The sequence below is a fragment of the Anolis sagrei genome, chromosome 11 (genome assembly GCF_037176765.1).
Source record: "Anolis sagrei isolate rAnoSag1 chromosome 11, rAnoSag1.mat, whole genome shotgun sequence".
In the NCBI taxonomy this organism is placed as follows: Eukaryota; Metazoa; Chordata; class Lepidosauria; order Squamata; family Dactyloidae; genus Anolis; species Anolis sagrei.
The window spans coordinates 9,029,596-9,173,774 of record NC_090031.1 but is presented as its reverse complement, the minus strand read 5'-3'; the positions used below and the strand labels follow the sequence as shown (position 1 = coordinate 9,173,774).

Genomic DNA, 144,179 nt, shown 5'->3' with positions numbered 1-144,179 from the left:
GAACTGCCATGGCTAATTGCACCGTCATCATGGAACTGTAATTTAGCCTTCCCTAAGTTCTGGAGCCTCACCAAACTACAGCTCACATGATTCCATAGCCTTGAAAGTGATGTCGAATTGCATTAATTCCACAAAGTTGATAGGTGAAAAAAAACAATTTGTATTCATCCCGCACATGGATGCCTTACCTATTCTTCTTCCCAATTTGTCACTTGGAGAGGAAGAACTTCTTTAAGAACTGGGAAATAAATTTGTGAAACTTCTCATTGGCAAAGTTGTAGATGAAGGGATCGAGGCAAGAGTTGACCACGCTGAAGACGACAGAAACATAATAGGCGATTTGGATATGGTTGAGAAGTGTGCAGGAGATCTCATAAAGCCTCATGATGGCAGCCACTGTCATGCAGACATGGACGGGCACGAAGCCGACGGCATAAACGAGGAGAGTGAGGACGATGATCTGTATGGATTTGGTCTTCATCACCTGGCCTCTGAGACTGGCTGGGTTGATGTTCGCAATGTAGATCCCCAGCCTCATGTAGGAGATGAAGGTGATGGCAAAGGAGAGAAGGAAGCAGGTCCCTCTCAAAATGCCATAGGCGAGGTAGAGGGAGGACATCTCGGACTGAAGGATGCTCATGCACTTCACCTTGCCGCTGATGACCGAGGTCTTGAGGAAGAAGAACAGCGGGAGCCCTTGCAGAAAGAGGAGAAACCAGAAGACCAAGATGAGCTTCTTCAAGGAGGATCTCCGTCTCCAGAGTGTCTTGGAGTTGTAGTGGACAATAACTTGGTACCTGTGGATGCAGATGAGCGTCAGGAAGTAGACGCTCCCATAGAAGTGGGTGTTGAGCAAGAAGGCTAGAAGCTGGCAAAGAAATTCCCCAAAAGGCCAGTGGCTGCCCAAGTAGAAATAGGTCACCATCAAAGGGGCGAGCGGAAGGATCATGCTGTCCGCCAAGGCGAGGCTAAACTGGAGCATGGCACCTGAATTCCAGTGCTTGATGACGAACCAGAAGATCCACAAGCTGAAGCCATTGAAGACAAGTCCAACCAAGGAGAAGACACTCAAGAGAGTTGGGATGACCAGGTGCAGCTCCACTGGGGGACACTGTGTTGCATTGGTGGTGTTCATTGCTTCATGAAGGCCGTATCTTCAGCCACTTCAGGAGACGTGTCAGTCTGTCAGGCCAGGAATCCAGAGGATGACAGAAGGAAAATTTCTGCTTGTAGCAACACCTACTGCTTCCCAGGTCGTACGTGTCCTTCAGCATCTTTCTGTTGCAGTTCTTAATACAAGTCTGCATTGTTCTCTGTCCTTCAGCTTCCTGCCACAGTCCATTTCCTCCTTTTAGGAGATTCTTTCTGAGTCACCAAAAAAGCCATAACTGGGAAGCTATTTACTCCATGACTCAATGAGCTCCGAATCTTCTTCAGTGAAGTGTATGAAGCAGTGGGGACAGAGGCCTAGATAACATTGTACTTGCTGCCTGCTTCCTTCCAGATAGAAGGTTGGATGATAGACAACCAGGTGAAAGCCAGAATGGTGTATGGCGTGAGCGTTGGGACTATATATCCCTGGAAACCATGTTTTGATTCCCCATTTGGTCATGGAACCCCACTCTGCGTCCTTAGGCAAGAAGATCTCATGATAAGGTTGCCTTAGGATCTCCATAAGTTGGAAACTACTTGAAGGCACACAACAACTACCACCACCACCACCCAGGACTCTATTGCTGCTGTTGTTCCATACTTTGCACTCCTTGAAACTAAAATAAATTTTACTTGCTGCCTGCTTGGTTCCAGATATAAGTTTGGATGATAGACAATCAGGTGAAAGACAGAATGGTGTATGGCGTGAAAGTTGGGACTATATATCTCTGGAGATCATATTTTGATTCCCCATTTAGACATGGAACCCCACTCTGCGTCCTTAGGCAAGAAGACCTCATGATAAGGTTGCCTTAGGATCTCCATAAGTTGGAAACTACTTGAAGGCACACAACAACCACCACCACCACCACCATCTAGGACTCTATTGATACTGTTGTTCCATACTTTGCACCCTTTGAACCTGAGACAAACTGTACTTGCTGCCTGCTTCCTTCTAGATATAAGGTTGGATGATAGACAACCAGGTGAAAACCAGAATGGTGTATGGTTTGAGCGTTGGGACTATATATCTCTGGAGACCATGTTTTGATTCCCCATTTGGCCATGGAACCCCATTCTACGTCCTTAGGCAAGAAGACCTCACAATAAGGTTGCCTTAGGATCTCCATAAGTTGGAAACTACTTGAAGGCACACAACAACCACCACCACCCAGGACTCTGTTGCTGCTGTTGTTCCATACTTTGCACTCTTTGAACCTGAGACAAACTGTACTTGCTGCCTGCTTCCTTGTAGATATAAGGTTGGATGATCGATAACAAGGTGAAAGCCAGAATGTTTTGTGGTCTGAGCATTGGGACTATATATCTCTGGAGACCATGTTTTGATTCCCTATTAGGCCATGGAACCCCACTCTACGTCCTTTGATAAGAAGACCTCATGATAAGGTTTCCTAAGTTGGAAACTACTTGAAGGCAAACAATGACAACAACAACAGGAACCACCCAGGACTCTGTTGCTGCTGTTGTTCCATACTTTGCACTCTTTGAACCTGAGACAAACTGTACTTGCTGCCTGCTTCCTTCTAGATATAAGGTTGGATGACTGACAACCAGGTGAAAGCCAGAATATTATATGGTTTGACTTCTCTGGTTGAGTTAGTAGTCCACAGTGCCTTTCATGTTCCTTGAGTCTTGCCTGGGCAATGCTGTTGTGTTTGGGGGTCCCTCTGTAGACTTGTCCACATTCGCATGGTATACGGTAGACTCCTGCCAAGGTGAGAGGATCTCTCTTGTCCTTTGCTGAATGTAGCATTGGTTGGGTTTTCTTAGTGGGTCTGAGGTTAGTGTGTAGATTGTGTTTCTTCATCAGCTTCCCTATGTGGTCAATGGTTCCCTTGATGTATGGTGAGAACACTTTCCCTCTGGGTGGCTTGTTTTTGGTCTTGCAATTCCTCTGATGTCTGTGGTAGAGACAACTCAATATAGGTTCCATATCAGTCAGATGGTGGCACAGTGGGTTAAACCACTGAGCTGCTGAACTTCCTGATGGAAAGGTTGTAGGTTCGAATCCGGGGAGCGAAATGAGCTTCCACTGTCATCCCCAGCTCCAGTTTGTTTTAATCTCCAGACCCAAAGTTGGCTTTAATAAAGGCACACTAAGACCTCAGCCCCTGGTGGCACAGTGGGTTAAACCACTGAGCTGCTGAACTTGCTGACCAAAAGGTCACAGGTTCAAATCTCGGGAGTGGGGTGAGCTTCCGCTGTTAGCCCCAGCTCCTGCCAACCTAGCAGTTTCAAAACATGCAAATGTGAGTAAATCAATAGGTTCTGCTCCGGTGGGAAGGTAACGGCACTCCATGCAGTCATGGAGGTGTCCACAGACAACACCGGTTCTTCGGCTTAGAAATAGAGATGAGCACCAATCCCCAGAGTTGGACACGACTGGACTTAATGTCAAGAGAAAACCTTTACCTTTACCTTATGGCAAAACAATATGGTATTTCTCCTCTATCATCATTTATTTATTTGTGACTGGGAAAATAGTGTTTCAAAAATTACAGTTACACCATGATAGAATTAATTACAACCAACTACAGGTTAAGCATTCCTGGTCCAAAAATCCTCCAAAATTGTCCACTTGCGCGACTGACATGGTGACACCTTTGTTTTCTGATGGTTTAATGTCCAAAAACTTGGTTTCATGCAAAGTTGTATCAAATTACTTTTGGGTTAGTGTAGGAGGTGTACATAAAATGTAAACAATGTTTAGACTTGGGTCGCATCTCCATGATCCATAATGATCCATAGCCGTTTGACACTCCTTTGCCACAGGAGTACTGAACTATGCAGTCTTTTGTGGCAACACAAAGGCTAACATATCCTACAAAACTACAAACCCCAGAATCCATAGCATTAAGGCAGGTAAAGAAGTGCCAAAATGATACAATTCTCCAGCTATCGATTGGGTGATCTCACAGTCATAGAATCATAGAATCCTTGAGTTGGAAGAGATCTCGTGGGCCATCCAGTCCAACCCCATCCTGCCAAGAAGCAGGAAAATAACATTCAAAGCACCCCCAACAGATGGCCATTCAGCCTCTGCTTAAAAGCCTCCAAAGAAGGAGCCTCCACCACATTCTTGGCCTCCTTGTTTGCTTTTGGTTGAAGTGTAAGGCACACCCAACTTGTGGCACGTCTCAACTTCACACTCAAGATCAATACTGTTGCAGGTTGGTTGGTGTTGTTGGGTGTCCATGCATGACCAAGGGAACATGCAGCATCAGTACAGTAGAGCGACAATTCCTGCTTCTGTTTTGGCAAAATGGAAAGTGGCATGCAGTAATGGATTGTTCCAGGAACACTGCCATCTTTGTCCTTGGTCCCTTGGGTTGAGCTCCAAAGGGGTCTTCTTTACACTTTCCTGAGGATCCGGCCTGGCTTTCTCCATTCCCGATGCCTCTCTCGCCGGGTTGAGGATGCCAGCGGTTGAGAAAAGCCCGAGCGGCTCATCCGAGAACAGCTGCAGAAAAAGTCAAAGGGTGTCAGTATTTATTTATTTATTATTTATTTACTATATTTATATACCATCCCTCTCAGCCCGCAGGTGCCAAGACAATAAATACAATTTCAATATAATAAAAATCTATATAAATAAAAATATAATGTTCGTTTGTGGGATTAACAGAACTCGAAAACCACTGGACGAATTGACACCAAATTTGGACACAAGACACCTAACAACCCAATGTACGTCCTTCACTCAAAAAAATTGATTTTGTCATTTGGGAGTTGTAGTTGCTGGGATTTATAGTTCATCTACAATCAAAGAGCATTCTGAACCCCACCAACGATGGAATTGAACTAAACTTGGCACACAGTTCTCCCATGACCAACAGAAAATACTGTTGTAGTTCACCTACACCCAGAGAGCACGGTGCACTCAGTGATGGATATGGACCAAATTTGGCACAAATATTCAATATGCCCAAATATGAACACTGGTGGAGTTTGGGGAAAATAGATCTTGACATTTGGGAATTGCAGTTGCTGGGATTTAGAGTTCACCTACAATCAAAGAGCATTCTGAACCCCACCAACGATGGAATTGAACCAAACTTGGCACACAGTTCTCCCATGACCAACAGAAAATACTGGAAGGGTTTGGTGGGCAGTGTCCTTTGGTTTTGGAGTTGTAGTTCACCTACATCCAGAGAGCACTGAGGACTCCAACAATGATGGATCTGGACCAAACTCTACACTAATACCCAATATGCCCAAATGTGAACACTAGTGGAGTTTGGAGAAAATAGAATCTTGACATTTAGGAGTTGTAGTAGCTGGGATTTATAGTTCACCTACAATCACAGAGCATTCTGAACCCCACCAATGACAGAATTGGGCCAAACCTCCCACACAGAACCCACATGTGGGCCACAGCAATGCGTGGCAGGGGACAGCTAATCGAGTAATAAAAACATGACAAAATCAGTAAAAACATGAACGTTAGGGTCTCCTGTTAAAAACATTGTCCAATATCATCGCCCAACCATTCCATTTTCTTAAGTCTGTTACCCTGTATTTGGAAATACTTGCTTGAAAAGCCAAGTCTAACTGGCTCTGATTGTTTTCTGTCTGGAATTTTCTCAATATTGTTCTTTATTTACTGTCCTGATTCTAGAGTTTTTAAAAACACTCGTAGCCAGATTTTATTTATTTCCGTGGTTTCCTCCTTTCTGTTTTCAATGGATTTCAATGGCTTCTCCGTGTAGCCTGACATTATGGTTGTGAGAGTGGTCCAGCATTTCTGTATTCTCAAATAATATTTTGTGTCCAGGTTGGTTCATCAGGTGCTCTGCTATGGCTGACTTCTCTAGTTGGATTACACTACAGTATTAAAAAAAACCCTCTAAAATCAGGAAAGTAAATAAAGAGCAGCACTCAGAAAACAGGGGAATTCCAGACAGGAAAAAATAGGGGTCAACTTATTTATTTATTTACCATATTTATACCCTGCCCTTCTCAACCCAAGAGACTTAAGGCAGCTTTACACATAGGCAACTATTCTATGCCTAAAACAACGTACAATTAAAATAAACATTTTAAGATAGAATTTAAAACATATAAAAACATAACACCTAACATTTCTCAACATTCTCCCAGGCAGGAAGCAGCCAGGCTTTGAAGCTGCAAGGCTATTTAGTGCTAATCAAGGTGGCCACTGGCAACATTCACGCTTGCCTCCAACAGACAAGAGTTCTTTCTCCCACCTTAGACATTATTCCATAGATATATAAACCCTACTTGCCTCGTTTCCAACAGACCTCACAACCTCTGCCATAAATGTGGGTGAAACGTCAGGAGAGAATGCTTCTGGAACATGGCAAAAACTCACAGCAACCCAAAAATCTAATGTATTGGTTACAGTATCCACTGCTTTCCAAGCTGGGATATCACACCTTAACCCTGTGTTTTCATCCATTCGCTATGTTGTCACATGTAGCGTGCTGTTACTACGTCTACTACTACTATGACTACAGCTACTACCGCCTCCTCCTCTTCTGCGCCTCCTCTTTCGCTTCATGCTTAAGGTTCAAAGCCTGGCTTTTATTTTTAAAGAATGCAGCTAGCAGAAGAAGACTGCGCGTTATTGTCACCGTTCCAGACAAAACTCAATGACACCATTCTGCCTATTCATTCCCATCTGCACACAGGCGCTCCAGTCTGTCGCTGGGACATTGTTTGCAGTCAAACAAGCCGCGATCCAAAACATCCCCAGCGTGCATACAGAGGGAGACACTGTCAGAGGATGATGGGACCTATTTTACTGCAGGCTTTTGGGTTGGAGGGTTTATTAGAAGCTTTTGGGTTGGATGGATGCTTTCCAGGTGTGCTTTAGTTGGATATTCCTGCCTGGGGCTGGACTGGATGGCCTTTGGGGTCCCTTCCAGCTCTATGCATCTATTAGAAAGTGAGCTGTGCATGGTGTACGTGTGTGTGAATGAAACATAGATGCACATGTGTGAATGAGGTATATGGCTGTGCCTCATTCAATGAATTATTGAGGTGTGTTTATAATTAGGATGAATGTAAACAACATCCCATGAATGAATGGGGTGTATCTGTGTTTATGAATATGTTACGAGAGAAAGCAAGCACTGCTGTCTGAGTCCTGGCTAACACATTGGGGAAGCTGGAATGTGTCCAGAGGAGGGAGACTAAAATGATCAAGGGTCTGGAGAACAAGCCATATGAGGAGCGGCTTAAAGACCTGGGCATGTTTAGCCTGCAGAAGAGAAGGCTGAGAGGAGACATGAGAGCCATGTAAAAATAAAATGTGTCCAGAGGAGGGCAACTAAAATGATCAAGGGTCTGCAGAACAAACCCTGTGAGGAGCAGCTTAAAGAACTAGCCTGAAGAAGAGAAGGCTGAGAGGGGACATGATAGCCATGTAAAAATACAATGTGTCCAGAGGAGGGTGACTAAAATGATCAAGGGTCTGGAGAACAAGCCCTATGAGGAGTGGCTTAAAGAGCTGGGCATGTTTAGCCTGAAGAAGAGAAGGCTGAGAGGAGACATGACAGCCATGTAAAAATAGAATGTGTCCAGAGGAGGGTGACTAAAATGATCAAGGGTCTGGAGAACAATTCCTATGAGGAGTGGCTTAAAGAGCTGAGCATGTTTAGCCTGTAGAAGAGAAGGCTGAGAGGAGATATGTATACATATGCGAGAGGAAGTCATAGGGAGGAGGGAGCAAGCTTGTTTTTCTGCTGCCCTGGAGACTAGGACATGGAGTAATGGCTTCAAACTACAAGAAAGGAGATTCCTTCTGAACATTAGGAAGAACTTCTTGTGAGAGACAGCTGTTCAGTAGTGGAACTCTCTGTCCCAGAGTGTGGTGGAGGTTCCTTCTTTGGAAGAGTTTAAACAGAGGCTGGATGGCCATCTGTCAGGGGGGCTTTGAATACAATTTTCCTGCTTCTTGGCAGGGGGTTGGATTAGGAAGAACTTCCTGACTGTGAAAGCTGTTCAGCAGTGGAACTCTCTGCTCCAGAGCGTGGTGGAGCGCAGAGGTGGCCCTAGGTAATTTTCAATGGTAAGCAAACAGTATTTTAGCGCCCCCCCCCCCCACTACCCAACCAATCACTGATATATATTTTCTGTTCGCCATGGGAGTTCTGTGTGCCATATTTGGTTCAATTCCATCATTGGTGGAGTTCAGAATGCTCTTTGATTGTAGGTAAACTATACATCCCAGTAACTACAACTTCCATATTTCAAGGTCTATTTTCCCCCAAGCGTGCCTCAAGAACGTCCCTAGGCAAAATCAACTATACTGCAAATGCTTACTTCGCGTAATGGGTTGAGCCGCCCCTGGATGGAGGCTCCTTCTTTGGAAGCTTTTAAACAGAGGCTGGATGGCCATCTGTCGGGAGTGCTTTGAATGCAATTTTCCTGCTTCTTGGCAGGGGGTTGGACTGGATGACCCATGAGGTCTCTTCCACCTCTATTATTCTATTATTCTATGATTCTAAATAAAGGAACCCCCATCTATTTTGAGATGTAGGACCCCTTTCTGCTCCCATGGGCGCCCCAACGCGGTGCCAAAACCAAGACAGACCAGGGATCAAGTCCATCCTGTTGACATGACCCTGAAAGAATCCTACAGTTGGAAGAGACCTCAAGAACCATCCAGTTCAACCCAATTTAGTCATGCAGGAAGACACAATTCAAGCCCTCCTGACAGACGGCCATCCATCCAACACCTGCGAAAAATCAACTCCTTCAGATTCCGACAGACTATCGAATAGTTCTTCCTAATGTTTCAGTGGAATCTCTTTTCCTGTCTTTTGAATCCATCCATCCAGTCTAAAGAGCAGCAGGAACACAAGCTTTACCCATTCCTCCTCAATACAGCATCTTTTCACATACTCCAATATGGCTCTCGTGTCCCCTTCTCAATCTTCTCTTCCGAAACATGCGAGACCTTTGACCATTTGGGTCGCACGTCTCCAAACACTGCACAAATCCTTTGTTTCCCCTGCAACCCAAGAGACTCCCTTCCCAATCCCCACCTACCTGGATGACCACAGGGGCCCAGTTTGCTTCTTGGGCTTTGTGGCTTGCTTCTGGTACTCCATCCAACCGCTGACCAGTTCGTGGATGATCATCAGATACAGGAGGAAGATGAGGATGGCTGGGTCCATCTGGGGGACTTCGGCGCCGGCTTCATCGGGCCCAGGGGACATGGGTGCGGGAGTGTCCAAAGGGAGGTCAGGGGGTCTCCCTTCTCGTCTCAAGGAAAACCAGAGCTGTGCTAGGCTGGGAAGAATGGAGGAAGAATCAAGGCTGAGCTACCAGAGGGATGCTGGCACAACGAGGCCGAAGGGAGCCAAGCAGCATCCGCCGCACAGATGCGGAGGCAGAAGTGGCATCCATCTCCCGGCACACTGTCTCTCGCCTGTCCACAAGCTGGCTCTGATGCTTGCCGCGGCAGTGTGATTTTCTGCATCGTATAGCAGGAGCCTGTGCAGCTGCAGACGAGACAAAGGAGAGCTCCTTGTAGATTTCTTGAAACCCCAAAACTAGCCTGTTTTCCATCTCAGGAATAAGGGAGAGAGGAAAACGGCTGGCTGGCTCCACCTTAGCCTCTGCTTTGTCTGCATCACAGAGCTTTGGCTTTCCTTTGATATACGGAATTATCTCCAATCACATAAGTAGTGCAGTGTCTCCCGTACGAGTTCCAACCAGAGCTGATTCTAATTCACTTCCAAGATCAGAAAACATCAGATGCCTTTAGGACAGTGGTTCTCAACCTTCTCAATGCCACGACCCCTTAGTACAGTTCCTCATGTTGTAGTGACCCCCAACCATAATGTTATTTTCATTGCTACTTCACAACTGTAATTTTGCTACTGTTATGATTCTTAATCTAAATATCTGATCTGCAGGATACATTTTCAGTCACTGGACCAAATTTGGCACAAATACCCAATACGTCCAAATTTGAATACTGTTTTTTTTTTTGTCGTGTCAGAGCAGCCAGTCCATTATATTACATTTCTAACAGAACAAAGCAAACAAACAGAAAAATACACAACTTGCGAGTTTGGTAGCTAGTTAAATGTCCTTTGACCAGTATCTGGCCACTTGGAGTGCTTCCGGTGTTGCTGCAAGGAGGTCCTCCACTGTGCATGTGGCAGGGCTCAGGTTGCATTGCAGCAGGTGGTCAGTGGTTTGCTCTTCTTCGCACTCGCATGTCGAGGATTCTACTTTGTAGCCCCATTTCTGAAGGTTGGCTCTGCATCTCATGGTGCCAGTCTGTTCAATGCCTTCCAAGTCGCCCAGTCCTCTGTGTGCCCAGGAGGGAGTCTCTCATTTGGTATCAGCCATTGGTTGAAGTGCTGGGTTTGAGCCTGCCACTTTTGGACTCTCGCTTGCTGAGGTGTTCCAGCGAGTGTCTCTGTAGATCTTAGAAAACTATGTCTAGATTTAAGTCGTTGGCGTGCTGGCTGATACCCAAACAGGGGATGAGCTGGAGATGTCTGTGCCTTGGTCCTTTCACTATTGGCTGCTACTTCCCGGCGGATGTCAGGTGGTGCAATACCGGCTAAGCAGTGTAATTTCTCCAGTGGTGTAGGGCGCAGACACCCCGTGATAATGCGGCATGTCTCATTCAGAGCCACATCCACTGTTTTAGTGTGGTGAGATGTGTCCCACACTGGGCATGCATACTCAGCAGCAGAGTAGCACAGCGCAAGGGCAGATGTCTTCACTGTATCTGGTTGTGATCCCCAGGTTGTGCCAGTCAGCTTTCATATGATATTGTTTCTAGCACCCACTTTTTGCTTGATGTTCAGGCAGTGCTTCTTGTAGGTAAGAGCACGGTCCAGAGTGACTCCCGGGTATTTTGGTGCGCTGCAATGCTCCAGTGGGATTCCTTCCCAGGTAATCCTCAGAGCTCGGGATGCTTATCTGTTCTTGAAGTGAAAAGCACATGTCTGTGTTTTAGATGGGATCAGCTGGTTTTCCCTGTAGTAGGCAGTAAGAGCACCTAGAGCTTCGGAGAGCTTCTGTTCTACAGTCTCAAAGCTCCCTGCTTGAGCAGTAATGAATACTGGTGAAGTTGTGGGTGATTGATTTTGCCATTTGGTAATGCTGGAGTTGTATGGATTTATAGTTCACCTAAAATCAAAGAGCCTTCTGAACTCCATCAATGATGGAATTGAATCAAATTGGCACACAGAATTCCCATGACCAAGAGAAAATACTGGGAAGGTCTGGTTGACATTGACCTTGAGTTTTTTGGAGTTGTAGTTCACCTACTTCCAGAGAACACTGTGGAGTCAAGCAATGATGGATCTGGATCAAACTTGGCACAAATACTCAGTATGCCCAAATGTGAACACTGGTAGAGTTTGGAGAAAATAGACATTGCTATTTGGGAGTTGTAATTGTTGGGATTTATAGTTCACCCACAATGAAATAGCATTCTGAACCCCACTGATAGAATTGGGCCAAACTTCCCACACAGAACTTCCATGACTATACTGTGTTTTCCGATGGTCTTTGGCGACCCCTCTGACACCCCCTCGCAACCCCCCCAGGAGTCTCGACCCCCAGGTTGAGAAATACTGTCCTAGACACTTGGGAAGGGTGCAACGTCTGATCCAACCAGCATAGGGATCTTGTTTGCTGTGTACTAATAATAATAACAATGCGCCCAAAAAGAAAAACAGGCGAGAAAGGAAGAAGAGGGGAGCGGGAAAGAAGAGGAAAGAAACAGAAGAAAGAACAGAGATGAAAGGAAGGAGAAAAAAGGAAGCAGGAAAGTGAAAATAAAAATAGTAAGAGAAAAAGGGAAGGAGGGGAGGGAAAGCGAAAGGACAAAAGGAAGAGGGCGGAAATGAACATCATGTACGAATAAAGAATCAACTTGATTAGCAAGCAAACCCAAAGGAGTGTGAAAGGAGCTAAGGAGAGAGAGAGAAAACTAGGAGAGGAGGAGGCAAAGTTTGAAAACAAAGGGAATGCAAAATGGAAGGATGGTAGAATCCTGTTCCTATGGCAACAGATGCAGTTGCCAAGCCGAGGGAGAAAGGTGGAGCATCCTTAGGGCTGCCGTGCAAGACGGCCACCTCTTCCTCTCTTCTTCTCTCCCCGCACCTTCCCTCATGGCCCAATTTTATCCCTGGCTTCTGCTCTTGATGCTCAGCGTCTCTTTTGGTCTTGACTGTCAGGGCGGTAGCAAAGAACCCGCGGTGAGCGAGCGACATATTGGGGTGTGTTCTTGCAGATGTTTTTCAGGGTCTCTTGGCTCATGCTTTCTGCCCTAGCGCTTGTCTTTGATGTCAGTGGGGTGATGAATCCGTTCCGGGTTTTAGTCCGAACTTTTAAAAAACTTCAAAAATCATAAGGGAATCGAGGGATGTGTCTACAGCAATGGTTCCCATTTTTTTTTTAAAAAAACCAGGGACCACTTTGATCAGGGACCACTTTCCAACATTAGTACCAAAAGGGTCAACGTTAGATTTGGTTTGGTTATTTGGGGTGCTGATTCAGAAAATGGCATTGGATAGACCACATCAGCTCTAGTTTGGGATACAGAACATATGCCATCCAGTAGTTACCATCTGCTCGCCCACAGAAAACCATATTTACTCAGCCTCAGCACTGTGGGAGGGTTTCGTGAAACCGGTCACTCTTGTTGTGACAGTGTCGTAATGGTGAGGCTCCGTACCGTATTTTAGTTCCTGCAGACCACTGGTGGTCCACAGACAGCAGATTGGGAACCGCCTCTTTACAGTTATTACAGTATAATATTAAGGCCTGCAATGCTTGCAGGACTGTAATTAAAAGTTTCTAATAAGAACTGAAAAATAAACTCTGATTTATTTATTTCGTATCAAAAACATTGCATTAATTAGTATAAAACCGATAAAAATAGAAGTATTTATATTCCGCCGGTCTCACCCCACAGGGGACTCAGGGCGGATTACAGTGTACACATACATGGCAAACATTCAATGCCATAGACACACAACATATATAGACAGACACACAGAGGCTATTTAGTATTCCAGCTTTTTCATGAGGGTATTCTGGCCACCAGGGGAGCTGTCGCTTCACCGTCCATTTGTGACACTGATGAAGTACTTCCTCATTCTTTGCATGCTTGCTGGAGATTTTTATGGCGTCGTAAATTAGCCTCCCTAAATTTCCTACTTGACAGATGCAACTGTCTTTCGGGCTGCAAAGATCGACAGCAAGCTACACAAATTGGTCAGAAGCTCACTCTGACCGGGGTTGGCTTCGAACTCATGACCTTTTGGTCAGTAGTGATCTTAATGCGGCTGACTCCCGCTAGCTGCGCCATAGTGCAATCAAAATAGTATCCTGCTGGGATCTTGTCCCTGTGTCACAATTATGGATAATCCCTTATTTACATAATAGGCATGGGTTTGCTTTAGCCAAATGCAGCAAATGATCTCTGGACCCAATAATGACAAGGGAATGTTCGCTGCCTGTAAATTCCACTCACAATGGCAACCCTCCGGTGCCATGGCAAACCATTGTTCCCTAAAGAAGCCCTTGCCAGCCTCTCTAGCCACACCTGAGCAGGTACCTCCTTTAGCCAATTGGTTGGCCTTCTTCTCCGCCATAGATGCCCCTCTTGAAAGGGGAGACAAGCAGGTAAGAAGGAAAGCAGCTGTCGATCCATCAAGGAAAGCCGGAAGCTTTCCTTCATTGAGGAATTGATTTGATCTCCATCGATGCTCACAAAGGACGTATATGCTCTATAACAGGCATAGGCCAACTTTGGCCCTCCAGGTGTTTTGGACTCCAACTCCCACCATTCCTAACTGGCTCAGGCCCCTTCCTGTTAGGAATGGTGGGAGTTGAAGTCCAAAACACCTGGAGGACCAAAGTTTTTTTATTTTTTATTTTTTATTTTGAGGTTTTTCTATACCGGCCTTCTCACCTCGACGAGGGACTCAGGTCGGTTTACAGCATATATAAAATACAATCATATAAAGAACAACAAGTGCAAAAGTCATTACATATTAAAATAGTAAATACAGTACAATAAAACATCATCTTTACAATTACCTAAGCCAAATCGTCAATCCAGTCATGGTCATATTCATACTCGTAGTCACAGTTCATCATAATTCATCACAGGGAGAGGTTCTAGGTTCAGTCCTCAAATGCCACATTCCAGAGCCAGGTTTTTCGTAATTTCCTGAACGTCAGGAGGGAGGGAGCAGATCTGATCTCTAGTTGGAGGGAGTTCCAAAGCCGGGGAGCCACCACCGAGTAGGCCCTGTCCCTCGTCCCCACCAATCGTGATTGCGAAGGTGGTGGGACCGAGAGCAGTGCCCCCCCGGAAAATCTTAATAGCCTTGATGGTTCATAGGGGAGAATCCGTTCGGACAGGTAAACTGGGCCACAGTCGTTTAGGGCTTTATAGGTTTGCCCATGCCTTCTCTATAATCTGTAATTTCATACTATAGAGAAAGGAGAGAAAGCAACAGAATCTTGCACTTCCCTGTAGATGCAGGCAAAAGCAAACCATGGCAGTCTTTCCTAAATCGTTCTTCCTTATGAATAATTTTCCCCATCGTCATTACATGTCCTTAAGGTACAGGTAAAGGTTTTCCCTTGACATTAAGGCCAGTCGTGTCCGACTCTAAGGGTTGGTGCTCATCTCCATTTCTAAGCCGAAGAGCCGGCATTGTCCGTAGACACCTCCAAGGTCAAGTGGCCAGCATGACTGCATGGAACACCGTTATCTTCCCACCGGAGCGGTACCGGGACTGTGGCACAGCTGCATTAAGATCACTACTGACCAAAAGGTCATGAATTAGAAGCCGGCCTGGTTCAGAGGGATTGTTTCCATGTACTGTTTGTCCCAAAGCTCTGTCTCTTTTCCGTGGGCATAATCATCATGGTTTCCTCTTCCGAACAGGCTCCTCGGGATCAAAATGGAGAAGAGAAGCCGGCCCCAATCTGCCCACAGAGTGGAGGAGGAGGACTTGAGCACCGCGGTAGAGCGCAGTTCAGGGCAGGTCATTAATCCCCCACGAAAGAAGAAGAAGAAGAAGAAGCGCTCCAGGAAGCGAAGGCGCCGGCTTAAGTCTAGCGCTCTCCGCCAGCAGCCGGGAAGCCCCCAGCTCAGAGTGCGAGGCCGGAAGTGCGCCGTGCAACCATTCATTTACAAGAGGTAGGATGCAAGAGATGTCCCTTCTCTCCTTGAATGCCGTATTGACTTGAATCTAATGCTCACCTTTTTGGGCTTAATTCCCCTCCCAAAATTAGGGTGTGCATTAGATTCGCATCATACGGTCATCTTAGTGAAGTCGAACATGACCCCCCCCCCCCCCAAGAGATAGTATCTTATAGTTTTGCTAAGGGCAAGGACACCAGACTGGATAATAAGGGTTAAGCCTTGGTCAAATTGGTGTGTATCATTTAATCAAGGCTTATGCCCTATTTTCATATGTTTATAGCAGAAAGGAACCAATTTATTACTGAAAATCATGCCACAAAAGTATTTGAATTTTCCCACCTGAGGCACACCTGGGCTCCTGATGGTCCCCCATCTCACAAACAAGGGACTCTCTTTCCCCCTCATGGATATATTTCCCTTTATGGACCTTCCTATGAATAATATGAACTATGGACACTGGGGGAAGGTAGTTGGGTTTACTCTCTGTATTAGGATTTCTATATTTTCATATTTTCTCCTGGGTCTGTAGGTGGCTGTGGAGCCCTATTCTTGATCTGCATCTTCTCCTGCAGTGAGGGCATTGGTTTCCAGGTGGAAGGCAGTCCCAGTCGGGGTTGGCTTGACACCCCTTCCTCTTGGCACATTTCTCTCTTTCTCCCTCTATTCATGCCTCTTCAAATTCTACAGCACTGCTGGTCACAGCTGACCTCCAGCTGGAGCGCTCAAGAGCCAGGGCTTCCCAATTCTCTGTGTCCATGCCAGAGTTTTTAAGGTTGGCTTTGAGCCCATTTTTGAATCTCTTTTCCTGTCCTCCAGCATTCCCTTTTCCGTTTTTGAGTTTGGAGTAGAGCTTTGGGAGACAGTGGTCGGGCATCCAGACAATATGGCCGGTCCAGCGGAGTTGATGTCGGAGGACCATCGCTTCAATACTGGTGGTCTTTGCTTCTTCCAGCATGCTTACATTTGTCCGCTTGTCTTCCCAAGAGATTTGCAGGATTTTCCGGAGGCAGCACTGATGGAATCGTTCCAGGAATTGCATGTGACATCTCGCACGTTTCCACTTAAGTTACATCCAGTGAAGGAGAGCCCTTTCTGCCCCATTCCCTTTGTTTGTCCCTCCTGACCCTTTCTGCCCCATTCCCTTTGTTGGAAAAATGTATAAGGAAGTTGCCTTGGCTCTGAAAAAAAAAAAAAGCAATCAGCGATTGTGGAAACCCTTATCTCAGAGCATCTATTGCATGGAAAAATAACAAAGAAATGTCTTCCTGACTTCGGAGGCTGGCCATCAGGGAGATAATCGCTTGGCAGTCTTTTAATCACATTACAATAGGAGGAAAGAGGACCTTCGGAAAGTCCTCCCCTCCTCACCTGTTTCCTTTCAAGCCTTTCCATTGAAGACATTCACCAAAGTCTCCCCCTTTGTGCCCCTGTCTGACCGCAAGAGGAAAACTCGGATTAAGTCTTATCTCAGATCAACCACGATGCAATAGACAGATTTTGCTTGAAGGCCATTTATGACTCGCTGAGCCACATGGACATTTCCTGAATTCCATAATCCATTGAAGAATGCATTGTATTCCCTTGTCCCACCTCCCTCCCTCCTAATTCGTCAATGCGCCAAGGCGGCAGAAGCCCTGTGATTGGCCCAGGCACTTGAGAAGCAGACGAGCCTCCTCCCAGCTGTTGAGGCGCCAGCCAATCACCTTCAAGCCAGGCCGGGGGTGTGGGGAGTGGGAGATTCAAACCACATACTCGGTTTTTTCCAGTGAAGGAGAGCCCTGGTGGCTTCTAGGTGCCCGGGACCACATTTCCACTAAACCCACAGGAAGCAGGGGAACTCTCATGAGATAAACATCTTTTACAGGTTGCAGAAGTCTGGCTTCGAGGCCAACACACTGATGACCGTTGTATGGATCCCAACACACAGAACCATAGAGTTGGAAGAGACCTCATGGGCCATCCAGTCCAACCCCCTGCCAAGCATTCAAAGCATCCCAACAGATAGCCATCCAGCCTCTGTTTAAAAGCCTCTGCCACACTCCGGTGCAGAGAGTTCCACTGCTGAACAGCTCTCCTTACAGACAGGAAGTTCATCCTAATGCCTGGGTGGAATCTCCTGTCTTTTAGTTTGAAGCCATTGTTCCATTGCATCTTAGTCTTCCAAGGCAGCAGAAAATAAGCCTGCTCCCTCCTCCCTATGAGTTCCCCTCACATCTTGATCCATGACCCTCATCATGTCTCCTCTCAGCCTTCTCTTCTGCAGGCTAAACATGCCCAGCTCTTTCAACCGCTCCTCATAGGGTTTATTCTCCAGACCTTTCATCTTTGAGTTGCTTTCCTCTGGACACATTCCAGCTTAGAGTCAACCTCTCCCTTGAACAACAGTGCCCAGAATTGGACTCAGTATGATTCCAGGTGTGGTCTAACCAAGTTAGAATAGAGAGGGAGCATGACTTCCCATGCCAAACATGCACCCATGAAGTCTCAAGGCCCCTTTAGAGATCGGGGTCCCATCTGTATCTTCCAGATCAATTGCTGTGTTTCTAAATCCTCTGAAACGCCAATAAATCCATGTGCTCTGGACTGCAGACTTTAAATATCTACAGCATAGTTGGCTTCAGGATGGTTGGCACCATTTCAATTCTGATAGATGCCCATAAAATGTCATTTGTGCAGGTTGCCGCTGCAAGGCCAAGTGACCAAACTGAAGAATTGCTACCGTGGCTGGAAAGCTGCAAGGACACGTCCAAAGGCAGCCAATTCGGTGAGTGTGAACTGGCTCCCAATCCTAGGTTTGAAGGCGTGGGGAGAAATTGTGAGGCTAGAAGGAGAGTCCTGTAAATGAGAAGAGCTATTCCAGGTTTCCGTAGAACATCCAAGTTGCAGTTGGTTGAGTTCTCACTTGTTTTGCCTGATCCAATTTCTGCAAACAAACCATCATCATCAGCATCATCGTCATCGTCGTCGTCATCATCATTATGTTGATTTATATCTTGCTTTTTCTCTCCACAAGGAGATTCAAAGTGGCCATGGTTTGTTACCAATATGTTCGACATTATAGTATGTTGTTGGCATACGAATAGTGGATTCTGTCAATCATGGCTTATCGTTATGTTTGAATACATAACTATGGCTAGTCACTTTGTGTCTCCTTGTGGAGAGAAAAAATGGGGTATAATAATAATAATAATAATAATAATAATAATAATAATAATAGAGTTACTGTGAGTTTTCTGGGCTGTCTAGCCATGTTCCAGAAGCATTCTCTCCTGACGTTTCACCCACATCTATGGCAGGCATCCTCAGAGGTTGTGAGGTCTGTTGGAAACTAGGCAAGTGGGGTTTCCAACAGACTTCACAACATCTGAGGATGCCTGCCATAGATGTGGATGAAATGTCAGGAGAGAATGCTTCTGGAACATGGCCATACCGCCCAGAAAACTCACAGCAACCCAGTGATTCTGGCCATGAAAGCCTTTGACAACAACAACAACAACAACAAGTAAAAACAACATCTCTGAATTCAAATTACAGAGGTCATAGCTAAAGAGGTGACACACAAATACACAATGGAGACTCTCTAGCAAAAGAGATACTATAGCAACAACATCTCTGAATTCAAATTACAGAGGTCATAGCTAAAGAGGTGACACACAAATACACAATGGAGACTCTCTAGCAAAAGAGATACTATAGCAACAACATCTCTGAATTCAAATTATAGAGGTGATAGCTAAAAAGGTGATACACAAATACATAACGAAGACTATCTAGCAGAAGTGATACAATAACAACAATTAATCCAAATTAATGAGGTGATAGCTAAAGCGGTGACACACAAATACACAATGGAGATGCTAGCAAAAGTGATACAATAACAAAAACAACAAAAGCATCTCTGAATTCAAATTACTGAAGAGATAGCTAAAGAGGCGACTGTGCAGGTACAGCTATACCAGAAGCTCCAATTTTGTTTGCCTTGCATTGAATGTTTGTTGTAGTCCTAAGTTTCAGGGACTCTGTAGATAGGTGGCTTATTTTGGCTGCAATCATAGGGCAAGCCACCTGTCAATTATATTAGGTTCCCTGGTCCCGCCCCCTTTGGGTTTTTGGAGGGAATAGGAGCCTTTTTGAGTTCAGTCCACACAGAGAAGCTTTCCCTGCAGGACATAATGCCAAGAGCTCCTGTAGAAAGCTTCGTCTTCTACGGCTTGGCCGGGGAGATATACAGCCCACAGCTTGGCCGGGGTTATACAGCCCACAGCTTGGTCGAGGATCATACAGCCTTACAGCTCCTTTGCTGAGGGACTTCAGCCAGCCATCACCGAAACCTGAACTCCTTTTTCCTTGGAAGTCTACAAAGCTCTGCTTGGTAAGGGCCACTCGCGGAAGCCAGAAGCAGTTGGTACCGGGTGCAGGGGCTGGCTCCACGCTAACAGAGGCAAAGACAGACTGTCCAGATTAGAAGTTAAGGATTTCCCCATTAGTTAATTACAGTTTATGAAGATAGTGCCTGTTCCCAGTGAACAAGATTGAGAGAGCCAATAGACTGTTAAGAAAGCTTGAAAGTACCTGTTTGTTTTCATTAATAAAGAACATTGTTGAACCTTTAAGCATTCTAGAGACTATGTTTTAAGGAAAACCAAAGGCCTTTAATCTGAGGCAGCCCCGGTGTCCCGTTGGGCACACAGAATTTATGTCCTGTCTACAGTCTTATGCACAGGCCCAGCGTGCGACAGCACAGCGACACACAAATACACAATGGAGATTATCAAGCAAAAGTGATACTACAACAACAACATCTCTGAATTCAAATTACAGAGGTGATAGCTAAAGAAGTGACACACAAATACACAATGGAGAGTATCTAGCAAAAGTCATCCTATAGCAACAACAACATCTCTGAATTCAAATTACAGAGGCGATAGCTAAAGAGGCGACACACAAATACACAGTGAAGACTATCTAGCAAAAGTGATACAATAACAACATCTCTGAATTCAAATTACAGAGGTGATAGCTAAAGAAGTGACACACAAATACACAATGGAGGCTATCTAGCAAAAGTGATACTATAGCAACAACAACATCTCTGAATTCAAATTACAGATGTGATAGCTAAAGAGGTGACACACAAATACACAATGGAGAGTATCTAGCAAAAGTCATCCTATAGCAACAACAACATCTCTGAATTCAAATTACAGAGGTGATAGCTAAAGAAGTGACACACAAATACACAATGGAGGCTATCTAGCAAAAGTGATACTATAGCAACAACAACATCTCTGAATTCAAATTACAGATGTGATAGCTAAAGAAGTGACACACAAATACACAATGGAGAGTATCTAGCAAAAGTCATCCTATAGCAACAACAACATCTCTGAATTCAAATTACAGAGGTGATAGCTAAAGAAGTGACACACAAATACACAATGGAGGCTATCTAGCAAAAGTGATACTATAGCAACAACAACATCTCTGAATTCAAATTACAGATGTGATAGCTAAAGAAGTGACACACAAATACACAATGGAGAGTATCTAGCAAAAGTCATCCTATAGCAACAACAACATCTCTGAATTCAAATTACAGAGGTGATAGCTAAAGAGGCAACACACAAATACACAATGGAGACTACCTATTAAAAGTGATACAATGACAAGCACAACAACAGCAACAACTACACTATGTAACACGATTTTTTTTTCTGAGTTATAAATGTAATTTCCTAATTGGTTCTATCAAAAAAACAAGAAAAATGTGTATTAAACTGCAAAAAAAAATATTATTTTTTTGCTGGACATCCTGCAGCATATTTTGCTATAGTTTTTCAATGCATATCTCATCGAGTTTCAGCCAATTCGACATAGTTCATGGCAGCCACTAAAACGAAGTTTCTGGAGCAGAACAACAAAGTACCGCACAATGGAACAGGAAATAACACTTTCAAACCAGGAATGGAAATAATTTCCAAACAATGTTACATAGTGTTATAGTCCCTGAAAACTGAGAAAAGAGTTTTGTGGTTAGGTTCTTGTGGGTTTTTTCGGGCTATATGGCCATGTTCTAGAGGCATTTTCTCCTGACGTTTCGCCTGCATCTATGGCAAGCATCCTCAGAGGTAGTGAGGTTTATTGGAATTAGGGAAATGGGTTTATATATCTGTGGAATGGCTGGGGTGGGGCAAAGAGCTCTTCCCTGCTGGAGCTAGGTGTGAATGTTTTAACTGACCACCTTCATTAGCATTTGAAGCCCTGGCTGAGCCTGGGGGAATCTTTTGTTGAGAGGTGTTAAGATGTGCCTGGTTGTTTCCTCTCTGCTGTTTTGCTGTTGTAATTTTAGAGTTTTTTTAATACTGGTAGCCAGATTTTGTTCATTTTCATGGTCTCCTCCTTTCTTTTGTGGTTGTAACAAATGGTCCTCCTCTTTCTTTCCAAACCCAGGGCCAGTCCAGTAGTTCTCTTGTGCCGGTGGATGGGAAGAAACTGCCCAGAAAGGAGAAAGGAGTGCATTCTGCAAAACCCAGTGTTAGCAATTTGCAAGAAAGCCAAAGGTGAACAATCTCAAGAGAATCTACTCTCTAATGTGACCTCTCACACTGCTTCTCATGCTGTCTGATCCAGATGACCACAATGTATTTTTGTTGACCATCTTTGAGCTCAACTTACTGGGAGTTGAAATTTGGGGAGGCTCCTGCACTCTTTGGCAGAGAAGGTTAAAGACGTTGGAAAACTACTATTCCCATCATCCCCTAGCATTCAGCCAGGGCAGTTGAAGTGCTGTGAAACTGCATTAATTCTCCAATGTAGATGCACCTTATTCTGCTCTCCAAGAGCCTTGGCTCTACAAACACCTTTTGTGCAAAATGCAATCCAAAGTGTTCCCACTAGAAGACACAAGATGGCAGGATTCTTAAGGAAATGTCATGCTGAAAGTCTATCTATCTATACACATCTATCTATCTATCTATCTATCTATCTATCTATCTATCTATCTATCTAAATAAAAATGTAATGTTCATTTGTGGGATTAACATAACTCAAAAACCACTGGGCGAATTGACAACAGATTTCGACAGCATACACCTAACAACCCAATATATGTCCTTCACTCAAAAAATTGAGTTAAACCCCTGTGCCGGCAGGACTGAAGACCGATAGGTCACAGGTTCGAATCCGGGGAGAGGTGGATGAGCTCCCTCTATCAGCTCCAGCTCCTCATGCGGGGACATGAGAGAAGCCTCCCACAAGGATGATAAAAACATCAAAATCATCCAGGCGTCCCCTGGGCAAGGTCCTTGCAGACGGCCAATTCTCTCACACCAGGAGTCACTCCTGACACGACCAAAAACTCAAAAAATTGATTTTGTCATGTTGGCAGTTGTAGTTCTTGGGATTTATAGTTCACCTACAATCCAAGAGCATTCTGACCTCCACAAATAATGGAATTGAACCAAACGTGGCATACAGGACTCTCATGACCAACAGAAAACACTAGAAGGGTTTGGTGGGCATTGACCTTGAGTTTGGAAGTTGTAGTTCACCTACATCCAGAGAGCACTGTGGGCTCAAACAATGATGGATCTGGACCAAACTTGCCACAAATATTCCATATGCCCAAATATGAACACAGATGGGGTTTGGGGGAAATAGACCTTGACATTTGGGATTTGTAGTTACTGGGATTTATAGTTCACCTACAATCAAACAGCATTACATACATATATTATGTGTATGTATGAATGTATGTGGCTAGGTAATACATATATTATGTGTATGTATGTATGTATGTGGCTAGGTAATAAATAAGTGAAAATTATGTATTTATGTATGTGGCTGGGGTGTCCACTTACACAGACAAGCTCCACAAATAGCTATAACTCCCACAACTCAGGAGACACCAATGGCCCTCCCTCCAATGCCATTGCAGGTTATAGCAAGAACCATAAACATGTCCAAGAGCCCTGCCAAATGTCCTCTACAAATCCATACTGCCCACCACTCAAGTGAAGGCTTTCATACAGGGACCATTTCTTCGTAGATTTTCCATTTTTCCCTCCACCGCAAACTTCCCAGTGTTCCTTACTTTCTCCATTGGTGTGTAATTTGCATGACCCCTTCCACTGCCTCTCCCTTAACCTTTTCCTACTCTTTTCTATGACACACAAGCAAACAGAGGAATTGATCAGCAACTGAACAGACTAGAGAGGTTTGGGGAGAATTCACCATGATTTATAGGAGTTGTAGGTACTGGGATGTATAGCTCACCTGCAATCTAAGAGCACTCTCAACACCACCAATGATGGACTTGGAACTAACTTGGCACACAGAATCCCCATGAATAACAAAATATACTGGAGATCTTTGGAGGGATTCATAGGAGATGTAGTTCACCTACATCCAGAGTACACAATTAACCCAAACAAGGATGGATTTGGACCAAACTTGGCATGTATAACCAATAAGTCCAAATTTGAACACTGGTGGGCTTTGGGGGGAATTGGCCTGGACATTTTGGAGGTGTAGGTACTGGGATTTATAGTTCACCTGCAATCAATGAGCACTCTGAACTCCACCAAAGTTGGAACTGGAGCAAACTTGGCACACAGGACACCCAGAACTAGCAAAAAATACTGGAGGTCTTTGAGGAAAATTCACCTTGATTTGGGGGAGTTGTAGTTCACCTACATCCAGAGAGTACTGTGAACCCAAACACCAATAGATCTGGACCAAACTTTGCATGCATACCTGATATGCCAAAAATTAATTAATGGCGGGGCTTTGGGGGATGTGTTCTTTTTTTCCTGGAAGTTCTAGTTCACTCAAAACCAGAGAAACTGTGACCTCCACCAATGATGGACCTGGACCAAATTTGGCACACAGAACCTCCATGACTAATGTGAGGGGTTGGGAGGACTGACTCACCATAGTGGGAGTTGTAGTTTACCCTGCAGCCAGAGAGCACACTGAACCCTACCGATGATGCACCTAGAACAAACCCGCCCAACATAACAAACTGTAAGCATTGATGGAATTTCACGCAGTTAACCTGGCATGGTATCAGTTGTAGTTATTCCACAACCTTATGCCAGGTATCCAAGGTAGTAATAACATAAAAAGGATTCCCTGCCTAAAATGAATCAATGTTTTGTTTGGTCAGAAGATTGAAAAAGAACGTTTCCGTAGAGAAGAAGAGATTCCAGTCACTTTCGGAATACCAGTTCATATGTCCAGGTAAAACAGCAATGTGCCAATATCTAGATTCTCAGCTCTTTTCTTTCCTCTGCTCCAAAGGACAAGAAATGGAGGACCCAGAAATGTGGGAGAGATGTTCTTTCTAGGCTTTTTCTTAGTCCTCCAACACAGGTCAATGGTATGTCTTAGAGTCGGGCTGGAAGATCTAGGAATGCAATACTAACTATGTTTTTTCTAGGTCCTCCAGTGCAATTTGAGGATATGCTTTCAATGGAAGTTGATCATAGTCGTGGCGGACCTAGAAATGCTAGAGAGGTGTTCTCAATAGACTTCTTCTCGGTCCTCCAATACAATCCGATAATATACTTCCACCAGAAGTTGTATATACATATATGGTGGGAATGTGAAAAGATTGAGCAAAATTGGGGGAAAGTAATTGCTAAAATTAATGAAATATTACCCACTTCTACTAAATTTTGGAGATATAAACATTGTTCATTATTAGTTAAGGTTAAACCTTTGCATGGCAAGTCCAGGCGTTATTATTAATTATGGTTTCACCTTTGCATGGTGAGTCTATTTGCTGTTCTCCATGGTGGTGCTAGTCCCATTTCCAAACCTATTCTTCTCCCGTGGCTCTCAGGAAAGGCTGCCTTCCATTGCACCAGGCAAAGCGTGAAGCAACGGCTGCGCTCCATCTATCTGGGGAAAACAAGCCAGAAGGTGCCCAAGTCCAGGCACCCGTCCATCCGGATTGCTCACTCCCAGCGGGGAATCTACAACTCTAAAAGGTATGGAAACCCATCCAGCGACTCAGGACAAGCCGTCCTCTCAGACCCAGAGGAAGGCAATGGCAAACCTCCTCTGAATGCATCTCCCCAAGAAAACTTCATGATAGCTTTACCTTGGGGTTAACGTAAGTCAGAAAGTGACTTGACGGCACGGAACAGCAATGTTTCTGAATGGGATCAGGGATGCTAAGTTTTTGTGTACAGGCTTGTGCATCTCAGGTGAATAGCTATCCATTTCCGTTGCTGGATACTGGAATTCTTCCATATCCGTTTCCCAACACTCCCGAAAATGGGTGCAGAAAGTGACTTGACAACACACAACAGCCATGTTTCTGAATGGGATCAGGGATGCTAAGTGTTTGGGTACAGGCTTGTGCATTTCAGGTGAATCGCTATCCATTTCTGCTTGCTGGATACCAAAATCTCCCCACATTCATCTTCCAGCACTCCTGAAAACAGGCGCAGAAAGTGACTTGATGGCTCACAACAGCTCATGTTTCTAAATGGGATCAGGGATGCTAAGTTTTTGGGTATAGGCTTGTGCATTTTGGGTGAATCGTTATCCATTTCCACTTTCTGGATACTGGAATCTCCCAATATTCGTTTTCCAACACTCCCGAAAATGGGTGCAGAAAGTGGCTTGATGGCACACAACAGCCATGTTTCTGAATGGGATCCGGGATGCTAAGTTTTTGGGTATAAGCTTGTGCATTTCGAGTGAATCGCTATCCATTTCTGCTTGCTGGATACCAAAATCCCCCCACATCCATTTTCCAGTGCTCCTGAAAACGGGCGCGGAAAGTGACTTGACGGCACACAACAGCAATGTTACTGAATGGGATCAGGGATGCTAAGTGTTTGGATACAGGCTTGTGCATTTCAGATGTATCGCTATCCATTTCTGCTTGCTGGATACCGGAATCCCCCCATATCCATTTTCCAGTACTCCTGAAAACGGCCGCGGAAAGTGACTTAACGGCACACAACAGCCATGTTTCTGAATGGGATCATGAATGCTAAGTGTTAGGCTTGTGCATTTCAGGTGAATTGCTATCCATTTCTGCTTGCTGGATGCTGGATTCCCCCAATATCCGTTTTCCAACACTCCCAAAAATGGGTGCAGAAAGTGACTTGATGGCACACAACAGCCATGTTTCTGAATGGGATCAGGGATGCTAAGTGTTAGGGAATAGGCTTTCTTCGTGGGGTTGTGCTTCCTTAGAGCTGTTTCTATCTATTCCAGAGGAGAGGTAAACTTCTCTTTTTTGCATGCTGGGATTACTATTATAAATAATAATCTTTTAGAAGTATTTCCTAAAGAAGAGGAAGGGAAGGAGAAAAAGAAACTAAAAGGGTTAAAGCCTCCAAGCGCACATGTGCACACCCCACCCAGCATTCCTCAGGTCTCCAACTCCGAGTCAGTTCCACTAAATAACAAGAATCAGGAAAATAAAGGAAAATCAAAAAGATTAAACTGTGATGCCGAATAGAGGAGGAGATGTGATCAGCTCCCGCTTGCTTTCGTGTTGGGTAGGTTTTCGTACCGGAGGACCCTGACCGTTTTGGGCTCCCGAGCTCCCGAGGTACTGAAATTACTGAAGGAAATGAAAGAAACAAAATCTGTGCACAATCCTGTTAGGGAAATTCCTAGATTCCCCCCCCCCCTCCCCAGGATTACTTTAATCTGGAACTGTTTTAGCTTTTCTCACAGAAGACAACAATCTCTAAAAGAATCTTGGCTTTGTTCTGCTCATCCCAAGTGGTAGGGTCTTCTTGGTGATGTCCCAATTTTTATTTTGCTAAGTAATGTTCTCCTTTCTCTGCATTCAGGGGAAAGCCCACCGCTGACGGCAAATGCCCCGTTGGGAGCGACTTTCCGCGAAACACGAACTCACGTGGCACGCCACTTGGGGTTTCGAGCCTGACGTATCAGATCAATAAGTTGCTCCTCGCCGGCCCAGAAGGCACAGCCGTAAACCGCTACGCTGACCACCGACATCAACAGCCAGCTCTTGAACAGGCAACTCCAGAGGAAGAAGGCTTGCAACAGCTGAGCAGGAGAGAGGAAGGAGACTGGCGCCTCAATCCGGGTTACAACCTGGAATCTCAACATCAGAGAACCACTACGAAGGCACGTTCCCAAAACCTGACCAGACCGAGGCCCATGTCGGCAAAAGAGTGCTACAGGAATGCTTGGAACCATCTTTTTAGTGGCGAGGGGGATCAGACCACAGAGAAAGAAGATGACGAGGAAAACAGGCCCGAGCTGAGTGCCGGCAGCAAGGCTGCCATCATTCAAACCCGAAGCGCCATTGTCGTTCCGACCATTGCTCCGTACTTCTCCAACGAAAACCTGGCAGCAGAGGGGCCTCCCTGCAACACCGCTGACCAGTTTCGCACCAAGATGAAGCAGCATGGGCTTTTCAATACCGGTTTTACCCAACCAAGGCCAGGAGAGATGTTGACGGGGAGTCTTGCACAAGAGAGGGGGCTGGCAAACGATTTCACAGCCCTCCGGAGCAGAAGATTTGAGGCCCTGGGTATGGATGCGTGGTAGACCCCCCATCAGGAAATACCACTGAATTGGACCATCGCTGCGACTCGCTTTATCCACAGCGGGGACTTCGAAAGGCTCAGTTGAGCAGTTTATTTTGAAGAAAAAAACATGTTTTGAGAATTGAGCCTTGTTTGAATTGCTCTGTAGCCCATGGTTTAGCTCAGTATGTGTGTGTGTGTGTGTATGCATGTTGTGGATTTATCTCACTCACAAAGCCCATGGTTTAGCTCAGTATGTATGTATTTGTGTATGTATGCATGTTGTGGATTTATCTCACTCACAAAGCCCATGGTTTAGCTCAGTATGTATGTATTTGTGTATGTATGCATGTTGTGGATTTATCTCACTCACACAGCCCATGGTTTAGCTCAGTATGTATGTATTTGTGTATGTATGCATGTTGTGGATTTATCTCACTCACACAGCCCATGGTTTAGCTCAGTATGTATGTATTTGTGTATGTATGCATGTTGTGGATTTATCTCACTCGCACAGCCATGGTTTAGCTCAGTATGTATGTATTTGTGTATGTATGCATGTTGTGGATTTATCTCACTCACACAGCCCATGGTTTAGCTCAGTATGTATGTATTTGTGTATGTATGCATGTTGTGGATTTATCTCACTCACACAGCCCATGGTTTAGCTCAGTATGTATGTATTTGTGTATGTATGCATGTTGTGGATTTATCTCACTCACACAGCCCATGGTTTAGCTCAGTATGTAAGTATTTTTGTATGTATGCATGTGGATTTATCTCACTCACACAGCCTATGGTTTAGCTCAGTATGTATGTATTTGTGTATGTATGCATGTTGTGGATTTATCACACTTAACAACTGAGGTGCAAGGCAGCTCTCAGGATTAATGAAACACTGGGTAAGCATGTGTGCATGCATGTGAACATGTTTGTGGACTGAACATCCCATCACCCCCAACATGACTGTGCTGGGAGCTCCAGTCCAACACTATCTAGAGGTTCCCCTTCCATATAGAAAGCCATTAAGCTATAATGGAGTGTTCTATGTGTATGTGGATTGAGAAGCATTGAAGAAAACCTACAGAATACCGATCTTGGGTCATCAGGCTTGCCATAAAGGCAAAGCCATAAGTAATTCAATGCCAAGGAAGACACAGTTTAAGACCTCTGGCCTGTAAGAAACAGCAGTTAACTACGACCCCATCCACACTGCCATACAAAATCCAAATTATCTGCTTTGAACTGGATTATACGGCAGTGTAGATTCATATAACCCAGTTCAAAGCAGACAATATGGATTACCATATATACTCGAGTATAAGCCAGCCCAAATATAAACTGGGGCACCTAATTTTACCACAAAAAACTTGAAAAAACGGATTGACTCGAGTATAAGCCAAGGGTGGGAAATGCAGCCACTACGGGTAAATTGCAGAATAAAAATAGATACCAATTAAATTACATTAATTGAGGAATCAGTAGGTTATATATTTTTGAATATTTACAAAAATGGTAATTTAAGATAAGACTGTCCAACTCTGATTAAATGATTATTTACCTTCTTCAATGTAAATGTACTTACGTATCCTTCCAATAATAATAAAGAGAGTAACATAATAAATGTAATAACAACAATAATAAAAAGAGTAAAATAATGAAGGTAGAAATAACAACCATTATATAGTAAAATAATAAATGTATAATAGAGTAAAATTATAAATGTAATAATAATAATAACAATAACAGAGTAAAATAATAAATAACCTTGACTCGAGTATAAGCCGAGGGGGACTCTTTCAGCCTAAAAAAAGGGCATAAAAACTAGGCTTATACTCGAGTATATACAGTATATGGCAGTGTAGAATGGGCCCAGGGGTCTACAGTTAACTTTTAACCACATATCTTTTTCTCTTGTTGAAAAGGAACAGCAAACAGCATACATCATTCTCACTCATAAAAGTACTGACTACATATATAATATCAGTGTTTATATGTGTGTATGTATTTATGTGGAAGCTTTCTGATTGGCTGCCACTTCCACAGGTCATTGTGACTCCCACGAATGATGGGACCTGGACCTGGCACACATAACCTGCATGACACACTTTATGCAATTTGGGGGAGGATGGACCACGGATTATGGGATTTGCAGTACTTTCGATCGCTGTGGCTCCCACAGAACAGTGCGACCCCCACCAACATACGGATCAGGACCAAACTTGGCACAAAGAGCCCCCATGACCCACTTTACATCCTAGTGAGGTTTGGGGAAGGATGGGCTACAGATGATGGGATTTGCAGTACCTTCACTCACTTCCAGAGACCACGGAGACCCTCACAAATGATGGACCTAGACCAAGCTTGGAACACAACCCCCCCCCCCCCCAAGTGACACACCTCACGCCATAGTGAAATTTGGGAGATGGATCATGAATGATGGGGTTTTTAGTGCCTTCACTCACTTCCTCAGACTACTGCGACCCCCACGAATGACGGATCTGGATCATATTTGTCACACAGACGGTCCATGAAGCATTTTATGTCCTGGTGTGGATTGGGGGAGGATGGACCATGGATGATGGGGTTTGCAGTAACTGAACATACTGCAGGGTTTCTAGGAATGGGAGTTTTTGGGAGTTGTAGTTCACCTCTATCCAGAGAAACAGTGACCCTTCACCGACAGTAGACTGGAACCAAATTTGGCACAGAGAAGCCCCCTAACAACTGAACATACAGGTGGGGTTCGGAGGTGACTGCCCTGGGAATCTGGAAGTTGTAGTTCTCCAGGAACATGAGAGAAGCCCCCACAACGATGATGAAACATCAAAACATCCGGGTGTCCCCTGGGCAACATCCTTGCAGACAGCCAATTCTCTCACACCAGAAGCGACTTGAAGTTTCTCAAGTCGCTTCTGACACAACAAAAACAAAAGTTCTCCCTTATCCAGAGAACACTAAACCCAGCCAATGATGGATCTGGACCAAACTTGGCACACAGACCTAACATGGCCAATTGCGAATACTCTCAGGGTTTGGGGGTGGTGGCCCTGGAAATCTGGGAGTTGTAGTTCACCCTTATCCAGGAAGCATTAAACCCAGCCAATGAAAGATCTGGACCAAACTTAAGTGATATTACCTAACATCCCAAAACAAACCATGCCTTCTTCTAATAATCCGGGTACTGTCAGGTTCACAAACAAGTATATTTATATATATAAAAGAATTATTGAAAACATCCAACATTATGTTTATATTTTAGAAAAACTTGATCTGGTCTTCTTTTCATTCCTTGGGCCCAAATCCCAGGTAGAGGTCATTGATGCAACATTGACCACAATATTATCTTCTAGTTCGGAAGTGGGGACCGTGTGTGGCCTTACAGAAGTTCCTGGACTGCAAATCCCACTGGTTCCAGGACCATGGGAGCTGCAGTACATCGGCATTTTGGAAAGATCAGCGCAGTGCTTCTCTGATCCAATCAAACAAACACAGTTCAAGCGACGCTTAAGGGTTCCACATGGTGAGCATCCAACCTCTTGTTGACGGTGGGAGGAAACAGCCTTTGTTCAGGCCTAAAGTGAAGCTGGAGTGGGGACTGTTGGCAAGGACAAGTCCATGGAAGGAGCCTCAGCTGCTTGGGCTGGGCTGGGCTTTCGGAGTTCGAGTTTCTCATTTAGTTGGTTGTACAGCTCCTTCACTGCTTCACCGCTCTGGCCAAGGAGAAGAAAAGAAAGAAAGATGAAAGCTATTGATGACACTTTCCCTAGGGAAGCAAATACAGGCAGTCTCCAAGTTACAAACAAGAGAGCTTCTGTAGATTTGTTCCCCAGGACAATAACTCTTTCAAAAGTTCCCTTCCTAGAGGTAGATTCCTCTCACTTCCTGTTGTCTCATCCCTGTGGTGCAATGGGTTAAACCCTTGTGCCAGCAGGCCTGAAAACTGACTGGTCAGCGGTTCGAATCCTGAGAGAGCAGGTTGAGTTCCCTCTGTCAGCTCCAGCTCCCCATGCGAGGACATGAGAGAAGCCTCCCACAAGGACGGTAAAACATCAAAACATCTGGGCATCCCTTGGGTCACATCCTTGCAGACGATCAATTCTCTCACATCAGAAGCGACTTGCAGTATCACAAGTTGCCCCTGACAGGAAAAAAAATTCTGGGCACCACAACTGAAAAAAGATATCGACAAGCCGGAATGTGTCCAGAGGAGGGCAACTAAAATGATCAAGGGTCTGGAGAACAAGCCCTATGAGGAGCGGATTAAGGAGCTGGGCATGTTTATTATTTATTTATTTATTTGACTTGTATACTGCTATTCCCAATTTGGCTCGGAGCAGTTTACAGCAGTAGATTAAAACAATACAATTAACTTTAAAATACAATAAAAACAAGAATAGACAGTCTAGTTTAGACTGAAGAAGAGAAGGCTAAGAGGAGACATGATAACTATGAATAAATACGTGAGAGGAAGTCACAGGAAAGAGGGAGCAAGCTTGTTTTCTGCTTCCCTGGAGACTAGGATGTGGAACAATGGCTTCAAACTACAAGAAAGGAGATTCCACCTGAACATTAGGAAGAATTTCCTGACTGTGAGAGTTGTTCAGCAGTGGAACTCTCTGCCTCACTGCTCCTTCTTTGGAAACTTTTAAACAGAGGATAGATGGCCATCTGTCGGGGGTGCTTTGAATGCAATTTTTCTGCTTCTTGACAGAATGGGTTGGACTGGATGGCCCATGAGGTCTCTTCCAACTCTAGGATTCTATGATTCTATGATTCTACCCTGCTCTTAACTATGAGTCGTTTGTAACTCAGAGATGGCTTGTACTGACATTCTTTGGAGTGTTTTCAACACATAGGCATACAATCACAATACTGGAAAATGAAGTGTCACGGGCGACTGCTGCTTTAGAGTTTAACCACAAAGCATTCAGGACAAAAAAACGGAGGCAGAACTGAGAAAAACAAACCATAACAGCAGCAATCAATTGTTTAAAAAGCACCGGGAGTGTGGTGCAGCTGGCTGGGAGTCAGCTGCATTAAGATCACTACTGATTGAAAGGTCATGAGTTAGAAACCAGCCTGGGTCAGAGTGAGCTTCTGACCAAAATTGTGTAGCTTGTTGTCAACCTTTGCAGCCCGAAAGACAGTTGCATCTGTCAAGTAGGAAATTTAGGTACCACTTATGTGGGGAGGCTAATTTAACCGATTTACGAGGCCATAAAAATCTCCAGGAAGTATGCAAAGAATGAGGAAGTACTTCATCAGTGCCACAAACGGACAGTGAAGTGATAGCTCCCCTGGTGGCCAGAAGCTGGAATGTTAAATCGTCTCTGAGTGTCTGTCTATAGATGTTGTGTGTCTATGGCATTGAATGTTTGCCATATATATGCACATTATAAATACTGTAAATAAACAAATAAATTTTCCAAATGCACATGCACCACAGGTAATGTCTTCAGGACTCTTTTGCTGTGGTTTTTCCCCATTTCAGCTGGTTTATGGAATCTTTCCAGAAAGCCAAGCCCTATTTTTTCTGTGAAACACAAAATGATCAGTTTATTTGGGTATATAATTTCGGGTCTCATTCAATGACAATGGCCAGGTGAAGTGGAAATTGCAAGGACAACTTCATGCAAATTAATATTGGACGTCCACGTTTCAGAGACTTCAACTCCCAGAATTCTGGTAATTGGTTAGGGATAATGGGAGCTGTACTCCAAAACACATAGAAAATTATAGTCAAACAATAAAGGTGCCAAGGCAGGAAGAAAATCTGGGTTGGGTGCATGCCTGCAATGCATCACCTGACTTTTGCAGCATTTACTCAAAGTTTAAGTAATTCTTTGATGTATTACTGCATCCCCATAAAGCAAAGTGGACAGGAAGGATATGTATTAAGGATCCACCATTACAGATGCTGGTGTTTTTAAACTAGAGAAGAAAATGGCTACAATACACAATAGTCACACGTTTTTACCTGCTTGGTAGGCTCTAGGGATTTTTGCAGGGACTCCAGCTTGGCAGGAACCACTTTGTGGTGGAGGTGAAGCAGCAGCCTCAGCATGTGCCTGTGCACATTCTCTTTCCTGTGAAGCGCCAGAAAGAGTTATGAGTCGCCAAGCCACCCAGGAAGGCAGCTTTGCTTAGAACAGTGTTTCTCAACCTGGGGGTCAGGACCCCGGGGGGGGGGGGGGGGAGTCACGAGGGGGTGTCAGAGGGGTCACCAAAGACCATCAGAAAACACAATATTTTCTGTTGGTCATGGGGTTTCTGTTTAGGAAGTTTGGCCCAATTCTCTCATGGGTGGGGTTCAGAATGCTCTTTGATTGTAGGTGAACTATAAATCTCACCAAATATCAAGGTCTATTTTCCCCAAACTCCACCAGTGTTCACATTTGGGCATATTGAGTATTCATGCCAAGTTTGGTCCAGATCCATCATTGTTTGAGTCCACAGTGCTCTCTGGATGTAGGTGAACTACAACTCCAAAACTCAAGGTCAATGCCCACCAGACCCTTCCAGTATTTTCTGTTGGTCATGGGAGTTCTGTATGCCAAGTTTGGTTCAATTCCATCATTGGTGGAATCGGAATACTCTTTGATTTTAGATTAACTATAAATCCTAGCAACTACAACTCCCAAATGACAAACTCAATCCCCTTCCCTAACCCCACCAATATTCAAATTTGGGAAAATCAGGTATTTTTGCCGAATTTGATCCAGTGAATGAAAACTCATTCTGCATATCAGATATTTACATTACAATTCATAACAGGAGTAAAATTATAGTTATGAAGTAGCAACAAAAGTAATGTTATGGTTGAGGGGTCACCACAACATGAGGAACTGTATTAAGGGGTCGCAGCATTCAGACGGTTGAGAAACACTGGTTTAGAATGAAATGTTTATTAGTATATATATTTAGTTATGGAAGTAAATTATAACATTGTCAGTCATCATTACAACATTTCCCCTCATATATTCTTATAACATTCCGATGATTCCCTGTTTTTCTATCCTTTACATTTCTATACTTATCTATTATTCCATGCAGCCATGCCGGCCAGATGACTTTGGAGGTGTCTATAGACAATGCCGGCACTTCGGCTTAGAAATGGAGATGAGCACCAACCCCCAGACTTGGACACGACTGGACCTTTACCTATATCTATCAATTTTTTCCCCTTCCCTCTTTCTCCTTCTAGGAACAGTTGTACCCCTGCTCTATGTATTATTTTATTTTAAAGGACTACCACTTCACCCGCTTCATAGGAAATCTGTTACAAAACAGGAGCTTTTTTGTTGAGTTCCAGAGTCAGAGAAGCAGATGGTGAAAACACAAGAACGGCCTGCCTCAGGGGAGCATGCTTGCTCCATCAATGTTTAACATTTACACAAATGGTCATCCACTACCAGAAAGGACAGAGTTTCATTTATGCTGATGATTGTGCCATCACCGCCCAAGCAGGGAGCTTTGAAATGGTGGAATAGAAACTTTCCGAAGCTTTAGGCCAGGGATCCTCAAATTTTGTAAACAGAGGGCCAGGTCAAAGTTCCTCAAACTGTTGGAGGGCTGGATTACAATTTGAAAAATAATGAATGAATTCCTATGCACAGTGCACACATCTTATTTGTAGTGCAAAAAACACATGCAATAATTAAAATGAAGAACAATTTTAACAAATATAAATGTATTAGTATTTTAAAGTGTGGGCCTGCTTTTGGCTGATGAGATAGGATTGTCGTTGTTGTTGTTGTTGTGTGCTTTCAAGTTGTTTCAGACTTAGGTTGACCCTGAGCAAGGGCCGGGTAAATGACCTTGGAGGGCCGTAACCGGCCCTTGGGCCTTAGTTTGAGGACCCCTGCTTTAGGCCCTCTTACTTCCTATTACAGGGAAAATCAGCTGATTCCTAATCCATCTAAATTGCAGACATGTGCTTTTCATCTTAAGAACAGACAGGCATCTCGAGCTCTAAGGATTACTTGGGAAGGAATCCCACTAGAGAATTGCAGCACTTCCAGATACCTGGGAGTCACTCTGGACCGTGCTCTGACTTATCTGATCTCAAAGCTGACAGTCCTCCACTCCAGAGGAAAGTCACACAATTCCCAATCCAAAGAGATTCCCAATCCAAAGCAGCATACCCCAAAGATCTGGGGTACGCTGCATTGGAAAAAAGGACGTTACCTTGAACAGGCGGGGAGGAAGACGTTGTCAAAGAGGCTGGTGCAGAACTCCTCTTGCCCAAATTCATCCGCCAGGAGGGTGAGATTCCCAGTGAGCAAGTGCAAGAAAATGTCGCCAAAGGCCAGGTCATTGAAAGTCTCCACTGCAGAAGCCACCAAGTGAGAACCAAACACATAGAACAGCCTTGTAGCACATTTGAGACTAACAGCGAAAGAAGCCTTCATAGACTTTAGTCTTCGTGGAGTGATATGCCTAGGAACAGAGCTTTACGAGCAGACTCTATGTGTAAATAAATAGCCATGGATGTTGAAGGAGATGTAAGCATGTGAAAGATAATGCCAGGGGTCCACAAACTTTTTAAACAGAGAGCCAGGTCACAGTCCTTCAAACTGTTGGAGGGCTGGATTATCATTTGAAAAAAAAAATGAATGAATTCCTATGCACACTGCACATATCTTATTTGTAGTGCAAAAATCACTTAAAACAATACAATAATTAAAATGAAGAACTATTTTAACAAATATAAACTTATTAGTATTTCAATGGGAAGTGTGGGCCTGCTTTTGGCTGATGAGATAGGATTGTTGTTGTTGTTGTGGAGCTTTCAAGTCGTTTCAGACTTAGGTTGACCCTGAGCGAGGGCCGGGTAAATGACCTTGGAGGGCCGTATCCAGCCCCCAGGCCTAAGTTGGAGGACCCCCGGGTTGTGCTATATTTTTGTGTGTCGGCAAGAGACGACAGATAAGGCCAAAGGGGAAATAAGTTAACTCACCCAAAGCTGGAAGCAGCCGAAGAAAAGCGTTCTTGTTCCTCAACTTAGTGATATGGAGCACATAGTAAAGGCCAATCTCGCAGGCAATGCGGTGCTCCTGCAGAAATCTACGATACAAGTGGGAAATGCATCACTCGCCAGCAGAGCAATCTCAAACACATTAAGGTCACTGTTCAGCCTCCCCTGCCTTCACACGGAGTTGGGACTTAACTAGCAAATGCTTAACAGCTACGGTGACTCACTTCGGAAACATCTCTGGGATGGCGGTGGGGTAAGGTGCCGGGCCTTTGTCTTCTGAAGGCAGCTTCTGATCAACAGTGAAGGTGTAATCATCCACCACAAAAGACATCAGCAAGGGCAAGAACTTGGTGATCAAGTCCACTTCCTGAGATGGAGAGAAGAAAACAGGAAGTAGGAACAATGGGATGTTTAACATCACCTACATTTTTCAATTCCTCCTAACAGCAAGTCGCTTCTGGTGCTTTAGGGGCTTTTACTGTCTATTACAGGGAAAACCAGCCGATTCCTAATCCATCTAAAATTCAGACGTGTGCGGTCAACCCCCGTTTAAGAAGCTTCATTGGCTGCTATTCATTTTCAAGGTGCAGGTTCTTACCTACAAAGCCCTGAACGGTTTGGGACCCGCCTACCTGCATGACCACACTTCTATGTACGAAACCACACGACCTCTTCGATCACCTGGAGAGGTCCTGCTCTCGCTCCCGCCCCCTTCGAAGGTGCGATTGGTGGGGACGAGGGAGAGGCCCTTCTCTGTGGTGGCCCCCCAACTCTGGAACTCACTTCCTAAGGATATCAGGCAAGCCCCCGCGTTGGCAAACAATAAGTGCAGTAGATGAAGGCCTCATTACTGACCACTACAGTAAATCTTCTCTTGTAGGTGTCTTAGTTCCTCTATAGAGTTTGGTAATTCTCATCACAAAGACTTTAGAACAACATTGATTTAAGCAGATATGGCCTACCATTTTGGGTTCCTTGAAGATCTGGCTGTCAATCATGTCCCAGGCTCCCTGCCCCAGCGACAACATCCTCAAGAGAAGTAAAAGATCGGGGCTTTCCTGTAAGGCAAGCAAGGACGACCTGTCAGGTTTCTAGATTGAGCTAACTTACTTTCAAGCCCATTCATTTATCTGTGTTATAATGGAGTTTAGAAACACTCAGAAAACAGGGGGATTCCAGACAGGAAACAATCAGGGCCAGGCAACACCTCCCAACAAAGGATTCCCCCAGGCAGCAACCAGCCAGACTTTGAAGCTGCAAGGACATTTAATGCTAATAAAGATGACCAATGGCAACATTCATACTTGCCTCAAGCAGACCAGAATTCTTTCTCCCACCCTGGACATTATTCCACAGATATATAAACCCCACTTGCTTAGTTTCCAAAAGACCTCACAACCTCTGACAATGCCTACCATAGATGTGGGCAAAACGCCACACAGCTTGAAAACTCAAAACAACCCAGCCTTCGATAACACATAGAACCTCTCTTGTTCGTAACTTGAAGGCTGCCTGTAGTTCCAAAACCTGGGTTCCTAGAAGCCCAGTTCTTAGGGACCACAGTTCTTAGGGGTCCATTAGCTACTCACTCTCTCTCTTTATATACATATATACATATACATGTATATATATATATACACACACACATACATACATACACGTTGCTGTAGCCCAGACTGTGTATATGTGTATCGTGTGTGTATATATGTGTATATATTTGTGTATATATGTGGTTTTGCACATGCATTGTAATGTACATTTTTTATTTTTGGCTTTTTAAGTCTCTTCTTCTGTGTTTTTCAGTGTTTTTATGAGTGATGGTCACTTGTTGGCCTGAGAGGTGGCACATTTCGGTGTTATGGAAAATTAAGTAATGAGAAAGTCTGCTTAATAATAACAACAATAATAGTATTAGTAATAATAGAATCCTAGGGTAGGAGGAGACCTCCAAAGGCCATCCAATCCTGCCCCACAATCAAAGCACTCCTGACAGATGGACATTCACCCTCTGCTTAATAATAATAATAATAATAATAATAATAATAATAATAGAATTCTAGGGTAGGAAGAGACCTCCAAGGGCCATCCAATCCTGCCCCACAATCAAAGCATTCCTGACAGATGGACATTCATCCTCTGCTTAACAATAATAACAATAATAATAGAATTCTAGGGTAGGAAGAGACCTCCAAGGGCCATTCAATCCTGCCCCACAATCAAAGCACTCCTGACAGATGGACATTCACCCTTTGCTTAATAGTAGTAGTAGTAGTAGTAGTAGTAGAATTCTAGGGTAGAAAGGGACTTCCAAGGGCCATCCACTATAGCCCTTTCTGCTATAAAGGACAAATACAATCAAATCACTCCTGATAGATGACAATTTAGCCTCTGATTAAGAAGAAGAAGAAGAGGAGGAGGAGACATCTGGGAGTTCCTTGGATTTATAGTTCACCTTCAATCAAACAGCAGTCAGAACTCAGCTGGGGGGGGGGCGTTTTTCTCCCTCCTCACCTCCTCACATGCTGTCTTTTTGCACTATTTTCGGTGCTGTGCGGGGAACGGGGGGGGGGGGGGGAAGGGGGCGGACCTCCCTACCTCAAGAACCAGCGGAGCAGCCCTAAAGGCCTCCTCCTGACATTGCCATGTTCTAGAAGCATTCTCTCCTGACATTTCACCTGCATCTATGGCAAGCATCCTCAGACCTCACAACCTCTGGTGAAACGTCAGGAGAGAATGCTTCTAGAATATGGCCACATAGCCCGAAAAACCTACAACAACCCAGTGATTCCAGTCATGAAAGCCTTCGACAATACTTTTCTTCATACTCTTTGGTAACCTGCAACTTTCCCCTCACCCTGGGCAACATGTCCTGCCCCACCAGCTCCTGCAAGTGTCGGATGGTGCTCAGCGCCAAGGTATTGATGGCGAATGGGTCGCACAAGATCATGGATAAGTCCCTGGAGTATGGGAGGAATGACAAAGAAAACAACAACGCATCAGACACAACCAACAACTGAGAGTGCTTCTCACTCAAGCAAAAAGCTTATTTTGGAGCTGAATTTCTGTTTTAATTCATGATGGATTTTGAATATATCTGATCTACTCTCATTATCCTATATTTATTTATTTACTATATTTATATCCCGCTCTTCTCATGCCAAAGGGGACTCAGAGCGGCTTACAGATTATGGCAAAATTCAATAATAAATAAAATACATACAATAATAAATATGACATATCAAATTATAAAACAGTTAAAAGATATAAATACAATAAAACAGATTAAAAACATAGTGCTGAGCCCCATGGTCATTATTCAAGTTGCTACATTCAAGCTGGAATCCATATTACTCTACTCCTTGAATGCCAGTGTGCAAAGCCAGTTCTTTAGCTTTTTCCTGAAGACAAGGAGGGATGGGGCCAGTCTGATGTCACTGGGGAAAGAGTTCCATAACCCAGGGGCCACCACTGAGAAGGCCCTGTCTCTCATCCCCACTAGTCGCACTTGTGAAGGGAGTGGGACTGAGAGCAGGGCCTCCCCAGCAGATCTTAAAGCTCCAATTGACTCATAAAGGAAGATACGTTCATACATGTAAGTTGAACCAGGACTGTTTAGGGCAGTGGTTCTCAACGTGGGGTCCCCAGATGTTTTTGGCCTACAAGTCCCAGAAATCCCAGCCAGTTTACCAGCTGTTAGGACTTCTGGGAGTTGAAGGCCAAAAACTTCTGGGGACCCCAGGTTGAGAACCACTGGTTTAGGGCTTTATAGGTTTGAATTGAGCCCAGTAGCAAACTGGCAGCCAGTGGAGCTGATGTAATGTGGGTTATATGCTCCCTTTATGCCGTTCCAGTGAGGAAACTCACTGGCAGCCCCACGTAGCATGCATTGTAGTAGTCTATTTAAGATGGAATAAGAGCGTGGACCGCCACAGCCAAGTCTGGCTTCTCAACAGTATATACTAACAGTAATTTCTAAATGCCATTGCTCATGTATCCAAACCAGCACCCTTGCATAAGAGAGAACTGTGAACATTCACATATGTATCCAAGTTTAATATCTAGCCTTAGCTTTTTTTGTCTCCTGTGCTACGCTAATAATATAATATAATATAATAATGTATATACATATAATATTTATATATTACAGTGTAATACAATATACTAATGATAATATTATGATATAATTATATATTTTATATTACATATAATATTACTAATAATATTACAATATAATAATATAATACAATATAATAATATATAATGCTGATATTGTACTATGCTAATAATATAATATATTGTATGTATATATATATCTTGTAAGCCGCTCTGAGTCCCCTTCGGGGTGAGAAGGGCAGCATATAAAGGTCGTAAATACATAAATAAATATAACCCCCAAACCTGGCACTTTGTTTTGTACTCTTGAGGCTGTGTGACAACTTTTGTGCAATGCATGGAACTTTCTAGGTTGTAGAGCACAGTTTCTAGCACAAACTCTCATTCTGTCAACACACACAGCCATCTTTCTCCCTTTTAACTTGGTGCATTCTTCTGCAATGATTAAGAATACTCAGTTGTCCAACTGAGAACATGCATCGATGTATATTTGTGCTAAGAGAACATAGGATCCTGGACACTGTGATACCCTTGGCAATATGAGAAGGGGCCGTTCTCAGAGTACTCACCCCAGCACTTGCTCTTGGCCTTTCTTCACTCCGTCGAGGAAGCCCTGCAGCTCTCGCGCTCGCTTGTTGTCAACGAACTTCTCCCGAATGCAGGCATCCAGGCACCAGGTGAACTACCAAAGAAGTCAAATGTTTAATAGCTGGCTGCAGAAATGGGGTTTATGTATCTGTGGAATGTCCAGGGTGGGAGGAAAAAACCCCGGACACACCCACCTCTTTCTCCTACCCTGGATATTCTAGATACGAGGGTTGAATGAAAAGTAATGCCTCCACCTTTGTTTCTTGGGTTTGGATGGGAATATTTTAATAAAACAAAGGCAGAAATAATCCTCAGAATGTGCTCTTTAGCTACCACTATTCACTTTTCCACATAATCACCAGACAATCGGATACATTTCTGCCAACAATGAACAAGTTTTCTGAAGCTGTCACGGAAGAAGTCGACACATCAGCATCACACTGTTCTCTCAACATCTTCATCAGAAGCATAATGATGTCCCGCAGATCTTCTTTCATTATTGGGAACAGATGGAAGTCAGACGGTGCTAAATCTGGACTGTATGGAGGATGTTGTATGGTGGTGAGATCCAGACTCTGAAGTTTCAAGTCTGTGCGCTTTCATTTCAGGCATCAGTATCCTGGGTACCTATCATGCACAGATCTTCCGATAGCCAAGAAAAGTACTAATGTGACCCACACATTCTTGTGAAATGCCGATTATGCTTGAAATTTCTCTCTGAGTGATACGATGATCGTCCTGAATCTTTTGCTTGTGAAACTTGGTGGTTGCTGTCACAGGACACTCAATTCATTGTCATGCAAGTCAGATGTTCCCACCTCAACATCTTTAAACTTACTCACCCAACAATGCACAGTACTCACATCAACACAAGCACCATAAGCAGCTTGCATTCTCTGATGAATCTCCTTTGGGGTGACACCTTCTGCTGTCAAGAATTCAATGACTGCACGTTGCTTAAGTCACATTGACTGACTGTCTGCGCAGGGTTCCATACTTTGCACTTTAACAACACGACCGTTCAATGCTAAGGCTGCCCATCAAAATGGAACTGTAGAGGAGTCTACTGAACAAGCCAGTATCTGCCAGATACCAGTACTGCCATCTGTTGAGGAGTTACAAAGGTGGAGGCATTACTTCGCACTTTAACAACGCAACTGTTCAATGCTAAGGTTTCCTGCCAAAATGGAACTGTAGAGGAGAGTCTACTGAACAAGCCAGTACCTGCCACATACCAGTACTGCCATCTGTTGAGGAGTTACAAAGGTGGAGGCATTACTTTGCACTTTAACAATACAACCGTTCAATGCTAAGGCTTCCAACCAAAATGCTTAAGTCGCATTGACCGACTGTCTGTGCAGGGTTCCATACTTTGCACTTTAACAAAACAACCGTTCAATGCTAATGCTTCCTGCCAAAATGGAACTGTAGAGGAGAGTCTACTGAACAAGCCAGTACCTGCCGCATATCAGTACTGCGGAGTTACGAAGATGGAGGCATTACTTTTCATTCAACCCTCATATATAAATCCCATTTTCCTAGTTTCCAACAGCCTCACAACCTCTGAGGATGCCTGCCATAAATGTGAGTGAAACAGTGCATTAGATTCGAGTAAATGGTTCAACACCATCTAGAAGGCCACTTGGTTCCCAATCCTTCCTTATAACCCAGGGAGATTTGCAGTCCGTCTGTCAAGGACCGAACCTGATCTAGGCCGTCTTTACCTTGTGGCAGGGGTCCACCGTGCAAATCTCACTGATCTCCAGGTCATGCAGCGACATCAGCAGCTCAGCCCGCAGCGTGCAGTAATGGACATTGCGTGTCCGCAGGAAGAGGGTCCTCAGGAACTGCAGCACCATGTCATAAAGCTTCACGTTCTTCCCAATCATCTGGGTGAGCTTTTGAACAACCTTCACCCCCAAAGAGATAAGGAAAAGCCCTCAGTCAACAAAGCACAATCAGCCCTATAGGATCTGCACCCACAGATTCAAACAATCACAAAATATTTGTGGGTGTGGGGTGGGGCGAGGTGGAATAATCCAAAAAGTAAACCTTAATTGGTTCAAAGCACCAGTTCTGCCCTTCTGCTCTTACCTCTCCCTGGCGCCGGGTCTTGGGCGAAGGACTGAAGAAATTATGCAGGACGGAGAGGTCGCAGCTGAACAGCGCCGTCTCCTTCTCCAGGATGTACTGCTTCAGCAACGGGGAGACTTCGTCGCCAAAGAGAGCCTGGTTATCTTGCCAGATCTGACGCTTCACCTCCACAGCGCAGGCTTTGTACAAGTCTTTGTCAGCCATAACCAACTTCAGCTTTTTTTCAGGAACCTGCAGAGAACGGAAAGGTGAATTAATCCCCAGGTTAGTCCTGAAACATACCTTGTTCTTCCATAGAGGGAAGAGGTTGGCTGTGGGATTATTTATAGGAGTTCCGTAAGGTGGAAGATTGGAAATACACCATGTTTACATGAATTTAATGTGCCACTGAATCCAATGCATACACTAATTTTCAAACCACTAAAACTCAAAAAAAATTGTGTTGGTGAATGTAACATGCAGTGCAAAAAGTGGACTCTTTAGAACAATATAATACTACTAATAATAATACAATACTATAATTATATATTTACATTACATGTAATATTACTAATGATATTACAATATAATGGTATAGTGCAATATAATAATATATAATACTGATATTGTACTATCCTAATAATATAATATATTATATGAAAATATATATTGTAAGCCGCTCTGAGTCCACTTCGGGGACTGCACTCTACGTGGGGCTGCCCTTGAAAACGGCCCGGAAATTCCAATTGGTACAACAGGTGGCAGCCAGGTTACTAACAGGTGTGACTTACAGGGAGCGGTCAACCCCTGTTTAAGGAGCTACACTGGCTGCCGTTCATTTTCCGGTCCCAATTCAAGGTACAGGTTCTTATCAGCCTACCTGCGTGACCGCATTTCTGTGTACAAACCCACACAATCTCTTCAATCATCTGGAGAGGCCCTGCTCTTGCTCCCGCCTCCCTTGCAGGCGTGGATAGTGGGGACGAGGGAGAGGGCCTTCTCAGTGGTGGCCCCCCAACTCTGGAACTCACTTCCCAGGGATATTAGGCATGTCGCAACATTGGCAGTCTTTAGGAGGAGCCTGAAAACGTAACTGTTCCAGTGTGCCTTCCCGGAATAAGGAAATAATTCCCAGCAATATGACCTCAGAATCCCCTTTAACTATTGGATTGCGTTGGACTGCGCTCCCCTCACTTCTTTAAAACCCTCCTACCAGATATATCCTACCTTGTTCATGCCCAGCATTTTATTTTTTTTAATTTTAAGCTATTACATTTGGCCCGGCCATAGGTTTTTAAATCCTTGTGTGTTATTGCCTATATGTGATTTATATTAATTCGTATTGTATTGTATTGTTTATTGCTTTTTTGTTTTATTGATGTGTTGCTGGGCTTGGCCTCATGTAAGCCGCTCCGAATCCCTTGGGGAGATGGTGGCGGGGTATAAATAAAGTATTATTATTATTATTATATAAATGCTGTAAATAAATCAATAAACAAACAGTGGTTCCCAACCTTTTTTTAAGGGAGCATTTGACCATGGACCACTTTGACCAGGGACCACTTTGTCCAGGGACAACTCTCCAACATTAGTACCAAATGGATTATAAATCAGTTTTTGGTCAACTTTAGATTCCGTTTGGTTATTTGGGGTGCTGATTCAGAAAACTGCATTGGACAGACCACATCAGCCATAGTGTGACATAATGTAATGAGCCTCGTTATGGGACAAAGCTGCAAATTATTTGTATTCAACCTGTACCTTGGGCAGGTGTTTCATGACACACATGACCACCGGCTGGATGGAAGGCATCTTGACTAAAGGGAAGCTCTTCTCCAGCAGATCTTCTAGCTTTTTGTACCTGGAGGAAGCAAGGCGGTACTGTAAGCAACTTTGAAGGCATTGCTGGAAGAAAAGGGATTCCCAATGGCAGTATAGGACCGGACGCACCTTTCCTCCGCCTTTCCTTCAGAGGCGATGGCGGAGATCCTCTCCAGAAGCTTCTCTCGCAGCTCGTCGAAGACGGACTGGTGGAACTCCAGCCTCGGGGTGCCATGGAGATCCAGGAAGGGCAGAGCCGATTGGAGGGTGGGCAGCAGGATGCCATTCTCGGTCTGTCAATGTCATGCGCCATGTTAAAAGCACTTGTGATTTATGTATCTCATCAAAGCACTTGAGACCCAAACTCTAGGGCAGCAGTGCCTTGGTATTCACTAGTTTGGGCCCAAGGTGACCAATATCCACGGATGCTAGCCAAGACATAGCATTAGGCATGGGCCAACTTTGGCCCTCCCTCCAGGTGTTTTGGACTTCAACTCCCACAATTCCTAACAGCCAGGCTGTTAGGAATTGTGGGAGTTGAAGTCCAAAACACCTGGAGGGAGGGCCAAAGTTGGCCCATGCATGTTATAGGCCATTCACATACAAATCGTTCTCTTTATCTACAAAAGTTATGTCTGTCTTCCACTACCACAAAGGCTGCTGATAGATGAAGTGGCCTTCTGTGATGTCGCTGGGAAAGGAAGTTGGCCTGTGTCGTGAAGATAAGAGATCGGAAAGAAAGGAAGGAAAAAGAAGGGTGAAGATGTATGAGGGAAAACAAAGGAAAAAGAAAAGAAAGACAAAAAGAATGACAGTTAGAAAAGAGATGGAAGGTCTATGAAGGAAAGGGAGGGAAGGTTTATAAAGGAAAGGGAGGAAAGAAAAGAAAGTGAAAAGGAAAGGGGGGAAGGAAAAGGACGAGAGAGGAAGGTGTATGAGGGAAATGAAGGGAGGAAAGCGTGTGAAAAAGAAAGGAAAGAAAGAAAGAAAAAAGCGGGGGGAGATGTATAAGGGAAAGCAAAGGGGGAAAAAAAAGAAAAGAAAGGCCAAAAGACTGAACAGGAGAAAGAAAAGAGATTGAAGGTGTATAAAGGAAAGAGAGAAAGGAAGGAATGAATGAAGGGAGGAAGGTGAAAAAGAAGGGAAAGAAAAAAAGGAAAGAGAGGAAGGTGTATGAGGGAAAGAGAGGGAGGGAGGAACGAAAGAACGAAAGTGCGTCAGGTGGGGACGAGGGACAGGGCCTTCTCGGTGGTGACCCCTCGACTCTGGAACTCCCTTCCACTGGAGATCAGAACTGCCCCTTCTATCCTGACGTTTAGAAAACAGGTGAAAACATGGCTCTGGAAACTGGCATTCGGAGAGTGAGGCAATACCCTGTGATATGGATGATGATGAACAACGATTTTATTGTGACGACTGACCATTGTAATTATAAGACTGTATTTTGCTCTTTTAATGTTTTAGTGTAATATGGAATATGATGTTTTAATGATTGTTTGCGATATTGTTGTTGGAAGCCGGCCTGAGTACCTTGATGGAGGTGAGAAGACTGGTATACAAAATTTCTAAATAAATAAATAAATAAAAAGAGAAGAAAGTTTTAAAAAAATTAAGAAAAGAGGTAAAGAGAAGGTATATGAGTGGAAAGGAGGGAGAAATGAAAAACAAAGAATGAAAAGGGGGGATAGAAAAAAAGTCAGAAAGTAAGAAAAGGGGTAAAGAGAAGATATATGAGTGGGACGGAGGGAGGAAAGAAAGAAAGAATGAAAAAGAAGGGATAGAATAAAGTCAGAAAGCAAGAAAAGCGGTGAAGAGAAAGAATATGAGTGGAAGGGAGGGAGGAAAGAAAGAATGAAAAAGAAGGGATAGAAAAAAGTCAGAAAGTAAGAAAAGAGGTAAAGAAAAGGTATATGAGTGGAAGGGAGGGAGGAAAGAAAGAATGAATAAAAAAGAAGGGATAGAAAAAAGTCAGAAAGTAAGAAAAGAGGTGAATAGAAGGTATATGAGTGGAAGGGAAGGAGGAAAGAGAAAGAATGAAAAAGAACGGATAGAAAAAAGTCAGTAAAAAAAGAGGTAAAGAGAAGGTCTATGAGTGGAAGGGAGGGAGGAAAGAAAGAATGAATGAAAAAGAAGGAATAGAAAAAAGTCAGAAAGTAAGAAAAGAGGCAAAGAGAGAGTATATGAGTGGAAGGGAGGGAAGAAAGCAAGAATGAAAAAGAAGGGATGGAAAAAAGTCAGAAAGTAAGAAAGGTGAAGAGAAAGTATATGAGTGGGAGGGAGGAAAGAAAGAAAGAAAGAAAGAAAGAAAAAGAAGGGATGGAAAAAAGTCAGAAAGCAAGAAAAGAGGTAAAGAGAAGGTATATGAGTGGAAGGGAGGGAGGAAAGAAAGAATAAATAAAAAAGAAGGGATAGAAAAAAGTCAGTAAGAAAAGAGGTGAATAGAAGGTATATGAGTGGAAGGGAGGGAGGAAAGAGAAAGAATGAAAAAGAAGGGATAGAAAAAGTCAGTAAAAAAGAGGTAAAGAGAAGGTCTATGAGTGGACGGGAGGGAGGAAAGAAAGAATGAATGAAAAAGAAGGAATAGAAAAAAGTCAGAAAGTAAGAAAAGAGGTAAAGAGAAAGTATATGAGTGGAAGGGAGGGAGGAAAGAATGAATGAATGAAAAAGAAGGGATAGAAAAAAGTAAAAGAAAGAAAGAAGAGAGGGGAAAGTGTATGGGGGAAGCAAAGGAAGAAGGAAAGAAGGGCAGAAAGAAAAGAGATGGTGAGAAAGTGTATGAGGAAAGGGGATGGAGGGAGGGAACAAAGAAAGGAAAAAGAAGGGAAAGAAAGAAGAGGGGGAGATGTATGAGGGAAAATAAAGGAAGAAGCAAAGAAAGACAGAAAATAGATAGAAGATGTATGAAAGGAAGAGGGAAGGGAGGAAAGAAAGAAAGAATGAAAAAGAAGGGAAAGAAAAAGAGGGGAGTATATGATGGAAAGCAAAGGAAGGAAAGGAAAGAAAGAAGAGAGGGATAATGGAAGGAATGGGGAAAGAAAGGGGACTGCTTTGGTAAGGAGCTTTTCAGTCTCCTCCTGGCACTTCCGGGTTTAAATCTCCATGGCAACCGGCGCGGCCTAGGAAGGCGGGAAGGCCTGCTCACTCACCTGGAACTGCTCGATGGCCTTCAGGGGCTCCGTGCAGTTGGTCAGCGTCTCTTTCAAGTCTTCCCCGTTGGCCACCCCGAGCTCCTGCAAGCCGGCGAACATGGCCCGATACTCGGGGGAATCCGTCCGCTCCGTCCGTTCCGTAAAAGGTCCCCCCAGAGAGCCATGGTACGCCAGTTTATGCTCCCCCTCCGGAAACCATTTCCCTCGTAAAATGGTTCCGCCTTGGATTGTCGAAGGCTGTGAGTTTTCCGGGCTGCTGTCTCTCCATGTTCCAGAAGCATTCTCTCCTGACATTTCGCCCACGTCTATGGCAGGCATCCTCAGAGATTGTGAGGTCTGTTGGAAACTAGGCAAGTGGGGTTGATATATCTGTGGAATAATGTCCAGGGTGGGAGAAAGAACTCTTTGTTGAAGGGAAATGTGAATGTTGCCATTGGCCACCTTAATTAGCACTAAATAGCCTTGCAGCTTCAAAGCCTGGCTGCTTCCTGCCTTGATTGGAAGGTGTTAGCTGGCCCTGTCCAGGATTGGAGAAAGGACTTTGTTGGAGGTAAGTATGAATAATAATAATAATAATAATAATAATAATAACTTTATTTATACCCCGCCACTATCTTCCTAAGGTTAAACCCCTGTGCCGACAGGATTGAAGACCGACAGGTCGCAGGTTCGAATCCGGGTAGAGGCGGATGAGCTCTCTCTATCAGCTCCAGCTCCTCATGCAGGGACACGAGAGAAGCCTCCCACAAGGATGATAGAACATCAAATCATCCAGGCGTCCTCTGGGCAACGTCCTTGCAGACGGCCAATTCTCTCACACCAGAAGCGACTTGGTTTCTCAAGTTCCTCCTGACACGACAAAAAAAATCTTCCTAAGGGACTTGGAGCGGCTTACATGAGGCCAAGCCCAACAACACATCAATAAAAACAAGAAAGCAATAAAGAAAAACAATACAATACAATACAGTTAATATAAATCACATATAAACAATAAAAAATAACACACAAGGATTTAAAAACCTATGTAATACTTTACATATTTTAATGTAATACTTTAAAATTTTAAAAAATAAAACACTGGGCATGAACAAGGTAGGATATATCTGGTATAAGGGTTTTAAAAGAAATGAGGGGAGTGCAGTCCAACCCAATCCAATAGTAAAGTGCATTCTCAGGACATATTGTTCGGAATTTTTCCTTATTCCAGGAAGGCACACTGGAACAGCCATGTTTTCAGGCTCCTCCTAAAGACTGCCAATGTTGGGGCATGCTTGATGTCCTTGGGAAGTGAGTTCCAGAATTGGGGGGCCACCACCAAGAAGGCCCTCTCCCTCATCCCCACCAATTGCGCCTGCGAAGGAGGCGGGAGCGCGAGCAGGGCCTCTCCAGATGATCAAAGAGATCGTGTGGGTTTGTACACAAAAATGCTGTCACACAGGTAGGAGGGTCCCAAACCATTCAGGGCTTTGTAGGTAAGAACCTGCACCTTGAATTGGGACCAGAAAATGAACAGCAGCCAATGTAGCTCCTTAAACAGGTGGGTTGACCGCTCCCTGTAAATCACACCAATTAGTAACCTGGCTGCCGCCCATTGGACCAATTGAAATTTCCGGGCCGTTTACAAGGGCAGCCCCACGTAGAGTGCATTACAGTAATCCAATCTGGAGGTGACTAAAGAATGGACCACCCTGGCCAGAGGTACGGTCGCAGCTGGCGCACAAGTCTTAATTGTGTGAAGGCCCTCCCGGCCGACGCCTGAGCTTCAAGTGTAAGTGATGAGTCCAGGAGGACACCCAAGCTGCGGACCCGTGACTTCAGGGGGAGTGCAACCCCGTCCAGCACAGGTTGCCACCCCATAACCCGATCCGGCTTATGATCTACCAGGAGGACCTCTGTCTTGTCGGGATTGATCCTCAGCTTGTTCGTCCTCGTCCAGACAGCCACAGCGGCCAGGCACTCCTCCAGTACCCAAGGGGTTTCCTTGGAGTTAGGTGGAAAAGAGTAGTAGAGTTGCACGTCATCTGCGTAGAGATGGCATCCAACTCCAAAACTCCGGATGACCTCTCCCAGCAGTTTCATGTAGATGTTGAAAAGCATGGGAGATAGAATGGAACCTTGCGGGACCCCACAGGTCAAAGGCCAGGGGTCCGAGCAGGTGTCCCCCAGCTTCACCATCTGGGAGCGACCCTCCAGGAAGGACCGGAGCCATGACAAAGCCATGCCCCCAATGTTGCCATTGGCCAACTTAATTAGCACTGAATAGCCTTGCAGCTTCAAAGTCAGTCAGTGGGGGTATCTGAATAGAGGCCTGTTGGAAATGAGGCGAGTGAACTGTATATATATCTCTGTAATGATGTCCTGGTTGGGAGAAAGAACTCTTATCTATTTGAGGCAAGTGTGAATATTGCAATTGGCCACCTTGATTAGCATCAAATGGCCTTGCAGCTTCAAAGCCTGGCTGCTTCCTGCCTTGTTTGGGAGGTGTTAGCTGGCCCTGATTGATTCTTATCTGGAATTCCTGTTTCCTGAATGTTGTTATCTATTTACAGTCCCAATTTCCATGAAAATGAACAAAATCTGGCTGTATTAAAAAAAACACTCTAGAATCAGGACAGTAAATAAAGAACAACACTAAAAAACCAGCAAGGAAAAGCTAAGCAAGTCCTATAGATAATTTTTGAATTAAAAAGCAAGAGGAAAATAAAGACAAGGCATAGAAAAGTAAAGCTAAAGCATGCAATGCAAAGCATCTGCGGAGCACATGGAAATGCGTCTGGGAGGGACGGTGGGCCTCCTCCTTTCCCTCCCTGGTTTCCCAATGAGGAGCCGAGCATCAGCCGTCTGTCTGGTTCAAGGGGAAAACTCATCAATCCTAAGCAGGCCCGCCTGCCCTCTGGGGTGAAAGGAAGAGGGGAAGAGACGCTCATCTATTGTGTCCCCGTCTCCTAATTGGTGGGGATTGCCATGAAATATTTATCACGGCTCTCAATTTGCGCCGAGAAGAATGATCAAGTGCACCCCAAAAAGGTGCAACCTCATTTAAATCCCACCTCGTGCGCACGGATCATTTGTTAAGCAGGCTTTCCTTTTGTTTTCGGGGGATTTTGGTCCCGGTTTCTCCGACACATAGCTCTCTGGATCATTGGGCACACAGGAGGCTGTGAAATGTGTTTTACTATTTATTTATTTAGGACATTTGTATCCCGTCGTATCTCGACCTCCGCAGAGGGACTCAGGGCGGCTAACAACTGGCACACTATGGTACCCACAACCAAAAGCATAAATATACAATTTAAATTAAAAAATATATAAAAACAGTATACAAACAGTCGCCAATTAAAGTAATCGTCCTAAAAGCAGTCCGTCAAGTCCATTAAAGCGGTTGCTTTGCCAGCAAGTCAGCCTACTCTGCAAAGGCCTGATCCCATAGCCAGGATTTCACTTGTTTCTGAAAGATTAGTACGTGTGAAAAAGATCTTGGGGTCCTCGTGGACAAATTAAACCAGGGTTTCTCAACCTGGGGGTCGGGACCCCTGGAAGGGTCGCGAAGGTGTGTCAGAGGGGTCGCCAAAGGCCATCTGAAAACACAGTACTTTCTGTTGGTCATGGGGGTTCTGTGTGGGAAGTTTGGCCCAATTCTATTGCTCTTTGATTGTAGGTGAACTATAAATCCCAGCAACCTCAACTCACAAATGTCAAGGTCTGTTTTCCCCAAACTCCAGATCCAGATCCATCATTGTTTGAGTCCACAGTGCTCTCTGGATGTAGGTGAACTACAACTCCCAAACTCAAGGTCCAGCAAACCCTTCCAGTATTTTCTGTTGGTCATGGGAGTTCTGTGCACCAAGTTTGGCACTTGTTTGAGTCCACAGTGCTCTCTGGTTGTAGGTGAACTACAACTCCCAAACTCAAGGTCAATGCCCAGCAAACCCTTCCAGTATTTTCTGTTGGTCATGGGAGTTCTGTGCACCACGTTTGGCACTTGTTTGAGTCCACAGTGCTCTCTGGATGTGGGTGAACTACAACTCCCAAACTCAGGCTCAATTCCCACCAAACCCTTCCAGTATTTTCTGTTGGTCATGTGAGTTCTGTGTGCCAAGTTTGGTTCAATTCCATTGTTGGTGGAGTACAGAAGTCTTTTTGATTGTAGGTGTACTATAAATCCCAGCAACTACAACTCACAAATGAAAAAATCAACCCCCGCAACCCCACCAGTATTCAAATTTGGGCGTATCGGGTATTTGCGCCAAATGTGGTCCAGTGAATGAAAATACATCCTGCATATCAGATATTTACATGACGATTCATAGTAGCGAAATTATAGTTATGAAGTAGCAATGAAAATAATTTTCTGTTTGGGGGGTCACCACAACATGCGGAACTGTATTAAGGGGTCGCGGCATTAGGAAGGTTGAGAAACACTGAGTTAAACATAAGCCAACAATGTGATGTGGCGGCAAAAAAAAAAAAATCCAATGGGATTTTATAAAATAAAATAATAAAACCGATAAAATACAGATCCTCAGCGTCTCATTACCATATGAACAAACCTTGCCAAGAAAACCCTCTCAGAAATACCTGGGGCGGCATACAGCAAATGAAATGAGAAAAAGTTATCCCATATAATACTATGCAAGGAGGCCTGTTTCTCAACTATGCTTCAAAGTACGGGATTGCCCCAATTCAGGAGTGTGTTAAGCAACCTGAACCCTTGACCTGGGAGAGACTTGTAATGGGATTACCATTACTGACAGGCAGTTTAACAGGCCAGGCTTGTTCTGCTTGTCAAACAGAGGGACTGTTGCTGGGTTCGCATAATCTGTGTTAATGCTCAGAATGCATAGTAGGTAAAGGTAATGGTTTTCCCCTGACATTAGGCCCAGTCATCTCCATTTCTAAGCCGAAGAGCCGGCGTTGTCCATAGACACCTCCAAGGTCATGTGGCCAGCATGACTGCATGGAGCGCTGTTACCTTCCCACCTATTGATCTACTCACATTTTCATATTTTCAAACCGCTAGGTTGGCAGAAGCTGGGGCTGACAGTGGAAGCTCACCCCACTCCCCGGATTCGAACCTGTGACCATTCGGTCAACCAGTTTAGCAGCTCAGTGGTTTAACCCATTGCGCCACCGGAGTCAGAATGCATAGAGGTGCAAGAGTATATTGGCTATATACCCATCAGTTCCCAAATACAGGTATTCTCACCTTGGAAAAATATAGACTGATGCTCCACCTCTCCATCATTAAAGATTTTCCCTGACCCACTTCCTGCAGACTGAGAGCAATGAAACTTGGCCCAGTTCTGAGTCTTTCTCTCCATGGGTGCCACAATCTAGGGCAGTGTTTCTCAACCCCTTAATACAGTTCCTCGTGTTGTGGTGACCCCCAACCATTGAATTATTTTTGTTGCTACTTCTGTCATTTTGCTACTGTTATGAATCGTAATGTAAATATCACATATGCAGGATGTATATTCATTCACTGGACCAAACTTGGCACAAATACCCAATACATCTCAATTTGAGGACTGCTCTGTATTCCACTGGGTCCATTCTCAAACCTCGCACCACTTCAGCACTTGTACAAACAAAACCATGATCAGTTCTGAGTCTATAGGCACGTAACCTATAGAGACTTATATCATGACACATGTGCAGTTTCAGTGTTCTGTGATAAATAGAAGGGTCAGGGAAAACCTTTAATGTACGCCCCTCGTATCAATTTTAAAAGGTTGTGAATTCTAACAAGGTCATGCCTTTCCAAAGATCATACATCAGTGGTTCTCAACCTGGGGGTCGCAACCCCCAGTGGGGTTGCCTGGCCATTTCAGAGGGGTCGCGATGCCACCTCCGTTGGCCCCAAGGGCACAGGCCAGGCGAGGGCTCCTTCTCCTGCCGCACACTCTCACCATTCGTCTAGGGCGCGAGGCGGGCGAGGGGATCTCGGCACAAGGCCTAGCTTCACGCCAAGCCCCCTCGCCCGCCTCCCGTTTTCGCCATTCGGCAAGGGCGAGAGGCGGGCGAGGGGATCTCGGCACAAGGCCTAGCTTCATGCCGGGCCCCCGAGCCCGCCTCCCGCTTTTGCCATTCGGCAAGGGCGAGAGGCGGGCGAGGGGATCTCGGCACAAGGCCTAGCTTCATGCCGGGCCCCCGAGCCCGCCTCCCGCTTTTGCCATTCGGCGAGGGCAAGAGGCGGGCGAGGGGATCTCGGCACGAGGCCTAGCTTCATGCCGAGCCCGCCTCCCGCTTTCGCCGTCATCGGAACCGCTGAGCCGGTCGCAAGACCATCTGTTGACCATGGGGCTTTTGTGTGGTACGTTTGGCTCAATTTTATCATTGGTGGGGTTCAGAATGCTTTTTGATTGCAGGTGAACTGTAAATCCCATCAACTACAACTCCCAAATGACAAAATCTCCCCCAACCCCAGCAGTATTCAAATTTGGGCCAAATTTGGTTCAATGAATGAAAATACAACCTGCATATCAGTCCGCTGTGTCGGACTGGATGAGGGCTAACAAATTGAAACTGAATCCAGATAAGACAGAGGCACTCCTGGTCAGTCGTAAGGCCGAACAGGGTATAGGGTTACAGCCTGTGTTAGACGGGGTTACACTCCCCCTGAAGACGCAGGTTCGCAGCTTGGGTGTGATCCTGGACTCTTCGCTAAGCTTGGAACCCCAAGTTTCGGCGGTGTCCAGGGGAGCATTTGCACAACTCAAACTTGTGTGCCAGTTGCGCCCGTACCTTGGGAAGTCTGACTTGGCCACGGTAGTCCACGCTCTGGTTACATCCCGGATTGATTACTGCAACGCGCTCTACGTGGGGTTGCCCTTGAAGACTGCCCGGAAGCTTCAGATGGTCCAGCGCTCGGCGGCCAGGTTGCACTCAGGGAGCATACCACTCCTCTGCTGAACCAGCTCCACTGGCTGCCAATCCGCTACCGGGCACAATTCAAGGTGCTGGCTTTAGCCTATAAAGCCCTAAACGGTTCTGGCCCTGCTTACCTCTCCGAACGCATCTCCACCTATGAACCGACCAGAACATTAAGATCGTCTGGGGAGGCCCTGCTCTAGATCCCGCCTGCGTCACAGGCTGGCTTGGCGGGGACGAGAGACAGGGCCTTCTCAGTGGTGGCCCCTCGGCTATGGAATGCCCTACCGGCAGACATCAGACAGGCACCTTCGCTGCTGACGTTTCGGAGAATGGTTAAGACCTGGCTTTATGAACAAGCATTTGGTTAAGCAGTGCAACCAATCATAGGAAGGCGGTAAATGGAACATAGGAATGGCACAAGGATTATGAGAACGGATCTGATTTCAACTGAGGTGTTATGTTATGTCTGTTTTGTTGATCTGTCTTGTTGATTGTTAACTGTTGTGGATTGATGCTGTTGATCCTGTTTGTTGCGTTGTTATGTTTTAATTGCACTGACACTGTTTGATAATTGTACCATGTAAACCGCATTGAGTCGCCTGTTAAGGGCTGAAAAATGCGGTATAGAAATAAAGCAAATAAATAAATAAATATTGGCATTACGATTCATAACATGAGCAATATTACAATTATGAAGTAGCAATGGAAATAATTTTATGGTTGGGGGGTCCCCACAACATGAGGAACTGTATTTAGGGGTCACGGCATTAGAAAGGTTGAGAACCACTGTCATACATTCTCCAAAAGGTTATGGAGGTTTCCATGTTCCACAATATTGTGTGTCACCTTCCTTGCCCTTGTCTGGTGCATTAACCTGGCAGGTGGGAAATGATGGATAAAAAGTGTCAGCTGCACATAATGGGGAGAGGGGGGGCTCGGCTGGCAACCAAACCAACATATAAACCGGATCCCTTTCTTTGTAGAAAAGAGAAAACCTTTCTGGGCCTGTCATCTTTAGCTCCACAAACTAGGCCACGCTCCTCTTGGCCCCATCTCTCTGCAACTTGGCTTCTGTTGCATTGCCGGACTCGGCAGTTGCAGTAATAGATGCTGATGGTTCCCATTAGGAAATATTGTTTCGCCACTTGTGATGTCACGTTGCGAGGCTGTCGCCGTTGCCATGGGGAGGCGAGCTGATGCTTTTCTGCCTTTTGTGTGACTCCGGGAATGCATGCCTGCCGCTAGCCAGCCATCGCTTTCTCCCGGCCAGCATCATGCCTGGCTGGGCATCTTGGCAAAAAGAGGGCTCTCGGGAAGGTCACTCCACGCCAGGATGGAGTTTGTGCAGGAAAAGCCCAGAATCAGAAGATCAGAGAGTTGTAAGGGAACCCCAAGGACCCTCCAGCTCATTCCACCAGGCAGGAAGACACCATCAAAGCCCTCTAGACAGATGCTCCTTAAACACCTCCAGGGATGGAGATGCCATTGGACACCCAGGCAGCATCTTCCACTGCTGAACACTTCTCACCATCAGGAAGTTCTTCCTATTGCACTTTGTAGCATTGGTTCTATCATCAAAGCATGGGAAATATTTATTAAACTGAAAACAGTTTGTCTTTGCGGGAGGGACATCCTGCTATAGTTTTTCAATGAATATCTCATCATTGAATCTCAACCAATTCAACATAAATAATAATAATAATGATAATGATAATAATAATAATTCGGGTGGCTCTTGCTTTCTACATCTTTCTGTAATAATAATAATAATAATAATAAGAAGAAGAAGAAGAAGAAGAAGAAGAAGAGCAACAACAACAACAACAACAACAACGAAGTATGGATTGTTGATATTGCAATCCCAGGTGACAGCAGGATTGAAGAGAAGCAACTGAGAAAGCTGACACGATATGAGGATTTAAAGATCGAACTGCAAAGACTCTGGCACAAGCCAGTCAAGGTGGTCCCAGTGGTGATCGGCACACTGGGTGCAGTGCCTAAAGACCTTGGCCTGTACTTAAACACAATCGGCGCTGACACGATTACCATCAGCCAGCTGCAAAAGGCCACCTTACTGGGATCTGCACGCATTATTCACCGATACATCACACAGTCCTAGACACTTGGGAAATGTCCGGCGTGTGATCCAATACAACAGCCAGCAGAGTGTCTGCTGTGGACTCATCTTGTTGTGTTTCAAATAATAATAATAATAATAATAATAATAATAATAATAATAATAAATCAGCTGGCCCTTGCTTTCTACATCTTCCAATAAATAATAATAATAATAATAATAATAATAATAATAATAATTTAATACTATATACTAACTCAAGGACCACACACTTAAATAGGAAATGAGACTTTCGAACTAGGAAGAAAAATTTGTTTCAAATGTTACATCGTGTTATTTAGCTGCCCCGAGTCCCCTCGGGGAGAGACCAGAATATAAATAGCATTATTATTATTATTATTATTATTATTATTAGTGGTATTTTTTTATAATTTGAACCTATGAGTCCATTGTGTTGCTGTGAGCTTTCCGGACTGTATGACCATGTTCCAGAAGCATTCTCTCCTGATGTTTCGCCTGTATCTATGGCAGGCATCCTCAGAAGTTGTGAGGTCTTGCCATGCAGGGATATCCAATCAAAACCTCCCGAAAGATGGCCAAGCAGACCTCATAACCTCTGAGGGTGCCTGCCATAGATGCAGGCGAAATGTCAGGAGAGAATGCTTCTGGAACATGGCCATACAGCCTGAAAAACGTACAGCAACCCAGTGATTCCAGCCATGAAATCCTTTGACAATACATATGAGTCCATTGCGTTCCAGTCTCTCGCAGAAAATGAGCTTGGCTCCTCCTCAATGGGACATCCCTTCAAACATGAGGATCGTGTCCACTCTCAGCCTCAAGCTAAACACACCCAGCATCTCCAAGAGATTCTTACTTTCCAAGTTAATTTGGTTGACTTCTCCTGGATGCTTTCCATCTCCTTCTTGAATTGTTTTGCCCAGATTTGGACATAATGCTATTCCTTTTGTTTTTCCCTGCTCCCATTGCTGGCAAAAAAATATAAATCTGCAATTGAGAGGCAAGAGGGTTCCCATCCTTGCTGTCTTGGGTTGGACTGGATGGCCCACGTGGTCTCTTCCAACTCAACGATTCTATGATCTATGTTTACTCAGGAGGAAGTCTCATTGATTTCAGTTGGACTCCATACCCAACAGGAGGCAGTGACTGGACTTGAACTGGTCCACTACTACAATTAATTTTTATTAAGTCCAAAGTACTGCTATCCGCAGAGAGGCTGACGGATCAATAGGAAAACAACACAGTCTCTGCCCTTAGGCTTCACAGCCTTCAAAACAACACTGTTGATAGAGACAGGGAAAGGAGGGGAAGAGTCTGCTGTGTATTTACAATGGAGAGATCTATACACATGAAAATATGTGTGTGTGGTTGGGTGTTCACTTGCACAGACGAGTTCCCACTTCCACAAGTAACTATAGCTCCCATTACTCAGGAGAACTGATGGTCATCCCTCCAATGACATTGCAGGTTATAGCGAGCGTCGAAAACATGTCTAAGAGCCCTGCCAATGTCCTTCACCAACACCACACTGTCCACCACCCAAGTGGTGACTTTCATTCGGGGACAATTCATCCTAGATTTTATGTTTTCCTCCACCACAGACATCCCAGTGTTTCTTATTCTCTCCATTGGTGTGGAATTTGCATGATCCCACCCACTGCCTCTCCCATACGGGTTTTCTACTATTTTCCGCAGGGCACAGCAAACAGAGTGGAACTGATCAGCAAATGAATATACTGGAGGGGGTTGAGGGACTGACTCAACGTGATGGAAGTTCTAGTTCACCCTGCATCAAGATAGAGCACTGTGAACTCCACCAGCAATTGACTTGGACCACATTTGGCACACAGAACCCCCATGACCAACAAAAGATACTGGAGGTTTTTGGAGGGAAATGAACATAACAGAATTCATCATGATTTATAGGAGTTGTGGGTACTGGGATGTATAGTTCAGCTGCAATCAAGGAGCACTCTGAACTCCACCAAAGATGGAATTGGACCAAACTTGGCACACAGAGCCCCCATGACAACAAAAAATACTGGACATCTTTGGGAAGATTCACCTTGATTTGGGGGAGTTGCAGTTTCCCTGCATCCAGAGAGCACTGTGAACCCAAACAAGGATGGATCTGGACTAAATTTAGCACACTTACCCGATATACCCATATTTGAATACTGGTAGGTTTTGGAGGGAATTGACATTTGGGAGTTGTAGGTACTGGAATGTATAGTTCACCTGCAGTTAAAGAGCACTCTGAACCCCACCAATGATGGAGCTGGCCCTAATTTGGCACACAGAACTCTCATTACTAACAAAAACTACTGGAGGGCTTTGGGTGGAATTCACCTTGATTTGGGGGAGTTGTGGTTCACCTACATCCACAGAGCTTTGTGAACCTAATCAACAATGGATCTGGACCACACTTGGCACACATACCCAATACACCCAAATTTGAATACTGGAGGGGTTTGAAGAGATTGACCTTGATTTTTGGGTGTTGTAGTTCACCTACAACCAAGAAACTGTGAACTCCATCAACGATGGATCTGAATCTAACTTGGCACACAGAACCGCCATGACGAACTGGAAGGTTTTGTGGGGAACTGACCTTCATTTCTGGGAGTTGTAGTTCACTTACATACCGAGACATTATTACCACCACCGATGATGGATCTGGACCAAACTTGGCACACTGAACCCCCATGACCAACTGAACCTATGGAAGGATTTTAAAGGGACTGACCCACCATGGTGGGAGTTGTGGTTCATCCTGCAACCAGAGACCACACGGACCCTACCAATGATGCATTTAGAGAGCAAATTTGTCCAACATGACAAACTTTAACCAGTGATGGGATTTGAGGGGGTTAACCTGGCATGATGTGAGTTGTAGTTCGCCCACAACATTATGACTTTTTCAAATAACCTGGGTAACACTGGGTACCCAAGATAGTAGGATATAAATGCTGAAAATGTATACCAAATTTCTAGAGGATCTTAGCATTATTATTATTATTATTATTAATAATAATAATAATAAGTCCTTGCTATGGGGGAATACACAGCAAAATTGGTTCCTTGAAGCAGGAACTGCATTATATGAGTCTCCACTGACCAGATAACGTGGTTTCAAGCTGCATTGTTTGGCAGTGTCGATGGGGCCGCAGTCTCTTCCACTCTTAAATAGTTCTGACAGTAGAGACACTCTTGCTAATATTTAGATGGAATTGCTTTTAATTTGAATCCAAAGCTTTGTCTTCTAGTCTCATGGCGCCTCATTGAATCTAGTCTAATTCTAATTTGATCTTACAGTATTTTGCAATGTCTGTTTCCTCTTCTCTGGCAGGTTTCCTATCCTTTTCCAGTTTTGGAGATAGAAATGACAGATGAAAAGAAAAGCCGAACCCTTCCACAAGTCGGTACTGCCATATATATGACATGTGAAGCCAACTCTGAATTGTTACCGTGGCAACATGTGTGTGCCTGCGAATATATATGTGTGTATGTGTTTTAAATCCATCCGATTGCCAGCAAGTATAATGTCTGCAATGGTTCATTATCCCATTCCCTCTTTCAGGAATTAATATCAGCTTAATATCCCAAGAAAGATGGGGACAGTCTTTGTAATGCAATTATCGGACAGAGCAGGAATGGCTCCGGATATGTAATGATGCGGTTATCAGTAATTGCTTCGTTCATTGAGACAACCGCCTTCCGCATATCATTTTACAATCTTGTTGAAAAGGTCTTTGTATTGATATCACTTATAATAATAATAAAAATGTATTATTATATTAATATATTAAACCTCTGAGGATGCTTGCCATAGATGCAGGCGAAATGTCAGGAGATAATGCCTCTAGAAAATGGCTATATAGCCCAAAAAAACCTACAACAATCCATTATATTAATATATTATTATTACTATTATTATTACTAGCTTGGATGATCAATTCCTCTGTCCTCTATGTACCATAGAAAATAATTAGAAAGGGTTAAGGGAGTTGCAGTGAGCGGGGTCATGCAAATTCCACACCAATGGAGAGAGTAAGAAACACTGGGATGTCTGTGGTGGAGGAAAAACAGAAAATCTAAAATTTGTTTATTTATTTATTTACAACATTTATATGCCGCCCTTCTCACCCCGAAAGGGACTCAAAGCGGCTTACATGATATATATACATAAGGTAAAGGTAAAGGTTTCCCCCTGACATTAAGCCCAGTCATGTCCGACTCTGCGGTGTGGTACTCATCTCCATTTCTAAGCCAAAAAGCCGGCGTTGTCCATAGACACCTCCAAGGTCATGTGGCCGGCATGACTGTAAGGAGTGCCGTTACCTTCCTGCCGGAGCAGTACCTATTGATCTACTCACATTTGCATGTTTTCAAACTGCTAGGTTGACAGAAGTTGGGGCTAACAGCGGGTGCTCATGCCGCTCTCCGGATTTCAACCTGCAACCTTTCGGTCAACAAGTTCAGCAGCTCAGTGCTTTAACCCACTGCACTACCGGGGGCTCCTATATATAAATACAATATATTAAATTATTAGCATAGTACAATATCAGTAATCTATATCTGGATAATGACTGGTAATGAAATGCGGAGGATTTATGGTTTTTATTGTGTTACTGATGTTAATTGTAATGAATTTTTTACCTGTGTTAAATGTTTTTAATGTTTAAATTATTTTTGTACTGCTGTGGGCATCGAATAGTGCCATTTTGTAAACTGCCATGAGTCGCCCTCGGGCTGAGAATGGCAGTATAGAAGCATAGTAAATAAGTATAAATAAATATTACTATATTGTACTATACCATTATATTGTAGTATTGTTAGTAATATTACATGTAATATAAAATATATAATTATAATATATTATTATTATTAGTAGTAGTATATTGTGCTACATTATAATATTATAATTATGTGTATATACATTATATTATATTATATTATATTATATTATATTATAGTATAGTATTAACATAGCATAACATAACATAGAAAAAATTGTCCCTGTACTTCACTTCAGTAGTGGGAAGTATGGTGTTTGTGGAGGACATTGGCAGGACTCTTGGACATGTTTACGGCACTTTCTCTAACTTGTAATATCATTGGAGGGAGGGCCATCGGTGTCTCCTGAGTAGTGGGAGCTATAGCTATTCATGGAAGTGGGAGCCTGTCCATGTAAGTGGACACCCTTGCCACACAACATACATACATTTTTTCACTTTTATTATGTGTATAGATTACCATTGCAGGGCGGAGAGGTGGTTGCGACTGATCGTAATTGGCAGGAGTGAAGGGTAGGCAAGGCTCTGCTCCACCAATGAGAATGGACTCAAGAGTGCATACCTGCCTTATTTCCAAGCCTACCTGGGACAGGTAAACTGGCTTCCCATGAGATTCCTTGCAAAGATAGCCAAGGTGCAGCTCAACCTCGCCCTCAATGCAATTCTGCATTTCTCGTTCCCAACCTGGCAGGAAATAAAGTTCAGCAGGGAAGGAGGAAGAGCAACGCCCATATTATTTGCAGGTAGCAGAGAAATAAGAGTTCTTTTATATTCTGAAACTACATCTCTTCTGGCAAAAGGCATCCCCATTCAACTTTTAATCATGAGTTTTGATTTTCATTCTATTACCACTACTAGCTGTCCTCTGCCACGCGTTGCTGTGGCCCAGTCTGGTAATCTGGAAAATAAAGTAATGGGGGTTCAGTGTTGGAAGTTCACCCCAATTCTATTATTGGTGAGGTTCAGAGTACTCTTTGATTCTAAGCGAACTATAAATCTCAGTAACTACAACTCCCAAATGTCAAGGTCTATTTCCCCCAAATTCCATCTGTGTTCATATTTGGGCAAATGGGATATTCGTGCCAAGTTTGGTCCAGATCCATTATTGTTTAAGTCCGCAGTGCCCTCTGGATGTAGGTGAACTACAACTCCCAAACTCAAGGTCAATGCCCACCAAACTAGTGTTCTAGTGTTTTCTGTTTGTCATTGGAGTTTTGTGTGCCATGATTGGTTCAATTCCATCATTGGAGGAGTTCAGAATGCTCTTTGATTGTAGGTGAACTATAAATCCCAGCAAGTACAACTCCCAAATGATGGAATCAATTTTTTGAGTGATGGTCACTCCTTGGGTTAGTAGGTGTCTTGTGGCCAAATTTGGTGTCAATTTGTCCAGTGGTTTTTGAGTTCTGTTAATCCCACAAAAGAACATTACATTTTTATTTATATAGATATCAATTCTGTAGCTGTGTTTGGTATATATTTTCTTTAATACACACATATACATATCCATACACATATACATACTAGCTTGGGTCCCCGACGTTGCCTGGGTTATTTGAAAAAGTCATTTTTTAAATTGTACAGAATGCATAAGGTTGTGGGTGTACTACAACTCCCATCATGCCAGATTATTCCCAAAAAACTCCATTAGTACTTAAATTTGTTATGTTGACAAGTCTGCCCTAGATGCACCATTGGTGGAGTTTGTTGTATGTAGATGCAGCCGTAGACTCTCCCACATTTTTTATACTTTGCTGTCATTGCCGCCCCTGCCCCATTTTTCAACCCTCAATTGATTGCAGGGTAATACAATTAACTTACGGGATATGTGTTAGTTATCTTTGGCGGAGGCTTTGGGTCTCTAAGGCCGGATTTTGTAATTAAGGAATGCTGCTAAGTTTCTAAAGGGACCACCCAGACCTGTTTAAAAACTACTCCAACTCAAGAGACATAAAAACCCATGTGCGCGCACACACACATATCTATATAAATTAAAATCTAATGTTTGTTTCTGAGATTAACAGAACTCTAAAACCACTGGACGAATTGACACCAAATTTGGAAATTTGGACACAATACACCTATCAGGCCAACGAGTGACCATCACTCATAAAAACACTGCAAAACACAGCAGAAGAGACTTAAAAAGCCAAAAAAAAAAAAAAACACACACACATTACAATGCATGCGCAAAAGCACATATATATTCACAAACACACATATATACACAAATATATACACACACAAAACACATATACACAGACTGGGTCACAGCTATGCGTGGCAGGGGATGGCTAGTTTATATATATATCTATATAAATAAAAATGTAATGTTTGTGGGATTAATATAACTCAAAAACCACTGGACGAATTGACACCAAATTTGGACACAAGACACCTCTCAAGCCAACGAGTGACCATCACTCATAAAAACACTGAAAAACACAGCAGAAGGGACTTGAAAGGCCAAAAAAGCCAAAAGACTACAGTGCATGTGCAAAACGACTCCCCCTGGCAGAAACACACACACAATAGCATATCCACTCTCTCTTCCGGACTACAGCTCCCAGCATCCCCTACACCAAGCCCTTTAGGAGAGGAGGGTGATCCAAATGCACTGCTTCCAAGCAGCAAGCTTTCTTCTCCTTGGATTTCTTTGACAGCATCCCAATCCCTCCATATTTCCAATTTCTTATTCCTGGACTGCAACTCCCAGCAATCTTCCAAATAGAGAGATTAGATGAAGATAGATAGGTAGATCAGGAGGACTGCTGGGAGTTGCAGTCCAAGAATAAGTAGAGAAGGAAGAAAGGAGAGAAAAAGGAAGGGAAAGAAAAGGAGGGAAGGAAGGGAAGAGGAAGAGAAGGAAGGAAGGAGAGAATGAAAGAAAAAAAGGAAAGGAAGAAGGAAAGAGGGAGGGAAGGTTGGCCACAGCAACTCATGGCGGGTACAGCTAGCATATGTATGTATGTGTGTGTGTGTATATACATATACATACATACACACACACACACATCTTACATATCTGCGGTCTTCTCTCTGGTTCTGGACTACACCTCCCATGGTCCCTCACCACTGGCCATGCTGGTTGGGGATAATGCAAACTGAAATCCAATGGCATTTGGAGGTCTATATTGCAAACTCTGCGAAAAGAGAACCCTAGTTATAAAACACAGGCATGCCTCGTATGTAGGGCATCCACATTTTGTATTTTGACAGCACAATATTAGTGCTTGCAGTTGTCTGGGAGCAATTGCCTATATTTAGGGCCCTCCAGAGATCACGTAAACGGTCCCAAATGCCAAGCAACAAAGTAGATGCACCCGCTTTGAGTTTCCTTATGGAGAGAAAAAGTGGGGTATAAATAAATATCATCCTCCGCCTTGGTCTCTATTGCTTCTCAGACTGGCAGCAAAGTGGGTTGCCATAATTCCTTTGTGGTCAATAACAAAACAGCATGAAGACGGATCGATATTGGAACTAGCCGACCTGATTAAGACTGCATTTGATGCCTAACTAGGGCAAGTTGAGGATCTAGTCAATAGCAGCAAGGCTTTGTCTTGCAAAACTCACATTTAAGAGACCTTCTTGGATGCCTTCAAGTCGTTTTTGCAAGGAAAACCCATTCATGGTTTTTTCAACCACAACAACAACAATAATGATTTCCATAGCTATGTCCGGATCCAAATCCGGGTCTCTTGAAGTGTCCCAGGTTGCATCTAAACTGCAGCATCAATGCAGTTTCGCACCACTATGGAGTCCTAGAGTTGTAGTCTGATGAGGCATTAGCCCTCTTTGGCAGAGAAGGCTAAAGTCCTTGTAAAACTACAACTCTCATGATTCCACAGCAGTTCAAGAGGTCTCAAAGCGCATTAATGCTGCAGTATAGATGCACTGAGGCTACAAAACCTTACACTTGTGTGTAATGTGTATTTCTATATGTAAATATATGAAACCTTTCACTTGTGTGTATGCTTGTATCTATCTGTAAATATACGAAACTTTATACTTGTCTATATCTGTATGTAAATATATGATACCTTACACTTGTGTAAATATACACAACCTTATACTTGTATGTAGGTGTGCATCTATATGTAAATATACGCACTTATTCTTGTATGTATATGTGTATCTATATGTAAATATATGCAACCTTATTCTTGTGTGTATGTGTGCATCTATATGTAAATATACGCAACCTTATACTTGTATGTATGTGTACATATGTATGTAAATATACGCAACTTTATTCTTGTATGTATGTGTACATATGTATGTAAATATACGCAAACTTATACTTGTGTATATACGTGCATCTATATGTATATATATGCAACCTTATACTTGTGTGTATGTGTGCATCTGTATGTATATAGATGCAAACTTATACTTGTGTATATGCGTGCATCTGTATGTATATATATGCAACCTTATATTTGTGTGTATGTGTGCATCTATATGTATATATATGCAAACTTATACTTGTGTATATGCGTGCATCTGTATGTATATATATGCAACCTTATACTTGTGTGTATGTGTGCATCTATATATAAATATACGCAAATTTATTCTTGTATGTATGCATACATATATATGTAAATATACGCAACCTTATACTTGTGTGTATGCATGCATCTATATGTAAATATATGCAACCTTATACTTGTGTGTATGTGTGCATCTATATATAAATATACACAATTTTATTCTTGTATGTATGTGTGCATATATATGTAAATATATGCAACCTTATACTTGTGTGCATGTGTGCATCTATATGTAAATATACGCAACCTTATACTTGTGTGTATGTGTGCATCTATATGTAAATATATGCAACCTTATACTTGTGTGTATGTGTGCATCTATATATAAATATACACAACTTTATTCTTGTATGTATGTGTGCATATATATGTAAATATACACAACTTTATTCTTGTATATATGTGTGCATATATATGTAAATATACGCAACCTTATACTTGCGTGTATGTGTGTATCTATATGTAAATATACACAACCTTACACTTTTGTATATGCGTGCATCTATATGTAAATATATGCAACCTTATACTTGTGTGTATGCATTTATTTATATGCAAAATATACGCCACCTTCTACTTGTGTGTATGCATGCATCTATATGTAAATATACGAAATCTTATTCTTGTGTATATGCGTGCATCTATATGTAAATATACGCAACCTTATACTTGTGTGTATGAGTGTATCTATATGTAAATATACAAAATCTTATTCTTGTGTATATGCGTGCATCTATATGTAAATAATATACATATACATTTGTGTGTATGAGTGTATCTGTATGCAAATATAGAAAACCTTATACTTGTGTGTTTGTGTGTATCTATATGTAAATATACAAAATCTTATTCTTGTGTATATGCGTGCATCTATATGTAAATATACATATACATTTGTATATACATATATACATATACATTTGTGTGTATGAGTGTATCTATATGCAAATATAGTCAACCTTACACTTGTGTGTATGCATGCATCTATATGTAAATATAAGCAATCTCAAACCTATGTGTAATGCGTGTATCTATATGTAAATATGCTTTTTGTGATATTGCGGTGATTTAATCCCTCCATGCTCTGTGCCCTTTTCACACTGCCTGGAATTGCCCGTCTGAGGCGCGCATCCAGCGCCTGTTATTAGAAACCGTAAGCTGATTAAGCAGATTACGCCATTTAAAAATGTGTGCTTTAAAAAGAATCCCCTCCAATTAATCATCTTGCAAACTGCATTGTGTTCGTCCACACTGAGCACCTAGTGCAGTTTCAAACTGCATTAGATGACAGTGGGGCTTTTAAAAAGCAACCCATTGTGTACTTTTCTGCCTCATTCATGGCCAACTGGGTTTAGCTGTCATTGATGGCTGTCATTATACTAATCCTATTCACTAGGAAGTAAACTATTCGAATCCCTGCTCAGATAGGAAACATTAAGATTTGTCCACACTGGGGAATTAACGCAGTTTCACACCACTTTAAACTGCCAGGGTTCCATAGGTCAGTTGGGTGCCTCAAGCTGAAGCCACGCCCCCTTTCTCCCTCCCTGTTGCCCCGCCTCCTTCCAAACCAACCTTTCCCAAGTTTCCATCTCATCATCGCCTAGGAGACCGGTTGCCAAGGCAGAGAGAGCGCGCGCCGCTCGCCCCGCCCACCTTCCCCGTCCTTGCCTCCCTATCCCGCGCATGCGCCGACGAACCTAGAAAGCAGCCTTTTAGAACGTTTTGGATCCTAGGCGCGCGTGCACGTCCCCCCCCCCTCTTCTCTGGCGTGGACGCGCATGGCTCTTTCATAGCATCATAGAGTTGGAAGAGACCTCCTGGGCCACATTGCAAGCTTGTCAAACATCTCCCTTCAATTGTGAGGCCCAGAATAGGGACACAGTGTGAATCCAGGGCAGGAGCATGACTTCTCTGGACCTAGACACTATAATAATAATAATAATAATAATAATAATAATAATAATAATAATACAAATAATACACTTTATTTTTAACTTTTGCCACCATCTATATTATTTATGCATTGGCTTTTCGAGCTGCCGTACTTACTTAGGTGATCTCTCGTTATCCGAGTAGGATTGTCTCTTCCATGACCGGTGTACTGGCGGTGGGATACGTAGGTGGCTGTGGAGCCCTATTCTTGATCTGCATCTTCTTCTGCAGGTTTCCAGGTGGAAGGTGGTCCTGATCGGGGTTGGCTTGATGTGCCTTCCTCTTGGCATGTTTCTCCTTTTCACCTTCCATTCGTGCCTCTTCGAATACTGCAGCACTGCTGGTCACAGCTGACCTCCAGCTGGAGCGCTCAAGGGCCAGGGCTTCCCAGTTCTCAGTGTCTATGCCAGAGTTTTTAAGGTTGGCTTTGAGCCCATCTTTAAATCTCTTTTCCTGTCCACCAACGTTCCGTTTTCCGTTCTTGAGTTCCGAGTAGAGCAACTGCTTTGGGAGACGGTGGTCGGGCATCCGGACAATTATTTATTTATTTATTTATTTGCTATATTGGTATACCGCCGCTTCTCAGCCTAGCCGGCGACTCAGCGCGGTTTACAACATAGTATAACAATCAACAATATACAGTTTAAAAGCATAAAAAACATAATACACAATTCATACATCAATACCAATCCAGTTCAACTCCTAACTAAAAACGTGATCCAGTTCGTCGTCATATTGCCAATCCTTAGTCAGTTACCATTCATTGCACTGAGTTAACCAAATGCCTGCTTAAACATCCAGGTCTTCAATCTTCTCCAGAATACTATCAGTGAGGGGGCAGATCTTACCTCCAAGGGCAGGGCGTTCCATAGTCGCGGGGCCACCACAGAAAATGTGGCATTCAGTCCAGAAGAGTTGATGGTGTAGGACCATCACTTCAATGCTGATGGTCTTTGCTTTTTCCAACACGCTGACATTTGTCCGCTTGTCTTCCCAAGAGATTTGCAGGATTTTCCGGAGGCAGTGCTGATGGAATCGTTCCAGGAGTTGCATGCGACGTCTGTAGACTGTCCATGTTTCGCAGGCGTATAGCAGAATTGGGAGGACAATGGCTTTATAAACAAGCCCCTTGGTCTCCCTACGGATGTCCCGGTCCTCAAACACTCTCTGCTTCATTCGGAAAAATGCTGCACTCGCAGAGCTCAGGCCGTGTTGTATTTCGGTGTCAATGTTTACTTTTGTGGAGAGGTGGCTGCCAAGGTAGCGGAAATGGTCAACATTGGTCAACATTTTCTAATGTTACACCATTAAGCTGTATTTTTGGCATTGGAGAGGGATTGGCTGGTGACTGCTGGAAGAGCACTTTGGTTTTCTCAATGTTCAATGACAGGCTGAGCTACTCGTATGCTTCTGCAAAGGTGTTTAGAGTGGCTTGTAGATCTTCTTCTGAATGCGCACAGATGACATTGTCATCAGCATACTGGAGTTCTATAACAGATGTTGTTGTAACCTTGGTTTTGGCTATACACACTTATACACCGGAATTGTGGCGCAGTTGGCTGAGTGTAAGCTGCATTAAGATCACTCTGACCAAAAGGTCATGAGTTCGAAACCAGCCCGGGTTGGAGTGGGTTTCCAACCAATTGTGTAGCCTGTTGTTGACCTTTGCAACCCGAAAGACAGTTGCATCTGTCAAGTAGGAAATTTACGTACCATCTACGCGGGGAGGCTATTTAACTAATTTACGATGTCAAAAAAATCTCCAGCAAGCATTCAAAGAATGAGGAAGTAATTCATCAGTGTCACAAATGGACCAATTTGTGTAGCTTGCTGTCGACTTCTGCAGCCCGAAAGACAGTTGCATCTGTCAAGTAGGAAATTTAGGTACCACCTTAAAGTGTGGGGAGGCTAAATTAACTAATTTATGAGGCCATAAAAAATGACTCCAGCAGGCACTCCAACAAAAAGCTTGCGGGGAATGCGGAAGTACTTCATCAGTGTCGAAGATGGACGATGAAAGCGACAGCTCCCTTGGCGGCCGGAAAAAGTTAAATAGACTCTGTGTATGTCTGTATATGTTGTATGTCAAAATTGGCATTGAATGTTTGCCATATATGTGTACACTGTGATCCGACCTGAGTCCCCTGTGGGGTGAGAAGGGCGGAATATAAAAGCTGTAAATAAATAAATAAATGCGCACCTGTACACACACAAAACACATATACACAGACTGGGCCACAGCAACGCATGGCAGGGGACGGCTAGTGTAATATAAAATATATAATTTATAATATTATTAGTAGTAGTATTATATTGTATTATATTGTATTGTTTTAAGGGTTTGTTTTTTTTGCACTACAAATAAGATGTTTGCAGTATGCATAGGAATTCATTCATTAGATGAAGGGTTAGAAGGCAGGATCATCAAGTTTGCAGACGACACCAAATTGGGAGGGATAGCCAACACTCCAGAGGACAAGAGCAGGATTCAAAATGATCTTGACAGACTAGCTAGATGGGCCAAAACTAACAAAATGAAGTTCAACAGGGACAAATGCAAGATACTCCACTTGGGCAGAAAAAACAAAATGCAAAGATACAGAATGGGGGACGCCTGGCTCGAGAGCAGTACGTGTGAAAAAGATCTTGGAGTCCTCGTGGACAACAAGTTAAACATGAGCCAACAATGTGATGTGGCGGCATAAAAAGCCAATGGGATTTTGGCCTGCATCAATAGGAGCATAGTGTCTAGATCTAGGGAAGTAATGCTACCCCTCTATTCCGCTTTGGTTAGACCACACCTGGAATATTGTGTCCAATTCTGGTCCCCACAATTCAAGAGAGATATTGACAAGCTGGAATGTGTCCAGAGGAGGGCGACTAAAATGATCAAGGGTCTAGAGAACAAGCCCTATGAGGAGCGGCTTAAGGAGCTGGGCATGTTTAGCCCGAAGAAGAGAAGGCTGAGAGGAGATATGATTTGTTGTTGTTCATTTGTTCAGTCGTCTCCGGAGATATGATAGCCATGTATAAATATGAGGGAGCAAGCTTGTTTTCTGCTTCCCTGGAGACTACGATGCAATGGAACAATGGCTTCAAACTACAAGAGAGGAGATTACATCTGAACATGAGGAAGAACTTCCTGACTGTGAGAGCCGTTCAGCAGTGGAACTCTCTGCAGTGGTGGAGGCTCCTTCCTTGGACGCGTTTAAACAGAGGCTGGATGGCCATCTGTCAGGGGTGATTTGAATGCAATATTTCTGCTTCTTGGCAGAAAGGGGTTGGACTGGATGGCCCATGAGGTGTATTCCAACTCTTTGATTCTATGATTCTATGTTTTTTTTTTAAAAAAAATTATAATCCAGCCCTCCAACAGTTTGATGGACTGTGACCTGGCCCTCTGTTTAAAAAGTTTGAGGACCTCTGCTCTAGAATCAGGGCAGTATTTTATTTATTTATCGAGCCATCAGCAACCAGTCATTTATATTAAATTTCTAACAGAACAAAGCAAACAAACAGACAAGATACAAAAATACAAAATACAGAATACAAAATTTGTGAGTTTGGTAGTTGGTTAAATGTCCTTTGACCAGTATCTGGCCACTTGGAGTGCTTCCGTTGTTGCTGCAAGAAGGCCCTCCATTGTGCATGTGGCAGGGCTCAGGTTGTATTGCAGCAGGTGGTCAGTGGTTTGCTCCTCTCCCCACTCGCATGTCGTGGATTCCACTTTGTGGCCCCATTTCTGAAGGTTGGCTCTGCATCTCGTGGTGCCAGAGCGCAGTCTGTTCAGCGCCTTCCAAGTCGCCCTGTCTTATGTGTGCCCAGGGGGGAGTCTCTCATCTGGTATCAGCCATTGGTTGAGGTTCTGTGTTTGAGCCTGCCACTTTTGGACTCTCGCTTGCTGAGGTGTTCCAGCAAGTGTCTCTGTAGGTCTTAGAAAACTATTTCTTGATTTAAGTCATTGACGTGCTTGCTGATACCCAAACAGGGGATGAGCTGGAGATGTCTGCCTTGGTCCTTTCACTGTTGGCTGCTACTTCCCGGGCGGATGTCAGGTGGTGCAATACTGGCTAAGCAGTGTAATTTCTCCAGTGGTGTGGGGCGCAGACACCCCGTGATAATGCGACATGTCTCATTAAGAGCCACATCCACTGTTTTAGCGTGGTGAGATGTGTTCCACACTGGGCATGTGTTCTCAGCAGCAGAATAGCACAGCGCAAGGGCAGATGTCTTCACTGTGTCTGGTTGTGATCCCCAGGTTGTGCCAGTCAGCTTTCGTATGATATTGTTTCTGGCACCCACTTTTTGCTTGATGTTCAGGCAGTGCTTCTTGTAGGTCAGAGCATGGTTCAGAGTGACTCCCAGGTATTTGGGTGCACTGCAATGCTCCAGTGGGATTCCTTCCCAGGTAATAATCCTCAGAGCTCGGGATGCTTGTCTGTTCTTAAGGTGAAAGGCACATGTCTGTGTTTTAGATGGATTAGGGATCAGCTGGTTTTCCCTGTAATAGGCAGTAAGAGCACCTAGAGCTTTGGAGAGCTTCTGTTCAGCCATCTCAAAGCTCCCTGCTTGAGTGGTAATGGCACGATCATCAGCATAGATGAAACTCTCTGTCCCTTCTGGCAGTGCCCTCCGATTCTGAAGCAACCACAGGGCAGTAAATAAAAGAGCAGCACTCAGAAAACAAGGGAATTCCAGTCGGTGTCAACTGCGCATGCTCGGCTCTCCTTCTGTTTTAGAATGTTGAGAGAAGCGACTCCGCCCCCTTCTTTCTTTTTTTTCCCCTTTCCCTCTCTAGAGGCGCGCGCGCTCCCTGTCTTTCCCTCAGCCGTCCGTCAAGCGGCGGGGAGGGACGTGAACGCGCATGCGCGCGCCCCCGCCTTCGCCTCCTTCCCTCCTTCCCTCCCTCTTTCCCTCAGCCAGGCTCGGAGGCCGGTCTGCTTGCCTTGCCTTCTTCGCCCCTCCGCGGACCCCCTTCTCCCCCCCTTCCTCGAGCCGGGGCGCGGTCCAGGCGGCGATGAGGTAGGAAAGAGCGGGGCCTGGTCGTTTCCCCCCTGTTTTCCTTGGTATTATTATCATTATTATGGAGGAGAAGGAGAAGGGAGGCTCCAGTGCGGCAGGTTGGGCCGCGAGGCTTCCAAATGGCAGCAGGGAAGGCAAGGAAAGGAGGGGGCTGGTTCTGACAGTTGGGGAGGGTCACGTGATGGCCTTATTGGTATCATCATTATTGTGAAAGGTGAGAGAGAAGGGAAGAGTGGTGTGGTTGTGGTCATTGTGTAGTGATTGAGACTGATGGGCGTCTCTATATGGGTGGGTGGGCCAAGAAGGGCTCTTTCTCTCTATTACTATATATATATATATAGATAGATAGATAGATATAGATACACAATAACTCAGATATTGTTCTCGATATATAGATATAAACACACAATAAGTCAGACATTGTTCTAGATATATAGATAGATAAATAGATATAGACACACAGTAACTCAGAACACTATACACACACACACATATGTGTGTATATATATATATCGATAACAATATCTGAGTTATTGTGTATATCTATTTATCTATATATCAATAATATCTGAGTTATTCTGTATCTATATCTATCTATATATCGAGAACAATATTTGAGTGTATCTATATCTATTTATCTATATATTGATAACAATGTCTGAGTTATTGTGTATATATATATCGATATCAATATCTGAGTTATTGTGTGTCTATATCTATTTATCTATAAATCGATAATATCTGAGTTATTGTGTGTCTATATCTATTTATATATCAATAACAATATCTGAGTTATTGTGTGTCTATATCTATTTATATATCAATAACAATATCTGAGTTATTGTGTCTCTATATTTATCTATAAATCAATAATATCTGAGTTATTGTGTGTCTATATCTATTTATCTATATGTCGCTAACAATATCAGAGTTATTCTGTATCTATATTTATCTATATATCAATAATATCTGAGTTACTGTGTGTCTATGTCTATTTATTTATATATCGATAACAATATCTGAGTTATTCTGTATCTGTATCTATTTATCTATATATCGATAATATCTGAGTTATTGTTTATCTGTATCTATTTATCTATATATCGATAACAATATCTGAGTTATTGTGTATCTATATCTATTTATCTATATATTGATAACAATATCTGAGTTATTGTATATCTATATTTATATATCTATATATCAATAACAATATCTGAGTTATTGTGCATCTATATTTATCTATATATCGATAATATCTGAGTTATTGTGTGTTTATATCTATTTATTTATTTATTTACAGCATTTATATGCCGCCCTTCTCACCCCGAAGGGGACTCAGAGCGGCTTACAATATATATTTTCATACAATATATTATATTATTAGCATAGTACAATATCAGCATATATTACTATATTGCACTATACCATTATATTGTAATATTATTAGTAATATTACATGTAATGTTAATATATAATTAGAATTATAATATTGGATTATTATTACTAGTATTATATTGTATTACATTATAATATTATAAATATTATATGTATATACAATATACTATATTATATTATTAGTAAAGACAATAAATCGATAATATCTGAGTTATTGTGTGTCTATATTTATGTATCGATAATATCTGAGTTATTGTGTGTCTATATCTATTTATCTATATATAGATAACAATATCTGTGTATCTGTGTTATTGTGTGTCTATATTTATCTATATATAGAGATAACAATATCTGTGTATCAGATTTGGACACAATACACCTATCAGGCCAACAAGTGACCATCACTCATAAAAACACCTAAAAACACAGAGGAAGGGACTTAAAAGCCAAAAAAGCAAAAAGATACTACAGCGCATGCGCAAAACCACACACACACACATATACACAAATATACACACACATATACACACAAAACACATATACACAGACAGGGCCACAGCGACATGTGGCAGGGGATGGCTAGTATCTATATATCTGTGTACCTATATATCTATATATAGATAACTATATATGTGTATCTGAGTTATTGTGTGTCAATATCTATATATCTTTATATGGATAACTATATCAATATATCTGTGTGTATATATGTATGGATATATGTGTGTATGTATACACAACTCACACAAACACACATACAATATATGTATATATGTATATATTGTGTGGTTAGTTATTGTGTATGAGGGACTGATGAGTATTTTGGAGGGTGTTGCAATGGGGATGGGTGGGCTAAGAACATCTATCTATCTATCTATCTATCTATATCTATGTGAGTATGTGTATACACACACACATATACTATTGTTTGGTTAGTTATTGTGTATAAGGGACTGATGGGTATTTTGAGGGATATTTCAACAGGGATGGGTGGGCCAAGAATATCTATGTATCTATATGTCTATAGATATATAGAGAGTGTGGTGAGTTATTGTGTGTCAGGAACTGATGGGCATCTCAATAGCAATGGGTGGGCCAAGAACATCTCTCTCGATATAACTATATATCTATATCTGTATATATATATGTGTGTGTGTGTGTGTGTGTGTATACCACACATACATATATGCATATATTGTGTGGTTAGTTATTGTGTATGAGGGACTGATGGGTATTTTCGGGGCGTTTCAGTAGGAGTGGGTGGGCCAAGAACATCTATAACTATATCTATATATCTGTATATATATATGTGTGTGTGTGTAGATCGATAGATAGATAGATAGTGTGGTGAATTATTATTGGTGAGGGATTGATGAGCATTTCAGTAGGGGTGGGTGGGCCAAGAACATCTCTCTCTATATCTATATTTCTGTGTGTGTATGTGTGTGTGTGTGTGTATAGATAGATAGATAGATAGATAGTTTTGTGTGTAGGACTGATGGGCATCTCAGTAGGGATGGGTGGGCCAAGAACATCTCTCTCTATATATTACTATACCTATATATCTCTGTCTGTATATATATGTGTGTGTGTGTGTGTATTTATATAGTGTGGTGAGTTGCTGTGTGTGAGGGGCTGATGGGCATTTTAATAGGGGTGGCTGGACAAGAATATCTCTCTCTATATATTATGTTATCTATATGTCTATGTGTGTGGATATATATGTATATAGAGTGTGATTAGTTATTGTGTATGAGGGACTGATGGGTATTTTCAGTGGGGATGAGTGGGCTAAGAACATCTCTCTTTCCTATATATATGTGTGTGTATGTGTGAGGGCTGACACACACACCTCTCCTCTCTCTATATGTGTGTGTCTGTACACACACACATGCATACTTACTTACTTAGGCAATCCCTCATCGTCTGAGTATGATGGCCTTCCAAGTGTAGTGTCTTGGCGGTAGATACGTAGGTGACTGTGGAGTCCTATTCTTGACCCCCATGTTCTTCCACAGTGAGGGCATCAGTTTCCAAGTGGAAGGCGGCTTTATATATTGTTTGTGTGGCCTTATTAGACATGGGGCATTAATGGGATGGAGATGCCGGAGGGCTACAAGTCCAGGTGCAAGACTATAGGGAATTGTGGGCAACTGATGGGTAGAGTCAATGATATGGGTTGGCCAGGTTTGTGTGTGCATACAGAGTAAGATTATTCGGTGTGCTGTGGGCCAAAAAGAGTAGTAGATGGACTGTAGATGGGAGAGGCCTGAGCAAGGGTTGAAATCTCAATGGGGAGATCAAGAACGGTGGCTGGGACAATAGGGAGGGAACTGGTCAAAAGGTTGAGACTGTGGTGATGGCTTTTTTTTTCAAATCCAGAAGTAGGGGGTTGAAACAGTAATATTAGCATCTTAGTCATTGTTCTTGTCATATTGCATTATGTATAGTCTATTTTTATGGATCATTGAATCATATGGTTTGAAGAGTGCTGAAGGACAGAGACTGGAGTGGGGGATGTATAATAGAAGAGTTGTGTCAAGGATCAAGCTTGATTTTTTTGTGTTGGTTTGGTGTGAACGAGGGCTTACAGCAAATAGGAAAGTGGGGTGTGTTTGGAACGGACAGCGATAGTTTAGAACAGACAGTGATCAAGAGCAACCTTGATAGTCATTTTAATGTATTTTAATTGCCTTTTCTAGGTTTTATGTTTAAATGGTTAATTTATGTTATTAAGATAATTAGGTTTATTCGATTATTCATATTTGGCCCTCATTTTGGTGTTAATTTCTCTTTTGTCACAAGAAGGGGAGCCAGGAAGATAGTTCCACTGTGTCTCCTGGGTCATCAGTTGGGAGCCCCTCCCCCCCCCAGCAACAATATAGTAATATATAATACTAATATTGTGCTGTGCTAATAATATAATATTGATATATTGTGCTGTGCTAATAATATAATATTGATAAAAATATTATAATGTAATACAATATAATGCTAATAATAATACAATACAATAATTGTATATTATATATTACATGTAATATTACTAATAATATTTCCATATAGTGGTATAGTACAGTATAGTAATATATAATACTAATATTGTGCTAATTTAATAATTATAATATATTATATGTACATTTAATATTGATCATAATATTGTAATACAATGTAATAACGATAATCTATATAAATAAAAATATAATGTTTGTTTGGGGGATTAACATAACTCAAAAACCACTGGGCGAATTGACACCAAATTTGGACACAATACACCTATCAGGACACCGAGTGACCATCACTCATAAAAACACTGAAAAACACATAAGAAGAGACTTAGAAAGCCAAAAGATAAAGAAACATTACAATGCATGCACAAAACCACATATACACAAATATATTATACACACACATATACACATATACATATACACATACACAGACTGGACTACAGCAACACGTGGCAGGGGACAGCTAGTACAATATAATAATATAATAATTATATATTTAATGTTGCGTTCAATGTTACTAATATTGCAGTATAGTGGTATAGTACAATCTATATAAATAAAAATGTAATGTTCGTTTGTGGGATTAGCATAACTCAAAAACCACTGGGCGAATTGATACGAAATTTGGATACAATACACATATCAGGCCAACGAGTGACCATCACTCATAAAAACATGGAAAAACACATCAAAAGAGACTTTAAAAGCCAAAAAACTAATAATACATTACAACACATGTACAAAACCACATATGTATAGGCAAACACACATATACACAAATATACACACACATATATATACACACACAAAACACATATACACAGACTGAGCCACAGCAACGTATAGTAATATAGAATGCTAATATTGTGCTATGCTAATAATATAATACATTGTGTGTACATATAACTTGTAAGCCGCTCTGAGTCCCCTTTGGGTGAGAAGGGTGGCATATAAATAAATAATAATTAAATAAATTTATGTTTATTATTTTTGTATTCTGTTTATTTTGAAAAGTTTGTATTTGAGTTCAGGCATTGAATTTTTGCCTTTTTTGTTTGTAAACCGCCCTGAATCCCCTTGGGGACAGAGGGTAGTCTATAAATAAATCATTATTATTATTGTTGTTGTTGGGGATGTGGGATCAGATTCTAAGCAGAGTCGGTAGGTTAGTTATATGGGGTTTTTGCCTTTTTTGTGTGTAAACCGCCCTGAGTCCCCTTGGGGAGAGAGGGTAGTCTATAAATAAACCATTATTGTTGTTGTTGTTATTGGGGATATGGGATCAGATTCAAGTTGGTAGGTTAGTTATATGGGGTTTTTGACTTTTTTGTGTGTAAACCGCCCTGAGTCCCCTTGGGGAGAGAGAGTCGTTTATAAATAAACCATTATTGTTGTTGTTGTTGTTGGGGATGTGGGATCAGATTCTAAGCAGAGTTGGTAGGTTAGTTATATGGAGTTTAAAGTGGGAGGCGGAAATCTATTTGGTAGAGATTAAATAATTTTGAAGATAATAATGACAACAGCCATAATAATATGGCTGTTGTCATTATGGAGGCAATGGGATATTTTGGAAAGCAGGAGAGTGAGACAGCAGGGAGGAGAGTGAGATAGATGAGAAAAGACAGTGCTGGAAAGATGCCCTTTGTTGTCTTTGTTGGGGAGCGAGACTCCTGCAGGAAAGGTATGTCACGGCACCTTCCTTTTTGCCACCCGGTTCCTGGCGTCTTCCATCGGAGCGTGAAAGGGACATGCGAGAAAGATTCCCGTCCTGCCCTCTCACTTCACCCTCTTCCCTCGGGGTGTCTGGTGCTCTTCTTCGTCTCAGCCAGCTGCTGATCCCTCTTAGGGGTAGGATAAAGGGTATCGCAAGAGCAAGGGAACCTTAGGCCTGCTGCCTTCTGTTGCCGCCTTCCCCTGCTGTGCCACCCTTACTACCTACCCCCATTCCATTGTTGGAGAAATCAGATAATAGGAGAATTTTCCCCTTCAGTAAACTGCTTGGTACCTGTTTATATCGTCAGGCTGGTAACTCAAGGGGGGAAATGCGTGTGCGGCCTGTCTAGAAAGATGAGTATTAATCATGCATGTAGTCTGTTCCTTTTAATTAATATATATAAACAAAGCATTGCATAGTCTGACTTCTTTACATTGAGGTTGGTTCCGAGATCAAACCCCATCAGAAAAAAACCCCCTCAGTCGTTTCAATAGCCAAGGGATCTATACTCAGTGTTGTGTGCGTGAAACTGTGATATATCTTGTAAATTGTAGTTTTGGAGTGCTAGGCCGGGTTTCTTTTCTTTTTCCTTCAGATGGTGGATGCTGATGTTTGTGCTGGTGGGGATAGCACAAGAAGAAAAATGGATGCTCTCACAGATAGTGCAGCTGAGATCGTTCCGTTGGAGCTCTATGATTCAGCCCGAGCAAAAATAGCAGCTAATCTACAGTGGATCTGTGCAAAAGCCTATGGAAGAGGTAAGAATCCCCATTGGGAGATGATGCTTTTATTTTTCTTTCCCTTTGCGTTTTCTTTTTGCCTTGTCCTTTCAGATGTTAAGTGGATTGGAGATGATCTGTGTTTTAAATATCAATTGTGTCAAACTGATTTGCTGACCGGCCTGTTCCTATGTTTTCAAATACAAGAGTAAATGCCAACCAGGAAGCTTGCCGATGTATTGCCCACAACCCCCGTCCCCGCCCCTTATTGTAAATGGCTTACAGTTGGAAGTGCTTGAAATCCTGCCATGTCCCTGCTTTGGTTTCTGCTAAATTAGTGCTGTTTTGCACACTATAGATCTACACTGAATCTTACAGGCTTCTTAGGCCCTTGCAGTGTGAGTCATTTTTGGCAACCACATGCATCCTTACCTACTTTCTGATGGCTCAGAATTTATTAGGGATTTTTGTATGGTTTTTGTATAGTAGGCCACAGACATTTTAATCATTTGGGTTTTTTTTTCCTGCTTCCCTGCATCTTCATTCTAGAACTTAGTGAAGCATCCATCTATTTTGTGTAATGCTGTATACTGTGTATCAAGAATGTGAATGAATATTATTGTTGTTTTAAATTGTTATTTTATGTTTTATACTTATTATTGATGTATTTGGATTGTTGTTTACATGATTGTAATATGTTGCAAGCTGCTTTGGGTCCTGCGAGGGAGAAAAGCAGGATATAAATTATTATTATTATTATTATTATTATTATTATTATTATTATTTTACTGACACAAAGCACAGTATGTCACAGCAAACGAGATTTCTGTGCTGGATTTCGTATCACAAAATCACAAGTCGAACACTTCCCAAGCGTCTAGGACTGTGTGATGTATTTTCAAATGAGACGCACAGATCCAAGTAAGGTGGCCTTTTGCAGTTGATAGATCGTGATTTTGTTGATGTTTATTGTTTCCAAATGACAGCTGAGATCTTTTGGCACAGCACCCAGTGCGCCAATGACCACTGGGACCACCTGTACTGGTTTATGCCAGAGCCTTTGCAGTTCGATTTTGAGGTCTTGATAGCGGCTGAGTTTTTCCTGTTGTTTTTCCTCAATGCAACTGTCACCTGGTATGGCGACATCAATAATCTAGACTTTTTTCTTTTCCACAATCGTGATGTCTGGTGTATTGTGTTCCAAAACTTTGTCAGTCTGGATTCGAAAGTCCCACAGTATTTTTGCATGTTCATTTTCCGTGACCTTTGCGGGTTTATGATCCCATCAGTTCTTTACTGCTGGCAGGTGGTACTTGCGACATAAGTTCCAGTGAATCATCTGGGCCACAGAGTTGTGCCTCTGTTTGTAGTCCATCTGTGCGATTTTCTTGCAGCAGCTGAGGAGATGGTCCATGGTTTCATCAACTTCCTTGCATAGTCTGAATTTTGGGTCATCCATTGATTTTTCAATCCTGGCCTTAATAGCTGACAGATGGTAATTTTAGGCACTGCACCCTGTGTGCCGATCACCACTGGGACCACCTTTACTAGCTTGTGCCAGAGTCTTTGCAGTTCGATTTTTAAATCCTCATCTCATGTAAACTTTTCAAGTTGTTTCTTGTCAATCCAGTTGTCGCCTGGGATTGCAACATCGACAATCCATATTTGGTCCGTCGTTCCCCCCCCCCCCCCCCCCCCCCAAGATGGTGAAGTCAGGAGTCTTGTGCTCCAAAACTCTTGTCAGTTTGAATTCGGAAGTTCCAGAGTAGTTTGACATGTTCGTTTTCTGTGACTTTTTCGGGCTTGTGATCCCACCAGTACTTTGTCCCAGGCAGATGGTATTTGTGACACAACTTCCAATGAATCATCTGAGCAATGGTGTTATGCCTCTGCTTGTAGTCCGTCAGCACAATTTTCTTGCAGCAGCATTATTATTATTATCATCATTACTAGATGGAAGTTGTAAAAATACTTTTAAAAACCTGGAGTTCTTTAAATTAGAGTTTTTAATTGGAACTTTTTCAGTAGATCTTCTTTGTCAAGCAGGACTATGAATCAATGTCTTGCACTGCAGTACAACCTTCTTGTCTGTTTTGAATGTTTAGTTTTTAAAGTAAGTATTTTTGGCTACTTACCACAGTACTTTTAAGTGGAACAAAATACAACATGCATTCATGTTGTGGAAATTAGATAGTCCTCTTAATCTAACTCTAATTTGCCAAACTCTAATGTGCTTAATGGATTAACATTTGCTTGCTTTGTGGTGGTGCGAAGTAATACATTGTATTCCTGCCTTCACATGACTTTAATTTGTTTTCAGTTGAGGTTTTACTTCTATTTTTTATTTATACATATTGTGAATTGAGAGTTGCAGTGGATCAAGTTCTTTTAGTATTCACTTTACTGTTCATGGAAGTATTTGGGAATTTATGGAGCAGCAAGCACATCTCTCCGCATAACAATATATAATTGCAGTTTTAAAGATGTATAGCTGGACCTTGAAGTAAATAGACTTTGTATCACCGTTGTACTTTCTCTTGGGATAGTTATTAAAATAGTGTGCTGTTTTTTTTATTATTAATGCCCACAATCGTAATGCTACCTAGTAAAGAACAAAGTAATTGTGTCACCTGTGTTTGTGTTTGTTATAGCCATGGGGACTGAATTTAAACAGTGACTTGTGCATGACAAGTTCTAGATATTTCTATACTTGGCTTCAAAATCATGGAATCATATTGGGATTGCAATGCAGCAGTACTTAGTTCATGGCCTATGTTAGAATTCTTTTTTGTGCAGAATATTTAAATCGGTTCAAATGATACTATGCTAACCAACATAGCTCTCATTTAAATGCTGCTTATGCAAGAAATGTAGAAATGCAGCACAGAGATGGTGATGTCAGGGAGGGAAGGTAAGCTGGTTGGACAGTTTAAGCAGCACATTGCTGACAGTCCCTCAGGGTGATAAAGTCTGTGGCGTGTCCTGATGCCTTTTGTATGTAATGTAACAGTGCCCCATTTTGATTTGTTTAAAAAACTTGAGTCTGATGTGGCATGAATGCACTGTAGTACAGTGAGACAGTGCTTTGTTCAGTGGGCCAAAAGAAACAATCGCCTTTCTGTGGCCTCTATAGAATATACAATTTATGTTGCATGTTTTTTTCTGTATCATGAAAATAATTAATAGATCTAACCTATGTCTTTTAAGTTCCTCATGATAATGCATGTCCAGCATACATTTAAGCATGTGTCATTTGAATTAAAAATGGTTGCTGAGTGAGTTGTATGTGGCATTGCCAAATTTGCAAATTTCAAGCAATCATATGACCAAAAATTATCTTCTGGATAGTATAGTCATTGCAAATAGGAATATATTTCCAGTGACTGGAAGGCACAGTATGCGGTGTAGTTGTTTGTAGATACAGATGATAACTTCGACTATAATGTGGGTGGGTTTAGGTGGCTGAAAGCAGTTTTGACATTTAGCACAAAATATTTGTTCTTCTGTAAATCTATTTAGGCTAGCATTTTTCCTCTTCTGACCTGCTTCTAACAACGATTACAGTGTACAGAATACTTAATCAAGTGTGTATGTGAAACTCTCGAGTCTACTCTTTCCAGACTGCTGGATTACACTTTATTTATTTATTTATTTATTTATTATTCAAACATATATGCCGCCACTCCCCTGGGGCTCAGAGCAGCTTGTGTTATGACAGAACATATATTCGTACTTTGAGCATTAAAACACAACTGGGGTTTTTTGTGTGTGAGAAACTGCAAGTCACTTCTGGTGTGAGAGAATTGGCCGGATGTTTTACCATCCTGTGGGAGGTTTCTCTCATGTCCCCACATGAGAAGCAGGAGCTGACAGACAGGAGCTCACCCTGTCTTGCGGAGTCAAACTGCTGACTTTTCTGTCAGCGGTTCTGCCAGCATAAGTGTTTAACCCAGGGGTCCTCAAACTAAGGCCCGGGGGCTGGATATGGCCCTCCAAGGTCATTTACCCGGCTTTCACTCAGGGTCAACCTAAATCTAAAACGACTGGAAAGCACACAACAACAACTATCCTATCTCATCAGCCATAATCAGGCCCACACTTCCCATTGAAATACTAATAAGTTTATATTTGTTAAAATTGTTCATTTTAATTATTGTATTTTTTCATGGGTTATTGCACTACAAATAATAATAATAATAATAATAATAATAATAATAACCTTTATTTGTACCTTGCTACCATCTCCCAAAGGGACTCGGTGCGGCTTAGATGAGGCCAAGCCCGCAGTACATCAATAAAACAAAGGCAGTAACAAAATAATCAATACAAAACAGTAAAATAAATCTCAAAACAAAAATAAACAATAACAACGACCACAACATTAAGACATTAATAATAACAAACAAGAGAGACTAGGACATGGAACAATGGCTTCAAACTACAAGAGAGGAGATTCCATCTGAACACGAGGAAGAGCTTCCTGATTGTGAGAGCCGTTCAGCAGTGGAACTCACTGCCCCAGAGTGTGGTGGAGGCTCCTTCTTTAGAAGCTTTTAAGCAGAGGCTGGATGGCCATCTGTCAGGGGTGATTTGAATGCAATATTCCTGCTTCTTGGCAGGGGGTTGGACTGGATGGCCCGTGAGGTCTCTTCCAACTCTTTGATTCTATGATTCTATGATTCTAAGATATGTGCAGTGTGCATAGGAATTCATTCATGTTTTTTTTTAAATTATAATCTGGCCCTTCAACAGTTTGAGGGACTGTGACCTGGCCCTCTGTTTAAAAGGTTTGAGGACCCCTGGTTTAACCTATTGCGCCAACACAACAGTGAAAGAAGGAATGGTTATGTATTGTTTCCCCAATAAGTTGCTTCCCCTTTGTTTTCCAAAGTTTGTTTTGTTTTCTGGGGCTAAATTGTCAGTCAGTATATGTGTTTGCCTCATTTCTGTGTGGCAAAAAAAATCTCTCGTTTTGACTTCATGGCTCTTTTGTTTCAGATAATATCCCAGAGGAGCTGAAGGACCCATTTTATATAGACCAGTATGAGCAAGAACATATTAAGCCACCTGTCATCAAGCTGTTACTGTCCAGCGAACTCTACTGCCGCGTCTGCAGCCTCATTTTGAAAGGGGATCAGGTGGCTGCTCTGCAGGGACACCAGTCGGTCATCCAGGCTCTGTCTCGGAAAGGGATTTACGCCATGGAGAGTGACGATTCACCGGTGTCTGAATTGGACCTTGGCTCCGCACCTATCAAAATGGTGAGCTTCAGAAAAGGGCTCTTACATTTCATCTCACCTAAATGCTGCTCCCCAGCCTTTCATTTTTAGCGCTTAGCTCGTGGCTCATTTGAATCTCTTTGAATCAACCCGTGTTCTTTGTTCCTTAGAGTCCTCACATGGGAATGATTGATGCTCTCATGATGGCCTACACGGTGGAGATGATTAGCATTGAGAAAGTGGTTGCAAGTGTCAAATGTTTTTCTACATTCAGTGCCTCAAAGGACTTACCCTATGATCTGGAAGATGCAATGATATTCTGGATTAATAAGGTAAAAAAAATGGTGTGCCTTAGTGTTTTAATGTATCGATGTGGGATATTTCAAGTGGAAGTGAAAAGGACGAACTAGAGGAAATGGGTTCAGTGACCATTGGTGTATTGAAGGGTTTTGCCATCTTTTAGAGATGTTCCACTTCAATAAAGATTTCAGCAATACTTTTGTTTTCTGGTTTGTAGGAACATAAGCCTACCTCATGCTTATGGAAAGCTCAAAAGAAGCGGATAAGGACTAAGGCCTACTCCACTTGTTTCTTAGGAATGATTACATTTTTCCTAACTATTGGTTTTTATTTCATTAATTTGTTTTGAAACCATCAAACGTTATTGAACAGGTATCCTTACTATGATTGTGTTTATTGGAATGTTTATCTTATGATTTTTTTCTCTTTTAATGTTATTTTGATGTTGTTGTTGTTTGCTGTATATGTTTTGATTTTATTGCTGTATTATGTTGTCTGGGCTTGACCCCATGTAAGCTGCTCCGAGTCCCCATCGGGGAGATGGTGGCGGGGTAGAAATAAAGATTATTATTATTATTATTATTGTTCAGAAATAACTTAATTGTGCTCAGTAGTATGAAAAATGGATTTCTTAGAGGGTTTCTGTGAGTTTTCTGGGCTGTCTGGTCATGTTCCCGAAGCATTCTATCCTGACATTTTGCCCACATCTATGGCAGGCATCCTCAGAGATTGTGAAATCTCTTGGAAACTAAGGAGGGGAGGTTTATATATCTGTGGAAGGTCCAGGGTGGGAGGAAGAACTCTTGGAGGCAAGTGTGAATGTTGCAACTGGCCACCTTGATTAGCATTGAATGGCCTTGCAGCTTCAAAGCCTGGCTGCTTCCTGCCTGGGGGATCATTTTTGGCCCTGATTTTTTCCTGCCTGGAATTCCTTTGATTTTTGAGTCTTATTCTTTATCATCCTGATTTTGGAGTATTTTTTTTTAAATACTGGTAGCCAGATTTTGTTTATTTTCATGGTTTCTTCCTTTTTGTTGAAACTGTCCACATGCTTAGCCTCCTCAGAGATTGTGAGGTCTGTTGGAAACTAAGCAAGGAAGGTTTGTATATCTGTGGAAGGTCCATGGTGGGAGGAAGAACTCTTGTCTATTGGAGGCAAGTGTGAGTGTTGCAACTAATCACCTTGATTAGCATTGCAAAGCCTTGCAGCTTCAAGGCCTGGTTGATTCCTGCCTGGAGCATCCTTTGTTGGGAGGTGTTAACTGACCCTGATTGTTTCATGTCTGGAATTCCCCTGTGTTCAGAGTGTTGTTCTTTATTTACTGTCCTAATTTTAGAGTTTTTTAAATATTGGTAGCCAGATTTCTTAGATGTTTACTTCTAGAAATATGTAAATAGAACCAGAGATTGTTGTTGTTGTTTATTTGTTCAGTTGTTTCTGACTCTGTGACCTCATGGACCAGCCCACGCCAGAGCTCCCTGTTGGCCATCACCACCCCCAGCTCCTTCAAGGACAAGCCAGTCCCTTCAAGGATCCCATCCATCCATCTTGCCCTTGGTGGGCCCCTCTTCCTTTTTCCTTCCATTTTCCCCAGCATCACTGCCTTCTCCAAGCTTTCCTGTCTTCTCATTATGTGGCCAAAGTAGTTCATCTTTGAACCAGAGATATTAACCTTAATTTTTGAGAACACATTGGAAGTCACTGTTGGGAAAGTAATCAATAGAAATCAATATTTAAGTCTGGGGGTATTTTTTGTGCAGAGGGCTTTTTTTCATAATTGTCACTGGAGAGCTTCAGCATTGCGGAGTTCATGTGAGCATAGGTCTTGAATAATTCAGTTCAAAATAATACGTTGCGTAGGGAAATCTAGTTGCAGTGTCTCTGAAGCTTTCATTCCAAATATAGTTGGTGGTAACGAACTAACTCAGTTCAGATTTTCAGCTCTGAAAGTATTTATCATTCAGGTACAGATTTTTTCCTCCTACTTTTGTACTCTAGAAGGATTATACTCAGGATACGATCCCGTCAAAGTTAAGCAGTTTAAAGGGCTTTTGATTTCAAGGGGGAAGTCTAAAAGTATACTTATCTCATAATTGAAATCTGTCTCTATGTCCCACCTCGTAATTTAAGATGATCCGGGAAGGTCCTGCTCTCGCTCCCGCCTACATCACAAACGCGTTTGGCCGAATGAGAGACAGGGCCTTCTCAGGTGTGGCCCCCACCTGTGAAATGCCGTTCCAAAGGAGATAAGATCGGCCTCATCCCTCCTGGCTTTCAGGAAGAAAGTGAAATTTTGGTTGTGGGACCAGGCTTTCAGACAGTAGACTTAATTAGCACTTTGGTTGGAAATTGACTGGAATGACGATACAGCTGATGATATTGTATTATTGTTTTAATTAATGTTTATGTACTGTTTTAATTAATACTTTATATTTTAATTGTGTTGTATTATTGTAATTTTTTATATGAAGCGGCATCGAATCGTTGCCTAATGTAAGCCGTCCTGAGTCCCCCTTCAGGGGTAGAGAAGAGACGGGGTAGAAAAACCCGAAATCTATATAAATAAAAATGTAATGTTTGTTTGTGGGATTAACAGAACTCAAAAACCACTGGGGGAATTGACACCAAATTTGGACACAAAACCCCTAACAATCCAATGTATGTCCTTCACTCAAAAAATTGATTTTGTCATTTGGGAGTTGTAGTTGCTGGGATTTCTGAACCCCACCAATGATGGAATTGAACCAAACTTGGCACACAGTTCTCCCATGACAAACAGAAAATACTGGAAGGGATTGATGGGCAGTGTCCTTTGGTTTTGGAGTTGTAGTTCACCTACATCCAGAGATCACTGTGGACTCAAACAGTGAAGGGTTTGGTGGGCAGTGTCCTTTGTTTTTGGAGTTGTAGTTCAGCTACATCCAGAGATCACTGTGGACTCAAACAGTGATGGATTTGGACCAAACTCTACACGAATACTCAATATGCCCAAATGTCAACACTGGTGGAGTTTGGGGGAAATAGAATCTCGGCATTTGGGAGTTGTAGTTGCTGGGATTTATAGTTCACCTACAATCACAGAGCATTCTGAACCCCACCAATGATAAAATTGGGTCAAACCTCTCACACAGAACCCCCATGACCACCAGAGTGGGCCACAGCAATTCGTACGAGGGGATGGCTAGTAAATAATAAATTAAAACTGTATCACTTCTGCTGGATAGTCTCTTTAACTACACCTCGATATTTTGAGTGCAGAGGTAGGGAAGCATAACTGGCGGAATGAAACCAACTGGCAGCAAATGTAAGCCATATAAAGATTTGTAGGGAAAATAATGGCATTCTTTACCCCCTTTCCCACCTTTAGGTGAACCTAAAGATGAGAGAGATAACAGAGAAGGAGATCAAACTGAAGCAGCAATTGCTTGAAAGTCCGGGTCATCAGAAGGTAAGAACTCGTAGAAATACTACGTTAGCTGGATGTGAATCTTCCTGTTAAGCTTGTTTCTCCCTAAGCATGTTAAGGATTCCAGTATTCACAATACCCGATAAATTTCCTTGAATGTGATGTTCCTAGGTTCCTATTCTTTCCCTTGATCTTTCTGACCTTAGCAATTTCATGTTCTCAAGAGCTTTTTATTCCTTCTTGCATTTGTATCCCTGTTTCAAGTTGAATGGAGAGGCTGGTGACTGGAGTCTGCTCTGATACATTGGATTAGAGCTGCTTTCTCTTCTCCATAGTTTCTGCTATGTCTTGTTTTAACATTTGAATCCTGCTTATTTGGGTTTGAAGCAACTATGGAATTAATAGGCCATTTTCAGCATTTATTCTGAATTTTTTTTTCTGGGTCGTATTTCTGAGGAATTTGTGATAAATACTAATGAAGCATGTACTAGTCATCCAGAAGGATTAGCAGTGAATGTGTGCAACTGCCCTCCTATTTCCTCCCCCATAACTATTCCAGTGAACTAATATTGTGAAGAAATGTTACACTTTCATTACTGGAAAATGTACAATTTTCTCAAACATCACTGACTTCAAAGGTGGCCTGATTTCTTTTGGAAGAATTAACACAATAGTAAAATTGCGCATCAGTAAATCAAAATGCTGTTGCCTAAGTTCTAATTGGCGCCTATTAAATGGCGCAATATGGTACTGGTGTGGGATTGCTTGATTTGGGTCTGGACAATGTATTTTTAATATTTCTATATCAAAATTATTCCACGATATGAAAGTGTCTGTCAGTTGAGTTTGTTTTGGTATTGCTTATAACTCGCTCTGCTGATATTCCTCTCCTGTTCCCACATTCCCTTCCCTGCTTCCTGAGCAGTCTCCTTCCAAATGGTATTGGAAATTAGTACCTGTAAGTTAATTAATTCTACACAACAGTTGTCATCCACAAAACCATGGCTTTCGATTATTCTTTTCTTGGTGTTTGCTTCCATTTGCAATGCTGCTTTCACAACTTGCGAGAATCTCTTTGCCTTCAGAAAATGTAGATTTCATTTACATGGTTCTGCATACTGTACATACAGCATAGTCATCACTACACAGCATTTTCAGAATTGTTGATAGGCAAAATCTGGAGATGGAAGAGCAAGGAAATCACAGTCAAAAACTTTGTTCGTGCAGCGCTAAGGTGAAGCTGGTCAGTTTAAAGTAGTGGTGTTTGCATCTTTTTTTTTTTTTTTGGAGATAGCTTTCAAGAGGGTTTATCTAACATTTTTATCCAGTAGATGTTGTACAATGGATTTAGATCAGTGGTTCTCAACCTTTTTTTGACTAGGGAACACTTGACCAGGAACATTAGTACCAAAAGGCTTACAAATCAATTTTTGGTCAAGTTTAGATTAGGCTTGGTTATTTGGGGTGCTGATTCAGAGAATTGCATTGGATAGAACACATCAGCTCTAGTTTCTGATACAGAACATATGCCACTCGGTAGTCGTCATCTGCTTGCCCAGAGAAAACCATATTTAATAATATAGAGCTGATGTGGGTAGTCAGCCTCTCCCCTACTGACATCCCCGTTGCCTCAGCACTATAAGAGAGTTTTGCAAAACCAGTTTGCGAGGCCGGTCTGAGTCCCTCTACGGAGGTGAGAAGATTGGGATATAAAAGTTTTAAATAAATTTAAATAAATAAATTCTCGTTGCAGTGTGGTTTTGAGGCAACGGTGTAGTTTTTTCTTTTTCTTTCTTTTTTGTCGTGTCAGGAGTGACTTGAGAAATTGCAAGTCACTTCTGGTGTGAGACAATTGGCCATCTGCAAGGACATTGCCCAGTGGACGCCCGGATGTTTTGATGTTTTAGCATCCTTGTGGGAGGCTTCTCTCACGTTGCCGCATGAGGAGCTGGATCTGATAGAGAGAGCTCATTCGCGCTCTCCCCGGATTCGAACCTGTGACTTGTCGGTCTTCAGTCCTGCCAGTGCAGGGGTTTAACCCACTGCACCACCGGCGGCTCCCTACGGCAGTGTTTCTCAACCTTCCTAATGCTGTGACCCCTTAATACAGTTCCTCATGTTGTGGTGACCCCCAACGATAATATTATTTTTGTTGCTACTTCATAACTGTAATTTTGCTACTGTTATGAAGTGTCATGTAAATATCTGATATGCAGGATGTATTTTCATTTACTGGATCAAATTTGGCACAAATACTCCCACATTTGAATACTGATGGGGTTGGGGCGGGGGTTGATTTTTTCATTTGGGAGTTGTACTTGATGGGATTGATAGTTCTGAATTCTACCAACGATGAAATCAAACCAAACTTGGTACACAGAACTCCAATAACCAACAGAAAATACTGGGAGGGTTTGGTGGGCATTGACCTTGAGTTTAGGAGTTGTAGTTCACCTACATCCAAAGAGCACTGTGGACTCAAACAATGATGGATCTGGACCAAACGTGGCACAAATACTCCATATGCCCAAATGTGAACACTGGTGGAGTTTGGGAAAAATAGACCTTGACATTTGGGAGTTATAGTTGCTGGGATTTGTCGTTTTGTGAACCCCACCAACGATAGAATTGGGCCAAACTTCCCACACAGAATTCCCATGACCAACAGAAAATACTGTGTTGTTGTAGGTTTTTTTCGGGCTATATGGCCATGGTCTAGTGGCATTCTCTCCTGACGTTTCGCCTGCATCTATGGCAAGCATCCTCAGAGGTAGACCTCACTACCTCTGAGGATGCTTGCCATAGATGTAGGCGAAACGTCAGAAGAGAATGCCTCTAGACCATGGCCATATAGCCCGAAAAACCCTACAACAACCCAGTGATTCCGGCCATGAAAGCCTTTGAAAATACAGAGAATACTGTGCTTTCTGATGCGATTTGGCGACCCTTCTGACACCCCCTCACAACCCCCCCAGGAGTCCCGACCCCCAGGTTGAGAAACACTGCCCTACGGTGTAGTAATGGTAAGGAGGCGGACCATATTTTTGTTCTTGTGGACCCACGGACCACAGCTTGGGAACCACTGCTCTGGAGATTCCTAGAGAGAATCTGTGAATAATCAAATCCACAAACGTGGAGGGCCAATTAAGATTTGTCATTGGGTGTTTCAAATCAGTGTTTTGTGATTCACTTCCGGAGGCATTGTAGAGCCCGTCTTAGTCATGAGTGCTTTGGATTTCCATTGGCAGGTGTCTTAAAATGCCTAGTAGTTAGGAGTAGGTGACGGAATACAAGACTTCAAAAAATGTTGCTCTGACCTGTTCTAGGAATGTTGATTGTTGATTATAGTTAGGAATGCAGTGGTTCTTGCACTGTATGGAGTTTAGCTGACAGTACAATGCAAGTATTTGATAAGCCAGAATCCGTGATTTTGAAAGCTTTTTTTTTTGCAAGGGTTTTACTTTTGTTGCATCAGTTTCAGAAGTGGGGAGGATATTAGTTGGAGGGTAGGCTTTAAACTAATCAGATCACCTTGCTTTGTATGGTAATCGCCTTGACTCAAATAATCATGTTTTGGGATATAAGGGGTATTAGCCCTTTTGAATGTATTAACATGATTCTGATTGCCGTCTTGTATCTTGCTGTTTTGTTGCAAAAGCCTGATCTGATGCATGCGCTATCGCACTGCATGCTGGAGCCAGTGGAATATGCTCGTGTGGTACAGTATGATTCACATTACATTACGTATTTATGGAGAGCTTCAAGCTGGAGGATAAACAGCCTTCATCTTACATTATCAAACTTCCCAATTAATTTTTTTCCTATGATGTCCTTTAATCAAACACATCCATCTCTATATTTCAAAATTGGGCAAAACTCTGTACTTCTTCTGCATGGGTCACCATAAACCAACCTTCCCAATTCAAAATTAATTTGCAATCAACTCCAAACTTGCTTATTTGCATAACCAACTCCTCGGCGTGAGCTTTCCTCAAATATATACATGTTTCATACCTAGATGTGGCCTTACATAGCTGGTTAGCTAGTTGATCATTTTTAGTCTAGTGGTGTTTATCTCCAGGTAAGTATTAGTCAGATGTGATTTATTGAGTGAATATGGGCTCCGTTCAATCATATATTTAGGATTGTTTTTACTCATTGCGCTGCTTTTTGTGCTACGTAGCTCAGATTGTCAGTTGCATCTGTCTCATATTGTGCACTAACTGTAGCAGCTTTCATAATAGATTGTGGTATTCTGAACTAAAGTGAGTAAACGGTTTACTGAAGTGTTATGTTTACCCAGTAAATCTACTTAGGTTTAATAACTAGCCATATATGTCCTTTTCTGCTTAAAGCATATGCTGATTTGGACTGAAAAGTTGGTATCTATACTACATTTACTACATATACCGTATATACTTTTTTAGGCTGAAAAAGCCCCCCATGGCTTATACTTGAGTAAAGGTTATTTATTATTTTACTGTTATTGTTATTATTTTTATTACATTTATTATTTTACTCTCTTATTATTAATATTATTATTATTACATTTATTATTTTTCTGTTTATTATTATTATTACATTTATTATTTTACTCTATTTATTATTATAGAATCATAGAGTTGGAAGAGACCTCATGGGCCATCCAGTCCAATAAGATTAAAACATTTATTGTTTTAATTTTAACACTGTTATTAAATTTATTATTCTAATCTATTATTATTATTATTATTATTATTATTTTACTCTATGATTATAATATTACATTTATTCTAAAATTACAACAGCAAAACAACAGAGAGGAAACAATCAACGACATCTAATCACCCCTCAACAAAAGATTGCCCCAGGCACTGCCAGGCCCTCAAATGCTAATCAAGGTGGTCAGTTGAAATATTCACACCTAGCTCCAACAGACAAGACTTCGTTGTTCCACCCTGGTTATTCCACAGATATATAAACCAATTTTCCTAGTTCCAGCAGACCTCACTACCTCCGAAGATGCTTGCCATAGATGCAGGCGAAACGTCAGGAGAGAATCCATTACATTTATAATTTTACCCTATTATTATATTTATAATTTTACTCTTATTATTATTTTACTCTATTATTATAGTTGTTATTACATTCATTATTTTACTGTCTTTATTATTATCGGAAGGATACATAAGCACATTTGCACTGAAGAAGAATAGAATAATGATTTATTCAGAGTTTGGCAGTCTTATTTTAAATTACAGTTTTATGTAAATATTCACCTCCTGATGCCTCAATTAATGTAATTGTATTGCTATCTATTTTTATTTTGAAATTTACCAGTAACTGCCAGTAACCCTTGGCTTATACTCGAGTCAATATGTTTTCCCAGTTATTTTGTGGTAAAATTAGGTGCCCCAGCTTATAATCGGGTCGGCTTATACTTTAGTATATTCGGTATATGTATTTGTGTACAGATTTAAGTTGATTCTCAAAGAGAGACAGTCAGATATAGTCAGATAATAAAAATAGAAAGTTGTTCCTGTTTGCCAGTTGGATTTCTTTGTGCATCTCAGACTTTATATTTGCTGAATTGTTCCTCTGGATAAAGGTGTCTCTGTTTCTTTGAAGAGTTTTTAGTTAGGTGGCATGGGTGATTGGGAAAGTTGCTCCAAGATTAGCAGGCTGATAGTGAAAGCTGCTTGAACCAAAAACTATATTCCAGCTAGATGTGAAAATACAGTTTAACCAACTAAAATGGTAATTAAGACTTGGTAACGTAGTTCCTACAGTGACAAGAAATTGTCTTCTCTGTCAGGTCCGTTATCGCCGGGATCACCTTTCGAGCCGGCAGTTGCCATTTTTCCCGCTGCTTGAAGATCTGATGAAGGACTGCAGCGATGGGGCTGCTTTGCTGGCTGTAATCCATTACTATTGCCCCGAACAAATGAAGCTAGATGGTATGTGGAGAAGCATTTTTCTTTTCTTTTTCAAAGTGACCTACTTTTTAAACTGTTTCAATAGGATGCTAAGGCATATCAAAGTAATTTTGGAAGCAGCATTTGACAATGGTACCTGTTATAATCCAATCTTGTTTCAGGGGGTGTGATGCCACCAAAACCAATTGCTTCAGTTCGGATGAGTGCATTGAGAGATGCTTAAGTACAGGTTTAAATGTCTCACCGATAGAAGTAAATGAGACAAAAGTGATTAACTTTGGTTGGGTCAAACCTTGTTTTTTTAATATTTTTACTAGCCGTCCCCTGCCATGTGTTGCTGTGGCCCAGTATGTGTACATATATGTTTTGTGTGTGTGTATATGTGTGTTTATGTGTGTGTATATATTTGTGTATATCTATATAAATAAAAATGTAATGTTCGTGATACCATCAAAACTCAAAAACCACTGGGGGAATTGACACCAAATTTGGACACAAGACACCTAACAACCCAATGTATGTCCTCCACTCAAAAAATTGATTTGTCATTTGGGAATTGTCGTTACTGGGATTTATAGTTCACCTACAATCAAAGAGCATTCTGAACTCCACCCATGATGGAATTGAACCAAACGTGGCACACAGGACTCCTATGACCAACATAAAATACTGGAAGGCTTTTGGTGGGCATTGATCTTGAGTTTGGGACTTGTAGTTCACCTACACCCAGAGATCACTGTAGACTCAAACAATGATAGATCTGGACCAAACTTGGCACAAATATTCCATATGCCCAAATATGAACACAGATGGAGTTTAGGGGAAATAGACCTTGACATTTGGGAGTTACAGTTACTGGGATTTATAGTTCACCTACAATCAAAGAGCATTCTGAACCCTGCCAATGACAGAACTGGGCAAACTTCCCACACAGAATCCCCATGACCAACAGAAAACACTTAAAGCCATCCAGTCCAACTCCCTTCACCAGGGCAAGATAACGTAATCAAATCCCTCCTAACAAAGAGCCATCCAGCCATAGATATAAATATGATTCACACACAGATAGTATCATAGATTTGAATGGGATCCCTAAAGAAGAATATGCTGCATGTTCCAGAGTAGGCAAACCAAACCATCTTCTCATCAACACTGGCAAAGTAACAGCAAGAAATACTGTTTATCCGCAAGCATAAAGAAATTACATATATTAAAAACCAACACTTTCTCATTACTTTATTTTCCAGATCACCAGACTGGGCAGCATATAAATGTCGTAAATAAATAAATAAACAAATAAATAAATTGCAACAATTGGAACATGGCCAAACACCCCAGAAAACTCACCGCAACCCAGTGATTCGGGCCATGAAAGCCTTTTATGAATAGTGCTGCCATAGCATGTCCTGCTGGCTATTTTAAATCCCTGCTGGGATGGTTGATAGTTTCCTGTTGTAAGATAACTAGTGTTAATTTCTTGTGGTACTTACCTTTCCCCTTTCCCTTTCCCCCTTAGAAATCTGCCTGAAGGAGGTGACGTCAATTGCTGACAGTGTCTATAACATCCAGCTGCTTCGGGAATTCTCTAACGAATATCTCAACAAATGTTTTTACCTCACTTTGGAGGACATGCTCTACGCACCTTTAGTGTTAAAGGTAAGACCCGTGAATGGAAGACGCCATTTTGAAATGATGTGCCAATTGACCCACTCATGTTAACTTTTCCCGTTTTCCAGCCCAACGTTATGGTCTTCATCGCCGAGTTGTTTTGGTGGTTTGAGATCGTCAAGCCGGACTTTGTGCAGCCCAGGGACTTGCAAGAAGTGAAAGACGGTGAGAGATTTCAACAGCTGTAGCCTCAGTTTTAAGGATCTGATCCACAAAATATTCTAGCAGAACTTTGGGATTTTATCTATAGATTTCCCTAAGAATGAATTTTAAAATCTAGCATAGGAAGCTGCCAAAGGAGAAAGAACTTATTTTAAAACCTAAAGCTTTTGGAAATTTTAACTTCTTTAAAAAGCATAACCTTTCAGAGAAGAGCCAAAAACCCTTCTCTTGTAGTATACAACCAGATATAATTATGCAAGGCAGTGATTTCAGTTGTTAGACTGAATAACATTTTATCTCTGATCTATTAGGAAAACAGAGATTTTGCCAGTTAAGGTTTCGGTCTTCTCAAATAATAATGCTGTGTCCAGGTTGGTTCAAAAAGTGCTCTGCTATGTCTTGTGAACAATTTAAAAACTCCAAAATTAGGATAGTAAATAAAGAACACCTCACTACCTCTGAGAATGCTTGCCATAGATGCAGGCGAAATGTCAGGAGAGAATGCCTCTAGAACATGGCCATATAGCCAGGAAAAACCTACAACAACCCAACACCCAGAAAGCAGGGAATTCCAGACAGGAAACAATGAGGGCCAGATAACACCTCCCAACAAAGGATTCACCCTAAGCATGAAGCAGCCAGGCTTTGAAGCTGTCAGGCTATTCAGTGCTAATCAAAGTGGCCAGTTTCATCATTCACACTTGCCTCCAACAGTACTTTCTCCTACCCTGGACATTTTAAAAAAAATAAAACATATAAAAACATCACACCTAACACTTCCCAACATTCCCCCAGGCAGGAAGCAGCCAGGCTTTGAAGCTGCCACGCTATTCAGTGCTAATCAAAGTGGCCAATTGCAACATTAACACTTGCCTCCAACAAACAACTTTCTCCCACCCTGGACATTCCACAGATATATAAACCCCACTTGCCAAGCTTCGAACAAACCTCACAACCTCTGAGGATGCCTGCCATAGATGTGGGTGAAATGTCAGGAGAGAATGCTTCTGGAACATGGCCATATAGCCTGGAAAACTCACAGTAACCCAACTGTCTTCTGGTATTTCAAAGTGGAAGCAGCTACTTTGAGTCTCTTTTTTGGAGAGAAAAAGAGGAATAATATTATTAACTAGCTGTCCCCTGCCACACATTGCTGTGGTCCAGTCTGTGTATATGTGGTTTGTGTGTGTGCATGTGTGTTCATATTTTTGTGTATATGTGTATATATATGTGGTTGCATATGTGTGTGTGTGGTTTTATGAAAGCATTGTCATTTTTTTTTGCTTTTAAGTCTCTTCTGGTGTGTTTTTCAGTGTTTTTATGAGTGATGGTCACTTGTTGACCAATACATGTATTCTATCCAAATTTGATGTCAATTCGTCCAGTGATTTTTGAATTATGTTAATCCCACAAATGAACATTACATTTTTATTTATACCTAGCTGTCCCCTGCCACGTGTTACTGTGGCCCAGTCTGTGTATGTGTTTTGTGTGTATATATTTGTGTATATGTGTATATATGTGGATTTGTGCATGCATTGTAATGTAATTTTTGTTTTTTGGCTTTTTAAATCTCTTCTGCTGTGTTTTTCTGTGTTTTTATGAGTGATGGTTACTCGTTGGCTTGATAGGTGTCTTGTGTCCAAATTTGGTGTCAATTCATTCAGTGGCTTTCGAGTTATGTTAATCCCACAAACAAACATTACATTTTTATTTATATAGATGATGATAATAATACTAAAATAATAATAATAATAATAATAATAATAATAATAATAATAATAATAATAATAAATAAATAATCCCAGGCTGTAAAATAGATATTTATTAGCTGTTTGACCCCATTTCTCCCAATAACAGATAGAAAAACACAGCCCCAGCTCTAATTATCCCATAAGTTAACCAAAAGTGCAATCCAGCAAAATGTTCTCCCTGCTTAACTGTAACTTGTTAAGCAGGAACTGTATAAGAATAATGTATTGTCGAAGGCTTTCATGGCTGGAATCACTGGGTTGTTGTAGGTTTTTTCGGGCTATATGGCCATGTTCTAGAGACATTTTCTCCTGACATTTCGCCTGCATCTGTCTATGGCAAGCATCCTCAGAGGTAGTGGCAAGCATTCTCAGAGGTTGCTCACTACCTCTGAGGATGCTTGCCATAGATGCAGGCGAAACGTCAGGAGAAAATGCCTCTAGAACATGGCCATATAGCCCGAAAAAAACCTACAACAACCCACTGTATAAGAATATGTCATTTCAGCGTGATTTGCTGAGAAGGAGTTGGTTGTATTCTATGGACCAGGTCTGTTTTGTGTGTTTTCTGTGGTTTTGAAAGTTCTCATGACCTGCTGCTTAGCCTTAACACATGGGAATTGATTATTATTTTTACAGTCTATTTTTTATTTGTGTGTTGACGTTTAGTGTCATCTCCTTACCCTAACGTCGACTTGTTACAGGCTTTCTGAATAACTGTTTTGATATATGTATCCTACTTGTTAAAATATTTTTGATTACATTTCCTTTTAAACTTTCTGTGTTTGGGTTTTTTTAAAAAAAACTGTTGTAACAAATTACATTTTGAAAACTCCTGTTTAGGGTTGTTGATTGTTGCTTTAAAACTGACACTAATGGTATAAATTGATATTTAGCTAAAACAATGTTGCAGCAGAAGAGCAGCCGCCCACCCATTCCTATTTCCAACGCAACCAAACGAAGCTTCATGGCTAGTCCAGCTGCTTCCGGTTCAGGCGACGTGCAACCTCCAGCTCAGCTCCCTTTGGAAACGTGCAACAGGTATTACCTGCATCTTGAAGGATTTGCGTCTCTGTAAGTTTGTCTTTTGATCTCCACGGTCGACCTTGCTTCCTGTGCTGTGGTTTGGCACTGTCGACAGTAGTTCTGTGTTTTCTGGAGTGACCGGTTGCAGCTTTTCGGGCTGCTATCAGATTGGGAGAGAGTGGAAACCGCTAGGCAGGTCCTTTTACAATCCCATTTCTATAAGGATATTTAGTCTGTTTTTATTACTCCCATTGTACGGAAGATTCCTGGCAGAATATTATCTAAACCAGTGCGTCTCAACCTGGGGGTCAAGACCCCTGGGGGAGTCGTGAGAGGGTGTCAGAGGGGTCGCCAAAGACCACCAGAAAACACAGTATTTTCTGTTGATCGTGGGGGTTCTGTGTGGGAAGTTTGGCCCAATTCTATCATTGGTAGGGTTCAGAATGCTCTTTGATTGTAGGTGAACTATAAATCCCAGCAACTACAACTCCCAAATGTCAAGGTCTATTAAGGCATCTTTTAAGGGATCTTATAGAGAGGCTAAATTTTGTACAGTAGCTCTAAAAATAAAGAAGCAGTTTGTGGATTGGGTTGCTGTGAGTTTTCTGAGCTGTATAGCCATGTTTCAGAAGCATTCTCTCCTGACATTTCTCCTACATGTCTGGCTGGCATCCTCAGAAGTGTGAGGACTGTTGAAACCAAGCAAGTGGAGTTTATATATCTTTGGAATATCCATGGTAGGGGAAAGAACTCTTGTCTGTTTGAGGGAAGCTGATGAAGAAACACAACCTACAGATTATCTAGAGGCCCATAAAAATCCACCAAATTCTATGTTCACCTCTGCAGGAGGTCTACTATATACCATGGCCTTACATATTCAAAGCCTGACTGCTTCCTGTCTGAATGAATTTTTTGTTGGGAGGTGTTAGCTGGCCCTGATTGTTTCATTTCTGGAAATCCCTCGTTTTCAGAGTGTTGTTCTTTATTCTGAAAACAAAGGTGAGAGGATCCTTCTTGTCCTTTGCTGAATGTAGCATTTGTTAGATTTTCTTAGTGGGTTTGTAGATAGCTTGTAAATAAAGAACAACACTCAAAACAAGGGAATTCCAGACAAGAAACAATTAGGACCAGCTGACACCTCCCAACTAAGGATTCCCAGGCAGTAAGAAGCCAAGCGTTGAAGCTGCAAGGCTATTTTATGCTAATCAAGGCGATCAATGACAACATTCCCACTTGTCTCATACAGACAAGAGTTCTTTCTCCCACCCTGGACATCATTCCACAGATACATAACTCTACTTGCCTAGTTTCCAACAGACCTCACAACCTCTGAGGATGCCTGCCATAAATGTGGGTGAAATGTCAGGAGAGAATGCTTCTGTAACATGGCCAGACAGCCCGGAAAACTCACAGCAACCCAGAATCTTAAGATCTTCACAACCAACAAGAAGTAAACTAAAATCACCAGGAACCAGGTATCAAAATCCCTAGAAGTCCCTTTACCGGACTCACTTTCAGCCTTGTCTGTATGAGAAAACTGAATTGTAATATCTAAACATCCATCCCTTTCTTAGCTGCCTTTCTTATTCAAACAGTGCCTTTTTCTGCTAGTCTTCATCTGTAAAAGTTCACTTGTCATTTTCTGAACCTGAGCTGGCTGTGACATTTGCTGGATTCAACTGCTGGTGTTAGTCACTTCTGTCTCAATCTTTGTGAGCTTGTCTGGCATTACATTTCAAGACGGTTTTCGTTCTCCACTTACGCAGATCGTCCTAGACTGGCTGTGGTAATTACTTTTTTTGAAAAGAGCTCTTGAGACCCGTGCTATTATTCACTCTTCTCCCTTGTCCTAGTTCTTTTCTTTTTAATTTAAATATGAGATCCTTTTAAGACCACATGTTTGATTAACGTGAGCACGACCTGTTTATTTATTTATTTACTACAAGGGCGACTCGGAATGGTTAACAATAGGCAACAATTCGATGCCAGACCAGTTACAACAAATTAAAAAAGTCATAAATACTGTATATACTCGAGTATAAGCCTAGTTTTTCAACCCTTTTTGTAGGCTGAAAACGTCCGCATCGGCTTATACTCGAGTCAAGGTTATTTATTATTTTACTCTGTTATTATTGTTATTATTATTATTATTATTATTATTATTATTATTATATTTTACATTTATTATTTTACTCTATTTATTATTATTATTACATTTATCATTTTACTCCTATTTTACATTTATTATTTTACTTTATTATTGTTATTATTACATTTATTATTTTACTCTATTATTACTGTTATTATGTTTCCCTTATTTTACTCTATTATTTTTATTTTACCTTTATTATTTTACTTTATTATTATTATTATTACATTTATTATTTTACTCTATTATTACTGTTATTATGTTTCCCTTATTTTACTCTATTATTATTATTATTATTATTATTATTATTACGTTTATAATTTTCCTCTCTTTATTATTATGAGTCACCTTCGGGCTGATATGGGCGGGATACAAATATTGTAAATAAATAAAATAAATAATTGGAAGGATACTTAAGCACATTTACATCGAAGAAGCTTAGAATAATGGTTTAATCAGAGTTGGGCAGTCTAATCTTAAATTACAGTTTTATGGAAATAAAACATTTAACCTCCTGATGTCTCAATTAATGTAATTTTATTGGTATCTATTTTTATTTTGAAATGTACCCGTAGCTGCTGCATTTCATACTCTCGGCTTATACTCGAGTCAATCAGTTTTCCCAGTTTTTTGTGGTAAAATTGGGTGCCTCGGCTTATATTCGGGTCGGCTTAATCTCAAGTATATATGGTACTTTAAAATACTAACAGCAATATAAAAGCATAAAAATCATACACAGCATTTAAAAACATTGTCAAAGCATCTCCATCTCAAATCGTTGTCTAGTTGCGTCGTCAGTTGTCCATAATATCATATATCTATGCCATATTTGGGAAGGCCTGTTCAAAAAAGCCAGGTTTCCACCATTCTTTGAAAGGACAGGTGGGAGGGGGCCAATCTTATCTCTCTAGGCAGGGCGTTCCACAGTCGAGGGGCCACCACTGAGAAGGCTCTGTCTCTCGTCCCTGCCAGACGCATCTGTGAGGAAGGCAGGAGCGACAGCAGGGCCTCCCCAGTAGATCTTAGCATTCTGGATGGTTCGTAAGGAGATATATGTTCGGATAGGTAAGCTGGACCGAAACCATTTAGGGCAGTGTTTCTCAACCTCCCTAATGCTGCGACCCCTTAATGCAGTTCCTCATGTTGTGGTGACCCACAACCATAAAATTATTTCTGTTGCTACTCATAACTATAATTTTGCTACTGTTATGAATCGTAATGTAAATATCTGATACTCAGGATTTATTTTTATTCACTGGACCAAATTTGGCACAAATATCCGATATGCCCAAATTTGATTACTGGTGGGGTCGGGCGGGATTTATAGTTCATCTTCAATCAAAGAGCATTCTGAACTCCACCAATGATGGAATTAAACCACCTTGGTACACAGGACTCCCTTGACCAATAGAAAATACTGGAAGAGTTTGGTGGGCATTTACCTTGAATTTGGGAGTTGTAGTTCACCTACATTCAGAGAGCAACGTGAACTCAAACAATGATGGAGCTGAACCAAACTTGGCACGAATACTCAATATGCCCAAATTGAATACTGGTGGACTTTGGGGGAAATAGACCTTGATATTTGGGAGTTGTAGTTGCTGGGATTTATAGTTCACCTACAATGAAAGAGCGTTCTGAACCCCACCAAGGATAGAATTGGGGCAAACTTCCCACACAGAACTTGCATGAGCAACAGAAAATACTATGTTTTCCGATGGTCTTTGGCGATCCCTCTGACACCCTCTCACGACCCCCCCAGGGGTCTCGACCCCCAGGTTGAGAAGCACTGGTTTAGGGCTTTATAGGCTAAAGCCAGCACTTTGAATTATGCATGGAAGCAGATTGGCAGCTGGCGCAACAAAGGAGTTGTATGCTCCCTGAGCACCTGTTAGCAACCTGGTTGTCGCCCGTTGGACCATTTGAAGCTTCCGAACAATCTTCAAAGACAACCCCATGTAAAGAGTGTTGCAGTAATCTATACGGGATGTAACCAGAGCATGGACTACCATGGCCAAGTCAGACTTCCCAAGGTACAGGCGCAGCTGGCGCATGAGTTTTAACTGTGCAAATGCTCCCCTGGTCACCGCCGTTCATCTCGGTCTGCGACTACAGCTGTGTTAGGTTTACAATATCAACCGTGCCAACTTTTCCGTGTTTTCTATTCCAAAATTGCTGTGTTTTGGAAGCTAGCTGGAAAAGATAATGGTGTGTTTTTCCTACTATGGTATTGTTTCCAGCTGCCCTCGCACGCATTAATGGGTGGTCTTCTGTATGTTTTTCTTTCCAAATAGTGGGAAAGGAAGCCCTGCCTTCAGTCCAGCCCATCCATTGCTGCCATTGAGACAGAAGCAACAGAAGTCACTGCAAGGGGAAGACAGTTCAGGTAGAGAAGAACTTTTCTTTGTAGCATGTATGCACAAAACTCTTAATTATTTTATTTATTTACGACATTTATATGCCGCCCTTCTCACCCCAAAGGGGACTCAGAGTGGCTTACAAGATATGTATACATACAATATATTATATTATTAGCATAGCATAAAATATTATTAGCATAAAATATATAATTGTAATATTGTATTATTAATAGTAGTAGTAGTAGTATTATATTGTATTACATTATATATATTATATTATTAGCATAGTACAATATCAGAATTATATATGACTATATTGTACTATACCATTATATAGTAATATTGTTAGTAATATTACATGTAATATAAAATATATTATAATATTGTATTATTATTATTAGTAGTATATTGTATTATATTATATATATCATATTATTAGCATAGTACAGTATCAGAATTATATATTACTATATTGTACTATACCATTATGTTGTAATATTGTTAGTAATATTACATGTAATATAAAATATATAATTATAATATTGTATTATTATTAGTAGTAGTATTATATTGTATTACATTATATATATTATATTATTAGCATAGTACAATATCAGAATTATATATTACTATATTGTACTATACCATTATATTGTAATATTAGTAATATTACATGTGATATAAAATATATAATTATAATATTGTATTATTATTATTATATTGTATTACATTATAGTATTATAAATATTATAATGTAATTTTAATGGCTGCAATACTGGATATTTAGAGACAACATTTTTATTTGTATTGTCGAAGGCTTTCATGACCGGAATTACTGGGTTGTTGTAGGTTTTTCCGGGCTATATGGCCATGTTCTAGAGGCATTTTCTCCTGATGTTTCGCCTGCATCTATGGCAAGCATCCTCAGAGGTAGTGAGGTTACTTCCTCTGAGGATGCTTGCTATAGATGCAGGCGAAACGTCAGAAGAAAATGCCTCTAGAACATGGCCATATAGCCCGGAAAAGCCTACAACAGCCCAACATTTTTATTTATTTGTTTGTTTATTTAAAGCAGGGGTCCTCAAACGTTTAAAGCAGAGGGCTGGTTCACTGTCCCTCAGATTGTTGGGGGGGGGGGAGGGTGGACTATATTTTGAGAAAAACATAGACAAATTCCTATGCACACTGCAGATATATTATTTGTACTGATGATGATGAACAATTTTAATCAACATAAACTTACCAGTATTTCAGTGGGAATGGTGGGTCTGTTTTTGGCTGATCAGATAGTCAAATTAATTCAGGTTGTTGTTGTTGTTGTTGTTGTTTTGTGACCTGAAGTTGTTTCAGACTTGGAGTGACCCTAAGTCTAAAGTTTAGACCAGGGGCCGAGTAAATGACCTTGGAGGGCCACATCCGGCCCACGGGCCTTAGTTTGAGAACCCCTGATTTAAAGCATTTAAATAACAAAATTCTTCAAGACTGTTACTTACTGTGTTACAGATGCAAAATTTTTCTTAACCATTCTTTCCAAATTGTTTATTTGAGTGACAAATTTTGCCGTGCATTAGAGTGAGGAATATCAACTCCAACTGTACTTAGCTCAGTATATCAAGACTTTGCCCATTTATAGTCCTTACCGGAAATACTAGGGTAAATTCAGTCTTGTATTTGCCATTAGACATTAGCTTGAACTCCTTACTAAAGCACTCACTATACTGCCCTCACCTGGTGAAGTCTTGTTTAGGACACATTTTAGCAGGGCAAGCTTTAAAATATTTAAAACAAAGTAATTTTAAAAACTTTTTTTTAGGCCAGCGGAACCGTTCCAATTCATTGACTCGAGTGGATGGGCAGCCCCGGGATTCAATTCTCGCGTGGCCAGAAAAGAAGCAAAGGTAATGTGTATTTTGTGGGGAAGCTGAATTTTAAATCTCAGAAATGTTGTATAACTTTGAATGGGAAGATGGAAAGTAAGGCTTATATAATAGAATCATACTCCCTAGAGCAGTGTTACTCAGCCTTCCTAATGTTGCAACCCCTTAATACAGTTCCTCATGTTGTGACGACCCCCAACCATAACATTATTTTCATGGCTACTTCCATAACTTGAGTTTTGCTAATAATAATAATAATAATAATAATAATAATACCTTTATTTATACCCTGCCACCATCTCCCCAAGGGGACTCGGAGCAGCTAACATGAGGCCAAGCCCAACAACACATCAATAAAAACAAGCAATAAGCAAATAAAGCAATACAATTAATAGAACTCAACATATAGAGAATAACACGCAAGAGTTTAAAAATCTATGGCCGGGCCAGATGTAATAGTTTAACATTTTAAAAATAAACGCTGGGCATGTACAGAGGTAGGTAGGTAGGATGTATCTAGTACTTGAGGACTGAGTTCCAGAGTCGGGGGGGGGGGGGGCACCACAGAAAAGGGCCTCTCCCTCGTCCCCACCAATTGCGCCTGCAAAAGGGGCGGGAGCGAGAGCAGGGCCTCCCGAGATGATCGAAGAGCCCCTTGAATCCCTCCAATGACAGAATTGGGCCAAACTTCCCACACACAACCCCCGTGACCAACAGAAAATACTGTGTTTTCTGATGGTTTTTGGTGACCCCTCTGACACCCCCTCACATCCCCCCCAGGGGTCCTGACCCCCAGGTTGAGAAACACAGTGATAGAGGCAATCAAAGCCTCAGTCGCTCTGGGCTGGAAGGACCACAAAAAATAGGATATAAAAACTTGGTATAAATATCTAGCAGATAACAATAATTAAAAAAAAAAACCACACTAATAGCCGTTTGTCTTTTCCAGGCCTCTTTCTCAACCAACGCCGTTTGTTCTCCATCACGCTGCAAGCAGCGACGCAGATCCCAGCTCCGGCGATAGCATTAGCTTGGCCAGGTCAATCAGCAAAGACAGTCTGGCTTCAAACATTATCAACATCACTCCGAAGCAGCATCCTCAGTCCATGCCGCCGAAAAGCAGCGGGAGGAGCTTGCTGAGCAACGTTGAGATCGAAGACGAGGATGAGGAACTGATTGCAATCATTCGCCCAGACACGGTGCCGAACCAGGGCAGCCTTGAGCTTCAAAGCGTGCCAGCCCGATCGCCGGGGGGAGTGGCCACCGCGTGGGCCCAGAAAGGCGAAACCTCCGAAAGTAAACCGGAGAGCTTTTTCCTCGAGCCTTTAATGCCTGCTGTTCTACGGCCGGCGAAGGAGAAACAGATCACCAATAAAGAGGATGAGTGCGGGGAAGGGAAGATGAGAGGCTTTGGAGCGAAGAGACTGATTGAAGGGCATACGGTGCGTAAGAAAACCAACGGCAATCATGGAGACCACAACCTTAATAGGACTTTTAATCTAACTCCCAGTCCTGAGCTAACAACACCCGCAAGTTCCATCTCGGCAGATCCAGCATTGCACTTGGAGCTCAGGCCAGAAACCTTTCGACCGCAGGCAAGTAGTAGTTTGGAGCCTTCGACGCGAGACCAGTCCTTTGGAGGGTTCTTCCTTCACGCTGCCAAAACGGAGGAGGATGCGGTGACTAGCTATGTCAAGACCCCCGATTCCTACGCAACGGAAAGCACGTGGACAATGGTCAGGCAGGACTCTGACTCAGACATACTAGACATGGAGGAAGCTGAGCAGGATTTAATGGTCGACGATCACCCGATAATTGCCAAGTATATAGGAGAGGAGGAATCGGCAAAGTTGCAAGAAGACATGAAAGTCAAGGAACACGAAGACAAAGATGACGGCAGCGGGCGGTCCAGCCCGTGCCTGAGTACGATCTCTCAGGTGAGCAGCGTCTCCATGACCAGCGGGAGTGCCAGGATGACGAGCTTTGCAGAACGGAAGCTCCACCGGTTGAACAGTTACGAAACTAAATCCAGCACAAGTAGCTCACAGAAGACCACCCCGGATGGGTCAGAGTGTTGCCCGGCTCCACTAACCACATGGAAGCAGAAGCGGGAGCAAAGCCCCAACCGGCAGAGTAAAGATAATGTTAATCTGTTGGCATCCGAACTGGTCCAGCTTCACATGCAGCTGGAGGAGAAGCGGAGAGCGATCGAGGCCCAGAAGAAGAAGATGGAGACCTTATCTGCCCGGCAGCGGCTAAAACTAGGCAAGGCAGCTTTCCTCCACGTGGTGAAGAAAGGGAAAGGCGCCGATGTTTCCCAGCCGCTTAAACCAGAACACTTCACAAAAGAATACTCGCGGCACAACGGGGAAGGTTTGGACGACACTTCTTTGAGCTCTAAATCGGAGGCGTTCTTCATGAGAGACGAAGGGGGCGATGACTCACTGGACAGCCTCGAAGCCGCCAAAGTGAAAACTCAGGAAACGGTTGCCTTTGTGGAGCAGAACAATCCGAAAGAGCCCACCCTGCACGAAATCGAGAAGAGCAAAATGATCTCCGCGGCGCTTCTGGAGGAGAGCATCGACTCATCGGACGTCAACGAGTGCGACCTCTCCATCGAAAAGCTGAATGAAACCATTAGCACCCTCCAGCAGGCGATTCTCAAGATTTCTCAGCAGCAGGAGCTTCTGATGAAGGCTCCGACGATGCCGCCGTCGTCACGAGGCGGCTCTCAAGACCAAAAGATCAGAGCCCCCGTTCATTTTGTGGAGCCCCTCTCCCCGACTGGGATGAGCAGCCTTCGTAAACCGCCGCGGCTCGGTCAAGGACGGAGCTCACGCTCCGGGCGGCCGTCCGAACTCAAAGTGGTCAAGGAGCGCCAGCAAACCACTGCACGCATCAAGACCCCGACTCCCAGCGTTGACACCCTGCCCCACTTAAGACAGTTCCCGTCAAGCAATATGGCCAAGACACCAACAGAAATTTCTGTTGAAAACAATTCGGCCCCCGGTACCACTCCCCAGGAGAAGCTCTCTTTTGAGAGCTACAGACTCTGTGATGAGAGCAACCAGCGGGGTGGATTTACCTTCTCCAGTCCCAAGGACACAAATATCCTCTCTGAAGCAATCAAAGACGTGAATAGCAATGTGGAAGAGTTTAGCCTTCCTTCGTTGGAAGGCTCAGGAAACGAGACTGTCTCAGCAGAGGAACCCCAGAGAAGCAAAGGTAGCCTTATTGAAGTCGACCTGTCGGATTTAAGAGGTCCGGACGAGGAAGGAGAGGGCAGTGAAATTGACCAGAAATCAGGACTTGGCTTTTTCTTTAAGGTAAGTGTGTCACGAATACTTTTCAATAACTTTAAAGCATAGGTTCTTTTTATTGTAATTTCAGTGTGAGAGGGTATATCCAAACTTTGACAGAACTTTTACACAAGGAATGACATTGGACAAACAGACATTCTATGCAACTACATTGGATTCACAACAACCTACTATATTGGCTTACAAACAAAGGGGAATTACATTTTTACTCAGCATTCACACACACCTACACATTCAGTCATCCTCATTCATCCAAATATTAGATTAGGTAAATTTTATTATGGTCCAGAGACCCTTATTATACTGTAGCATACAAGTTATACAGGTAATGAGATTAAGAACATCCAGTGGATAAAATTTAAAAACAGTAAAAGCTGCTTAAAATACATGTTGGCTAAAAACAAGGGTAAAATGTAGGGTTGGGCGGTTTCGTTCGTTAATTTCGTAATTCGTTATTAATTCGTATTTAAATTAGCTTACGATCCGATATTGAGCCATGCAGGAGTAATTAAAAATCGAAACGAATTTTTTAATTTATTTCGTAATTGTTTCGTAATTGTTTCGAAATCGATTCGTAATTGTTTCGAAACTGTTTCGTAATTGTTTCGTAATTATTTCCGTATATCTGGTGCAAGTTTTAGGGTTGTTGTTTGTTTTATCAGTGATAAAAAAATAAATTATCACACCAACAGTCAACAACAGAGGGAGAGGGAAGCTTCAGAAATTCCCTCTGTCCCATTTGGAGGGTTTTTTAGCATATTGCGCAATCGGCCCGCCATTACGAATCGATTCGTAATTATTTCGAAATTGTTTCGTAATTGTTTTGTAATATTACGAAATTTCGTATATTTAAAACTTTTTTTAAAAAAAATTGGAATTCTTTTAAAAAACAAAACGCAAAACCCCCCTAAAAACGAATCGAGTTTAGAAACAATTTTTTCCGTGGTTACCCAGCCCTAGTAAAATGCTACAAGACGTGCCAGAGTGTTTCAGCCACAAGGTATACAGGCAATGAGAATTAAGAACAACCAGTTGCTTGGGCACACAGATGGATAAAATTTACAACAGTTTGAGCATTGTTTGAGCATTGTTTGAGCAGTTAAAAATTGCTTAAAACACAAGTTGGCTAAAAAAATTGGTAAAAGATTTTCAGCCTGTGTCTAACATTGGGAATTGTCTAATCCTGGCTGCCTCAGAAAGAAACTTGGCAACCGCCAAGGTCACGTGGTGAAGGTTGTCACTAAGTAGAAACTTCACATAAAATTTTACTGAACTTGTCTGCTTGGGCCTGTTCATAGAAACTGCATGACAGTAGAATGTGGTAGATGCGCTCTACTTCCTGTTTGTTACATGGGCAGAGTCTTTCATTGTATGGAGTACCTGCAAATCTCCCACGCAGCAGTATAGACACATTGCACCTTGCTTTGGAAAATAGGCAGCAGTATTTGGCTACTGTCAAGTTCTTTAGATAGTTTGCTGCATGAAAAGGCCCAACATAATGTATGGACAGGGCAATAGGAGAGCAGGATACATAGGAGCAAGAGCGCAGCTCACAAAAGGCAATGTCCCACATTTTTCATTTCTCCATTCTCCCGCTATGAAGAACACCTGCTTTCTCTGCAGTCTGTCAACGCATAGTTCCAAAACTCCTAAAACACCAAAACTTCTAAAATGCTAAAAACGCCAAAAAGAACATGACTCCAAAACCGCACTCTTTTCTCTTCCCTTGAGAAAAAAAGGCAAAGACCAGATTCCAAAGTATACAATCACTTTCCATAGCGGTTCAAAAACATTTAAATGTGAGTAGATCAATAGGTACTGCTCCGGTGGGAAGGTAACAGTGCTCCATGCAGTCATGCTGGCCACATGACCTTGGAGGTGTCTATGGACAACACTGGCTCTTCAGCTTAGAAATGGAGATGAGCACCAACCCCCAGAGACGGACACGACTGGACTTAATGTCAGGGGAAAACCTTTACCTAGGCTGATTTAAAACTGTAGGAGTATTTCTTCATCCACCATAGGAGCACTGTTTCTTACCTGAATTTCCATTTGGCAGGATGAGCAGAAAGCTGAAGACGAACTTGCAAAAAAACGTGCCGCCTTCCTCTTAAAGCAGCAGCGCAAAGCCGAAGAGACACGGCTTCGGAAACTACAACTCGAGGTCGAGGTTGAGCAAAAGAGAGACGAAGTGCGGTAAATGAAATAGTACTTCCTGTTTGAAGAGGGTGGCTACTTTGTAATGCTCACCCTTGATAACTGGGGGAATGACACGCTCTCGTTGGCCTTCTTTTTAGCCGCAAAGCTGAAGAAGACCGAATCCGGAAGGAGGAAGAGAAGGCCCGAAGAGAGCTCATCAAACAAGAATATCTGAGAAGGAAGCAGCAGCAGATCTTGGAAGAACAAGGCCTTGGGAAGCCCAAGCCCAAACCCAAGCCCAAGAAGGCCAGGCCAAAGTCTGTTCATCGAGAGGAATCCTACAGCGATTCAGGGACAAAGTGTTCCACAACCCGTAAGCAGCAGCAACAGCAGCCATTTTGGTGATGGAAGGAAGCGGCTTAGCTCTCTTTTGCAGCCTCTCACTTTTCTTTTTCTTCTTTGCCAGCGGATAATCTCAGCAGCGCACAGTCGGGCTCCAGCCTGTCCTTGGCATCGGCAGCAACCACAGAGCCTGAAAGTGTCCATTCTGGGGGAACTCCATCACAGCGGTAAGAAAAATGGGATTTGGGGATTGTAATGGTTCCCCTTAGGATTTTTTTTATTGAAATGTCAGGAGAGAATGCTTCTGGAAAATGGCTAGACAGGTTGGAAAACTCACAGCAACCAAGTGATTCTGGCCATGAAAGCCTTCAAAAGCACAAAATAGTATTTTCTATAGTAGTTGGCATTGTTACTTCTTGAGCTTTTGGAACAGGTGGAGGACAAGAATCAGGAATGGTGCTGGTGGGGCTGGTATCTAGAAAACTATTGTTCTGTGCCCCCATTAGCCCAATATCTGGCGCATCTCATGCACTCTCCCTGTTGTTTGTCTCGACAGAGTGGAGTCGATGGAATCCTTGCCCATCCTGAGCAGAAACCCCAGTCGAAACATGGAGAGAGACTGGGAAAACACCTCCACAGCATCGTCAATTGCTTCAGTGGCAGAATATACTGGTAAACGTGATATTTATTTATTTATTTATTTGTGTCATTTTTATCGCACCCATTTCAGGTGAATTTAAACTACATATCATTTAAACTACATATCAGAGCTGATATGAACCAGGCTCTGATGTTGCGGTCTTTAATCTGTGCTTGCTGAGGTGTTCCTGCAAGTATCTCTGTAGGTCATAGGAGGCTATTTCTTGATTTAAGGCATTGATGTGCTGGCTGATATCCAAACAGAGGATGGGCCGGAGATGTCAATGCCTCGGTCCTTTCATTACATGCTGCTATTTTGCGGCAGATGTCAGTCAGGTGGTGCAATACTGGCTAAACAGTATAATATTTCCAGTAGCATTGGGCGTAGACATCCTGTGATAATGTGGCGTGTCTCATTAAGAGCCACATCTACTGTTTTGACGTGGTGAGATGTGTACCACACTGGGCATGCGTACTCAGCAACAGAGTAGCAAAGCGCAAGGGCAAATGTCTTCGCTTTGTTTGGTTGTGATCCCCAGGTTGTGCCAGTTAGTTTTCGTAAGATATTATTTTTAGCACCCACTTTTTGCTTGATATTCAGGCAGTGCTTCTTATAAGTCAGAGCCCGGTCTAGGGTAACTCCCAGGTATTTGGGTGTGCTGCAATGCTCCAGTGGGATTCCTTCCCAGGTAATCCTCAGAGCTTGAGATGCTTGTCTGTCCTTAAGGCGGAAAGCAGATGTCTGTGTTTTAGCTAGATTAGTGTAGCGAGGGAGATAGACTATTTCTTTATTTAAGGAAAACCTCTTTGCTCTTATACTGATTCAGTTACTTCTTTTATATTAGCTGAGACTTTCTGTGTTCTGTTTAACCTTTGTACAAGCACTGAGACACACTTCTGTATAACAAAGTAACACAGTTTATTTATAACTTCTGGCTCCAACGCTTGTGGTTACATTTGTGTTTTGTTGAGGCTTACAGTCAGTATAATATGCTTGGTTTACTTTTCTGAAGTAGACTTTCAATGTTTCACATTCACAAACATGTTACTTGCTTTACACACTCTTGACTGAAATTATATTCTGACTAAAGCACCACTGGCTTTCTTTATGTTCCTAAAACTTGTGCTCTATTTAACTAACTGCTTCTATATATCAGAAGTCTTTAACACATCTTCATAACTGCTTATTTCTAACAGAAGTTCCTAACTCTTTTCTCTCACGGAAGTTCCTAACTGACTCTCACAAACAGGAATCCCTAACTCTTCTCACAAACAGCAATTCCTAACTCCCCCCTTTTGATTCTCTAACTGCCTATTTTCAAAACCTTGGCTCTGCCCCTTTGGAATGTTTAGCCCTCCTCCTCCCAACTGTCATTTTGGCCTAGCAACCTTTTCAAATCCTGGGCCTATGCTAATCTGCATATGACCAATCGGCTTCCATATGCAAATGAATCCTGTCTCTGCTGTTGCTACCCTGTCTGTGCCTATTCTTCCCTATCTGCCATATGTAAACATAGAGCTATACACCAAAAATTTACATAGAGTAGCAATTTTGCTACAATTAGGAATCATCTGATTTCCCTGTAATGGGCAGTAAGAGCACCTAAAGCTTCAGAGAGCTTCTTTTCAGCCATTTCAAAGCTCCCAGCTTGAGTGGTGATGACACGATCGTCAGCATAGATGAAACTCTCTGTCCCTTCTGGCAGTGGTTGATCATTTGTGCAAATGTTAAACATTGATGGAGCAAGCACACTCCCCTGAGGCAGGCCTTCTTCTATTTATGTTGAGTCCCATTGAGTTCTGTGGTCCTGCTCTTAGTTAAGATCAAGTCTAGATCCAACTCTGTATAAGCATTTTATAGGTAGTTTATTTATTTTATTTACTGTTTTTGTACCGTAGGCGAATCAAGGCAGTTAACAGGGTAAAATTCAGTGCTTACAATATCATAAATACAATTAAAAGATAACATATAATAAAAATTAAACATATCAATAAAATATTAATTCATAGTGTCTCCTTGTTAAAAAAGTTGTCCGGTCTCATTTGTCGTCGTTCCATTTTCCTATGTTAGTTACTCTGCATTTGGAAATGCTTGTTCAAAAAGCCACATCTTGACTTTTTTCCAGGATGTTAAAAAGGGAGGGGGGCGATCTAATATCTATAAGGAGGGTGTTCCACAGCTGAGGAGCCACTGCCCAGAAGGCTCTGTCTCTTGTCTCCACCAAACATACTTGTGACGAAGGCGGTAACGATAGCAGGGCCTCCCCAGATGATCTAAAGGTCGTAGATGGTTCATATTATTTATATTATATCCCATTTGAATGATGTCTCCAATTGACCTTTGGTAACCTTGCATCCCTTATTGCAGCATTTTCCCCTCTTTTTGGACTTGTTTAAGTTGTAATAAAATCAGGAAGTTGCTTACTTTGTCTAAAACCTCTTTCCTAGGTCCGAAGCTCTTTAAAGAGCCCAGCAGCAAGTCAAACAAACCAATCATCCACAATGCCATCTCCCACTGCTGTCTTGCTGGAAAAGTCAATGAGCCTCACAAGAATTCCATATTGGAGGCAAGTATATATATATATATATATATTCCTGCTGATGTTTCATTCACTTTGCCTTTCCTATGTACTGCATTGTCTGGGAGCAAGCGGAAGAATATGAAGTGATTGCGCTGCTCATTGACCACAACAAAAAATGTGTTGTGTTCTGAAGTGATTGCAGATGTGTGACATATTGCAGTCTGACTTGTCAGGGCAGCTGTTTGCAACATCTGCGACTGACGCAAGGGCATTTGGGGTCAAGCAAAGAATACTGCTTATTATTTTGCCTCGTGTTAGATCCCAGTAAAGCATAGCTATCCGAAAGAATGTATTTGCCGTACCAGTGGCTTTGTGTGAGAGGGCATTTTTGCCTGAATGTAATCCAGATCCCCACTCCATCCTTACAGGCCAACTTTGAGGTCATTTTTTGGTAGTTCTGACTTACTTACTTAGGGCGATCCCTCGTAGTCCAAGGATGATGGTCCTCCAAGGTGGGTCCGTAGGTGACTGTGGAGCCCTATTCTTGATCTGCATCTTCTTCCGCAGTGAGGGCATTGGTTTCCAGGTGGGATGCAGTCCCAGTCAGGGTTGGCTTGATGCACCTTCCTCTTGGCACGTTTCTCTCTTTCACCCTCCATTCTTGCCTCTTCAAATTCTACAGCACTGCTGGTCACAGCTGACCTCTAGCTGGAGCACTCATGGGCCAGAGTTTCCCAGTTCTCAGTGTTTATGCCGGAGTTTTTAAGGTTGGCTTTGAGCCCATCTTTCAATCTCTTTTCCTGTCCACCAACATTCCATTTTCTGTTCTTGAGTTCAAAATAGAGCAACTGCTTTGGGAGACGGTGGTCAGGCATCCGGACAACATGGCCGGTCCAGCGGAGTTGATGGCGGAGGACCATCGCGTCAATGCTGGTGGTCTTTGCTTCTTCCAGCACGCTGACATTTGTCCGCTTGTCTTCTCAAGAGATTTGCACTATTTTCCGGAGGCAGCGATGATGGAATCGTTCCAGGAGTTGCATGTGACGTCTGCAGACAGTCCACATCTTGCAAGCATATAGCAGGGTTGGGAGGACAATAGCTTTATAAACAAGCACCTTGGTATCCCTACAGTGCTTCTGACATGGTGCTCCTGATAGGCTGGACCAAAACCATATAGGGCTTTATAGGTGATGATCAGCACCTTGAATTGAACCTGGAACTGGACAGGCAACGAATGGAGCTGCTTCAGGATAGGCGTGATACGCTCCCTCAAGTTTGCACCCGTCAGAAGTCGGCCTGCTGTTCTCTGAATGAACTAATTTCCAGATGCTCTTCAAGGGCAGGCCTATATAGAGCGTGTTGCGATAGTCCAATTTGGATGTAACCCAACGCCTGCACCACTGAGTCTCCAGGAAAGGGTGCAGTTGGTGCACAAACTTTAGTCGTGCAAAGGCTGATCACCTTTGCCATCTGGGCTTCTAGGTTTAAAGCAGAGTCTAGGATGGCCCCCAGACCTGGGATTCCAGGGGGAGTGTAACCCCATAAGGGATTTGCTCCCCAAAATAAGAATTTTGTCCACCATGGAATCACAGTACCTTAAAACTTCATTTCAGCATTGAGAATATATATAATACTAGCCATCCCCTGCCAGGCGTTGCTATGGCCCAGTCTGGTGATCTGGAAAATAATGTAATGAGAAAGTGTTGGTTTCTAATATATGTAATTTCTTTATGCTTGTGGGTAAACCGTATTTGATTATGCTTTCTTGCCCTGGTGAAGGGAGTTGGACTGGATGGCCTTAAGTATTTTCTATTGGTCATAGGGGTTCTGTGTGGGAAGTTTCGCTGTGTAACTTCGGTGTGTAACATCCGCGCTCTCCCAGGATTCAAGCCTGCAATCTGTCGGTCTGCAGTCCTGCCGGCACAGGGATTTAACTCACTGCGCCACCGGGGGCTTTTAGGACCCCTGTTGTAAATAAAGAAATAGTTCTCATCCCCTAACCGTTTCCCTCTTTGCGTTTCCCCAGGAGCTTGAGAAGTGCGACGCCAACCACTACATCATCCTGTTCCGTGACGCCGGCTGCCAGTTCCGAGCACTTTACTGCTACTACCCGGACACCGAAGAGATCTACAAGCTGACCGGGACGGGGCCAAAGAGCATCGCCAAGAAGATGATCGACAAGCTGTACAAATACAGCTCGGACCGGAAGCAGTTCAACCTGATCCCGGCCAAGACCATGTCCGTCAGTGTGGACGCCCTCACCATCCACAACCACTTGTGGCAGCCCAAGCGGCCCGCTGTGCCAAAGAAGACCCAGACTCGCAAATGATGATGTCGCGGGGAGAGATTGAGACTTGAATTGTTGGTTTCGCCGCCGGGGAGGAGAACCCCCTTCTTCTCGTGCTCCCCTTTCCCAACCCCCCAAAAAGAGAGAAAGAGGTGTCTTAAAAAAAAACGTGGATGCAAGGAGAGAATGAAGGAACAACGTCTGGGTTTACTTTTTTTTGTTTTTGTATGGATGACTAAAACAAAATAGCTGTTACAACTCGTTGCTTACTACGGAGGCTTTTCACGCGTGGGAAAAGTGCATGTAGCAAGATCTCAAGCAATGGATTTCCTTTTTTACTTGAAGTTCTTTGTCGGTACGAATTGGAAGCGTATTATTATTATTTTTTCATTTCTTTTCCCCGCAAATAAAACAAAACCCATTTCAGAGTTGCTTTGGGAGAACAACGAGATCAGGACTTCATTGGAAGGAGAACGCAACCCCCACAACAATATAATCGAACTCTTGGTCCTGTATCTACTGCCAACACAGAGCTCTGACTTCGGGAGGAAACGACAACCGAATCCGGCCCTTTGCTGCTCAAAACGAAAAGTTTACTTAACAGTATCGAGTCTTTACAAAGCACTGAAAGATGTTAAATCTTCTTTTTTTAAATGGAGGACTTATGCAAACTTGGAAGGCCGGCGACCACTTCTCGGAGAAACAATCACGAAAGAGGCGTTCGAACAGGTGCTACTTGCCGGAAAATCCCTAATGTTGACATTGAGGCACATTGAACGGAGTGCAAGTCAAAATCTGTTTCGAGTGATATATATTTTTCTTTTTCTTTTTGGGTCTTTTCGATGGATTCTAGTCATAGAGGGACCTTTTCACACAGAGCACGTACGTCGACTCCTGTATAACGATGCACTTATTAATAATGATTACCGATTCGATTCTAACGCTTTTTGAATCATGTCCTGGAAAGTTAATTCCGCTTTGTCCTGTCTCTCTTTTCTTTTCATTATTATGATAATAATAATAATAAAAATAATATGTATTATTATTATTATTTGTATTATTATCACAATAATAATAATAATAAGTACTATTTTTATTATTATTATTTGTATTTGTGGCTGGATAAGCATGCTCTAAAACAGAGCATGTCTCATTTCTATTTCTTCTCTTTCTTTCTGGGCAAACATATATACTAATACGTAAGACAACAAAACAGTTTCTGTATACTAGCAATTTTTTTGCAATCCGATCTGCATTTGTTTGGAAGGCTCAGATACGGCTTTGTTTGGTTCTCGTTTGGTTTTTCTTTTTCTTCTCCCTCTTTTCCATCTCGAAATATTAAAAATCTTGAGTTTGAGACCTTTTAACGCTGTGTGCTTTTTCCCCTTCGAAAAATAAAAATCATAATAATCTGGCGGGATTGAGAATCATGTTGCAAAATATACCTCTTTCCCCAGAAAGCAAGTAAAAGGTCTATATATATGTATATTTTCATGGCCAGAATCACTAGGTTGCTGTGAATTTTCCAGGCTGTATGGCCTTGTTTCAGAAGCATTCTCTCCTGACGTTTCACCCACATCTATGGCAGGTTTCCTCAGAAGTTGTGAGGTCTGTTGGAAACTTAGTGAGTGAGGTTGATATATCTGTGGAATAATGTCCAGGGTGGAGAAAGAACTATTTGACTGTTTGGGGCAAGTGTGAACCATGATTAGCACTGAATAGCATTGCAGCTTCAAATCCTGGCTGCTTCCTGCCTGGGGGAATCCTTTGTTGGGAGGTGTTAGCTGGCCCTGATTGTTTCCTGTCTGGAAACTAGCCAAGTGGAATAATATCCAGGGTTGGAGAAAGAACACTTGTCTGTTTGAGCAAACGTGAACCTTGATTAGCACTAAATAGCCTTGCAGCTTCAAATCCTGGCTGCTTCCTGCCTGGGGGAATCCTTTGTTGGGAGGTGTTAGCTGGCCCTGATTGTTTCCTGTCTGGAAACTAGCCAAGTGGAATAATATCCATGGTCGGAGAAAGAACACTTGTCTGTTTGAGGCAAGTAAGAACAAAGGATACCCCAATCAAGCAGCCAGGCTTTGAAGCTGCAAAGCTATTCAGTGCTAATCAAGATGGTCAGCTGCAACATTCACACCTATTTCCAACGGATAAGAGTTCTTTCTCCCACCCTGGGCATTCCACAGGTATATAAACCCCACTTGCCCAGTTTCCAACAGGGGAATACCAGACAGGAAACAATCAGGAAACAATCAGGGCCAGCTAACACCTCCCAACAAACCCCACTTGCCTAGTTTCCAACCTCTGAGGATGTTAGCCATAGATGTGGGCGAAACGTCAGGAGAGAATGCTACTGAAACACAGACAGCCCAGAAAACTCACAGCAACCCAAAGTCTATTCAATCCCAAAGGCGTCATGTTTTTGCTGCTGGGGAATTTCCTTTTTCTAGGGTTCTATATAGCTTGGTTTGCACATGTTTTGCTTCTACTTCTTCGAAGTGTTACTTGAATCCGTTCCCTGTTGCGACACTAGACGAGAAGAGCGCTAACCCGCACCCCAGTGTGGCTCTTTAATGGACTTTTTGATAATACTAATATAATTGGAATGAAGTTGAGCCTTTGTATAGAAAGGGGCGAGAAATAGGGTCCTTTAACACTAGAGAGAATGAAGGTCTTCGGTTGCAGTCTCCTCGATCCCATTCCCCTCCCAGGACGAAAATATATATAGGTCAGCTGTACATTTTGTTTCATAGTTGGCTACCATGTATATAAGGAAATGGCTTTATTATTATTATTATTATTATTTCTAAAAATGCAAAGTATTAAAATACTGTCATGAGTGTATTATTATTATTTTTTTTGTTACATGCTTTTCATGCTTTATTTCTCCCTGTTTGATATTATACGACATATTTATTTTATGAAGGCACTGAAATTTAATAAAGATCATCCACGGATTTTTCTTTTCGATTATTCCATGCATCTTTCCTTTTTGTTTTGTTTTGTCGTATGCACACACATTCTTTGCAGATTTTTTTTACAGATGTGCTTCTTGTCCTTGAGTGTGTTTAATTTCCTTAAAACTGTGATTCCCAACCATTTTTTTTGTCCAGGAACCACATTGTGGGTGAACTACAACTCCCATCATGCCAGATTAACCCCGAGAAACTTCATCAGTACATAAAGTTTTTTATGTTGGGCAAGTTACACACAATTATAAATATACTGTATACATATATATTAGGCTTGGGCGGTTTCGTTCGTTAATTTCGTAATTCGTTATTAATTCGTATTTAAATTAGCTTACGATCCGATATTGAGCCATGCAGGAATAGTGTGAGGAGTAATTAAGAATCGAAACAATTTTTCCAATTTTCGTAATTATTTCGTAATTATTTTCGTAATATAATATAATAATATATAATATATAATACAATATATTATAATAATATAATATACAATAATATAATATAATAATATATTATATAATATATAATAATAATATATAATATATAATATTATAATAATATATATAATATTATAATAATATAATATAATAATATTATAATAATATATAATATAATATATATAATATATTATAATAATATTATTATACTGTAATAATATATAATATAATAATATATAATACAATATTATTATAATATAATATATAATAATATAATATAGTTGTTGTTTGTTTTATCACACCAAGAATCAACAACAGAGGGAGAGGGAAGCTTCAGAAGTTCCCCCTGTCCCATTTGGAGGTTTTTTTAGCATATTGCGCAATCGCGTCCCCCATTAACGAATCAATTCGAAATTTACGAAATTTCAAATTTTTTTAAAGAAAAAATTCAGAATTCTTTAAAAAAACGAAATGCAATGGACCCCCTAAAAACGAAACGAGTTTAGAAACAAATTTTTCTGTTGTTACCCAAGCCTAGTATATATATATATATAAATATATATATATCGTAAAATATATAAATATAAAATATATGAATATATAATATATAAATTATATAATAGAAAATAATAAGATATAATATATAAATGTAAAAAGATATAATAGAAAATAGAAAATATATAAAAATATAAAAATAAAATAATAGAATTATATAATATATATAATTAAATATAAATATAAAAATATTTAAAATAAAATAGATAAACATATAAAATATATAATATAAAATAAACTAAAATGTAAAAATGTATATATAATAAAATATAAAAATATTTAAAATAAAGTAGATAAACATATAAAATATATAATATAAAATAAACTAAAATGTAAAAATGTATATATAATAAAATATAAAAATATTTAAAATAAAGTAGATAAACATATAAAATATATAATATAAAATAAACTAAAATGTAAAAATGTATATATAATAAAATATAAAAATATTTAAAATAAAGTAGATAAACATATAAAATATATAATATAAAATAAACTAAAATATAAAAATGTATATATATATATATATATATATATTATTATTTTATTTATTTGCTATACTTGTATACCGCCGTTTCTCAGCCTAGCCAGCGACTCAACGCGGTTTACAACAACTTATAACAAACAACAGTATAGAGTTTAAAAAGCATAAAAACATAATCCACAATACATATATAATAAAATATAATAATACAGGGTTAGTCAAAATGCATAGGCCAATAAGCCATTCAATTGAATGGCTTATTGGCCTATGCATTTTGACTAACCCTGTATATAAAATAAAATAGATAAACATATAAAATATATAATATAAAATAAACTAAAATATAAAAATGTAAATATATATATATAATAAAATATAAAAATATATAAAATAAAATAGATAAACATATAAAATATATAATATAAAATAAAATGTAAAAATATAAATATATAAAATAAAATATAAAAATAAAAAGGATCATCAGCGAGGTTTAGTGTGCTCTCTGGCAGTAGGGTAAACTACAACTCCCACTATGGTGAATCAGTCTCCTCAAACCCCTCCAGTAGGTTGAGTTAGTCATGAGGGTTCTGTGTGCCAACTTTGGTCCAGGTCCATCTTCAGTGGAGGTCACAGTTTCTCTGGTTGGGGGTGAACTACAACTCCCAGAAAGAAAGGTCAGTTCCCCCCAAGCCCCTCCAGTAATCAAATCTCAGCATATCAGATATATGTGCCAAGTTTGGTCGAGATCCATCAGTGTTTGGGTTCACAGTGCTCTCTGGATATAGGTGAACTACAACTCCCCCAAATCAAGGTGAATTTCCCTCACAAACCTCCAGTACTTTTGCTGATCGGGGGGGGGGGGGGGGGGGGCTCTGTGTGCCAAGTTTGGTCCAATCCCATCTTTGGTGGAATTCAGACTGTTCATTGATTGCAGGGGACTATAAATCCCAGGTATCTACAACTCCAAAATGTCCAGGCCTATTCCCCTCAAAACCCACCAGTATTCAAATTTGGGCATATCGGGTATACATGCCAAGTTTGATCCAGATCCATCATTGTTTGGGTTCATAGTGCATTCCGGATGTAGGCGAACTACAACTCCTATAAATCCCTCTAAAGACCTCTTGGTATTTTTTGTCTTTCAAGGGTTATCTGTGTACTAAGTTAATTCCAGGTCCATCATTGGTGGAGGAGTTCAGAGTGCTCTTAGATTGCAGGTGAACTATACATCCCAGTCCCTGCAATTCCTATAAATCATGGTGAACCTCTCTAGTTGCTCTGTTTGGTGTGTACCATAGAAAATAATAGGAAAGGGTTAAGGCAGTGGGTGGGATCATGCAAATTCCACACCAATGGAGAGAGAAAGGAACACTGGGATGTCTGTGGTGTAGGAAACATAAACTCTAGGATGGAATTGTCCCCAAATGAAAGCCTTCACTTGGGTGGTGGGCAACATGGTGTTTGGAGAGGACATTGGAAGGCCTCTTGGACATGTTCATGGTGCTTACTACAACCTGCAATGTCATTGGAGGAAGGGCCTTTGGTGTCTCCTGACTAGTGGGAGATATAGTTCTTTATGGAAGTGGGAGCTTGTCTGTGGAAGCGGACACGCCAGTCACAAACACACATGCATATTTTCACTTTTAGTATGAATATAGATGTTGGTTGTGGTACTGACATAACTGCAAAAATAAATATATATATATATACAGTTGTTCTGGGATGGTTAATGTATTTCTGGTTAATGGGCAAACTCCATGATAATGCTATGGAGATGCTGCTTTGTCAAGCTGAACCGTGTGTCCGGAAAAGGAGGAAGACCCCCTACAGCTTTGGAGGTAACAGGTTCCAACTTGCCTGTCTCTACCCAAAGGAGGGTAAGACACTGACCTTGATGTGTTAGGATGCTCTCGGAAAGCTCTTAGTATCCTCCAAGACGAAGGAGATCGCTAACGGAAGGAACCGACTGGCCCAGCATGAAATGTAAGTCAACAGAACTGGCAAACTGTATGCAATCGTGATCAGAAGGAACCTCTAGTCCATGTCTTTGCTACAGTGATCTATTCTATGTGGTCAGATCTAGTACACCATCTCCAGGAAAGAAATCTTCAGAGTTGTCTTCCTTCCTTCCTGCCCTCCCTCCCTCCCTTCCCCTCCCGCCCTTCCTTCCTTCCCTCCCTCTCTTCCCTTCCTGCCTTCCCTCTCCTCTTCCTTCCACTTCCCTCCTTCCTTCCTTCCTTCTTTCCTTCCCTCCTTCCTCTTCTTTCCCCTACCTCCCTTCCTTTCCTCCCCCTTCCTTCTTTCCCTTCCTTTCAGTTCCCGTTCCTCTTCCTCCTTCCTTCCCTCCCTCCCTTCCCCCTCCCCTCCTTCCCTCCCTCCCTCCCTTCCTTCACCTTCTCCCTTTCCTTCCCTTTCCCCTTCCTTCCTTCCTTCCTTCCTTCCTTCCTTCCTTCCTTCCTTCTTTCCTTCCTTCCTTCCTTCCTTCCTTCCTTCCTTCCTTCCCTTCCCCTTTCTTCTCCCTTCCCCTCCCTCCCTCCCTCCCTCTCTTCCTTCCTTCCTTCCTTCCTTCCCTCCCTCCCCCCTTCCTTTCTTCCCTTCCCTTCCTTCCCGTTCCCTTCTTTCCTTCCTCCCTCGCTTGCTTCCTTCCTTCCTTCCTTCCTTCCTTCCTTCCTTCCTTCCTTCCTTCCTTCCTTCCTTCCTTCGTTCCCCCCTCCCTTCCCATTCCCCTTCCTCTTCGCCTTCCTTCCCCTTCCCCATTTCCTTCCCCTTTTCCTTCCTTCCATATTTCCTTCCATCCCTTCCCCTTCCTTCTCCCCTCCCCCTTTCTTCCCTTCCCTTCCAGTTCTTGTTCCCCTCCCCCCTTCCTCCCTCCCTTCCTTCCTGCCTTCCGTCCCTCCCTTCCTCTTCCTTTTCCCCTTACCCTCCCCTTCCTTCCTTCCTTCCTTCCTTCCTTCCTTCCTTCCTTCCTTCCTTCCTTTCCTTTCCTTTCCTTTCCTTTCCTTTCCTTTCCTTCCCCCTTTCCCTCTTCCTTCTTTCCCTCTTCCTTCCTTTCTTCCTTCCTGCCTTCCTTCCTGCCTGTCTGTGATGGATCGAGATGTTTCACCCAAGAATCCCTGAAATTGAGAAGCCACCACTTGCTCCAGAACCTTCCCCCAAAAGGGGCAATTACAGATATCGAGAAATCCAGGGAGGCCTTCTTCAAAATTGGACTTACTATTGCCTTTTTTAGGCTTGATGGTATTTATCCAACGAGGCATTTATAGTCCTCCTGAACTACTCAGCCAATCCCCTGCTGTCAAGTTTGATAAGCCAGGAAAGGCCTAGTGCACAAGTGGTCGCTGTACCCCAAAAGGTATCAGCTTCTGACTCCGTATGGAAGTTAAGCAGGGCTAGCCCAAGTTAATACTTGGATGGGAGACCACCGATACAGACCAGGTGTTGTAGGCAATGTTTTAGAGGATGGAACTGGCAAAATCCCTTGCCTAAGTAAGAAAATCCTATGAAGTACATAGGGTCACCCAGAAGTCGATAGGTGACTGTAGGCATGGTCAATCCATGGTTCTAAAGTACTTACAAAACTAAAGTTCTGGTGGTGAAAATTTCAGAACTCTAACGAAACTCTCACAATTTCATTATAAATGGCAGTTCCTAGTTGGTTCTATCATAAAAATCACCAGTAATGAAATAATAATTAAATTATTATCTAAAGTACTTACAAAACTAAAGTTCTGGTGGTGAAAATTTCAGAACTCTAACAAAACTCTCAAAATGTCATTATAAATGGCAGTTCCTAATTGGTTCTATCATAAAAAATCACCAGTAATGAAATAATAATTAAATTATTATCTAAAGTACTTGCAAAACTAAAGTTCTGGTGGTGAAAATTTCAGAACTCTAACAAAACTCTCACAATTTCATTATAAATGGCAGTTCCTAATTGGTTCTATCATAAAAATCACCAGTAATGAAATGATAATTAAATTATTATCTAAAGTACTTACAAAACTAAAGTTCTGGTGGTGAAAATTTCAGAACTCTAACAAAACTCTCAAAATTTCATTATAAATGGCAGTTCCTAATTGGTTCTATCATAAAAAATCACCAGTAATGAAATAATAATTAAATTATTATCTAAAGTACTTGCAAAACTAAAGTTCTGGTGGTGAAAATTTCAGAACTCTAACAAAACTCTCACAATTTCATTATAAATGGCAGTTCCTAATTGGTTCTATCATAAAAATCACCAGTAATGAAATGATAATTAAATTATTATCTAAAGTACTTACAAAACTAAAGTTCTGGTGGTGAAAATTTCAGAACTCTAACAAAACTCTCAAAATTTCATTATAAATGGCAGTTCCTAATTGGTTCTATCATAAAAATCACCAGTAATGAAATAATAATTAAATTATTATCTAAAGTACTTGCAAAACTAAAGTTCTGGTGGTGAAAATTTCAGAACTCTAACAAAACTCTCACAATTTCATTATAAATGGCAGTTCCTAATTGGTTCTATCATAAAAATCACCAGTAATGAAATGATAATTAAATTATTATCTAAAGTACTTACAAAACTAAAGTTCTGGTGGTGAAAATTTCAGAACTCTAACAAAACTCTCAAAATTTCATTATAAATGGCAGTTCCTAATTGGTTCTATCATAAAAATCACCAGTAATGAAATAATAATTAAATTATTATCTAAAGTACTTGCAAAACTAAAGTTCTGGTGGTGAAAATTTCAGAATTCTAACAAAACTCTCACAATTTCATTATAAGTGGCAGTTCCTAATTGGTTCTATCATAAAAAATCACCAGTAATGAAATAATAATTAAATTTTGAAAGTTTTGTTACAGTTCTGAAATTTTCACCACCAGAACTTTAGTTTTGTAAGTACTTTAGAACCATGGATTGCCCAGGCCTAGTGGCTTGGGCAGGGGAAGTCGTATTTGCCATGACAAAAACAGTTTGGATCTTCAGTCCCTAACTTTCTCACATTGCACTTTTTTTGTATGTGTATCAGGAGCGACTTGAGAAACTACAAGTCGCTTCTGCTGTGAGAGAATTGGCTGTCTGCAAAAACATCGCCCGGGGACGCCCCAATGTTTTGATGTTTTAACATCCTTGTGGGAGGCTTCTCTCAAGTCCCCGCATGGGGAGCTGGAGCTAACAGAGGGAGCTCATCCACACTCTCCCCGGATTTGAGCCGGCACAAGAGTTTAACCGCTGCCTCTCTTTGACATTGCAGCGATCCTTGGCCTTGCTTTGGTTTGGAACATAGTATGGCTTTCGAGGCCCCAGTGCGTCCTTGAAAAGGAGTATTTCTGCTCTTCCATCCCAAATGGTGAGTTTCCTTCCAAAGGATGACGAGTGTCAAGATTTGACCATAATACCATTGAGCACCAACCAAAGTTTGCTATTTGCACATAGATGGTCACAGATTCAATCATCATCTCCTAGCAAGGTTAGGAATAGTCATGCTACACAACAACAACAACAACAGCAAACAAACAAGAACAATCTTTATTTATATTCCACCCTTCTTCAGAGTGGATTACAGCATATGAAAAGATACAGGCAAACATTCAATGCCTGTTACAATGAAATACAATGAGACACAAATACACAGACAAAAGCAAAGGCTCCTCCTTTCATTTCCGGCTCATCTCCACCTCTGTGGAGGTGCTCTTTCTCCATTTCCAAACCAAAACATTGTCTGTAGACACCTCCTGGTTGTGTGGCTGAAGCATCTTTTTGCCTTTTCTCACCGAAGCAGTGCCTATTGATCTACTCACTTTTGTGTGTTTTCGAACTGCTAGGTTGGCAAGAGCTAGGGCTAACAGTGGGTGCTCACCCCATCCCATGGATTCGAAATGCCAACCTTCAGGTCAGCAAGTTTTCAGCAGCACAAGGGTTTAACCCATTGTACCACTGTGGCCCCTATATTGCTATATAGCACTCTGATTGCCATGGCATCATCCTATGGAAGACCACTTTGATCAGGGAAGGCTGGGAGTCATTGGTGGGTAAAATAGTAGACAGTGGAGTCACTTGGAGGATGTGAACTAGAAAATACCATTACACAATAAAATCACTATTTTTTTTGGTGTGGCTAAGACAGTGGTTCCCGGCCTTTTTTTGACCAGGGACCATTTGACCAGAGATCACTTTGACCAGGGACCACTTTGATCAGGGACTACTTGACCAGGGACCAGACTTGACTAGGGGCCTCTTTGACCAGGGACCACTTTTACCAGGGGCTACTTGACCAGGTACCATTTGACCAGGGATCCCTTTGACCAAGGACTACTTGACCAGGGACCATTTGACCAGGGACTACTTGACCAGGGACCACTTTGACCAGGGACCACTTGATCAGGGACCACTTTGACCAGGGACCACTTGACCAGGGATCACATTGATCAGGGACTACTTGACCAGTGACCAGACTTGACTAGGGGCCTCTTTGACCAGGGATCACTTTGACCAGGGACTAATAAATCAGGGATCACTTTGACCAGGGACCACTTGACCAGGGATCACATTGATCAGGGACTACTTGACCAGGGACCAGACTTGACTAGGGGCCTCTTTGACCAGAGACCACTTTGACCAGGGAGTAATAGATCAGGGATCACTTTGACCAGGGGCTACTTGACCAGGGACCACTTGACCAGGGGCCACTTTGACCAGGGACCACTTTGACCAGGGACTACTTGACCAGGGACCACTTTGACCAGGGATCACTTTGACCAGGGGCTACTTGTCCAGGGACCACTTTACCAGGGACCACTTTGACCAGGGACTACTTGACCAGGGACCACTTTGGCCAGGGGCTACTTGTCCAGGGACTACTTAACCAGGGATCACTTTGACCAGGGGCTACTTGACCAGGGACCACTTGACCAGGGACCACTTTGACCAGGGACTACTTGACCAGGGACCACTTTGACCAAGGACTACTTAACCAGGGACCACTTTGACCAGGGACCACATTGACCAGGGACTACTTAACCAGGGGCCACTTTGACCACAGGCTACTTGACCAGGGACTACTTGGGTCCAATATGACTAATGTTGTTTTCTAGGTTTTCCCGAAGGGTTGACATCCATCCTCTTTGTGGTCACCAACCTTGGGGTGGTCAACTCAACCATCTTCAACAGCGCAAGCTTGGCGTCGGTCACCAGCCTCGCCCTGGCAAACAGCGGCATCACAGAAATGGAAGCTGGAGCCCTCCACGCTTTCCAAAGCCTCACCAAGCTCAGCCTGTATCAGAATAGCCTCACTCACATGTCGGCTTCATGGCTTTCCAACCCAGGACGTTTAGAAAACCTCACCATGGCTGAGAACTTCATCACTCAAATTGGACCCAACATGTTCTCCGGTTTGTCCAACCTCATTACGCTGAACTTGGCCAACAATCGGATCCGTGACATTGCCAGAGGAAGTTTTAAGGACCTGGTCAAGCTGAAATTTCTTGACCTCTCCGGCAACCGTTTAACGGCTTTGAGGAGATCCGTGTTCCATGGGCTAACAACGTTCCCGACCATGAAGTTGGGTGGCAATCCATGGAATTGCTCCTGCGAACTTCAAGATTGGGGATTATTTCTTCAAGGTATATGAATCTGGTGAATCTCAGTTGTCGTTGCAAGACTGGGGGATGGTTGGACCAAGTGGTTAGTCTCCACCTGACTTTAGCCAAACATGGCTGACGCTTTTGTGGGGACAATGGGAATTGTACTTTAAAATATCCAAGATTTAGCACACTTTCATTACTAAAAGGGGGCTGTATCTAAATAAGGGTGATTGTGTTGCGTGTAACTATTTTCTTCCAAGCTCTGGCCATATTTGGAAGACCTCAACTTGGTGGAAAGTTTTGGAGGTCAATGCCAACATTACGGAATAGAGCTGGGCCTGTCAGCTATTAGAAATGCACATCTATTTCTATCAAGTGATGTGGGTTTTGTGTATTTCCACAGAGATGATCAACGCATCCCTGCTGGAAGACGCTCCGAACGTTGTGTGCCACTCTCCACTGAGCCTTCGAGGAGTCCATGTTTGGAACATCTCAGACATCAAGTGTTCACCTGATCACTTTCCATCTACCTTTGGAAATGCTTTCCATAAAGTGGGATTGCCAGCTTTGCTAGCCTGCTTAGGTATGCTTGGGTACATCATTTTGGGCCATAATTCCGACGTAGGACATTTCTTAGGTATCTCTATTATCACTGTATTGAGTGGGAATGTCTTCAATCCAATTGCGAATCCCAACTAGAGTAGACCTGAAGTCAACACGTTTGTAAATCCCATTGACTCAACAGGTCGATTCAGTATAGCATTTGTTTGGCGGGTTTCATGTGGCCATAGTTCCTCACCCTCCAATTCAGCATATACATAAATCAACATAGTAGCCCCCCCACACACACACACACACGCACACACTCTTGGAGAGTGTGGCGGGACATGTCTAGCAGGGCATGCAAGTAGGCCCGGAGTGCACTTGCAGATGAACGCCTCTTACTCTAGAGTACGCAGGTGTACATACTTTCTGAGCCTGCCAGTACACCCCGTCACATACACACTCTCTTTCCAAGGAGATTGTGTGTGGGACGGGGTGAGTAGGCAGTCCTGGAAAGCGTGAAGACCTGCCAGTGCCTGCAGCCGAGTGCGTATTACTCTAGAGTAGAAACAGCAGGTGCCAGGTAAGAACAACATACGCCGGGAAGGGGAGCCAGTGGGAAGGAAGCCACCTCGTCCCCATAATGGTCTGATTTTAGCCCCCGAAATGAAAGAACCGAAAACAACCCTCTCAATTTCGGGAGGCTTACAAAAAACAGATTGGGGCCCTCAACGAAAGCCGGGACACAAAACGGGACAAGGGTTCCCCCAAATACAAATGATAAATGTTATGTATGTCATGAAAAATCTCCTAGTTGAACATATCTCCTCGTCGAAAATGTATGCTTCTCTAAGAATGTATTGGATTACTGCAATGCACTCTATGTGGGGCTACCTTTGAAGACGGCCCGGAAATTGCAACTTGTGCAAAGGTTGGCAGCCAGGTTGTTAACCTGAGCTAGTTACAGGGAGTGGATGACGCCTCTACTGAAGCAGCTCCATTGGCTGCCAATAAGTTTTTGGTCCCAATTCAAAGTGCATGTCATTACCCATAAAGCCCTAAATAGTTTGGGTCCTGCTTATCTTCATAACTGTATATTCCTCTATGAACCGGCGCAAGCGCTAAGACCTGCTAGAAAGGCCCTTCTCTCGCTCCCACTTCTGTCGCAAGCACGGTTGGTGGGGATGAGAGAGAGGGCCTTCTCGGTGGTGGCCTCCCAGATCTGGAACACTCTCCCCATGGAGATTAGATTAGCCCTCACCTTGTCCATCTTTCGGAAAGACCTAAAGACTTGGGTGTTCAAATGTGCCTTCGAATGATGGTTCAGCTACTGATCAAGTCCACCCAGCCCTCATCTTTTGGTAGGATCTCTAGAACTTTATTTGCAGCCCTCGGCTTTACAGTTTGCATTACACTAGCCCTGCCATGTCCTATTAGTCTCAAATCTGCACATGCCAACTTTTCTTGGTCACTGGTTGGTTGGTGGTTGGTTATGTTTCATTATGTCTTAGGTTTTATCCATTCTATTGTTTTATGTAGTTTGTTATATGTTTTAACGGAGCCCCCGGTGGCACAGTGGGTTAAAGTGCTGAGCTGCTGAGCTTGTTGACTGAAAGATCACAGGTTTGAATCCAGGGAGCGGTGTGAGCTTCCGCTGACAGCCCCAGCTTCTGCCAACCTAGCGGTTCAAAAACATGCAAATGTGAGTAGATCAATAGGTACTGCTCCGGCAGGGAGGTAACAGCACTCCATGCAGTCATGCCGGCCACATGACCTTGGAGGTGTCTACGGACAATGCCAGCTCTTTGGCTTAGAAATGGAGATGAGCATCACATCCCAGAGTCAAACATGACTGGACTTCATGTCAAGGGAAAACCTTTACCTTTACTATATGTTTTAACAGTGTTACTTTGCAAGTTTGTCTTGGTCCCCATGTAAGGCTAAGAATAAAGTTGTTGTTGTTGTTGTTGTTGTTGTTGTTGTATTTAAAAACTTTCTTTTCTCTTTCTTTTTTGGCAGTGTTTATTTCCTTTCTTGTGCTGCTGTTTTGGATCTGGACGGTGAAGCGGGGTAACAAACAAGTCCGACCAAGCAAGGAAGTTGTCGACCTGGCCATTGGTGAAAAATCGATGAATTGTGTTGATTCTATAGCTGAATGTCAACAATCTAACAAAAAATTAAAACCCTCTGAGATAGGCACAGCTTCCAGAAGTCTGAGGCTCAAAGTCCGGGCCAAGTCTGCATCTGCCATTTTGCTACAAACGGAGTTCTTCCAGAGACGACAACAGACCTCCTGTGTCACCGAATCCAAATGGGATCCCATGACAACAACGCCGTATGTGTCACTGAATGACAAAATGTCCTTTGGAAGGGGCAACTTGGATATCTTTATGGAGGGGAGGAATTACCAGATGTTGGAAAAGGGAAACAAAGAGGAATTCCAGAGCCGCTACAATGTCGGCTCATTCCTGACCGAAGTATGTATAGAAACACCTGGGATCAAAGCAGAAGCTGCCAACCCAACACTGGAAGGTAATGGGATTTCAGGAAAGCTTGAGGACAACGATACTAAAAATGACACTGATAACCCAGAGCCCTTCTTATACTTAAGCATTGCCACAGCTCCTAAAGAACAAGTTGATGTCAACCCACCAAAAGACCTGATTCCAAAACTGGATGGAAACCACTCCGCCGTCTTGAAGCGAACGTTGACCTGGCCTTACGAAAGGAAGTTTTGGGACCAGAGATCCAATATGTTAAATGTTAGAGAATCCTTCAGAGCACAGCTCTTCATACCTTCTCCTCACTCGAGTGAGATACCAATTTCTGGCCAAATAGAAGGTCATGAAGCGTGGCTACCAATCCATCCCTGGAAAGAGCATGACAACGTCAAACATCAAGTCAAGGGAGAGGCCGAAGAAGGACAGCTTCCAAATGAAAGACAACCAAAGGCAGAAGAAGCTTTTGGAGAGACAATCGAGCTTGGAACGTATGATCCTACCCAACCAAGGAAGGATGGTCAAAGAGATTGTGGTGGATCTGAGCTGGAACCAACCAACCAGTTAGAGTCTCTCATTCAGAAAGAATCAGAGGTAGCAGTTAGAGGATTTGCACATTCCTCACAGTCTAGAGTCAACACAACCAATATCAAGAATACCCACTTTCCCAAGCCAATGTCTTCTCAGTCCAGAGCTTGCCATGCTGTCCGTCCATCTCCAGGCTTATCGGTTGATGCTGCTACTCCAAGTTCTTCCTACGATGACACAGTCTCACTGGAAAACAATGAAAACAACTACATGAACCTGCTGCATGAAGTTGTGGAGAACCGTGGGAGATGGACCAGAGAACGGTGGAAACAGAATCGACGGATGCACTCAGTTCACCAGTCTGTATCCAAATCCAAGTAGACCACCATGTTGGATTCCAGCAGAATGCTTCAAGAAGCAATGTGTGTAGATCACAGTGTATTTATTAGTATTGCCCTCTCATATTTCCCTTCTTAGTGAAAGATGCTGAACTGATGTAGATAGGAGAAGGTCGTCTTCCTAACAATGCCACGTTCTAGAACGTCTTCGGCATATTCCGAGGAGACATTCTGAAGGTGAGAAGTCCCGTGCTGAGCATCTTACATGTCCCTTTCACAATGTTTCTCAAGACGTGGTCTTCTGTCTTCTGGGAGACTCAATCCTTCGTCACGCTTCCTTCCAAAACTACCTTCGGAATGGAGAGCAAGGTTTGGCCAACCTGGATGTAGGACAGTCAGGCTTAAGCTGGATGGCGCTTCGGAAGACAACTTCCCATCATCCCTTGCCTGAACAACAACACTTCTGGTTGGGGAGTATGGGGATTGTTGCTTTGGGGGTTGGATGATGTGGGACAATGTTATTCATATGTGGAGTCACACACCCTTTATGTTTGTCAACAAGGTTTTTGCGAATGGGGTCTGCTTCCCCCAATGCGTGGAGCATCTCATAGGCTGCAATCTGGAAATGTTTATGACCTATACATAATGATAATGATAATAATAATAATAATAATAATAATAATAATAATAATAATAATTTATTTGTACCCCGCTACCATCTCCCGAGGGACTTGGTGCGGCTTACATGAGGCCGAGCCTACAATACAACAATAAACAATAACAGCAATAATACAAAAACAATACATAAAGCTCATAAGCAAAATAAGCAAAAAACATTAACAATAACATGACGCATTTAAAAACCTATGGCTGGGCCAAATGTAATAATTGATTTAAAAAAAAATAATGCTGGGCATGAATAGGTGACATGTAATTGGGATAGAGGTTTTGGAGAGGGAAGAAATGTGCAGACAATCTTAAATCATTATTAAAGTGCGTTTAAGGACATATTGCTGGGAGTTTCCTTATTCTGGGAAGGCACACTGAAACAGCCACGTTTTCAGGCTCCTCCTAAAGACTGCCAGAGTTGGGGCTTGCCTAATGTCCCTGGGGAGTGAGTTCCAGAGTCGAGGGGCCACTACCGAGAAGGCTCTCTCCCTCATCCCCCCCCAATCGCGCTTGCGATGGTGGCGGGAGCGTGAGCAGGGCCTCTCCAGATGATCGAAGAGATTGTGTGGGTTCGTACACAGAGATACGGTCACGCAGGTAGGCGGGTCCCAAACCGTTTAGCGCTTTGTAGATAAGCACCTGCACCTTGAATTGGGACTGGTAAATGAACGGCAGCCAATGGAGCTTCTTAAACAGGAGGGTTGACCGCTCCCTGTAAGGAGCTCCAGTTAACAACCTGGTCGCCGCTTGTTGAACCAGTTGGAATTTCCGGGCTGTTTTCAAGGGTAGCCCCACGTAGAGTGCATTACAGTAGTCCAATCTGGAGGTGACTAAGGCATTGACCACCCTGGCCAGATCCGCCTTCACGAGGTACGGTCACAGTTGGCGCATGAGTCTTAATTGTGCAAAGGCCCTCCCGGCCACCGCCGACGCCTGAGCTTCAAGCATAAGTGATGAGTCCAGGAGGACACCCAAACTGCGGACCTGTGACTTCAGGGAGAGTGTAACCCCATCCAGCACAGGTTGCCACCCTATACCCCGATCCGGTTTGCGATCTACCAAGAGGGCCTCTGTCTTGTCGGGATTGATCCTCAGCTTGTTCCTCTTAGATATCACATCCTCTTAGATATCACAAAACTCTTTGTTGAGACAATATACCAAAACATCTTCCCCTTCCCTAGCTTTGACCAAAGGTAGAGATTTGGCCTGGATTACGGAAGGCTGGACAATTGCCTTTCCATTTGACTCTTGAGCCAAATCCTTCATCAAATAGAAATCAGGAGTTGCATGGATCAAGTTACAGAATTTGGGGACCAGATGGACTAACCAGTCAGTCACACAAGGTTGTTGATGTTCTCCTGCCCTTCATTTTCAGCTGGCTCACAAGCAGGGGTTGATTTTGGTCAGTCAAGACGAGATCAAATTGCTGTTTACTATCACATTTCTGGAACAAATCTGTTAGCTTGATCCAATTACATAATTTAGAGGTAGATGGATGGATGGATGGATGGATGGATGGATAGATAGATAGATAGATAGATAGATAGATAGATAGATAGATAGATCAGGAGGACTGCTGGGAGTTGCAGTCCAAGAATAGGGAGAGAAGGAAAAAAGAGGAGAAAGGGGAAGGGAAAGAAAAGGGGAGAAGGAAGGGAAGAAGAAGAGAAGGAAGGAAGGAAAAAGAGAAAGAAAGGAAATAAATAAATAAACAAACTTTATTTGTACCCTGCCACCATCTCCCCAACGGGGACTCGGGGCGGCTTACATGAGGCCAAGCTCAACAATGCAATACAGTAAATGAAATCAACACAAACGACCACATAATAAATTACGTAAAACATAAACAACAAGAGTACAGCAACCAATATAAAATTGCAATAAAATCATTCATGACACAGAACGGTAGGCAGGCCGCATGTACAGAATAAAATACTAATACTAAAAACATGGGGTGAGACAGCAATGGATCAGATTTGTTTTTTGAGGGAGAAATTATTCCAGAATGGAATCGAAGAGAACCTTTATGGGGGGGGGGGGTGTACACTACAATTAGATATTGATGACTGAAAGCAATATTGGATTATATGGTTAATCTCCAAAAGCGCAATGGAAGAACCAGGTTTTACTATTGTTCTTAAAACTTTCTAAAGTGGGGGCTCGTCTAATCTCACCGGGCAATGCATTCCAAAGTCAGGGTGCCACTGAGGAAAAGGCTCTCTCCCTTGTACTTACAAGGTGAGCCTGAGATAATGGTAGGGGTGAAAGGAGAGCCTCCCCTGAGGATCGGAGGAATCGGGCAGGTTCATGGGGGGAGATACGGTCACGAAGGTAGGAGGGCCCAAAATCGTTAAGGGGAGGAAGGAAGGAAGGAAGGAAGGAAGGAAGGAAGGAAGGAAGGAAGGAAGGAAGGAAAAAGGGAGGGATGGAACAAAAGAAAGAAAGAAGAGAAAGGAGGGAAGGCTGGCCACAGTAACGCATGGCGGGTACAGCTAGTCAGGGGCAGCTCAATGCATTATGCAAAGTAAGCCTTTGCAGTATAGTTGATTTCGCCCAGGGGCGCTCTTGAGGCTCTCTTGGGGAAAAATAGACCTTGTAGTTGTAGTTACTGGGATGTATAGTTCACCTACAATCAAAGAGCATTCTGAACTCCACCAATGATGGAAATGAACCAAGTATGGCACACAGAACTCCCACGACGAACAGAAAATATGTATCAGTGATTGGTTTGGGGGGGGGGGGGCAAAATACTGTTTGCTTACCGCTGAAAACGACTTCTGCAGCTAGTTCCCAATAAATGAAGAAGGCACCAAAAAAACTCAAAAATCAGAACAGTATAGGAACAGTATAGACAGGAAACAATCAAGGCCACCTAACACTCCCAACAAAGCATTTCCCCAGGCAGGAAGAGGTCCAGGCTTTGGAGCTGCAAGGTTGTTCTGCAGCTAGTTCCCAATAAATGAAGAAGGCACCAAAAAACTCTAAAATCAGGAAAGTATATAAAGAGCAACCCTTAAAAATGGGAATTCCAGACAAGAAACAATCAAGGCCAGCTAACACTCCCAACAAAGCATTCCCCCAGGCAGGAAGAAGGCCAGGCTTTGAAGCTGCAAGGCTACTCAATGCTAATCAAGGTGGCCAATTGCAACATTCACACTTGCCTCCAACATACAAGAGTTCTCTCTCCCACCCTGGACATTATTCCGCAGATATATAAACCCCATTTGCCTAGTTTCCAACAGACCTCACAATCTCTGAGGATGCCTGGCATAGATGTGGGTGAAACGTCAGGAGAGAATGCTTCTGGGACATGAACAGACAGCCCAGAAAACTCACAGCATCCCTGAGGGTTAAATGTTTCTCTTTGCATCCAGTGAACCCAATTTCCTTCTGCAGCTGCGATTTTTGTGTTTTTAGGCATAGCTACATACTGAATCCATTCACATACAACTCAAACTGTAGTTTGGGATTCTGTTTCGTCATCATCATCACAGCTGGATGGCCATCTGTCAGGGATATTTTGATTGTGACTTGGATTAAAAATGAAAGGAGCAGCCAAAGCCCATCCTCTATTCTTTCTGATGCATTGTATCCAGTTGAATATATTTTAGTTCAGTTGAATAGTACCTTGATTGTGCTTTGAATAGACACACAAGTAAATCATGTATGTTGTCCTGAAATGTGGTGAAATATCAATATTTTTGTGAAATAAATGGGTTTATTCTAAGTCGAGAGAAGTCTGGACGTGCCTCCTTATCACCAATGTATCTGATTGTTAGCGTTCTAGCTCTCTGGTTTACTTGGCTGATTTTCCATCTATAATGAGTCCTATATCCGGATGAAACGATCCACTTCCTAAATGACACCCTTGGAATCGGAGAAGAAGAAATGCTGTGATCGATCGTCTAGGGAAAGCGCAACCAGCGTTTGCAATGACCCCGCTCAGAATGCTTCTCGGAGAACGCTGTAAGTTACTTCAAGGATGTTTATATATTTAGATTTATTTATTTATTTATTTATTTATTTATTTATTTTTTATATTCCACCCTTCTCACCCCGCAGGAGACTCAGGGCGGATTACAATGCACATATACATGGCAAACATTCAATGCCAATTAGACATGCAACATATATAGACAGTCGCAGAGGCAATTTAACATCCCCGCTTTTCGGCTTCATGAGGTTATGCTCCATCCCGGCCACAGGGGGAGCTGTCCTTTGATGGAGTACTTCCTCATTCTTCTGCACACTGCTGGAAGGTTTTATGGCGTCGTAAATTAGTTAAATTGCCCTCCCTCCTACTTAAGGAGCCCCCGGTGGCACAGTGGGTTAAAGTGCTGAGTTGCTGAGCTTGTCGACCGAAAGGTTGCAGGTTCGAATCCGGGGAACGGCATGAGCTTCCACTGTTAGCCCCAGCTTCTGCCAACCTAGCAGTTCGAAAACATGCAAATGTGAGTAGATCAATAGGTACCGCTCTGGCATGAAGGTAACAGCGCTCCATGCAGTCATGTCGGCCACATGACCTTGGAGGTGTCTACGGACAACGCCGGCTCTTCAGCTTAGAAATGATGAGCACCACACCTCAAGAGTTGGACACAACTGGACTTAATGTCAGGGGAACTGTCTTTTGATCTGCAAAGGTCGACAGCAAGCTAGATTATTGGTTGGAAGCTCGGTCAGTCCCAGCTTCTGCCAATCTAGCAGTTCGAAAACATGCAAATGTGAGTAGATCAATAGGTACCACTCCGGCAAGAAGGTAACAGCTCTCCATGCAGTCATGTCGGCCACATAACCTTGGAGATGTCTATGGACAACGCTGGCTCTTCGGCTTAGAAATGGAGATGAGCACCACACCCCAGAGTCGGACACGACTGGACTTAATGTCAGGAGAAAACCTTAACCTTTACTTAAATTTCCTACTTGACAGATGCAACTGTCTTTCGAGCTGCAAAGGTCGACAACAAGCTAGACTAATGGCCGGAAGCTCGGTCAGCCCCAGGTTCTGCCAATCTAGCAGTTCGAAAACATGCAAATGTGAGTAGATCAATAGGTACCACTCCGGCAAGAAGGTAACAGCGCTCCATGCAGTCATGTCGGCCACATAACCTTGGAGATGTCTATGGACAACGCTGGCTCTTCGGCTTAGAAATGGAGATGAGCACCACACCCCAGAGTCGGACACGACTGGACTTAATGCCAGGAGAAAACCTTAACCTTTACTTACATTTCCTACTTTACAGATGCAACTGTCTTTTGAGCTGCAAAGGTCGACAGCAAGCTAGACTATTGGCCGGAATCTCGGTCAGCCCCAGCTTCTGCCAATCTAGCAGTTTGAAAACATGCAATTATGAGTAGATTAATAGATACTGCTTCGGCAGGAAGGTAACAGCGCTCCATGCAGTCATGTTGGCCATAGATGCAGGCAAAACGTTTTTTCGGGCTGTATGGCCATGTTCTAGAGGCATTCTCTCCTGACGTTTTGCCTGCATCTATGGCAAGCATCCTCAGAGGTAGTGAGGTCTGTTGGAACTAGGAAAATGGGTTTATATATCTGTGGAATGACCAGGGTGGGACAAAGGACTTTTGTCTGCTGGAGCTAGGTGTGAATATTTCAACTGACCACCTTGATTAGCATTTGATTGCCTGGCAGTGCCTGGGGCAATCTTTTGTTGAGAGGTGATTAGATGTCCTTGTTTGCTTCCTCTCTGTTGTTGTGCTGCTGTAATTTTAGAGTTTTTTTTAAATACTGGTAGCCGGATTTTGTTCATTTTCATGGTATCCTTCATGAAAATTGTCCTATTTTCCTAGTTCCAACAGACCTCACTACCTTGCCATAGATGCAGGCGAAACGTCAGGAGAGAATGCCTTTAGAACATGGCCATGTAGTCCAAAAAAACCTACAACAACCCAGTGATTCCGGCCATGAAAGCCTTCGACAATACAATTCAGTAACAGTTACTATCAGTATGATTATAATTAGAAAACAAGTAGCACGGAAAGGCTTTGAATTGGAGCAGGACCAAGCAAGTGTCATTGACAATTTGGAAGCTGCTCTGAGTCTCTTTCGGGGAAAGATAGGGAGAGGTAAAATGCAGTAAATAAATAAAATGTATGCAATTGCTGATTCTTGGCACCAAGAATGGTTCCGGTTATGACATGCTTTCAGGTCCTTTCAACCCTGACGTGAACTAAATGTCAAGTATTTCTGCATCTGGATCTCCAAGAGAGATGGGTTTGGTCCTCCTGTGTTTTGTCCTCCACAGATGTGCCTTTCTTTGTTGCTTGGCTGTTGCTTTTTGTGGGGACTGCTTGGCCTTGTCCTCCGGCATGTCATGTCTGCACTGTCCACATCGCGCAATGTGAGCATATCTCTTCGCTCCAAGGAGGTGAGCTTATTTATTTATTTACAGCAATTTTTCTCAACCTGGGGGTCGGGACCCCTGGGAGGGTCACAAGGGGGTGTCAGAGGGGTCGCCAAAGACCATCAGAAAACACAGTATTTTCTGTTGGTCATGGGAGTTCTGTGTGAGAAGTTTGACCCAATTCTTTTATTGGTGTGGTTCAGAATGCTCTTTGATTGTAGGTGAACTATAAATCCCAAATGTCAAGGTCTATTTTCCCCAAACTCCACCAGTGTTCACATTTGGCCATATTGAGTATTTGTGTTGTGGAATATACGTTACCCGGGATCATTAGAGTGCTTTTGGAGGAGGAAGAAGATTGAGAAACAGCTTGGCAGATTTCCAGGCATTTATTTCTATCTGCGGAGTATAGGGTGAACAGTTCCAATGCCTGTCACAACCTTGAAATCGCAATTGTTTCCGTTTTTATAGCATGAAATTGCTAGTTTTACACATGCGCAGAACAAATCTGACATTTACACAATACAATCATTAACAGGTGTTTTCATATATAATTGCCAAGGACTTCTTGGCAAGCACGTTGTGACCCCAAACATCTGCTCGGTTATACAACTTATCTCAACTTTCACCCATTATCCTAAGATGACACATTCAATTGCTTTAATTCCTTTAAATTGAATTATAACTTTTATATGCTTATAACATAAGATTTGTTCAAGGCAATCTCCTAATCAATCCAGCCTTAATTACTTCATTACAACTTAGTTCCTAATATGAAGACCAAAGGAATTGACTTAAAATAAAAGTGTTTATGAAATTGCCTGCTATTTATATTAAGTGGTCAGAGGATGGCGCTCTCTCACCATATGACCTTAGATGTTCCAAGTCTTGGATCAATATATTGATTTCTGTGTCCTGCCAAATTCTCTTGTTGGTCTATTTTCCCCAAACTCCACCAGTGTTCACATTCGGCCATATTGAATATTTGTGCCAAGTTTGGACCAGATCCATCATTATTTGAATCCACAGTGCTCTCTGGATGTAGATGAACTACAACTCTAAAATTCAAGGTCAATGCTCCCCAAACCCTTCCAGTATTTTCTGATGGTCATGGGAGTCCTGTGTGCCAAGTTTGGCTCAATTCCATCATTGGTAGAGTTCAAAATGCCCTTAGATTTTAGGTGAACTATAAATCCCAGCAACTACAACACCCAAATGACTAAATCAACCCCCACCTCCCAACCCCACCAGTATTCAAATTTGGGTGTATTGGGTATTTGTGCCTAATTTGGTTCAATGAATGTAAATACATCCTGCATATCAGATATTTACATTACTATTCATAATAGTAGCAAAATTACAGTTATGGAGTAGCAACTAAAATAATTTTTATGGTTGGGGGTCAGCACAACATGAGGAACTGTATTAAGGGGTCGCAGCATTAGGAAGGTTGAGAAACACTGATTTACAGTAATTACATTCCGCCCTTCTCGCCCCGAAAGTAACTCAGAGCGGATCACAGAACACATATACGGCAAACATTCAATTCCATTTTACACTGAATACGACAGACGACTGTACATAGATAGAGGTATAGATAGGCTTTCCCATCTTTGGCATCTTGGAGGCTGTGCTTGGTTCTGGCTACGGGTGTGTGTGTGTGTGTTGTTGCTACACTTCCATGTTTAATCCATGTTTCAACTGACCACGTTGATTAACATTTAATGGCTTGGAAGTGTCTGGGGGGAATCTTTTGTTGAGAGTGATTTGATGTGCCTGATTGTTTACTCTCTGTTGTTTTGCTGTTGTAATTTTTGAGTTTTTTAATACTGCCAAGGTGGTCAGTTGAAACATTCACACCTAGCTCCAGCAGACAAAAGTCCTTTGTCCCACCCTGGTCATTCCACAGATACGTCAGGAGAAAATGCCTCTAGAACATGGCCATATAGCTCGGAAAAACCTGCAACAACCCCATTTATACCACTCCTCCATCTCCCCAAGGAGACTCGGGGCAGCTTACATAACTCCCTGCTTGAGTGGTGATGACACAATCGTCGGCATAGATGAAACTCTCCTTCCCTTCTGGCAGTGGCTGATCATTTGTGTAAACAAAATGTTAAATATTGATGGAGCAATGTTTATATCTGCTTCTCCATTCCATCTTTCTAACCGTTGTCTCCATTCCATCTCTTCCATATCCAGTCTTAGGAGGTTTGTCAAGCCAAACAGAGAAGATAACGCTGTTGTACGGAAACCTCACTGAGATCCCGCCGCTGTCCTTCGCGAAATTCCCCCGCCTCCAATTCTTGTCGATTACAGGATGCCCCATTTCTTCGTTGTTTGATTTTGCCTTTTTCTCAATGCAATTCAACACCCTGCAAGTTTTGAACCTCAGCAACAACCACCTCTTCAGCTGCACGATCGAGCCCATGGCTTTCACTGGCCTTCCCTTCCTCCAGGAGTTGATCCTAGCCAACAACAGCTTGGACCTTGTGAGAGAGTTCTGGTTCTTGGAGATGCCAGAACTCCTCAGGCTTCACCTTGGGGCCAACCAAATTGCCTACCTTCCTCCTCGGACGTTTCAGAACTTAACCAAACTGACCGAACTGGTGGTGTCTTCCAATCTGATCCAATATCTCTCCATGGACACGTTTTACGGGATGCCTTTGCTGACCAGGTTGGACTTATCAAACAACAGGATTCTCTTCATCCACCATGAGGTCTTCCAGCCTTTGAAAGCCCTCAGGCATCTCATCTTGTTTCGAAACAGGCTGACCGTCCTGCCCATCCTTCCGACCTCCATCAGCTTCCTGTTCCTTCATGAAAACCCATGGATGTGCACCTGCCAGTTGGTCATCTCCATGGAGCCTTTCCTGGAGAAAATTCAGACTCCTGATGGGGTCACTTGTGATGGACCTCCTAGCCTTGCTGGTCAGCAGGTGACTGGCACCAAGCCTGAAGGGTGCTCCTCACGATCTTCATCTTCATCTTTGCCATCATCACCTTCTTCATCCTCCTCCTCATCATCAACAACATCCACACATGTTCCTCCCACGTTTTGGAACCTGAGCTTTCTCTACGGATACCTAGGTAATGGATAAAAACCGAGATCCTATGTCACAATCTATGGACTTTATCCCGTGTGTGTGTGTGGGGGGGGGGGGTGTTTCATGGGATAAAGTCCTATATTACATGACTATACAAATCCATGACTACATTACAGAATTAATATATTTGTGAATTGCACAAAAAATAATGAAATGCAAAGATACAACAGTCCATGTGAAAAAAGATCTTGGAGACTTCGTGGATAACAACTTGAACATGAGCCAACAGTGAGATGCAGCAGCTCCAAAAGCCAATGGGATTTTGGGCTGCGTCCAAAGGAGTCTAGTGTCCAGATTGGGGGAAGTCATCATGCCTC

The 144,179-nt window shown here is 42.4% G+C and overlaps 5 protein-coding genes across 10 annotated transcripts; 3 read left to right on the top strand and 2 right to left on the bottom strand.

The window, feature by feature from the left end:
• Positions 1 to 9: 9 nt before the first annotated feature.
• LOC132763931 (P2Y purinoceptor 2-like) lies at positions 10 to 2,015 on the bottom strand. The gene has a single exon (XM_060757755.2). The coding sequence runs from the start codon at positions 1,133 to 1,135 to the stop codon at positions 209 to 211; it is 927 nt and encodes a 308-aa protein (XP_060613738.2). The 5' UTR covers positions 1,136 to 2,015; the 3' UTR covers positions 10 to 208.
• A 22,416-nt stretch (positions 2,016 to 24,431) lies between these two features.
• LOC132763866 (uncharacterized) lies at positions 24,432 to 28,047 on the top strand. Its single transcript, XM_067472230.1, has 3 exons — positions 24,432 to 24,438; positions 25,185 to 25,332; positions 27,163 to 28,047. Exons 1-3 carry the CDS (start codon positions 24,432 to 24,434, stop codon positions 27,887 to 27,889), a joined length of 882 nt encoding a protein of 293 aa, XP_067328331.1. The 3' UTR covers positions 27,890 to 28,047.
• A 3,012-nt stretch (positions 28,048 to 31,059) lies between these two features.
• On the bottom strand, positions 31,060 to 48,754 carry NELFB (negative elongation factor complex member B). The gene is made up of 13 exons (XM_060757341.2): positions 48,589 to 48,754; positions 45,572 to 45,735; positions 45,383 to 45,482; positions 43,643 to 43,873; positions 43,273 to 43,458; positions 41,530 to 41,642; positions 39,702 to 39,804; positions 37,810 to 37,905; positions 37,072 to 37,214; positions 36,830 to 36,936; positions 36,058 to 36,199; positions 33,848 to 33,956; positions 31,060 to 31,580 (listed from the first exon to the last, which is right to left on the bottom strand). The coding sequence occupies exons 1-13, from the start codon at positions 48,688 to 48,690 to the stop codon at positions 31,443 to 31,445; spliced, it is 1,734 nt and encodes a 577-aa protein (XP_060613324.2). The 5' UTR covers positions 48,691 to 48,754; the 3' UTR covers positions 31,060 to 31,442.
• A 24,899-nt stretch (positions 48,755 to 73,653) lies between these two features.
• On the top strand, positions 73,654 to 119,672 carry CAMSAP1 (calmodulin regulated spectrin associated protein 1). Of its 6 annotated transcripts, none has more exons than XM_067471854.1 (19): positions 73,654 to 73,868; positions 80,587 to 80,749; positions 85,709 to 85,971; positions 86,100 to 86,261; positions 89,598 to 89,678; positions 93,295 to 93,354; positions 95,431 to 95,572; positions 97,068 to 97,207; positions 97,288 to 97,384; positions 100,029 to 100,173; positions 104,602 to 104,693; positions 106,481 to 106,565; positions 107,494 to 109,870; positions 111,924 to 112,060; positions 112,162 to 112,376; positions 112,470 to 112,572; positions 112,902 to 113,017; positions 115,433 to 115,551; positions 117,533 to 119,672. In XM_067471854.1, exons 2-19 carry the CDS (start codon positions 80,587 to 80,589, stop codon positions 117,833 to 117,835), a joined length of 4,800 nt encoding a protein of 1,599 aa, XP_067327955.1. In that variant the 5' UTR covers positions 73,654 to 73,868; the 3' UTR covers positions 117,836 to 119,672. The 6 variants fall into 6 exon arrangements, with proteins under 6 accessions (XP_067327955.1, XP_067327952.1, XP_067327956.1 ...); XM_067471851.1 differs by having other exon boundaries at positions 100,029 to 100,206; XM_067471855.1 differs by lacking the exon at positions 93,295 to 93,354 and adding an exon at positions 90,562 to 90,594 and having other exon boundaries at positions 73,671 to 73,868.
• A 4,337-nt stretch (positions 119,673 to 124,009) lies between these two features.
• LOC132763932 (uncharacterized) lies at positions 124,010 to 133,815 on the top strand. Its single transcript, XM_060757756.2, has 4 exons — positions 124,010 to 124,079; positions 129,329 to 129,856; positions 130,221 to 130,400; positions 132,380 to 133,815. The coding sequence occupies exons 1-4, from the start codon at positions 124,010 to 124,012 to the stop codon at positions 133,765 to 133,767; spliced, it is 2,166 nt and encodes a 721-aa protein (XP_060613739.2). The 3' UTR covers positions 133,768 to 133,815.
• The last annotated feature ends 10,364 nt before the right edge of the window (positions 133,816 to 144,179 follow it).

Bases quoted from the DNA above. Each gene is read 5' to 3' on its own strand.
- LOC132763931 (XM_060757755.2), bottom strand. From the start codon at position 1,135: ATGAACACCACCAATGCAACACAGTGTCCCCCAGTGGAGCTGCACCTG.
- LOC132763866 (XM_067472230.1), top strand. The intron at 25,333-27,162 runs GTATGGAAACCC...CTCTGCATTCAG, and splicing joins GGAATCTACAACTCTAAAAG to GGGAAAGCCCACCGCTGACG.
- NELFB (XM_060757341.2), bottom strand. From the start codon at position 48,690: ATGTTCGCCGGCTTGCAGGAGCTCGGGGTGGCCAACGGGGAAGACTTG. The intron at 39,805-41,529 runs GTGAGTACTCTG...CCCATACTCCAG, and splicing joins GGCCAAGAGCAAGTGCTGGG to GGACTTATCCATGATCTTGT. The intron at 37,215-37,809 runs GTAGGCCATATC...TCTCCATCTCAG, and splicing joins TCTTCAAGGAACCCAAAATG to GAAGTGGACTTGATCACCAA.
- CAMSAP1 (XM_067471851.1), top strand. From the start codon at position 80,587: ATGGTGGATGCTGATGTTTGTGCTGGTGGGGATAGCACAAGAAGAAAA. The intron at 112,377-112,469 runs GTAAGCAGCAGC...CTTCTTTGCCAG, and splicing joins GACAAAGTGTTCCACAACCC to CGGATAATCTCAGCAGCGCA. The intron at 112,573-112,901 runs GTAAGAAAAATG...TTGTCTCGACAG, and splicing joins GGGGGAACTCCATCACAGCG to AGTGGAGTCGATGGAATCCT.
- LOC132763932 (XM_060757756.2), top strand. From the start codon at position 124,010: ATGGAGATGCTGCTTTGTCAAGCTGAACCGTGTGTCCGGAAAAGGAGG. The intron at 124,080-129,328 runs GTAACAGGTTCC...GTTGTTTTCTAG, and splicing joins GACCCCCTACAGCTTTGGAG to GTTTTCCCGAAGGGTTGACA. The intron at 129,857-130,220 runs GTATATGAATCT...GTATTTCCACAG, and splicing joins TTGGGGATTATTTCTTCAAG to AGATGATCAACGCATCCCTG.